This window comes from Zonotrichia leucophrys, chromosome 1 (assembly GCF_028769735.1).
Source record: "Zonotrichia leucophrys gambelii isolate GWCS_2022_RI chromosome 1, RI_Zleu_2.0, whole genome shotgun sequence".
NCBI classification, from domain to species: Eukaryota; Metazoa; Chordata; class Aves; order Passeriformes; family Passerellidae; genus Zonotrichia; species Zonotrichia leucophrys.
Window position 1 is genome coordinate 15,787,205 of NC_088169.1, and position 121,896 is coordinate 15,909,100.

Genomic DNA, 121,896 nt, shown 5'->3' on the forward strand with positions numbered 1-121,896 from the left:
GGTGTCCCTCTGCCATTATATTCATCTGTATACGAGATTCAACACTGAAGGGGAACAAGTTCATAAAATGCAACTGATCCTTGCTTCAGCTAAAAAATTTGAGGTACTTCAAAAATAAGCAAATAGAAAAAGGATCATATTTAGGGCTCTTGTGACAATCTGCACTGCTCAAAAAATCCATGTCTGCAGTCCCTATGGTAGTACTGGCCAATAAACTCCATTTAAAGCCAAAACTCTTGTTTGCCTGTGCAGACCTTCACCTTGACTGATATCCTTTTCCCTCCATCCTCAATGTTAATTCTTAGGGGCCACTAGCACAAACCTGAAAATAGGGACTAAGGGAATTGGCTCTTCCATAGAAACATGAACATCTCAGGCAACACAGGAGGGGGAAGGGGGCTTGATTTGAGTGATAACTTTGCAGCCATCCTTGGTAACAAAGCAGCCTGGCCAGGGTCCCCATCCCTTGGCGGGGCTGAGCAGGATGTCACATGTGAGTCACACTGTGCTGCGTTCTGCTGGAAATGCTTGGGAGTGAAAGAAGAGTTTCACAGAGACTGTTGAAATGAAGATGCTTTGTACAAAGGAAAATACAAGAGGTGGGAACATGTGGATGAGCTAAGAGAGAGAAATTAAAAGGTAAAATTGACATGCTTGTGCATACTTTTTAATACAATTTTTATAATATTTCTGTGAAAGACAGCCATCATTTTTCAATGTACTCCATAAATTGTCCTTGCAAAGAGATTTGCCCTTTCTGGCTCTTTCTCCAGTTAGGTGCTGCCTCAGTTATCTTCCTCCTGAGAGCCTGATTGGAGCTAACAAGCAAAAATACTGTTTTCTGTAATCTCACTTGTCTCTATTATACCTCCACTTGCCTCAGCCCCACAAAGTCCCAACATAGCCTGGTTAGAGGCTGGAGAAGAAGCAAAGACCATGGTACAGCTCAGGGCTGATTCTCTCAATGAGACCAACATATTTCCTCATCTTCTGTCCCTAAGGTCTTCTGAAATTTACCATGCAAATGCAGAAAACTTCACCAACAACCTCCCTGTGCAATATCTCCTTGTCCCAGGCATAACTACAGGCAAATCTACCCACAAAGTTTTGCTAGCCTCCAGCTTCAAGATATTTGGAAAATAGAGAAAAGCAATTTAGAACTTTTTAATTTTTTTTGCTTATTTCCTGCAATGAAGAAAAAAAATCATTTAACTAGAAGCACAGTACTTACCTTTTTTACTCTGACTGAAGCCATTGTTCACTGCCAAAGCTTTAGCTTATATTACCTTTTCAAAGTGCTGTAGTAACACAGGCACATCTTCAGCATCTTCCTTTTCTTATTTTTCATATTTAACCTCATTTATAGCTGGAAAAAACCTTGTTTGGAGATGGCAGATATTACAATTGTTGCAAAAAAAAAAAAAGTAAAAATAAAAACAACACTAGAAAGAATGGAACTAAGTCCCAAAAACACTAAGTCGCAGACATAACAAAAAGAAAGGCAGGTCATGTTTTAGAAGTAGAGTACAAAAAAAAAGTGGGTATTCATTAATTGTGGAAAACAGATACATACATACCACATGAGGACAGCATATGATACAGATCAATCACTATCCCCCAACTCTTATTTTCTTTTGTGAACTTTCCTTCTGTTTGTAGCAGTGTGCAGGTTTTACAGACTACTTGAACATTTTCTTCTTGCATCTTCCTATTTCCATGAGATCATTTCAACAGAGGCATTTCCACTCTCAGCAAAAGCAGACTGTTCCTGTTTGTATCAGGCAAAGCAGATGGAGAAAACAAATCATTAATTTATGACTTAGAAGACACATTTTTATGACAGGACTTTGTAACACCCTACACTTCTTTTTTAATTTTTCATGACATTAATGAACAGATAGGAAAATAAAATTAGAAACAGGAGATTCCTCACAGTGGCAGTATTCTGTCCTCAATCCTCATGCTGCAATTACAGATCCTCTTCTACCAGGAGCAGTTCCAGGTAAGGCTGTTCCTACTTCCTGCTATTCCCAGAACTCCAACATTGGTGTGTAAGGAATCAGGGCTGTCTGGTGGGGAAGGAGGGGTAGAGATGGGATTTTGGGGGCAACAACACCTTCACTGAGCTAAACAGCAACAGCAGAGCAGCACGTCAGGCCTCGGCCTTGGCCAGTGGGAGTCAGCCTAGTCCAGAGATCCCGTGTCTTCTTTGGTTCAGGATGGTGTCCAAGAGCATTTGGATACACCTGCCATGTCCTGCACCTGAGTGTTTCACTCTCTTGCTGGCAGAGGCCTGGGAATGAGCATTTAGAATGAGCCAAGTTCCCTGGGCTATTGGAGAGATCCAGTTGCCTGTGGCAGCTCCACAAGAGTAAGGCTGCTCTCTTGCAAACAGCTGGGATCTCCCTGTCTTACACTTGCAAGGTTTTCCAGTGGCCAGGGGAGGAGAGGAGGGGTCAGAAATATTGCTCATCATGTTTAAACAAGAGACTCTGCTCTGCATGTCTACAGCTGAATTACTCCCAGAGCAAAAGAAAGCGTGTGCTTTCTCACTGCTCCCTTAACTCCTCTAATAGCTTCAAGAGCAAATGATCTGTGTGCCTCTGGGTGCTGTGGATAGCCCTTTGGGCTTTTTTATGGACCTCTGTGCAGCACAGCTATCAGTCAATGCTGACAGAGACAAGTTTATGAAAGTATGTACTCATTGGAAGCTGGATCTGATTATTGGTTTTGTTTGTAAAACTGCTCAAATTGTGTAAGCTGTGACAGGCTCTAAGAGGGCAATTTAATTTTTTTAAGTTGGATGAAACAACTGCTGTTTTTACTTAATTGCCAACTCTATTTCTCAGTACCAAGCAGAAAACAAATTCTATTCTATTTCCCATAATAAGCCAATTCAAATTAGGGTAATTACCATGGGATAATTGCAGACTACCTATGGTTAATTAGGGCACTGTGTGTTTACAACACTCCAGAAGCATAAATACTTAATGATAACCACAGCTTCATAGACTGTTACCACTTAATTTAATATATTACATCATTATTATTGGGAGGGCTGGAGACAAAAGAGGCAAAACCTTGAAACATGATCAGAAAAGCTGCAATGGGCTCTTTCTCCAGTAGTAAATCAGCTTGCCTGATAATGTCATTATGGTGAAAGATTCCCCTTTTTTAGACCATTTTGTGTTCACTCAGCAGAAGAAACAAGTGCACCATCACCAGCCCTGAGCTTGAACTCAGAGCTTAATGGCAAGCAGAAAAACAAAGGGAGATGAAGGATGGTGGTGGACTCCGTCGCCCCCATACAGCCCTGTCTTTCTGAGGCACCATGCTGGTGGGACAGTGGGAATTCACGCTGCATTTTCACCCTGCTGAAAAACACTTCATGAAGCACAGGTATTCTTATTAGACAGAGAAACAAATATATGCAAATTTTACTAGGTGTGAAATACTGTCTCATCTCCTTGGAAATATGGGTGTCCTTCATTTAGTCATTATTTCATTGAAAATGTGACATCATGAGCAGTAAGAGAAAGTGAAAGCAAGCATTTGACTTCAGAACATGGAGAAATGCACAGGAAATTCCATCTGCAATTAGAACTAGGATCAGGAATATAAAACTCACAGAAACACCTCAGTTTGCTTGCTGGCCCCTTAAATTTGTCATACATGCAGAAATTGGCATTTAGTAGAGCAAAGGAAATTCCCTAAAGCATATCCACATGTGGAGTGTGACCATGTGCAGTTTGCCAGTTGCGTAAAATAATTCTTAGTCTGTCAAAGTCTTTCTTTAAACATACAAAATTTCAGAATCCCCTTCCCAGACAACAGGGAGAAAATTAAAATATCAGTTCCTTCCTCTTCCTTATAGAAGAAAATACTGACGTCTAATATGGCTGTAAGCATCCATTGTAGTATCCAGCTTTATCAGCACTTCATGATAAAATAGTCTCATTCATCTATAAATAAAAAGTTTAGCCAAATTTTTTGCTTATAACTTTTCTCAAAAACAGCCCTAACAGAGAAGCTGAGTTAATAACTCATGTTGCCAGTCTCCTTTGGGATAACCTCCCATTCAAGTGACAAACGTGACAACTGGTGAGTCTTTTTCTCCCCTTGAATTCTATTTTCTGAATAATACCACAACTGATGCAGAAGCATCTTTCTCAAACACCTCTATCATTCCTCAAAATGGAAAACTAGGTCTGTAGCACAAGAAGCTTCCTTGTATGAATGCCATGCCAATAGTAATGGACATTATTGCTGCCGATTGTCTTCCACTGATTTCCAGCCAGGACCATAAATCAGACATATTTGTATTAAATCCCTGAGTATAACTCAGCTGTTATATGAAGCTACAGGAGTTAGAGACATCCATGGGAATGATACTGTTTTATTGACACTCTGCATCTAACCACTGGGCTGTACAAACTGTGCTTCATCTGCCCCATTTTCTGTGGAAGCAGGAAAAGGGTGGCAGTGCTGCCAGCAATTTGTATCTCTGGAGCTGGCTGCAGTACATTGTTGACCCATAAGTATGTCAGTGGTTCCAGGTCTCTGGTTTAGACATAGTCTCTGGGTCTATCACAAACATGAATCACTACTGGAGTTAATATCACACCACAACAAATCACTGTTGGTGAAAAAATCCATTTGATTCCCTGGTTTGTTCCCATCCTCTTATCCCTCATGAAGATTTATTTCACATTTATTTCACAGTCCCTAAATATAGTATAGTCATGTTTATAGTTTTGGTGGTTATCGAAAAATCTTCAAACCCACAGAATATTTTTAAGTCACACTGCCAGAATCCTGAAGAAGCCTTATTGCCACCTTTGTAGTGCCCAACTCATCTTTGAAATACCAAATTATAACAATTCGTATGCAAGCTTCTTTTCATTTTCTGGTTACTGATGTTAATGAAGTTGCAAGTGATTTGAGGTTTAGGTCATTTTCAAAAATCCTCCAATATAAAATATTTAAGATGCTCTCTAGCCAGCTGGCGAAAGCTATTATCCACCTTTATCAACTGAGAATGTCTTTGAGGGAATTTAAGAGACACTAAAGATTCAAATTGTGGGGCAGCATTAAAAACCCTTATATTATAGTCTGTACTGTATTTTTTAACTACTGTATGTATTCAGTATTCACAGAATACCAGAATCCCAGAACATGCTGAGCTGGAAGTGCCCCACAAGGATCATCAACTCCAACACTTAGCCCTGCACAGGACCATCCCCAAGAGTCACAGGACCATCCCCAAGAGTCACAGGACCATCCCCAACAGTCACACCATGTTCCTGAGAGCACCCTCCAAATACTTCTTGAGCTCTTCAACGTGACAGAATATTCACCACTACAGAGTATTCACTGTGCAAGTAGCAGTATTCTTCTGCTTTGAATTTAAGAAAAAAAATGCAGTTAAAGTTTTGCCAGATTTCTGTTGCTCTTGCTCCACAAATCGTGCAGGTAATTACAATTTCATTTGCCTCCAGGACCTGACAGAAGTCCAGCTGAGACACTGGCATTATTGGGTACTTGGGAAGAGGCAAGGGCAAAGAAATAGCAGTTATTTAAGAAGCTTTGCCAAAGGGGGACAGAAGAGGAGTTTAACAGCATGTCCTTTATGGAAAAAACACACTGCAGAGAAAGTGTGTGCAGGAAGGCAGAGGTTGGGCAGAGGGGAGTATGGCTGAGGCACCTCACAAACTGACTGGCAAGGGAGTCAGAGCCCCGGAGGGCAGAACTCTGCAATTCCCCCTCTCCTCCCCTCAACATCACCAAAGCCTGATGGATTACCAGGAATATGCTGACTTCAGTGAAGTCCAGCAGCTCAGGAGGAACACTGCCGACTTCTTTTTGTTTCTTTGTGTGTTCATGCCATGCACAAGATATGGAATCAAGCTTCACATTCTAAAGACATTTTATTAGGTCATGCAGAATGAGTGAACTCTGTTTTATTTTCATTGCCAAAGACAATGAACAATTAGACATTAAACATTAAGCATTAAACACAGCTCCATCTTGAATAAAATTCAGCAAAGTCACCTGACTATCATGTTTTTCATTCCTACTCCTCCGCATTAAAACTTCAACATTAACTGTTTGCCAAAAGTAAAGTCTTACTTAAGTATGCAAACGATAAGTGATTCATTTCAAAGCTAAAACCAACAATTCTTACAAGAAAGCCGGAAGCTGATAAAGATATAATGCACCTGGTCTAATCACATTTTCCTTTCTTGAACTCATCCTACACTTTAATAGCTTGAATCACCTCTAAAGGAGAAAAATAATCAATCCATACATATGTCTGGAGCAGAGTAGAATTATTTTTAGATTGCATTTTGTGGCTAAAGCTATAATGCATTGTTCTGCTCCAAGAAAGCACTCCATTAATGTGGCACCACACAGGTCTGCTTCAGCAGATTTACCAGCTGTTCATTTCTGAAAGAGCTGGCATAATCAGAAGGAATGAAACTCTTGAAGAATATATTTCCTTTAAAAATTATGTCTATATCAAAGGTAAAGGTCAGTAAGCAATTGAGAAGTTAGTTGAAATCTCAGGAGGATAACTATTTTTAACAGCCAGTCCTCTTAAAAAATCAGGAGGAGGCAGATAATGGAGTAACTGCCATATGGATACACTTTTAAAGGACTTTAAAGAATACAGGAAAATAACTTCATGAAGGGAATCCTCATACATAGTAAATAAATGCTACATAAGAGGTTTGTATAATAGTCAGCTGACTAAAAAGTTGGTTTGTAAGCCTAGGGAGGTTCACAGGTGAACACTTATTTGGGAAATATAAAAAAGTAAGGGAGATAAGAAGAGAAAAAATATGAGCTTGATCCTGTTTTATTTCATGGCTGTGCTCAGAGCAATACTAGAATATAAATGCAGGGGGCAATATGGCTTTAAGGTAGCTTCTACTTCTATTCAAATTTGACTTTGAAAAGAACAGAAAATTAAATATCCTGAGCAAATAGAAACGTGGCAAAATGCCAGCCCCATAATCTGTGCTGTCCTGGCCTCGGAAAACCAAGCAGGCAGTTGAACCAAGCCATCAGCACTCCCCACCATACACTAATGATTCACTCAACATCCCCAAAACCAATCTGCTCAGCCTGCAGTTCTTTTGGATGTGTCCAGGAGCAGCTGGTTCTTCACAAGAAGTTTCCATTTCTTATCTGACTCTTTAGCACTATTTTCAGCCACCCTGGCAGCCATTAAACCTCTTCCAATCTTTTTCTTAAGGGAAGCCAAGTCTATAAAAAACAGTGGGAGCACAGTACTGAGCATAGCAGGGCAAGGCAATTACAGATAAATTGAAACTATGGCCTGTAGCAGACTCCATGTACAAGCTGTGCTGACCCATTTTAATGAAAATGGGAGATAGTTGGAGAATTACATAATCTCTGTACCTCCTACTGCCTACATGGCTTAACTTGCCAAGCACTTGTAGCTGTTGAGCTATTGTTTTCAGAAGAAAGGGTGTGGGTGAGTTTTATATTCCTTCATGCCCGGTGAAACATTCTCTTTACTCTCCCCTTCAAGTCATAATGCACTTTGATTAAATCATCAGATGGACTTAATAATTTTTGTCTTTCAAGTATCCTCCTGTTTCTGTGTCTTTCCAAGCTTTGCAAATGCTCTATTGCTCTTCAGAGCAGATGCCAGCATGGACCTCCACAAGTATCACTTCATTATTTCTCAATTACACAAACCATACTTCTGAAATGGCTTGGTTAGCTTTATTATATCCATGAATTTTTTAAAGGGTTTTTAATTACGTCCCCTGCTGTCTTAAGCACCCAGCCTTTGAACAGGAAACAAATTTCTAGAATTAATTTCACAACAGGCTACAGCAAGAGTTGTATTTCTCAAAAGCCCAAGAACAATGGGATGTTTTTGTATATACAGTAGGAGAGTTTCAAAAGAGAATTGCTAGACATCAACATTTTAAACTGTGACCATGCTAGGCATTGCAATCATTCTTTTATTTAAGAGGATAAACACTCAAAATAGCTTTTTTTAAAAAAATCAGTTCCATTTCTTGGTATTTTGATGACTGTTCTATAAAGTCCAAATACAGAAGAAAAATTCAGCATGTGAACACTACTGTAGCTCAAATCATGAAGTATACTCATAGTCTGAGGAGTTAGTGGAGAAAAAAGGGTTTTCTAAGGCAAAGACTCAGAAGATGCAATTTTCAGGAAAAGCAATCACAGCAACAAGCTGCAGCAGAGCCACAGTAAACTTGAGAACGAACAATCTCACTTAGACCTTATAAAAAGAAAAAAAAATGCATTAAATACCTCTTATATGATCGAGATAATTGTCAGTGCAGCAGTAAATAATACACCTTAAAAGTAGAGGTGAAATGATTTCATATCTATTTTGCACATATGAGTTTTGTTAATTATTTGCCACTGATGTATTTTTCTTGGGTGAAGGATCCCCTTTTGCTGGTCATGGTGGAACTGGTAACTAAAACTACAGAGAAAAGACCTGAATAACCACAAGCCAGGTAACACAGAGCGTGCATAATCCATTTGCACAGAGGAGAGTAGCCAGAGGAGCAGTCTGTACTTGGGCCACACTGAAGATATATGCTGTGGAAAAGAATTGCATTAGTTTATTATGAGTCATATGGATTTGTTTATGGAGCCACTAAACTCAAAGTACAAAAGTGGGGAATGTTGTGCAGCTACAGATGCTGGACTGCGTCATGGCAAATGTGTGAACTATTTTCACCCAATTATGCAGCATGACGCAGTCAGGAACCAAAGCATCACACCCTGAACTCTGCTCCATGATGGAATCATGCAAACCCATCTGAAAAAAACATGGCACTTGGCAACGAGCTGGAAAAATTGCATCTTCAGAGGAGAATTCTCCCAGAATCCTTTAAGAATCATGGACCTAAAATATGACAATTCAATCTTTTTACCACATATATCACATGGATTTCCATTTGCATATCATGTCAGCCTCATAGTCTTGAGCCATTTTCCTTTATTTAGGAGATTTTGTCCTGACGTTCCTTTCATCACAATCAGCTTTCCGCCACAAAGACTATATCTCGAATATTTTCATTACTTGCTATGAGTAATGCATACATGCATAGGGATTCAGGAAATCTACTTCTGTTCAGGTGAAATTATATTATTGTTAACTTTGAAATTGAAGCATCAAGGAAAATTGCTGAGTGAATATATTTTTGTGGTCTGTAAGTGCTGGTGTTTTTTTTTAGGAGGGGAAATATCCAATGACAAGGGTTTAAGTGAAGTCAGCAAAACTAATTTTCTTCTTCCAGAAAAAAAGAGAATGTAATCTAGAGCACAGGAAGTAAATGAGTACCCAAAGAAAAAGGCAAGCATTGCATAGGGAGACCTGCAAAGCTGCACTAAAATCTTGTAGACTCCATTTGGATGTATGCTACATCATTGGGGACTGTCTATTCTAAAGAATTAATTTATGTTTTGAGAACCCTCTTATTGAATCCACAGCTTCTAATGTAATGCAACAATATTTTCTTTGGGACAGTGATTACTTTTACACTATGTGCACAAGTATGTATCTGTCTATTTTTATAGACCATTCAGTAGTATATATGACCAACTCAATTCTTATAATTTCAATAGTTTGTCCATAAAAAAAACAAAACCAAATAAAAAATGTAAGAGGGAAATCCTGTTTCCATTAAAGTTAATGAATACTTTGCTATTGTATGGGAAAGCATGGGTGAGCTTTCCCCATAAAAGAGAACACTTACATAAACTCAGTTTGATTTTTTTTGTGAGACTCTGATTGCAGAGTCTCACAACAGGATGAGCATAGCTTTAAGGAGAAGAGAGATCTTCTTGCAGTCAATTTTTAAATTTGAACTTTATGTGATGCTATTAAGAAAGTTTTATGTACTTTTCTAGTAGCTGGGATATTTTAAAAATAATTCAGTGAAAAATCCAACAAAGATGTATTAGACACTCTTGTTCTATCGCATTTCATCTTTGATAACCCAGTGATGAATAGAACTAGATAGATATACAATCATAAAAATATTTCAATGTTAGCAATTTGCTACAAATCCCTGTTGGAGTGATTCTGTTGCCAATATACCCAGGTGATTGATCAGCTGACAGCTAACAGCTGACAAATTTGGGTTTCATCCAATGGGACCATAGAAGGCAAATCATAGGATTAGATTTAAACTGTTTTTCTGTTGTTCCTATATACCTCAGTATTTGTCAGGTGTATATTTGTGCTGCTGAGGACAGTCACTTAAATTCATCTTCCACAGATTTTTTTCTGTATTCCTGCAATGACGAGTGCAGCCCTCTGCTCTGACATGAGAAGATGTGTCAGTGTCAGTAGTGGGGGCCTGAGACTGGCAGAAAGCACCAGCTCAGCTCCAAATGTGTCAGTAATGAGCTGGGCAAGCTACCTGAAGGGAATCAGGTGTGGACTTCAATTATGCTGCTTCACCTTTCCTGTAGCTCTTAACTCCTCCTCTGCAAAGCAGCAAGCTAAACTAGAAGGCACAACTAAATTAGATGCATCTTAATCCTATTTATAGCTGTACAGAGAAATTGCTGTAGGAACTGTGCAGCTTACGGTGTCCCACTGAGCTCTGCCCTCAAAACCTAAAGTAGCATCTGAAACTAAATCCCAGCACTAAAATGCAACTGTAATAGAAGTGTCTGGTGTGTGTTAGCAGAAGGGATAAAATGTCTGAGAGTGCAAAACCAGGAAATAGTAAAACAGACAAATATTCTCTGCATGTTGCTCTCCAGGTTGGCAACAGCAACTCTACACGTCTCATCAAGTTGTTGTAAAAAATGGCATTAAATTTTAGGTACCTTGTTGCTCAGGTTAACACCACTAATATGATGAAAAACAGACTTATAGACAGGCTGGCAGTCAAACAGAGGAAAAATAAGCACCAAAAATAAACTTTTGGAGACCATGGAGAGGAACACTCCAGATAAAGAAAATAGATATGCTAAGTGTACACAGAAATATGCTTAACATGCTAATATGACATGGAAAATATATTTAGATTTAATGTAAGTCTAGTTTCTAACGGTCAATTCTGTCATTCTTATAAATCATTGTCCAAAAAGCATACTAAGGAAATTTTGAAAAACTTCTTACATCAGATATCTTTTGGTAATTCTGAAAAAAGGTTTGGATGAGAGTTTCATTACCATGCAGGTAAAAGTGATGACCCAACAGAATCAGTAATTTCTAATTCATCCAGCTGAACTGTATATCACTGAGGTAGTATAAAGCATCTCACATTTTCTGGAAGTCTGACATCATGGGATAAATGCTACTGGGGATATAATGTCAGATCAATTAGCCATCCATAGCTCCTCATTATCTGTCTGCTTTTTCAGCTTTTTATGACATGAAAGCCATAAAAATGACAAGAGCCGTTTTACAGATATTTATGGGTAGATGGTCCCTCAAGAGAAGAAACTGCTCCCTGCCATTGGGATAATATGTCCTACATTTAGCAAAATCTACAGCTTACACATTAAATATTCATACAAACACTGCGCACATAGATTGCATCATTAACAGTAGGGATTTTTTATAACTGTAATAAAGAAAGTGAATATATTTATGTATCTTATGTGCCAAAGAGTGTGATTGTATAGTGTGGACACCTGTACACATTTTATTTAATTTCTTCCCATGAAAGGAACCATTTACAGTGTCTGAGACAGAATTCAACTGTCAGACTATTTTTGTGCTTTCTGTAAAATTTATTTCTCAATGGTTATATAAATAAAGTATCTGTAATCTGGCTGAGTCATTATTTAAACAATACTTCACTGTGGATGGTTGATTTGTTCACTTTGTTTGTGTGAATTTGATTTATTAGGGATTGGTGGGCAGGGGAAGAGTTAGGGAACAGTAACCGTATGTTTATCCCTACACACTAAGTTATTTCATGTGTATTCTGCAATTTTGGGTGACTTTCATAAAAATTAATAAAAGATACAACCAAGGAAAATTAGTTGTTAAAATACAGAGGGAAAGGGGCTGAGTAGACAAGTCTCCTCCTGACAGATCTCAGTGCAATCCTCAGTGGTTACTGACTCAATCTACAGCAAGAAAAGTAGGTTTTGGACAGGAAGAACAATCCTTTTGCCATATTTCTGCATTTACAGAATAAAAACACAACGCAAGCATTCAGCCAAACAGCTTTAGTTTGGTCCACTACATCTCCTAATTCAATCAAGAATCTATTTATGATTAATATAACTTTTCAATTAGACTCTCCTGTATACATTCTTACTGTACACAAGGCACTGGGGAAAACAGCTGAAGAGCCAGGAGAAAAACTGACTGAAGAAATATCCCAATTAAAGTTAATAAAATGTAATACTACAGCAATATCTGCCTCCTCAAACTGTCTCTCATTTTTGTTGGAGGTGTACCTAAGCAGTCCCAAGGGTTTAACAGGTGGAATTGGCTCCTTTGCCTTCCCTCACAGCTGATTGATATGCAGTCATTGCAACCATTCATGTTTTTTTAAACTGGCAGGTTGGTGTGTTAAAAAACAGATGGGTATTTTATGCATTCAGTTTTGCTTTCACTACAGTGCAATTCACCATATTGTTTTCCAGACTGGAAATGATAATTGATTATAGCCAGGGAAAATCAGGAATTGGGAGGAAAGACAACAGAGGGGACTTCATCAAGGTCTGTAAGTGTCTGAAGGGGGTTGTCAAGAGGATGGATCCAGGCTCTTCTCAGTGGTGCTGAGCAATAGGACAAGAGGCAGAAACTGATGCACAGGAAGTTCCACCCGGCCATGGGGAAGAACTTCCCTGTGCAGTGAATGAGCACTAGAAGAGATTGACCAGAGAGGGTGTGGAGTGTCCCTCACTGGAGATATTCTAGAGCTGTCTGGACACAATTCTGTGCCATGTGCTCTGGGATGACCTTGCTTGAGCATGGAGATTGGACCAGATGACCCCACTGTAGTCCCTTCCAACCTGATCCATTCTGGGATTCTGCGGGAGAGTTTCAGAATTCTGCGGGTTTCAGGTTTCTGTAAGTTCAGCAACAAAAAGCAACAAGCAGTTTAAAAAGATAATAGATAGAAATGGCCATGAAATATGAGCAGCATGTTTGTCATATCTCAGAGGAACCCTGATAAGGAAAATTGCTTAGGAAGCACTTTGAAACCCTCCAGTGGCAACACAAACTGTTATTACTATTATAATTCCCTTCCCTCCCGCAGGTGGGATGGGTTAGTCACTGGAGGTTAAAATGACTCATCAAATGGGCATGCACTTGTTCCTGATTGCAGGCACAGAGAAACCTCCTCTGAAGAGCCCTGAAGATCCCTGGATTTAGCAAGGAAACTGAGGAAAAAACTGGTGAGCTAGTGCTGCTGTAGCTGCAGCAGAGCCCTAGAGAAAAGCACAGGGAATCAAAAACTGCTTTGCCAAAGTTCCATATCTTTCTTTCAACAATTGCATGCTCCCAAGAGTTGACCCAAAGCACCCAGAATGGAAGAAACCCAGAGAAGGGTCTCTCCAACTACAGGTCCTCTGACATTTAGGCTGGGCCCAACCACTCAGACACAAACAGTCTCATTTTGGGTGCAGCCATTGGACTCAGCCTAGAGAACCCTCAGACTAGCTCAGCCAGCCAGTGACAAATGAACATCAGAAATGGGCTCAAATAATCTTTCCTGTGGTTCTCCCAACCCTCACATTGTATTTTTTCCGGTTTACAAGCACCCTGTACTTGTGTGCATGCACTGCGTTCCCACTGCCAGCTTGGACACAGTCCTTGTTTCCCACTGGGAAAAACAGGTTGGGATGTTCCAGCTAAAGGTCAGGTACAGTGACCTGATGGAATTAAGTGACTGGAGATATTTTGGGAGACAATGAGGGACCTCATGCTGAGAGGTAATTCAGGTCCAACATCTGTACCCAGGCAGGCAAATAAAATAAACTTTCTTTGGCATTCACAAGTGCGAGCCTTGGCAGCTGTTAGAGCTGGCCAATGCCCTGTGTGGATGCACTAATGAAAAATGCCCTGTAATTGCTAGTAGCCCTGTCAGCAAGTGATTGTTCCTTAAATGCTGCAATAACATTCATGCATGAGGAGCACAACACTGAGCAGAGGTTTTACTCCTGGCCAAATTTATTCTTGCTGTGTCTTCCCCGAAAAAAGACAAGATAGAGCAGGTGTTAATTGTGCCTGGTATGTCCAAGTGCTTTGGACATTAATGCAATTGCTGTCTTTGGCAGGAGCAGGGATGTGACTTACGTAAGACCCAGAGAATGTATACCCTCTTGCAAATAAGTACATTTTGTCCCAAGCCAAGGCTCCAGGAAGCAGAGGTGGCAGCCATAGCTGGGACCTTCAGTGTCCTTGGCCATGTTTCTAACATGTCCTTGACCAGTTATTTATGTGCCTGTGTAAGATAAGAACATCCCAAGAAATCTGCCGCTGTGAGGATGAGTGGAGCACAACATCGCCAGAGGAGCAGAGCACAGCCCCGACAGAGGTGTCCTGTGGGCACCTGCAGGAGCAGCCTGGGCTGCATCCTGGCTCACTTTCTGCACCATCTGGGAGTTTGGGCCACTCAGGAGTTTGAACTCACCACAGGCAAGCTCTTCTTCCATCCCCACAAACAGAAAGAGATTGGGAGGGAAAGGAAACATTGAAATTTTTCTGCGGGGTAGGAAGGGAGGATGCATAGCTCCATGCAAGTGGGCTTTTCTGCAGGACTCCCATATTTTCTGATAAACTCATTAAAGTGACCACCTTTAGCACTTCTTCATATGGAGAGCATTAATCCCAACAATGGAATAAGCAGAGGATACCTTACTTTGCATTTTCCAAACAAAGAGTGACATGCCAGGAATATCCCCATGAATAATTATTCAAGGAAAAAAAAAAACCACAAAGATTTGCCAAATGCTAAACATCAGGAAGCACTTTAATCCACATGACCATAAAACCTTGTGTTCATCTCTGCTTTCATGATAACAGGCTTTCCTATGCTTCAACAGCTAAAATGCACTGTTACATCTACAAAAGGATTGGTGACAGTTGTTTCACATGCATTTCCTACACTTTGTCTGACAGATCATTTCTCAAAAAGGTGCTTGATCCAGGCATTTACACAGATATAATAGTAATTCAATATTGCAAAGAGAAAATTGCTTCCCATTATTACTTCTATCATCTCAAAATCAAATGGGTTTGAGGATGAGGATTGTAACTCCCACTGTGTTATAGTACTTCAAACAAAAAGCTGATGTAAATCTTCATCTGCTTTCCTTTTGGCAACAAAAGAACATAAAACTGCCACCCAGAAACACTGTTCCTCGCTTGACCAGCTAGCTGTTGAATGGAATTTGCCATGTAATTCACTTCTGGGTCACATTTGTACCAGCCAAAGGGTCCACTGTGGGGACCCCATGACTTCAGAGCACATTTCTGGCAAATGCCATCACTGCCATTGTGAACATGGCAACACCTGCAGAAGAGGCCTGTGTGATCTTCCCTAGTGAAAGGGAGCCTTGGAAGAGACCAGAGAGAAGCAGTTGTCCCATTGTAACTCTTCTGAAATTTCCTTGCAAGGTAATTAAGGTAAAACAGCTTTCCACCCCAGGACATCAGAAGGTTGCACAAATATACATACAATGTTACTGGAAGCATATGCATAAGCAACAGTTTTTTTTTTTTTTCTTTTTCAGCCTTTACCATTATAATGAAACTACAAAAAAAAATACCTGTCCTACTTAACAGCTTCTTAGGGTGATTTATTGTCATTGCATAAGGCACTGAAAAAGTAATTAGAGACCAAATGCTGGTATACAACTTAAATGCCCTCTTCAAGGCCATAATTTACCAAATTAAGAAAATCCTGATGTGGGGGGAGGCTTTCCTTGACACTGCCGTGACTTTGCAGTGAGTGTGATGGTCCCTAGCTGAGTTTATTGGCTTCACTGTCGGACGTGATGGGGACAAGGAAGGACTGCCAGCAGTGAATGATGGGAAACTCTATTCCTGTCACTTGCCAATTTTTCCAAGGCTGAATGCAGGCCTGCCCACAAAGAGCACTGTAACTTGGCTGGCAAGAGAAGAGGCAGCACAGGAGGGCAGCCGGAATTAGTACAATAAGAAGTGGAGTGCCCCATCCCCTCAGGGGCAGGCATGGAGTGGGGTGCATTTTACCCGGACTCAGGGAGGAGGTCATGCCAGCCCGGGGCTGGCAGCTCGATGGGCTGCCCCTGCTCTCCCTGCATCTGGGAGGCTTCACTGGGCACGAGAAAAAGGGCATTTTTCTGCTGGTTCTCTTCTGCTGAGCAGGAAGAGTGTGTGTGGTCTCCTGGCTTATGAAACGCTTGGCATTTTATTGCTCCTCAGCTTTAGTGTAACTGAATTGCAGCAGTTTTTCTGCCGTCCAGGCCAAGCGTGTCTCAACTTGCATAAAAGGAAATTAACACTGAGGTTTTGAGCTAAAACCATTTCTACACTAAAGCAGAACTAAAGCAGTTTGATACATTCAGCTAATCTGTGCTGTAATCTAAACAGTGGGAAAGAACTCCCTCATGTTAACCTGTGAGCAGCTAACATTCACTACAGCTCCAACTCCTCCCTCTGTATTGGGACTGAGTCCTCTCTCATTAAAATTTTGCCACTGGCACCAAGATGTGAGGAATCCCTGAGGATTTCAGCACACATTCATTCATACTCATGAAATGCCTGTGAAGCAGGGACAGGCCCTCAGCTAGGCTGAAACATTTGTGAATGAGAGCCTGGAGGGAACAGGAAGAGCTTCACTTTATTAAACCACTGCAGTTGGACTGTCTGAGCTTTATTTAATTTATTTCTTTATTTTAGGATGGGCTAATGAATCTCACCTACAGTAAGAACTATAGCAGTGAGCTATGTCCGCTAAGCATATCCATCAAGCATTCAGATATGAAACTCTAACATCACTGACAGGGCATAACCCAAAGGGCAGGCCACGTTCTCATCTTTAAGTATTGATTGTGGCTTTTACCATTCTTAGAAAAGCAGTGAGATTCCAGTAACAAGCCAAACCGCCTTACAGTTTTGCTACTAAATTATCAACAGGATTCTAAAAAAAAATTATTATTTACAAATAAGCCACCAAAAGTCAAAAAGCAATGAGCTATTTATTTTGCAACACCACCACATACAAATTTACATCTACTCATTTCTGGGAACCACATTTGTACAGCAAGGGAAAGATCATGCAATTATACACAATCTGTTCCTGTGGAAATTTACACTAGCTGGAAAATAAGTTGCAATCATACCTCACCATGTGGGATGGAGAAAGACTCTTGAAAGACTCTCTCTTCAGCTGCCCCTGAGGGGAGAATAAACTTGTGCTTTCTGTAAGCCTTCCAGTTTCTTCTTAGGTCCAGTACTAGCAGGAGTGTAAATTTTTTGCAAAGAATGTCTGCATCTTGTCTTGTGGCTTCTGAGGGTTTCAGCTACAAGCCAGAAGCTCACGTTGCCATTGCTCTTCTGAGAAAGGAAATATTTAAACTACAGAGAAAGAGTCAAGAGTTAGAGCCCAGATGCTGTCTCTCTAACCCCATGAGACAATGAGCTCCTATACTCATAGGAGCCTGTCTCTGCTACAGCTACAGAGCTGCAGTATCCTGAAGAATCCAACAGCTTTGTCCAATGATTATAATCTGCTAACAGGTCAATGAGGTCTTTCAGTTCAGCAAGTGTCACATAAACTATTAGCAGTGGAGTTTGTAGTAAGATTCCCACAGCATTCAGGCTATGATTGAAAACCAGAAATATCCAATGCTTAGATAAAAGTAATTACTCCTTCTATCCAATGGAGATGTCATGGTGGTGAATTAGGGCCTGCCTGAAGCTCAAAAGTGTCTTTTAAATACCCCCTCTTCTTTGCATTGAAATTCCTTCCTAGACCAGACCAGTCCTTCTGTTTCAACAAGTCTCCACTGAACACATCTCTGGGTGGAAGCGTGTGCTGGCTAATCTGGCTTAACTGCCTCCAGAAAAAGAGGACAAACCAAACCCACTGGTTTTACGCTGGACTTTGCCTCTTTCCAAGTGGTAATAGAAAGGGCTGTTCTAGAAGAGCCAAAGGTTGATGTCTGTTGCAAAACTGGAGATGAAGTTCCTGGAGGCAGAGCACAGCAATTAAGCAGGTTCTAGCCTGGCTTAGGCTGCTCACCAACAGATTGCTTGAAGACCACTTTCATGTCCCTCATCTATGATTCCTAAATCAGGACTTAGTCAGTCAAAGTGCAGCATTCAACTACTCCAGCAGCACCCCAAGAGCTAAATGCCAACCTCTCCTACACTGTTTCAAAACTCCTTCCTCAGTATAAATGAGGAACTCAGGCTTTACCTGGAAATTTTTGTTTTTTAATACTTCAGGGTTACTTTTGATGTTGATTTTCTTTGAGCTACTGGCTCCTTCTACTTGCTCCCTAATTGAGATGAAAAATTACTTGTGTGTATCATGATCAGCTCCTAGAGACCTGTTCATGTACAGGTGAGGTATTCATGGCTTATCCTGGATTGAGAGTTATCTCAAGTGTTCAAAGCACTTCCTTGTTATTACAACATTCCTAAGTCTAATCCTGTGTGCTACTAATAATACTTTAGTTGCACATGCTCTTACTAACTATGTCATCAAACAATCTTTACCATTAATTTGGATTTTCATAGAGATTGCACATGACACACAAATATTATATGTCACAGACTTTGTTAAAAGGCTTTTAGTCCAAGTAACTTCCACTCCACCCCACCAAGGCACAGAACACTACGGTGGCATGCTGAATGCTTCAGATAGGAGATGGTACCCATGAAAGCCACAAGTCTGACATCTGCCAACACTGAGCTTCTGTTTTGATCACTGCTCTGCAGTTGCTGAGACTGGTGCTGCCTGGATGAATTAAAACCAGAAAGGAATTACTCCTTCTCCCATATTTAAGAGTTAGAAGAAAACTCAGCTCATAATGGATTTTCTGCAGAATCTAATGCTAGTCATAGATAGAGACCTGAGTTCCTGAGCATAATTACTGTGCAGGGCTGTTTCTCCAAGATTATCAAGTGCAAAAAGAAGTCACACTGCTTGACTCTGATTCTAAGCTAAACATAACTGGCAAATACTGCTTCATGATCCTGAATCTGCTGGCATGTTTATATTATTTGCTGTGTCATTTCCTATGCACTTTTTAATCAAATTGAGAAAAGTGGCACACACACACACAGACCTAGAACTAAAAAGACTTTTAAATTCTACATTTAAAATATGAGGATACCAAGAGAAAAAGAGTTTCAGTCTGTAAGATAATTTGTTGTTGGGTTACTTTTGAAAGTTGATCTGTGCAATCTTGGCTTCCTGAAGTGAAACTGTTTGGGGCTACTGGAACAGCACGAGGCGAGGATGTCCTGGAGTCAGAGCCACAAAGAGAAGCGTGCTGCTTGACTGTGCCAGTGCATCCCGAGAGCAGCAAACACTCTGCACCCCACACTAACCCCAGGGCAAGCGCTGGGTCCCTTTGGTCATGCTTGACCTAAAGGCGTAGCTTGTGTCAGGTCACTTCCTTTGGCATTTTAGGCCATCTCCATGATGCTGGAGTCCAAGACTGGCTTCAGCAGATACACACCAGGACACCAAAACCACCGGCAGCCAACCACCATCACCATTCCAGGCTCTGCCCCTCACCAGACCATGGGTACAGCTTATGCTGAGTTATAACCATTATGCCTTTAACATTAACAGCAATGGCAATATGAGTTATTTTCAGGGTGCAACAGGTGCAAGGAGCATCAGTCTTGGTAAAGATGCCATTTTTTCACTTGCTCTCTAATCTCTGTTAGTGTTAACTGTCTTTAACATCTGCAGCTCTGTATGGGTGGTTCTTAAATTCTACTGGTGACCATATATTTTGTGAACTCAATCTGAAACAGAACTCTTGCTTTCCCTGGTGTTTATTTTTATCACTCTCATTTCCTTTTTCTGGGTATGTGACTATAGCACATCCCTGCGTGTAAAAACTTTCCAAAAGCTGTGGTAGATTCCTCAGGCACTCTGACAAGGGTAGCTGCACATATTTGGTGTGTATTCAAGAGGTGAACACAGAAGAAGTATTTGACTCCTGAAGACCCCAGATTTTAGGCATTGCAAGATGTGGTTTTCTCACCCACCAAGCTGGCCAGCATACACAGTGGTCAGGGCACTTCTGGGACAGAAGCCAGAGCTGTTAGAACTTCAGTACTTTCAGCAGCATATCCACAAAAAAAGATAATTCACCCAAGAAAAAGGAAAAAAGCCCCCACAGGGTTGGGGATTTATTGTCAGTAACTTCATCTGTTAGTAACACTGCAGTGCTATCACACACCTGCTTTCAGTTTTAAAACTTACTAAATAACTTTCACAGTCTGCAAAATTCCCAGACCTTGGGTTGTGCCATCCTCATTTTAAACATTTTTAGATGCTTGCTGAGTCATTGAGATGGCAATCTGAAGGGAAGCTGTCATTTCTCTGAGCCAGTGCGTCCAATATGAGTGTGTGAATGTGACTCTTTGAGGGCTCTCAGAATGAAAAAAGACAAGGATAATGTTCCAGATATTTTGGAAAAAAAAAAAAAATCAGGGAACCTCTCTAAAGTACTTCAAGCACTCGCTAAGTAGGAATGGACTGTTGAAACCTGGATCAAGAATATCATGGCATTATGATATAAAAGCAAAATAAACAGAAATAAAATCCAAAAGTCGGAACAAGGAAGACAAAAAACAGCTTGCTTGCACGCAATAAAAAACAAAAAGTCTTTTCATGAATTATCAGTCAGAAAAATTGGAATGATTCTATTTTAAAAATAAGCTGCATACCTTTTTTCTTTCTTTTTCTTTTTCTCTTTTTCTTTTTCTTTTTCTTTTTCTTTTTCTTTTTCTTTTTCTTTTTCTTTTTCTTTTTCTTTTTCTTTTTCTTTTTCTTTTTCTCTCTACCTTTCCTTTTGGCATGCTTGCTTTTTTTCAACAATAGTGAAACTGGTAAAACCTCCCATACACAGTGACTTGTTTTGATATGTATTATTTACTTTAAAACTATTTTCCTGTCAACTGAAGAACTGTGTGTGCAGGTCGCAAGATTAAATTCATTCATGAAATGTCTGCAACACTGACTGATCTGAAGTTTCTCAAAGAGGTCAGTGCCAAGTTACTGTTTATTTCCATAGCAACTATGTGCCAAAGAAAAGGTAAGTATTGTCTAACACTTGTTAAAAGTTGGAATCATCATAAAGGATGGCTGGGAGAGGCATTGCCAAAGTCTGCTAATGAGACATCTCTTACTTTACCTCAGCATTAAATAGAAGTTTGTGTTTTCCTTTGGTTTGGGGTTTTTTTTATGTTCATGAATTTGTTTAATCACATTTTGAATCAAAGTTAATTTTTAGTACTTCATATATCCCCATGTCTGGTTTCTACAGCTGAGCTGCTGCCTAGTGATTTCCTTGGATGCTCCCTCTTATTTTAGAAGAGCAAAATTATCCTTCCTTATTGATCTTCATGCCATGTATGATTTTACAGCTCTCTTTCATATTTCCTCTGAGTCATTTTTCATAGCTAGAGTCCTTCCATGTTTGATTTCTTTTTTGTATTGAGCCTTTTTACCTACAGTTTTCCTTGTCATTCAACTGTACCCTTTTATAAATACATGCATATATATGTGTATGTATATATATATATATATATATATATACACACACACACACACTGATATGAAGGCTCAACAATGTCCACAGCCAAGATACTGTAGCTTAATATTGGTTTATGTATTGTACTATTGTACTCCCCCTCTTCCCTAGTCATTTTCTTCACACTTGCTGCCATTAAGGACTATGCTGATGTTCCTGAATAATTTGCTATTATAACTTCAGAATCTCTGTACTAGCTGATAATAGCTTCTTCAGAGTCTGCAATCAAATATATTAAATTAGAATTCCTCTTGTGAACTCTTTTTACATTTTCACACATTCCCTTTCCCCACCCTGCCACGTTACACAGTATCACAAGATGTTACAGCAGCTCTTCAAACTTTGCTAGTTTTTGGTTTTAACGCAAAGAAGAGTTCAGAACAGTCACTGAACTTTGTCACTTCATATTCCATTCATTTGTGAATGTAATGAAGAGCAGGGCTCATCAGATATACTCCTATGGGACCACAGTGTTAAGTTGGCTCTGGTGAGAAAAGTAACTTCTTTTAATTCTTTGCCTGTCCATGTTAGCATTGTCCATCTCATCCCAGTCTTAACTTCTTTAAGACCCTGTGGTGAAGGATCTTGTCCATTGACTTTCAGGAATCCAAGGAGACCATATCAGCTGTATCTCCCAGACCAGCATGGCGGTTCACTCCTTCAGAGAACTCAGCTAGATTTATGAGAAATTCATTACCTTTACAGAACCATCAAAAATTGTTCTGAATGTAGCATATTTGCCTACATATCCAGTAATTCTGCTCTTCTAATAATGTACAAAAACAGTCTGTAATCTTCTGAAGCCTCTAAAACTCCATTCAATATCAGGCAGCATCATTTGTTACGTTTCCTTTCCTCTGTTGTCCAGGTTACTGGTTACAGGTGAGAAAAAAGTGGCTGTACACTAAACTAATAGTTCATTTGTGTCCACTTAGAGCTCTCAGGTGAAAAATATGGTCCTGCTGGTAGCTCTCTGCTAACTCACCATGCAGTGGCCATTAAGGGCAATTTGAGTTTTCATGGGTATGCCATTGCCAAGGCTCAGCTCTCCAAAGCTCCTTCAGGTCAGGACATTTTGAAGTAATTCTTTTATTCCTATAAGATTAACTGAAATGAGAGTTGTGAAAAGGCCAGGAGAGGAGAAAAAAGTAGTAACAACCTGTCAGTTAAAGACCCTGTCAGAATGCTCATTTAATGGCTGAATGTTTAAAACCTCCTGATTTAATTTCCCATGGCACTTCTTGAAAAGCTCTGAGAATTAGCAGGAGAGAAAAACAAGAGCCTGTGCTCACAACTGCCTCTTTTCTTTTTCAGTTGTGTTTGTTTTCCTGTCTAGATTCAGTCCTGTCCAGATTCAAAAGGAATGAACAAAAAGATAGATCATGGTGCTTAGGCATGCTTTTCTCAATTAGGATGAGCCTTCACAAAATGAGAGTTTCTGTAACAAAGGCTTTTAGACACTGGGGCTTTTTATACATTGCTCACATATAATTTAGCAATGAGTAGTTACTAATGTAGTCAGGCAGTTGTGGACCCAATTATCCAATTACTGTAACTGGCAGACACACAGGGTAATTGTACAATGAATGCACTCGCATACTTGGCATCAGTGCTTTTGTGAGCCTGGTGTCACCCTTTCAGTGCTGTGCCAGAGCAGGGACCTTTCATCTTGCTTATTACACCTCTGTCCTTGGGGAAGTTTTAGCACGTGGCTTGGAAAGAAAACGTTCTGGGTTTTTGCAGAAGGCAGCCAACAGTGGAACTACAACAAGTAGCTGGCAACCAGGAGCCTTAATTCTCCAAAATTTAGATGACATTGAAGTTAAATTTGCTAGCTTCTCTGAGCTTCCCCTACTCAAAGTTGTTCCTTGTGATACTTCACAAGAATTATAGATGTCAAAAAGTCATAGCAGCCTCATCAGCCAGAAATTTGCATGTGACTGAAACAAATCCACAGTGAAAACTGAATTTTTTGCTTTGCCTTAACAGATTAATTTAGTGTATGCCACAAAATACAAACCCAGATGTAGCTCAAAACAAATTTCAGCATTCTTCATGTTATTCCTCTTGACACTTGGGTTTGGCATGAGAAGGGAGAGGTGCATCCATCAAGTCTGTGCCTGTGCAACAGCAGTATAAACAATTAGGCATTTTTTTCTTCAAGACACAAGTTCATGTGGAAAGCTAAATAATAAAAATAGATTGTTTGGGTTGTTGCAAATAAATCAGATCAGAATTTCCTTCCAAGTGGAAGTGGGGTACATATTCTTCCATAAACTGAAAGAATGCATTTCCCTTCAAACTTACATTTCTGACTGTGAATTCTTGTGTGGGAAGTCTAATGACTTGGGACAATTACTGAATAAAATGGCACTGCAAGAAAGGAGATACTCTTCGTGGGATGTAGCAAAGGTAAAATCACAGATTGTTCTAAATTGCTTGTATAGAATGTACCTTTATAAGCATAAAATATACTGTCTTTTTGCCTTGAAACAATATCCTTACAGTGTTCATCTTTTCCCCATTAGTCTCCTGGATTCCCACAGCGCACAGCTCCCTTCCATTGGTCCCTTATCCTAAAAAGTAGTTGATCAAAATCCAGACCATGTTTATCTTGCTGGAGGCAATTAGTTGGGACCAGCTGTCAAAGCCACAGCCGGTTCCCAGCACATGTGTGCAGCCTGTCAGCAGGCACAGTAACAGCATATGCCTTCCAGAAGATAATGACACTGATCTTAAACTGAAATCACGTTTTGTTGGCTAGAATAACACATGGAGAACCAGATTAAACCATAACCAAATACTATGATGTTTCAATAAATGATTCGACTTCAGGCCCATTTTCTGTTTTGTAGATGGTTAGCACACAGCAGCTGCTTGTAATATAAGCTCAGTTTATCCAGTGCTTCGAGGTTTGAAACTCCATTTGAATTTACTGCCATCTCTATTTTTAAAAGCTCACTTATCAGATAAGCACAGCTGAAAGACCAAGAAACCTCTAGGCTTTGAATGGAGGGATTAAAGTGTTAGGCACAAGAAGTGAAGATTTTTTTCAATTATGCAACTTCCCCGGCACATCAGTGTTTTCAACACTGTGTCATATTTAGAAACTGTTTTGCAGCAATATTATTAGAAACAGTAGTTAAGTGTTACTTATGAAAGAAAAGCAAAATAATGTTACCCATTTGTGAGCCAGAACTGTCTACCTCCTACTGAATGAGAACTATCAAATAACAAAAAGCTCTTTGAAATCTATAAAATTACTCCCATGCTAATTATGTTTTACATCAAATCTTTGTAATTCCCAACAAATTCATTATGTAAAATTGATAAAGAACAAGTAAAGATTAGGCTCACAGTGATTACTAAGTGCAGGTCAGAGAAAGGAATATTCCATTCCAGGAACAATTATCAGGATTGAGAAACTTTGTTTCTGGGTTGAGATACATTTCTGGGGATGAGCATTCTGAAATATGCTGCCTCCCCCTGAGAGGCTGCAGCAGCCCCAGAAAGGAACCACAAAGAGCAGAGGATTTTCTGTGAAAGTGGCTTTAGGAAGAGAAAGTGTTATTAGACCTGACATGACTAAAGCAACTTACTGGGAAACTGAGACAACCATCTGGGAGGGAAGTCCCAACCCAATGCCCTGATCTCTTCTGAAACTGGGAAGTAGAAGGAGAGCAACAACAAACTGCTAAAACTTTGAGCCACTGGTAACTGCATTACTTTGCAATCAACAGGGACCTAATTAAAAGCAGACAAGGTAATGTCTTGGAAAGAAGCAACACAAGGAGAACTTTCCCCTTTTCTGAATCATTGGTATCTCAGGCTGGTTTTGGATGTGTGGATGTGCATCACTGGATTTTTGCCTGAGCATCATTTTGACTGTTAACTTTGTTTAAACCAATGCAAAACTCCTGAGCAGCAGAAGGGCTGAGATTTTGTTGTTTGCTTTTGAATTGCTGACTACAGAGGTGATAGCCTCTTTAATAGAGGTTATTCCTTTCTTTAGAGAAGGAACATGGAGCTGGAAGCTTACAAGTGGGGTAATTTTGAAACTATCTCCATGCTAAATCTTCTAAAACTATTGCAGCAAAAGAGGCAAGATCATAACAACATCTCTCTTTTTTGGATAGCCCTCTTTGAAGTGCAAGACAGAGAAGAATATAAGCAAGAGAAAAAATATGAGATAGGAAAGGAAAATTTTAGGCAGATTATGAAAATTATCCAAGTAATTTTCTAAATGAAAGTAATCCTTGACTATGAGCAGCAGAGGCTGCAAGTAGATGAGACTTTTGGGTAGAGAATTCCTCTTACTAATCAGAAAGAGAAGCTCTGTGCAAGCAATATAAAAGGAGAGTAATAGTATTAGTCACTCCTCATGCTCTGGGATTAACTTCTTTCAAAACACTGATTACAGCTCTAAGTACAGCCCAAAACTGGAATTTACAAATCAGACAAGAAAGTGGCATTTTTAGTAGTTCCATTTAGTAGTTCCATTTCAGATCCTAGCCATTCTCTTTCTGCATAAACAAGATCAGCTTTTGTAAGCTTATGAAGTTCTACCATATATAGTTACTCATCCTATATAGTGAACATTCCCTGTAAGTCACATTGTGCTTCAGCTGATTTCACAGCTTATTGCCTAGGACTGCAAGTTGTGTGGGGTATGGCAGCCCAACAACCACCTCTGGCCACTGCAGACCTCAGTGAAATGTCCTTATTTGGCTTTTAAATCACAGCAGGCAGCTGCATACAGAGGCCAGGATTAAAACAATTTGAGTATGGGTCTCTTTTGCCTCCTCTCCTGTGTTTGCCCTCCCAGCTGCCACAGAACCAGTGGGCCAGTTCTTGCATGGAGCACAGGGTGAAGAGGAACAGTGAAGCCTGACCAGCCACTTTATGTGCCACCCTTGGAAACCCTTGGCTCTTGGCCAGGACAAACCAGATTTCAGCTCTGAATACTCAAGGTCAGTGATAGCTAAGCAATAAATTACGTCGTAAGAAGATGCTGAGCCCCTGGCTAATACACCTGGAGAGAATAACACAGAAGATCCATTTTTGAAAAAATACAGGAGGAATTACAAAAGAGAAGCAAGGAAGATTGTCATTCAGTGGATGACCTTCTGTCAGAAGAGGTCTAGTCTGATTTTTTTTTAAATTATAGCCTGCAAATTTAAGCACATTAAACCTGATGTAGAAAAATTCCATGGATTCTTATTTAACAAGCCCATGTCTCTGGCTTCTCAAGGAACTAAGTTGCAAAGTCAGTTCCTGCCTGATTCATCTCCAGATATCTGAAGGTTGCACATTGCAGGTGTCCAGAGCCACTTCCAGGGTCTCAGGAAGATGAGTTTGCCTCAGAAATACTTCTCCCCTTCTCTCTTTGCCTTTTCTTTCTTTTGCCTGAGTATGTGCGATGAATCACAGCATCCCTAGGCACAACTCCAAGAAGGGGCATGTTTGTCCAGCAGAATTCACATAACTTTAAGCTCTTGCCCAAATTGAATGTTTAACCACTGCTTAGCTCATACCCTGCCAAATAAAGGCATAAGGACTAATAACCCCAGTGCTCAATGGTTATGAAACTGTGTGGTCAGACTAACAAAGCCAGTGCTCATTCAATGCTGAATCTGAAGAAGCAGGTCAAAAATTTGTTAACATGTATGATGTCGCTAGAAAAGATCTAAGAAAATTTTAGACTTAAATATTAGGAGACCAAAGCTCTTTAATAATGATATTACAGTCACTCAGAATGTACAGCAGATAGCCAAGGTGAAAGTGAATTTATCTCAGTATATACACAGACACAGTATCATCCCTATGTTCATTAAAAGCAGTACATTCAAAAACCATGTAAATTGCCTAAGCACAGCAAGATGGAAAACAGTAATGTTGAGGTTATGCATTCAATCTTAAATGAGTCCCTTTCACTGTTTCTTAACTGGTAATAAAACATTTCTCTCCATTTCTCTACTTATTCCAGTGTATCAAGTAATTTATTTTATATTGCCACCTAGCTCCAAAGGAGCTGTTTTTCCTTTAATTTTTCCTAAAGCAGTTATTAGTGTGTCAGTAGATGCCTAAATATTAATATCAATCAGAATTTTTTTTAAAAAAGGAACAAGCATCATTGCTTCTTTTATATTGTCTCCTCTTTACTCTGCTTAAATGACAGCTTTTCTAATTATGGCCCAAATTACATATTTTTCTTTGAAATATGCATAGCTGAATTAGGGTCCAGCTCAGTTCCTATTCAAGCATAATGACGCAAATGAAAAGGAAAATAAGACATTTTGGTATCTTTCACTCCCAGCTTCAGCTTCCTTTTTTCTCTTCCTTCTTAGATTCACTATACATTTATATTGGTTTCTGAAGGACACAGGGATTATCTGACCACATTGTCTTTATGCTCACCTTCACTTTTGAACTCTCTGGCTTAATGTACTTTAACTTGAGAGAGCTCCTGATCTCCAAAAGGTTTTATTTCTATGCCTTCTGGGGAAATAGCAGAAAAAAGACACCCAGATTAGTCATCCCTCTAGGAGAAAGGTGGCAATGTGAGGGGGGTTGTTACTCCCCCCCCATTTTGCCAGGCTGCAACCCCTCTGGGAAAGGCAGTCCTTGGGAAGCATGGATAGCACTGTTGATAGCTGGGTACTACAGAACACACAGGAGGATGAGTCAGGATGAGTCTGACAGGAGCCTTAAGCAGATCAGATGCCAGACTGGAAATCAAGATTCACAACTGACAACTCACAGACTGGATGTTCTGTTATTATTTCTATTATTTTACTTTTATTTTTTTGAGGAGGAGGGATCAGTTTGATAATGACTCGCAGTCCTTGTGAATATCTAAGTTCTGAAGAGGAATCCACATGAGTTGGATTTGGCATTTGGCTGAGCTAAATCTAAGCAGAAACTCTGGGACTTGGCCCAGTGGCTGTAAGAGCTCACTTCCTCACTTCATTTCCTCCCCAGATGGCAAATGAGTATTTCACCAGGGTACCAGCTTATCTCACCTAGGCCAGCTGTGAAAGCTCATATCAAGTCCAGCTTCTAAAAGTACCATTTCACCTGGTGTTGGATTTTTCCCTCTCCCCTCAGTGATAAATTCAGCAAATCTTTCATTTTTGTTTCAGAAATATTAAACACCAAATCCCAGGTCTTAATGAAAGCTGCTATATGTAATGTCTTATAAACATAAAAGTAGGACAAGAGATATAAAAATCAAATCCCATGGCCCACTCAGTTGTGGGAATTTCTTTCATTATAATAACCAGTGCAGCTGACATAGCTCAGCTACATCTAAAATTGTTCACATGCCTGTTCCATTTTCTTTTTCACAGCAGCTTTGCTCTTAAAAAAAAATTATTTCAAAAATGTTTTGTCCATATACTGATCTCACAATTATACACGCCAGCTTCTCCAGCACCTTCAGATAAATCCTTCCTAGCCCTATCCCCAGTATTGAGTACAACCAGCTTCGTTCAAGTCTCTAACTTGTTTTATCTCTCCCCATTGAGGAAGGGCTGTCCTCCATCCCACATCATGCCAGTTCCAAATCAGCTTTTCCTTGTGAATACTGAGGGAAAAATGTCATTGAATTCTTAAGCCATTTTTGCTCCATTTTAACTAGTGCTTATTCTCCATCCATCTCTGGGTCCTGAATTTACTTTGAAACCAACATTTCTAGAGTCTGTGCTCCTCAGTAGTTTCAGTTCCAGCCGGGCTATGGCCTTCCTAATTTTGACACTAAGTTTCTAACACTGCTCCATCTATACTGCCTGTCCTTCTTTCTACATCTTCTCTACTTCCTTTTTGTGAGCTACTTCAATAAGAAGTTCCCCACCTAGCCATGCAGATCTTCTCCAGAAATTCAGTCTTACCCCATGGTAGGATTTATTCCTGAGTTCTCAGTAAGTTACCTTCAGAAAACAGCCAGCTTTCCTGGGCACTCCTCCCCTTCACAGCAGCTCCATAATGGATCATACCAGATAAACCTTGAACCGTTCCCTGTTTGCTTCCCCAAAGACCAGGGTCCTCTGCTCACCAACCTCCAGCATCTTGTGTTGCTGCATCCTGGGCTGCCCTGTGTGACCAGAGCTCTTTCCTGCTTGTGGGGAGCAGGTTGTGTCAATCACTGGGGTTCAGTCAAACCATCATCCCGAGGAGGAGAGCCTGCCAGCAGGATGGGGCTGCTGGTTTGGAGCTTGTGCCTGCTCCTAAGGAGTGAGCACCTTCCTGCCACAGGTGAGCGCTGTCTGTCTGTACAGCCATGTATTGCCAGCCACAGACACTATTAAATTTCATAAGAATGTTCCATAATAATTGCCTTGAAGAGGTGAGCTGGTCCTCTATTTTTAGATGTGACAGCTTTACTTTCAATTACAGTGATACTTAATACAATGAAAATGGTATTTCTTTTAAAATCTGGACTTTGAACTCCTTTCTGCAAATAACAGGAATATCAGCTCAAATTACTGCTTATCAATCACTGATGTAACTGTTTCAAATGAAATATAGCTTTCCAGTTTATTACAGCAACTTGAGGCAGTCACTGAGGTGAGAGAAGGACGAGAATCTTGTTTCTTGATCAGAAGGCCAGATTTATTGATATATAATATATAATACATTATAACTGTACTAACAAGAATAAAGAGAGAGCTTGCAGAGAGCTGCTAAGCTAAGAATAGAATAGAAGGAATGAATAACAAAGTTCTGTGTTCAGGGAATCTCCCCTGAGCTGCTCTTGTGATTGGCCCTTAGTTGGAAACATGCAAGATGAGCCAATCACAGGATCACCTGCCACATTTCACAACAGCCGATAACAATTTGTTTACATTCTTTTTCTGGGGCTCTGCTTCCCAGAAGATGGACAAATCCCAAAGAAAGGATTTCTATGAAGAAATGTCTGCGACACCAGTTTGTTTTCATTTTTAATTATTTTCTGCCATAACAACCACAGGTCTTACCATGCTCCAGTCAAAGACTGGTTTTTAAATTTTGATACAGCATGTGAGTCTTAGAAGGGGATTCTGACAGTTGAAAAAACAAAATAGTATTGTACAGAGATTTTTTTTAGAGTTAATTAAGAAAATGACCATGTCTGTACTTCACCACTTTATTAAGCACAGCTATACTTTGCTCAATATGTGATTATGAAACCATTGTTTTGTAAAAACAAACATACATTTGAATGCATCGTGGGGGCAAGGGAAAAGTTTGCAGATTAGTGGTAAATGGAGTCTTATATCCCCAACAACAATAGCTTGTCTAAAAAATCTCACTCAGGGATAAAAATGGTATAATTATAGGGGGGAAAAAAGATATATTGGTTTGGCACTAGCAGCAGTTTGCCAGGCTGAGTGGCTAAACCAGTACAGTCTGCACCAGTGAGACATGACCTTAATACCATGTTGCACTTCAATGTTTTTATAGCATCTGGAATCTTCAGTGTTGAAATTTAGGTCCAAAAATGTAAACATGATGAAAAAGAGGTTACCTTTCAGACTTTTCTCATCTGAAAGATTTTAAGACTTCTTTTTCTACAGGAGAAGAAGATAACAGCTCTGTCAGAGCTGCTGAGCATGGTACATGTGTTTTAAGCAAGTTTTAGTCTGCAGGGCCAAAAAATAAAGGTGCAGAGTGTTGGTTTAATTGTTGTCATCTATATTCTTCTTTGGCCATTCTTTTTGATCCTTGAGGTTCACACTGCAGATTGTCATTACCAGAAACTCTAATTTTAGCATCAGGGATCCTAAAATGAGATCCTTATTCCAGGGTATGAAGAACACACTGAAGATGGATAGAAATGCCAATAATTCTCAGGAATAAATTAAGGAATAGACAATTAGAACAGAAATTTAGGAACAGACAATTTGGCCTATCTAGCCCAATATTTCTTATTCCAGTCATATGTATCAGCCACCACTAAGGTTTTCTTTCAGAGCTCAGAAGTTGTATAGTTCTTTGTTGCCTTTGTTGCAGAAGAGTGAAACTCTGCAGTCCTTGAGTATTTTGAGTTTTAAGGACCATGTAGAAAAAAAAGTATTTTTTCCTTAATGTCATATTCCTTTGCTTTCAAGGTTCTAGGTTAATAGTGTTTGCTAGGCCACCTCAGTAATGTAATCTCTGTTCACAAAGCATTATTTCTTATTCCCCTATCTTACCCTATTTGTCTTTATCTAATCAGGTTTGCATGTTGGCACTCACGACTAAGTACCTGAATGCTACCAGCAGGAACTTGATTCTAGTATCTACAGGACCACATTATGTCCTAAATAATCACTTGCCCTTCCACAGAAAGCCACTCATATTTCAATTTCAGTTTAGCTTTATGTTTTTCTGTTATGGGCACTTGCTATATCTGCCCAAGTATAAAGGTTAGAGACTGACCCAGTAGCAATGGACTGGGTGGGATTTCTCAGTGCAACAAGTTCTACCTATCTAGTATTACTGGCAAACAACCTGAATCATCCTTTCTATAAACTGACCAAGTTCTAGTTTAAAACTATGTAGATTCTGTCATCCCTTATTTCCACTGTACTTTCAAAGCAACCAAAACCTTATTACTCTGCTAGTTATAAACCATCCCAGCTTTCAATTCAGTTTTGTTCACAGACAATTTATACTCATTAGTTCCTGTACCAATTTTGTTCTTGAGCACAAGTGGCTCTTTCCCTTCCAGGTGTTTTACCTGTTCAGCATTCACAGAGAGCAGCCAGGTCCTCTTTCAGCTTTTGCTTTTCTAAGCTGAGCAAGCTCTCTAGTTCAAAACACTTCCCATAAGTGTAACCAATTCTCTGCACCTGTTCCAGTCTGAATTCCCTCTCCCTCAGTCATTGATGCTCAGAAGTGCACACAATACTCCAGATAAGGTTTTGGCAGAGTCACTTACACCTGTATGAATATGTCTCTTTTTTCCTTACAATTACTTCAATTGACAAATCCAACACTGTGCTTCAAGGCAGCTTCTCATTAGTAGCTCATAGTCTGATTCTGATCAGTTAATACAGCCCATAGCACTTATCCTCTCTGTTATTCCCACCTGGCATTCTCACAACTCTTTCTCTAAGGTATTTCTGCAGGAATAGTTTCATTCATACAATTTCAGCAATTTGAAAGTTAGTGGTCAGGCTCATGAGCTTTAAAGTATCTGTCAAAGGCAATTTAGATAGGTATGTCCCACTGTGATTCATTCCATCTATCTCCAATAGATTTCTATTACTAACTTGATGTCTCCACCCAAAGGTCACACAGAGTCTGGGACACATGGGCCATACTCCCATGTAAATATTCAGCCCTTGCCTAATACATTGGGGCCATTTTGTCACATGCTGGCTCTATAAGTCCCATTTCCTCCATCACCTTCCCAGTTGTCTCTGAGCTTACACCATCCCTGGCCAACCCAAACATGTAAAAACCAAAGCTCCCACAATGACAATCAGTTTTCACACACTCTGTGTAAATACTGAAACCCTCAGCCATGAATTACCCAACACCAAAGAGATACATAAGATGTGTTTTCACAGAAACCTGATGGGATTGAGTAGAATGAACTGGAAGACAGCAACAGAGCTTGGAAGGGATATTAGCAAGAAGATAAGGACTGGACTACAGCTCATCTTCCTGGAACAGTTGTGTAGACAGACCAAGACCTGAGACAGCTTTAAAGTTTGGTGGACCAGAGAGAGCACAGACTATGGGACAGCCCCAGCCATGGCTGCAGGAGGGGTAAGGGGAGCTCCTGAGGAAAGCATTTTCTCCTAGATATTAAAGAAACAACTGAAACTCCCTACCATGGCCTTTCTCACTGAGAAATATTAAAGACAAAAATGCTTATTGTCATTTATTTATGATCTGAGCACGGGCCATTTTTCCAGAATAATTGCTCAAATGATTACTGAGTATAGCATGGGAAGGCCAATCAGGACCAGAGCAGTGTTTGAGGAAACAGCCTTTGACTACACTTGCCAGCTCATTTCTCATTTTTTGAAATGGGTGAAGCCAGAACATGGGACAAGCCCACACTATCTCTGTAAAAGATGTTGCTGTCTAAAAGAAAATCATGGTTAGAAATTAATTGACTCTTTTTCATGTATGAAAAACCCAGGAGCTCAGCAGACATGTCTGATTTGATAGGCAGGTCAGTAAGGTAGGACTAGGTCTGTCTGTCCATTCCAAGGCCAGGGAAGCAGGACTTTCTCTGAACCTGCTTATCTGAGCAACTCCTGGTTGCTGTGGTTTGCTTAGCTGTCGCTCCAAGTTTTGCTCTGAGGCCCACTCCCATCCTTTGCCCTGACCACAATCCCCTGCCCCATTCTTATCACTGCAAATATTCTGGCACTTGGAAACACTAGGAACCCTTTTTCAATTTCTTTGGTTTTGAGGTTGTGTTGTTTTTTGGCATTTCAGTCTAAGGAGTGAAGGCTGATCAGCATATGGCTGACCTGTTCAGATGCAGCCACCAATCTGCTCCTCTCAGTGAGGGTCAGCTCTCACTGATGCAGCTGGACCCCTCGTGCATCTGTCAGCTTTGAGGCTGCTGGGAAGCCTGTCCAGACACCCAAGGCTATCTCTAAGACATGGTGGGCTGGAAGGCAGATGGGCATCTCCTGTCGTGGCATCTGACACATGGCTGAGAGGAGAAAGGAGAAGCAACTCTTGCATTCTGGACAAGAAGCGTTCAAAATCAAGGCAGAGCTGTGTGAAACTACACTAAAGATTTCCCAGCAAGTCCTTATAGTGTCTGGATAATCTGCTTGTACAACACTGACTTTGTGCAAGAGAAGAGGACTCTGTCAGATACGGTCTCTCTTTCTCACATCTGCATTGCCCTGGTGAAAATGAATTCAGGGTGGTAAGGTCTGTGTGTAACAGCTTGAGACATCAGCCTTGCCAGTGGATGTCCAGGGGCTTGAAAAGCTTGGAAGAGGCTACAACAAAAATCCACTTGAGAAATTACTGCCTGAGTGCAGAAAGCCTCCTCCAGATACAACACTGAGCTTGATTTCAAGTGACTGACACTTTTCCTCACATTTTCAGGTTCATCTTCAGCCACTGACACAATATAAAACTACAGGTAAGCTACATGTGTACCATCTTTCTATTGTGTTGATTTAAAGACTGTTAGAAGTTAACATGTCTCAATATTACAAAATTGCCAATGATAATGCCCACATTCTACTTTACCATTTTCAGACAGTGAAGTTCAGTTGCCTTACCATAAAAATGTGCTAGAAGAACCAACATTTCTCAACCTTAATAAACCCTGCTCCTCCACCCTAGAGAAGTTTTTTTTGAAAGTATGTGACCTCAATGCCTCAGAAAAACAGAGCCTCAGATACATTTCACAAAGCAATACAAATCCATAAAACTGGGATTGCTCTGTATTTTTAATTCTCTCATAGTCCATGGATCCACCTGGCACTTAATGCATCATAAATGCTATAATAAGCATGTCAATGCACTCATCTATTTAATTTTGGCAAGTTCTTGATTGCAGTCTTTTGTATGGAGGCAGTTGCAGATAGGAATTGTGACAGACAGTAAATCTAAATGACTTTGAATTGGCAACAATAGCTGTAATGAAGATTTGCATTTTTAAAGGCGTGTAATTAACACCAGTATTAGCTTCCTCCTCTAACTAAAAAGTCAAGCTGAACTACCTTTTGCTGAACTTGTGTTGGGTTTTGTATTTCTTTTGCTTTGCTGACAAGTATAAAGCATACAGAGCAGCTGTTTTGAACATTGCTGTTACAAATGGTTAACCTGTGAGAGAGAAAAAGCAGGACAAATGGGTAGATGTGCTGGGATGGATGGATGGATGGATGGATGGATGGATGGATGGATGGATGGATGGATGGATGGATGGATGGATGGATGGATGGAACAAATACTTAGCTAATCTCAGGGTCTGATCTGAGACATTACTTTAGAAAACTTGGGTTTTACTCTGCTTTCTATGGCAAAATTACACACTGCATAAGGCAATAAGAATTTTCCTTCTATAGTTTCTTCATTTCTATTGTATTGTATTTCATATGCACATAATGAAACATAGAAATGGCTTTGGTGTCCTTTATGTTCCCTCAGCCTTTAGACTCTCAGTTTGAACACACCCCTATGAAGGCATGACATTCAATCCAGTTATTTCAATTTTTGTAAACATCACGAAATACATAAAAGAATAATATTATGGCAGACAAAGTACTAATGATAATGGTTTTCAACACTTTAAAAACCACATATCAATCAGGAAGTCTGAATTCCCAATTTTTCACTGCTGTTTACTTATTATTTCTAAAATTTTTCATTTTCCAGATATTGTTTCCTTAGCTGAAATCTCCTTCAGTTTGTTTAACAAGGTCAATAATTGACAGTAGTAACAATAAAAAATTATTTACTTGAGCTTTCTCTGGGCCAGAACCTGATGTTTCTATCTAAAGTTTACTCAGTTCTTTGTAAAACAAAACTTCCATGAGATTTGATTGGTCCTTGCCTTTTGAAAGCTGTGAGTATAAGCTCTTTTATAGGATGCAGAGCAGCTTATGTGAAGAATTCATCAAACTGTACAGAGAGTTAAAAGCAAGATTAAGCATGAACTTTGCAGATGCTACTGTGGGATCGATAAGATTAAGTCTATGACACAGCATGGAAATTTTGGTTCTGTAAATTTAAGTTCTTCACATGTCTTTGAAAAGCATGGTGCTATACCAGAAAGCTGTTTTGAAAACTCCTAATTTGAAGGATGCTATGCAGCAATCCTCTATGACCAAATGAACTGTCCCATTTAAAAATAAAAGTTTAACAGCCAGATTGATTTTTGCTCCTGTAGGTATTTATTTGAATTATGCTTATAGTTTCAACAGGAAAATAATTCTATTCATTGTTTTACTGTGTTAGGATATTACAGAATCAGAGAATCACAAAATATTCTCAGCGGGAAGAGATTGCCTTTCCATGGACCTCATATTTGAATTAAATGTTGACATTAGTTTTCAGGTTTTTTAAAAGAAAGTACATTCTACAACTGACATTAATGTCTAGAGGTAAACTTTTATAAAAGTGAATTAATCAAGAGGAAAACATGCTTGACCAATCTGACATCCTTGTATGGCACAAACGGCCAGGAAGATGAGGGAAGAGCAGTGGATGTTGTGTACCTTGACTTCTACTTGAAGGGTGACAAAGCACTGCAATATCTCCTTCTCTGGTGATATTTGAAACCTGCCTGGGACAATCCTGTGCAGCCAGATTTGGGTGATGCTGCCTTAGAAGAGGGTTGGACCAGATGACCCCACTGTGGTCCCTTCCAACTCCAACCATTCTGTGATTCTCTAATTCTGAGATTCTTTAAGTATTGTTAGTGTTGTTGTGACACCAGTTTCTAGAATTCCTTGATTTTTTTTTCCCACAGAAATGCACATACATGATTAAAAGTGTGACAAACTGAAAAATGATTCATTGAGTCTGTGAGAATTTAGAAATATGCCAGCATGTTTTTCTTCTGCATCCTAACAAAAGGGTGAAAAAACAGCAAGGAGCACCTTCCAACCTAAACTTTAAAAGGAGAAACTAAAAACAAACAAGCTAAAGGCAGAAAATTAGATGAGATCTAAAAGGAAATAACTTCTAAGGCTTACAGAAAAATAAAGTGAAAGTAAGGCAACTTAAACATACTGAGGAAAAACACATAAATGAAACAATCTCTATATTTTTGCCTATTCTTATTTCATGTGTGTGTTCTTCCTTGCTCTGAATATATACAGCCATTCATTGCATTCAAATATACCTTATCTTTTGATTATGGACACAACTCCATTCTGCTTAGGCAAGTCAGAGGCATCCCTGAAAATGCAAAGTGGTCAGAAAAGCTGGAGCCCCTTTCATCATCTGCCAGCAAAGGATCTGACCCCTGGATCCTTACATATAGAAGGAGAGCCAAGAAAAGTATGCTGTCAGGAAAATCCTCCATTTGCTGCTATTATGTTCATCCAAACTAAACTGCAACCTTTTTTTTCCCCTATAATGTGCATAAAATATGTCATGTAGAAATCAAAATATTCTTTGTGAGCAGGAGCAATTCTGCTGAACCTTGCAGCTACATGGGAAAAAAAAAGATAATAAAACTGACAAAAGAGGGTCCATTTGCACACTCATATTCCACAAGACATTTTCACTTTAGCTTGCAGGTATTTTGGAGCAGACCAGGAAGGAAAAATAAAAGCATCTGAGCAGTGGATCTGCAGCCAAAGCATCGCTTGCTGACACCACTGGCACTGAGTCAGCTGAGGTGAAGGTACCAATCCAACCATCCCAGACAACCAACAACTAGATAACACTGTGGCCTGGTATGGAAGGAGAAAACTCATCAGGAGGACAACTCTGAAAAAATCATATATATTCCTGCTTTCAACAACATCTGCTGTATGATAACAAAGTGCAAAATTATTTCAGTCTTCATTTACATTTTCCTTCATGAATAGGAGTGCCTGTATCTGCTACAAAGAAGGTGGATATTTAAAGAACCAAACTCATGGCCAAAATAGATGAAATAAGCATAACTACTTGCTTCAGACCTAACAAGTGAGTCAGCAGTCAGATTCTATTTCCTTTGTTGAAGTCAGATAACAAATTAAGCTGACAGCATGCCTCTAATGGTGATGACATCACTGAGAGCAGAGTTATTTTCAGTGTCTACAGCACCCGTAAAGGAGAAACACAAAAGTGAGAAAGGGAAACTTAACTTTTTACTCATGCCTACTCCTAATACATTTGCTTTGCACCCCCTCCCTCAAGTTAGGTATTTTTGCTTTTGTCATTCTGTGTTTAAAAGTATACATGCATTTTTCAAAAGCTTGTAACCATATGACTTTTTCTTTCTTTCTCTAGGAAGCACCAAAACATAAGATTTACAGCAATTTTATCCTTGTATGAAGTGGAAACAAGACCTCCAAATACTTTAGAATTGCATCTAAATAAAGCAGAGAAGAGTCTAAACCATTTCCCAAAATGTTCAAAAGTGACCTTTTATGAAATTTGTCAGTCTTCAGATGCCCAACGTGTTGGCCCTGTGGGCAGTATAGAATGTGGCTCTACATCTGCAAAAATACCACTTTCTCTCAACTGCATTGCTTTTTTTTAAAGTGCAGGTGAGAAAGCTTCTGCTTTTTGACAGTACAAAAACTGTGCTTTGAAGAGTTTTCTAACCTGGAAAAAAAAGACTTTCTGGGACAGTGGCTGAGAGGCACTATTAAGGTGGATCCAGGGAGACTCGAGGGGATTTGGGGAAAAGCATACCTTTCTACATGAGAAGCCTGAAGCACAGAGTGACATAAAAAATGCATGAGGCTGAGAAGCAGCAGAAAAGAAGATGCATGAGTATACAGGCCCATGAACAAGACAAAGGAGGAAAGGAAGAAATAAGCCAAGGCAGAGCTCTGCCAAGCTATGAGGCTGAACCTGAGTAAGAAGCAGAAAGAAGTGAAAGTGTGGAAGTGTCAAGGGAGATGGGAGCAGCCTGGCTGTGCTGGTGAGTGATGAGATGTGAGGTGATGAGAACATTGCAGCAACAGGACTGCAACTCCTGGCACTGGCAACAGACAGGAAGGAAATGCTGAATAGCCAATACACAGGTCCTGAAGGTACATGATTTAGTGAGAAGCTGATGACTTGACAAGGAGGATTAGAGAGGTTGGCTTCTTGTGCAGCAAGTAGGAAATTATTGAGAGAAGGGGAAGAAAATTTTTGGATGCACCACATAAAATATACAGATAATTAAAAAATAATGATGACAGGGCAGAAAGAGGAGACATAGTAAGTGAGGAAATAGATGTACATGAGGTGGGTGGGCACCTCAGATCTACTTAATATAATGCAATGAGAGCAGGCAATCTTCTGCCAAGTGCCAGATTTAAGCTGCGTGAGAAGGATTATGAAAACCTTGAAAGAAACATGAGAATGAAGCTAAGAAAACAAGGCCTCTCTTCAGAAGCTGAAATTAAGAAGAAGAAATGTACAGAGGACTAAGAGGACTGAGAAAAGGCACTCAAAACTGGCCGGAAGGAAATTAGCGACAGATTTCCTGCTTGTGTCCAAGGAAAAAATAAACCCAATGCAAACGTCACACTTCAGACAAGAACATTCATGGCATGATATGTTGTGAATGTACCAGGTATTCTGTTGACTAAAGTGTGCTACAAATTTTGTCATACAGATGAGTGGTGCTTTAAGGAGCTAATAAGAAATCTCTTTGTCCTGAGAAACTACTAAACCCTAAAAAATCTGTAGTAACGAAATTAATAATTAAGGAAGCCTCACAACAGACCAATTCAGCACTCTCTGGAGATGGCCATCTTATTGCAATTTACACTCTCTCTTAACCAACGTCATTAGCAGGGGTTCTAGAAAGCAAAAAGTAATGAAGCACTGAAATACTGCAAGAACACTGTCAACACTGATCAAAGCCCCCATCGTAGCTTTTGTTCAACTAGGGCAAGCAGTGCATTTGTGCACAGCAGAGGAGCATTCATTCTGATGAAGCAGGCAAAATAACGTCATTCCCACCTGAAAATTGTGATTTTTAAAATAGCTTCTTTGAAGTCAGACAAAGTTTCCGTTTGCTGAAAGTGAATCAGTAGAGGAAGAATATAATCCTGACAACTCATTTAATCCCTTCTACTGTCTGTGGTGACGTAATACCAAAAACTCTATTAACTTGTACGTCCACTCATGAGCTGAAAATTTACTTCTTACTGCAAGCATTAAGCCAAGCCATTGAAAATTGTATCCAGCTGTAACAGATTTAATGAGACAGTGAATGGTTGTTGTTTCATTAATCTTGTATCAAGTGACTTTAAAAAGAAAATACTGACAGATTTCTACAAATGTTTAGAGCATCTCTCTGGCTTTTCACTATGAACACAACAGCCTGTACCATTTTCTGTGATTCACTAAATATATACTGAAGTATATATTTAACTGGCTATTCACATCCAAGACACAACCACTACTTATAAACTTATAAGCTCCTTTAAAACTGTTCTGCTCTTTTCCCTGTTTAAAAAGCCATTTCTATTCTCAACATTCCTTCTCCATTTTATCCTACATCCTACATTACCTTCCTTGGCACTTAATAAAGAATGACCAACAAGCCAAAAATCTTTCACAATCTCCCTTCCTCCAGTATTTTGCCCATCTCATAGTAGATCAAGTCCATACCACTCACCCTCATCCTATTTCCACTTCTATCCAACAACCTCAAGAACACCCCCAACACAACCACAAACACAGTCAAAACCTCCTTCTTAATCAGCTTAGTTCCCATAACAATCTACATCTACTTTGGAACAAAAAACTTCACCTCCTTCTGAGAATGAAAATTCTTTATAAACTTCAGAATCCCCATCAGCCTAAAAATAGAATTCTACTCCCTTACCTTCTTCCCCACTAGTCTGTTCATATCATGATCCATCCTAGTAGGTCAAGTCCATACCACTTAGGCCCAGAACATTCATCAGGTATCAGAGTTCACAGCTTCTGACTCACCTGTCACATATATACCATTTTGCAACACTAAAGCTCTAAGTAAAGAACCACATCTTAACACAGTCTTCAACTGCTCTGCAGCACAGGATAAATGTTGCTGCCTCCTCATCCTACTACTCCTTTTGGCAAGTTTGGGACTCTGGACCAAGGCTTTGAGTGTGTGTTTGCTCCATCAAACAGGACAAAGTGGGTCAACACAGCCAGGGCAGAGTGAGGTACTTACGGGGGGAACAGGGTTGTTTCATCTAACTTATTTCTCTTCATTGCTTCCATATAATGCTTCCAAAGCTGTCTTCCATCACTTCCCTTCAGTAAGCAGTGACTTTAGGAGACAGACACATGCACTCACTGTGGAACTGTGTCATGGCAATGTGCTGAAATGATTGCTGGGGATGTAAAGTATCTGTACTTAGAGTAAGCACCTTTTCATCAGTAAAATCACTTGTAGGACACAAGGAAGGGAGTCAGTATAGTCTGGAGTTTGATAGCTGCCAGACAATAGTGAGTAAAACACTTCAGGGTAAGGCTAAAAAACACTTCAGGGTAAGGCAGTCATCAGTGAAGTTCCTTTTTGATGTATCAACAGCACATAGGAGTGTGAATCCATGATTTCACTGAATCACAGATAGGCCCAGGGCTCATACAGGGAGCTGAGGAAAATATTACCTCTACACGGGCTCTTGTACAATGTACAAAATTATGATCCTTACTGATTTACATCTATGATGTAACAGGTTTATTGATCACTGGATAACATTTTGGACATGATCACAAATCTGGGCCCCCTCTGACACTGCTTTGTTCTCCACAGGGCAAAAGGCAAAGCACAAAGGTGAGAGGACAATGGAAAAGCAAGTGAACTGTCTTGAGAGAATCCATGGATCTTTCAAACCAGTAGAGGTAACAAACTCTATTTTTAGGTATGATCACTTCAACAGCACGTATCTTGGAAATATCCCCAGACTACTGGGAATGAGCATCAGGTGTTGTCAGGCAGGATAAAGGACAGCTGTTAGCTCAGTCTGGAGAATCCTGTTCAGTATAATTAAGGGTCAGTAAAGAGAAAGTGAATCTTTCTAGATTTAAAAGGGATTCTTGGCTAAGAGATGCTGGATAATCTATAAAAGGAAGTGAAGAGTAAGATTGTTAGAGTAGAATTGGTAACCAGCTTTCAAAGAGACTGAGGCACTATTTAATTGTGAGGGCATAAGATCAGGAAATTTAGGTAGTAAGGTTAAATAGCAAAAAAGTGAGATAAAATAGGCTTTGCTTGTCAGTAGGCTCTTTACTTTGATAAGAATAATAAAAGGGTCTGTGACCCTTAAAGTCCTAGATCTGTGGGGGGTAGGGTGCATAAATAATGCTGTGCCTCATCTAAACAGTGTGTTTTATAGCAATGATTTGTGAAGCTGATGAGTTTTTTATTGCTATATTGTATAATATAACATCATATTCTATCTCTATCACCACTGATTTTGTTTTGGGTTTTTTTGTTGGTTGGTTTGGTTTTCGTTGCTTTTTTTTTGTAAATAGCTATCTTGTGTTGCATTGAACACAAGAGAACCCTGACCCTTGAAAACTGATGCTTGTTCCAACTCCACTATTTCCTTTTTGTCTCAGAATAACCCAATCTGAAATTCTAATCTGCTTCTCAATGTTCCAGTGCAAAGGGGTGACAACTTACATTCCATATTTGACAGCAGGTCTCCATGTAAGATCTCAAAGCTCAGCAAGAGGTTTCTTATACTCTGTGGTGAACGGGATAAATTTTGTCATTCAGACAATAAATCTGAGCTATCTGTATGTACAGAAACACTAAAATGAGAACATATGTTGGAGACAGGTATGCTGTAATGAGACCATATTTTATTGAATTCCAGATTTCCACTCAGGATGTAGAAACCACAGGCACAATTATTTCCTGCTAGCATAGTGACCACAGATAAAACTCGGATAAGTAATTCCATCGAGCCTGATGCATTAGGTTTTACCCTTTCAGTGCAATTTTATGTAAACATACTTACATCCAGAAAAGCTTTAGTTTTAAGCAGTGAGTCAGACATTGTATCTCCAACATAATATAGGATTTAGAAGCATTCTTATTGTCATTATCACATTTACTACACTTGCAGGATTAGAACTTCAAAGAAGAGCCTGCCAGAGGAAAATGCAGGAAATGTTTGCATTCCTGTATGATTCCATCATCCAGGGGCCTGTAATGGTGAAAGCACCCTTCAGCAGATGTTGTTTGAAAGGTCAGGTTAAATCCTAATACACAATAGACATTCATTTCAGTTCTTCCCTTTTTAGTTATTGATTGTAACTCTGATTCATACAGCAAATCCTTCTGGTGTCTCTGCTCTGACAACTCACACCACCTGGAAACTTCTTGCAGCACTTTGTCTCTCTTGCCCTGGTCTTTGTCAGCTTCCCAAACATCACTGAAACCATCCTTCCAATATCCCCATGAGGTTAAGGAGATGTTCTTTATATCTGCACCAAAAGCACAGAGCCGATTCTAACTAGCACTAAGGTTTCCTTAGTTTATTTTGGCAGAATGTATTTACACTTCTTCAATCAAGGCCTCCTTACACTTTTGAAAAGATCATGAAGATAGACTAAGTCTTCTTAGTTGAATCTCATCTATATAAAGTGACTGACTAAATTACACAATTGTCCTTTGTGTTCTGCTAGGAATTGAATCCAGGTGTCTTAAGAGACTGTCTTTGTCTATTAGCTATACAAATAAACAGTGTTGATTATTTTTAACTCCTTGGAGGTCTTTTCCCATATAAATTCAGATAGTACCTTCTGTATATTTTCCTGTGCATTAAATTCAAATTATACACCTCACTGCTGTGGTCATGATACTTGAAACTAATTTCACACTTTTGCACTGTATTTACTGTTTCATATTCTATTCAGAAGATACTGCATCATAATTCCCACCTAATGCACTACTAGACCTTCTAGATGAGTCTCAGATTGTGGGGTTTGTTGCCATAGTTTCCTTTCATTTTCTCCCCACTTTTATGTGTATTTTAAAAATGCAAGTTCAAGTTCCCAAATATTATTTTGATAGTAATATTAGTAAAATAATTTTGGTTTATACTTATTATTTTGGGGGGGCATGACTATGGTGATTTACTAATTCTGCAAATAATTCTGCACTAATTGCAAAGAGTAAGTAGGTACTACTTCAAAGCTAAGCAAAGCATTAGATACAACCATCCATAAGCAAGCTTCCCTAATTTCTGTCACATATATATAAAGAGGCTGCCTGCAGGAAAAGACAGGTAAGTACTATTAAGCTGATGTCTCCCTTGCAATCGAGTGACATTTTAGTGACATGTTAGAAACAAGAGGAAAAAAAATGGTGCAGCATGTGAAGCCCTTCTAATTCATATGACAAGTTAATGGGATTTTATACAGCACTGTCATTTCAGTGCCATATGCTACCCTTTTCTAACAAACGTGATCAAATTTTCGGTTGCAATGCGTATAAAACATCCGTGGGGATGCAGCACAATTGCAAGCACTTATGCAAAGGTGACACCAACGCCCACAGCCCAGCCTGGTGACACACAGTTATTAGCAGGGACTGCAGTCAAGCTGTGCCCAGAGGGAAAGAGGGTAAAGGGAGAGGTCTGCTGCCACAGGTGAAGGCACTGCCTTACTTTGGCCTGAGACAAAAGGAATGAAAAACAGGAGCCACTGTCTTGAGGCAAAATATCTTCAGCATCTTACCTCTTGCTGGGAGGATGATCCAACTCTGAGCTTAGCAGGATTTGAAAGTCAGAATCCCCTGCATCTCCCAGAGATTAACTGATATGTTTGTCTTCCCCGTGGAGACACTTTCCAGATGATTTTCTTGCCCTGAAGTCTGTTCTTGCATAGTAACTCCTACTAAAATCCTGATGCAGCTTTCTCTTTTATAAAATTTAAATGTGTGGTGTGGTAATGCTGAAACCCCTGAACAATGAAATGGCATACTTCTACCTACTCTCTGTACTTCAGTGCCTCAGAAAAGTTCAGATTCCTATTGTTTGCAGCCGTCTTACCTGCTAGTGCACAAGGCCATTGCCCCTGTTTTATTTTGGATTTGTAAGATGCATACAGTGAAGGACAAAAGAGGATCTATGTAAAAACTGATAACCAAACTATGACCCCCCTCCCCTTCTAAAAAGAGTTTAAAATTCAAACAAGTAATTTAGAATATGTACCCATGGCAGGAAAGGACTAGACAACTACGAAAGGAAAAGAGCTCATGGATATTTTTAGTAAGAGGAAGGAAGTCTCTTATAAAGAGGGACTTGTTGAACTATGTGAAATGCAAGCTGAGGTTTGGTGTATTTTTCTTGTGATTGTCACCTTTCAGTTCTCAGGTTCTTCTCCCTAATGGCACATTTCAGATGTATGTACCTGACTGTGCAGTTGATAAGCTACACACATATCAAATGCATAAGCTTTGATAAAGTCAAGTGAAATATCCCTGTGGGGGAACAGAAACTTGTATTTCCAGAGGGATGTAAGGTAACATTTTTTTAACATCGTGAATTTTTACATGAACTCAGGGATATTTTTTTAAGTCCTGATTTGTGTGTCAACCACATAATGCATGACTGCTGTAAAAAAATAGTTTTATGTTCAACATTCCAGCAGCAAGTCTGAGACTGAAGTGACCTGGTGTTGATCAGACTACGAAAAATTATTCCTTGCATTGTGCTTAATATCGTAATGTTTGCATTGTTCTAAATTTCATATCATTAACCAGAGTTCTGCAACTTGACCACATTGGAAGGAAGCAAACCCAACTCCTCTTCAGCCTTTCAGCCTTTAATAGGGTGGGTGGGTTGGTTGGTTGGTTGGTTGGTTGGTTGGTTGGTTGGTTGGAGGGGTTTTTTTGAGGACAACAGGAGGTAAAAAGGTTATGGTAGGGTAAGTTTTGATGTGGATCTGTTCCCTGGTATAACTCACCACATGACAGCACAAGCAATTGCACCCCTTCAAGAGACACTGATGCAAGGGCCAGACTGAACTGCAGTAAATGAGGGCACATCTGCTCCTCCTGGCTTCAGGTGATCATTCAGCTGTGACCTTTTACTGCAGATATGGAAGTCTCTATAGGACCAACTGAAGACTGGTTCATTATGAGCAACTGCCTCTCCACTCCTTTGTTCCTCTTTGTAGATGGTATTTATGCTTACATGAATGTGAAGGGGGATCAAAACTGCTACCAAGCAGAAACAGAAGCAGCCTGTGTTCATCTCAACAGTGTGTGCATGCACACACTACACACACACACTCTCTCTCTCTTTTAATTACTAGCTCTCTTGCCATTTCTCCCACTCCAAAAAGCTTTCCAAGTATTTAAAGAACGTTAACTTTTATAATGGATGGAATAAATCATGTGACCTGTCAAAATCTAGAAATGGTCAGGGCAGTGGGGACTGTGGAAAACTAAGAGGCCTTCTCAGAGAGGTCTGGAAAGTTTGGCTTCAACAGCAAGAAGTCTGACACCAGCGGTCACCCACCTTCAGCTGCGGGTCTCAAGTTTCATGGATTCTTCAGCATCAGCCAAGGCATCTAATGTTGCAAAACGATGGGTGTTTATGACAGTGCTTAGCATTTTAGGAGAGCCATGCAACACCCCATAGGCTGTGGGTCTCAGTTTATATGTTTGCGTACCAGCTAACAGCTGAGAATAAAAAAGTAAGGGCCGTTTTCAGAACCTGTGGGGGGCTTTTTGACAGCTTTACCTTCATGTCTCTTGGCCTGAGGAAGTATGACTTTCCCGCTTCGAGGCAACTCCTACTCACGCAGTCCAACCACTGCTTAAATGGTGTTGCCATAAAAACAAATTCCTACACCTTAATTCCTTTCCCTCTTTGCCTAAAGATATTCTGCACAACACCACGTCTCACCCGCCTCTCGACTTCTCCCTCCGCGCTTGTTTGTGCAAACAAACTCTCCGTGTCTCCAACTGCCCTCAGCCCGGGGAGGGCCGCAGTCCCGGTTCCCGCTGCCCCCCCGGCGGCAGCGCTGAGGGCGCGGCCCCTCACGGGCACGGAACGGCGCCGGTCGGGGCCGCCGGGCGCAGGCGCGGGCGGGACCCGGCCGCCGCCATGTCGTGAGCGGAAGCCGAGCCGGGCCGGGGGAGGGCGGCAGCGCGGCCCCGCCCGGCAGCGGGGAGGGCGCGGGGGAGGGACGGGCGCACCGCGGCGGCGGCAGCGGGCAGCAGTCGCCGCAGGAGCCGCCGCCGGAGCCAGCTGGGCTGTCCCGCGCCCTCCGCAGCGCTCGCTGCCTGCCTGGCCGCCCCCGCCGGGTAGCGGGAACGCGGAGCGCGGAGGCTGCGGGAGCCGGGCGGAGAAGATGCCCCTGGCGCAGTTGGCCGACCCTTGGCAGAAGATGGCTGTGGAGAGCACGGCCGAGAGCAGCACCGAGGTACGGGGCGGGTGGGGGGGTTGCTGCGGGGAAAGTTGTGAGGAGAGGACGGGACCGGGACTCCCGGTGCTGCCGTCGCTCAGGGGATGGGCAGAGTTTCCCCCTAGCGAGGTTTCGGGGTGGGCAGCGGGCGGGGACCGGGCGGCAGCGGCCCGGCGGGGGAGCGCGGCGAGCGCTGGCCCCTGCACGCCGCTTCCTCTCCGGGGCACTGACTCACGGCCGGCACCGGCCGGGACTCCCCCGCCCGCGCCGGGCTCGGGGCGTGTTTCCCGGGACCGGGCTGCTCCCGGCGCGCTCCCTCCCCTTCCGCCCCGTTCCCGGGAGGGAGTAACCTGCCTCCGCGGTGGCCGCCGGCTCGGGCGCTTTTGTTCCAGCGCGGTGTCTGGTTACTGTCACGGCGAGTTTCCTTTCCCGGGGCGGCCCCGCCGCCTCCGCCGGCGGGGCTCTAGGTGGGCAGGAGGGCCAGGCCTGCCCTCGCCTTGCCCGGTGCCCTCGCCTTGCCGCCGCTCCCCGTGTGGGTCCCCGCCCGGTGCCGCTGCCCCCTTATCTCGGCAGGATGGGGTTGCCGGCAGTTTCGCAAGAATTTGGGAAACCGCAGGGACGGGAAGGGTGGCGGAGCATGGGTGAAGCTTTGTGCTCGGCGGCGTTGCCGGGAAGAACCCCGGGGTGCCGCGCAGTGTGGGTTTCCCGCTGAGGTAGCGCCGAGTGCTGTGTTGTGCCTGTCCTTGTTAGGCAGGACGCGTGTCAGCTTTCCTAGGCTGGAATAATGAGAGCGGCTGGAAATTAGTGTCACTTGATACCGAGGCCATAGAAGCTTTCAGCTATTTTAATATTTTTTCCTGCTACTCTTGGTTTGGATCTATGTAAACACTGCACCTAGACAGTCAGTTGTGCTTGCTCCGTGAGTCCCCAGTAGTCCACAGTGCGTGTGCTACTTTGTGACCAGATTCCATCTGAAAAGAAAAAGCTGCTTTTGACAGTGCAGCTTCGACCTGAATCGGCTCCAGCTGATGCTCAGCCAGGCTGCTTCAAGTGATGCTGATGTGGAGCGGTGTGGACCCAGGCCAGCTCACAACAATTAGTCGCAAGGTTAGGACTCTCTCCTTAGTGAGACGAGCATAGAGGGACCAATGCAGAGTTTCTGCAGTATCAGGATTTGTCCTTTTGATCTTTGTCTTGTCATCCTTCTGCTGAAAGTCAGTGTATCTCAAGGAGTCAGAGGAACCTACAGTTCAGATCTGACAGGCATATACATTTTTTTATTCTTGCCAGCTACTGTAGTTACTTTTAAATTCGTGCTAGTTATTCACTGACTTCTGGAGTAGTGATCTTAGATGATTTTTAAACTGGGAGTTACTACAATAGTAGTGTGATGCTTGAGGGTGGGGCAGAGGGTGGTAGGGGAAAACAGATTAATCATTTAGAGAAAAGTAACTGTTACTTTAGTCTTTGATGCTCTTTGCATGCGGTCTAACTTCAATAATAGTGTATTTTCTAGATATGTAGGAAAATAGATTGTTATTTGCAATGTGTGTACTTGCATGATTATACTTGTTTTAGCATATTTCAGACATCATTTGTTTTTAAATAGCTGTCCTAAACTTTTTGAAACAGTGCATCACTTCCTTAAAAGTAATTAAACTTTTTTATTGACATGAGTGTACCATGTATAGTAGTTTATCATCAAAAAATGTATAGGACCAATAATAAAACACGAAACAGCATGAACTGACAGGTTTCCACTCCAAGGCCCTAGCCTAGAATAAACAGTTTTTGAAAAGGCCGGGCTGCACCTGCAAAAGCTCCTCAGATGACATTCAAAAGGAAAAAGTTACTTAGAAAGATTGCTTATGTGAAATGACTATTTAAGAAAAGATTTTAGTAAAAATAGATGAGTTTAATTCAAATACATAGACAAGTGACCTAAATACATAACTTGGATTTTTGATTTGCATGAGTTGTGTTTATCTGTAGCATAGCAATATCCTAATTACAGACCCTATTCTGCAAGAGTATCCTTGGGCAAAAATGTTCTTACATTTGCCTGAAACTCATTGTGATTTCAGTCATAGTTTGATACTAATAATGTCTTAGCTGTAACTCTCAGTAAAGCATTTCTGCTAACCTCTCAGATTTGCTGACACAGTTCTTGTAATGCTGTATTAGGTGCATATGGAATTACAAATTTTTGAGCTCTAAAACTCAGCTCAGACACTTTCCTTTTCTTAACGACTCATGGAATATTTAATTGACTTGATTTTTCATTTGTTTCCCAGTGCAATCCTGTAGTTACAGTGGTACCACCAAGGAGGTGATACTCTGTGATGGGTGAGCAAATTTAGGAGAACTAGAATACCTTTAAATAGCTTTAGATTAGAAGTGTACTTAACCACAAAGAGCTGCTGTAACTTAGGTGTGCAGAACAGTAGAATATAGTCTTTCTTTCTTAAAAAATAAAGCAGACAATTTTTATTTTTTTGTTAAAATGTGGCTTTCTGATTTTCAGGACTTCTATTTCTACAGGTGGAAATAGGTCAGTGTTCCACCTTGCATCTCTGATGGCTTTTTTAATATGTAAAGCTGTTACACTATTTTTGAAATATTTTGTCTGTACGTGTAGTTTCAGTTTCATGTTGTAAATCACAGCACCTTTAAAGCTTGTGGAATGATGCTGTCTCTAACTGACTCAGGGTCTACTCAGGATTCATAACAAGCATAGGTTTGTTTTTCATGGTGAGAATATGCCTGTTATTGCAAGTCATCTGCTTTCGAGCAAATTAAGTATTGATGGCTTGAGTTTGCATTTGAATGCCTGAATAACTAGCCTGATCCTTTGATCTGCACTCCCAGCCATGCATATTAATATCAACTGGAGGAGAATGAATACAGTTATGGCAGCCAAATTTTGGGCACCAGTATGTTGAAAGAACTGGCCATCATAAGGAGATGCCATTTGCTAGGTGTTCTGGGAAGCATTTGTGACAGCTGTCATTAGGAGCTTTAATTTAGATGCTCCAGACTGGCTGTGGAGAAAGTTCTTTTTTTTTTTCCACTGCTCTTGACAGTTTATGGTCACTTGTTCAGGTGTTTACATAGGTGATATGAATCTTCCATCCCAAATTTCTTTGTTTTATATTCTGTATCCAGAATTATTTGAACTTTCCATGAGACAAGGGATGCTAGCATTTAACAATCATGCTGTTATTTTAAAGAAACTTCTATAATGCAAATTTTGCTTTGTAATTTCATTTTGATTGTCAGTGTGGCATTCTCTATGTCAATATATATTTCTGGCCTGGAAGCTGAAATTTGTCAGATGTCTTGCCACGTGTAGCCCTGAGCCTGTGGTTGTGATTGTCTCTTCACATTCTGTACCATGTAATCAGTGTTGTACTTGTCTTCCACAGGAGCAAAGGCTATATTTATAGTCATTTCTGGTATAGCTAACACAGGTAAATAGTTAAAGCCAAAGTGGAATCACCTAAATGGACTGGTCTGTGGGGATTTTGAAGACTATCCATTGTCTCTTCATTATAGACAAAATCACGTGCAGTGCTCGGCTGTCGCTTCTCATGCAGAAGTGCTGTCAGCATAGTGCATTCTGAAGTCTGAATTTTGCTCTGATTTGTGGGGTGATATTTTCTTGTACTGAGTTAAAAATGGGAATTGGAAATTTAATTTTCATTTAAATAAGTAGTATACACTATATTCCACAAACTGTTGTGATAGACAGATAACAGATCTTATATGTATGTAAATACTGTCTTGAGAAACTCATAATCTGCATGAAAAGTGTTGGAGGGGTGTTCAGATTTTTCATATCCTTATTGGTACCATTTTACCTGCTTTGTTTTTCAGTTAACACAATCTTGGTCTGTAACATAATAATCATGTCCTGTGGTCAGCTTAGGGGGGTAGGAGAAGGCAGAAGCTTTACTTTGTTGAATTCAGTACCTCCATGCACTGCTGTGTGCTCTCTGCAGCTCTTGGTTTCCTTGTAAAGGTGTAGAGTTTAACTTCTTTGAATGGTTCTGTTGCTTTTCTTAGGACATGGGCAGTTCTTATCTTGTTATTGTTTTGTTTGTTGTAGTGTAGGCAATATTTCTTGCCCCAGCTGTAACACAAAGTAGATGTGAGCAGATTGACACATTTAAAGGTGTGTCTGTTATCTTTGAATTGGTTGTGGTCTGTCACACTGACTGTAGTTGTTTGTCATTTGAAATGCTAAACTTAAAGTCACATTGAAACATAGACGGAGGTGGGCGTTTAATTATTTCTGCACATCAAAAATACTAGCTTTGGGTGTTGACTGATCTTGGCAGGTGGCAGATCTACCAGCTTTCAGAGCCTACTCAAGAGACTGGTTTGGAATTGTGGGGTTTTTTTCTGTGGGGAGATGTTTTGTTTTGAATTTGAGGCTTTTTTGTTTGGGTTCTTTTTTCCACCAGATATGTAATTCATAGCCATATTCCAATAGTGAAACTTTTAAGCACTTTTTTAGGCCAGAGTAGATTCATATAGTTGGTTTTTTTTTTTTCAATCTTGGTGATGTTCAAGAGGGGAACAATTTAATCAGTAAAACTGGGAAAAGTTAGAATCCCTTCAGGGAACATTTAAGTTTGGGCAAAGTGGTTGATACCACCGTTGCTGTGCTATATGCTTGCATACGTGATACCGTGCTGCTTATTCTCTCCTTATTCCCTGAAATAAGATTAAATGCCTCACCCACTGGAAGTAGAGGGGAGAAAAAAATCCTGTGTAGCAGATGGGAAAATGAGGTTCAACAGCTTAGTGACCCCATCTAGCATCATTCACTGAGTCTCTTCTAGAATTACATGAACTCTGATTTTTTGGGACCTACTCTAGTGCCTTGACCACAAAGTTACTGCTGGTTTGTTCCTGTCAGTGAGAGTTACCATATGTTTGCTTTGATGCAAGAAACCTCTGTGGTGTGCTTAATGCTCCACTTAAGTATTTTTGGAGGAAATAATTTTTATTATTAATTTATTTATTTATTCAGTGAAGCCATTCAATTTTGTGTGAGTATATGTCTTTAAAATACTTTATTATGGTCTGGGTATGTTTCCTAACAGTTTCTAAGTTTAAATTAAAATAAATGTTAAAAGAATATTTAAATAACATAATCCAAGTGTTAATTTATTGAAACATGCTTAGCTATGTGTAGATGATGTGAAGAAATGGTATTTTGTGATTTTAAATATCCAATGATACATAGCTCTGAAAAATAAAACTCTCTTTGTTGTGCATATTCAGAAGGTGGTGGTTTTAGGATGTAAATATTATCTGAATTATTTCTTGCATAACATGTTTGTCAAAATTAGTTACTGTTAAGAACTTAGACTTACTTGTGAAAAAATTCTTTTAGCCTCATGGGGATTCTTTCTCCTTTTGTCTTCTTGTTACATAGTGAGAACTGTATGTTGACTTTTGTTACATAGTGAGAACTATACTTCAAAAATCCTGAATTTTAGGAAATAGTGAAGTTGTTCCACAGCTTATTCTCTATTCTTAGTGAAATGTATCAAAATAGTAAATTATAAAGTAAGTGTAAAAAAAGTGTAGATTTCACCCTTTGAATTTATGATGAATTGTGATAAACTAGCTGACTTGTGAAAGCCAGTGTGTGCAGTGCAGGGCCTTGCCGTGCCTGCTGCCTGTCCCTGCTGACAGGGCAGGGCCTGGCACGGCCTCCCCGAGTGCATCCGGTCCTCTGGCAGAGCCCAGGAGGGCACGGGCCATTTCTGGGGGCTGGCACTGCAGGAGGTAGGGAAGGGGAGCTGCCCCGCCTCCTCTGCCTGATGCAGGCTTGGTAACAGGATTTGGACACTCTCAGGTGCCAGACTTACTCTTAAGATAATGTGTTCAAGCAGAAGGAATTTCTTCTATTGTCAGCTGTGCAGCAGTAGTTGGATAGATTAAGGTGGGGGATTTCTAATAATGTGTATGTTTCTTCTTCCTCTTGGGAGCACATGAACAGAGATTGGGTGCTGTGGGGTTTTTGGCTTCGTTTTTTACTAAGTCTGCTGAATTGATGTGTTAAGTGTAATAATTTACTACCCATCCACTTGTTTACGTAGAGAACTGAGCCTTTCTCTTCCCTGTCTTTTTCTCATTTTCTTGGGTTTTTGGTTGATTGGTTGGGGTTTTTGGTGAACACATGACCACACATGATTTGGAGCTGGTTTTAGCTACATAGACTGCTTGCCCAAGACAAAGATTTTATAACAGTATATGTACAGCATCTTGAGTAATGTTGTGGCACTTGTTTGACTTCAAGATGAGTTAATTCAGAGACTAACACTTGCTGAGAGCTGCAAACTTTTTTACTATTCTTTTCTAATGTTCCTTGGCACGGTGCTGGAGAAATGCCAGGGAAGGAAAGCATTGCAGTGCAGGAAAGGGGACTGCTTTTCTGTATTGTTCAACTATACTCTTGAGTCATACTAGATGGGAAGAAGGTGGCAAAGCAGATAGGGTTTACAAAATCACATAAAGTTGCCCAAGTATCCTAACTTAAAGAAGTTTGGCTTTGTACCCAAATGATTTGCAAGTTAATGGCTTTTATCTCAGTTTGTCTATGGAGAGGCAAGTTTCAACATCCTGTTGTTTCTCTTAATACTTAGCAAATGAAGAAGTCAGTCACCTTAGACAATAAAATGGAAAATAAATTCTGTGGAATTCATGGAACATAAGTTAACAAAGTTTTAAATTTAAAAATGCTTGTGGGATATTTTTTTAATAAGGAGTTTTTAATACTTGCATGTATTATTTCTAACAGCATATACAAAATGTTTTGGATAAGTGCTATAAGAGAACAGCTGGAGAAGTCTAAGATGGTGGCTCACTTCTGCTATTTACATCTAGTAAATTTTAATCAGGTCAGGATTTAGGTAAGTGCTTTGGATCTGTGTGGCTTCACAGCTCAGAAGTTAGGGCATAAGTCATTAATTCAGATCCTATTAAAGCCTTATATTTTATTTAAGCACTGGAATAGATTGTGAAAACTCCCGAAGATTTAAGAAGGGCTTAGACATAAATGTCTTGTGAGCAGCATTGTAGGAATAGCTGATCATGCTTTGGTACATGGAGATAGATCAGCTGACCTCTTAAGGTCCTTTTAGTTTATTTTCAACTATTTTTTGCAGACCAACAAATTTTTTCTTGGGGTAGCTCATTGCTGCTTAGAATAGCAGTTTTGAGTGTGCACAGTTTGAAAGGTTTTTACTAAATGTGGTTCCACACAGTGCCTTGTGGCACAGGTTTGTTATGAGTGTTTCAGTGGGAATGCTGCATTTTGTGCTACTTTGAAACAAGCCAGAAGCATTGTTACAGCTTTCCTCTATCCAAGGACCTCACAGTTCTTGGGCTTTGTCAGTTGAGAGTCCCTTGAAAACACAGAGGGAAAGAGCTCAGATCTATATATACCCAGTGTTTTCATGACTAAATAATGCTGAAAGTTCTCATGTGTTTAAATAACTGCAGTTGTTGGGTAGATCTGGAAGTTTTCCTAGTTGATAACTAGGAGTTACCTGAGAGAGTCTTCATCACCTATGTTATTCATTGGCATGTTAGAACTTCCACGTAACAATTTGTAAGGGTCTGATGCCTTCTCTCTTTTGCTTATTTGTGTCCTCAAAGCATCATTCTGCACTGATACACAGTTTAATTCTTGATTTAAGTCTTGTTAAGTCTTGATTAATTGCTAAGTGTAGGAATATAACATTTTTTGTGTTTACTGAGTTTTGTGGTTCTGCTACAAGGCACCAATTACACAGAAAAGCCAGTAGTTGCCAAGTCTACTGAAATCTGTTAATAGTATAAGGACTGCCTACTAATTTATATACTCAATTCCAGTATTAATAATTAGGAAATGTTGAGTTCAATGGCAGAATAATTCCAAAAGATGCAATTGGTATCAGTTTCATGAAGAGTTTTTAAGTAGCTGACAAACATAATTGAAGAAAAAAGTTAAAATATTTAGCAGAAAGAATACTTAAATATCCCAAAATAGTCCAACAATAGTCTAAATGCAAAGGAGAGATATTGTAGAGGTGGGAGTAGGTGTCAAATATCAAAGGAGGTCTGGGGACGAACTTTATGCCCTTCAGAAAAAAAATCCTTTTAGACTGTAGAAAAGAACAAAGATTAACAGAATGTTAGAATGGAAATGCCAAACTAAATCTAAAAATTCAAGTGTATACTGTCTATCATATTATTGATGAAACTAAGGGGAAAATGTGAAAAATGAATACAGTAGGAAACACAGTGATTTGCTCACTTAAAATTTCAATTGGTATGGTTTGGATACATGTGAAAAACACTGCACTGCAAATGATGGTTACCTGACATTGTTATTAAAATAAGATATCCCACTCCAGATTGCTGAGTCCTAATAGTATTTATGGATGCTAGGTGCTGTGTTGTACATAAAAAATTGCCTATTTGGATCCAGCACTAATCAGAAAGGTAGATGTGAAAAGCATTAGGTTTATTGTGCAGGTGAGTTTTACCAGACTTCTGAGACAAATTGGATCTCTTGCAGTAAATGCTGGAACTGTAATTGAAAACAAAAAAAAAGTGGCATTACAACTTGCAGGTCAATATGTAACTGTAGCGTGTAAAGTGCAGGATATTCAGTGCTTCAAAGGAAGTGGTTAATTGATTGTAGGGAGATTGGGCTGCATTTCTTGGTGTGCTTCTTTCTTACAAAGGGTTTGGTATGACTGTGTTCTTGATGCCAGTACCTTAGCATGTGACGCTGCTTGTGACCGCATCGTCCCTGCAGAGTGCTTTTTATGGGTGGCCATTGCTGGTCCAGATATGAAATAATTTGAATTTTAAAAAAGCTTTCTTTAAACTGTCTTTCTGCCAGGAAATTCCTAAGAGTTCTTACATTCTGAGAGTTCAGTGGATTGAAACCTGTAATTTTTGATTGCTAGAAATATTGATGATTGATTGACTTTTGTCACATGTTCTGTCAGATCATTTGGGGGACATTCATGTACTAGCTGCCTGATAAAGATTCCCTGGTGTCTGCCTGCTTTATACCTAGTAGAAAACCTGTAGGAACTCTTTGTGTTCTTGACCATTTGATTTCAGGAAAACTGCTGGAGCCCAGCTGTGTTTAGGTATTGATTTCTACTAATTTAGTGAGATATGGCAACAGGTTTAAAAGCTTTGAGGAAAAAAATTTTGAACCTTAATTAACATGACTTTTTCCACTGGAAAACAGAATAGGAAGTTGAATCAGAGTGGATTGGAAGACCATTTTGTAGGTTGGCTTTGTGAGGGATGTGCACCCTCCTTTCCCTGGCAGAAATTGCTTGGTGATATGTTCAGGTGGAAGGAGAAATTTTCTGTGGATCTTTTCTTGTACTTCCCTTGTGTTGCCATCTGAAATATGTTTTACTTTTGAAACCAGAGTACTGGAAATAGCCAGATCTTGGATTAATTCTGCTTACTTAGTTGTCCTGCTATGAGAGGAGAGCACCTGAAGAATAATCAAGGTCTGGAGTCTCTGTCCTTTGAATTAAACTAATCTGAGAATGTGAAAGATATATATTCAGCCTTCTCTTAGTCTGTGTTCTTCAGCCTCTCAGATCTGCTCCCAGCCTGTTATGTCATTGAGGCAGGCCCTTGGTGCTGGTTAAATACTAGAGAGAGTCTACACCCAGCAAAACAAAACATATTTCATTTGCTCACCTCTTAAGTGTGCTGCTGACCTTCTCACTTCACACTGGTTTCAATAGTGCCATTTCTAACAGGAACCTTTGGTCTTTCCATTTGAACTCCTAAGAAAGGCTACAAAGTGCACAGCCTTTCTGAATACACAGCTGTTTTCCATTCAGTGGTGTATACCAGCAAACCATAAATCATATATACATATTCTTCTTTACCTTACATGGTTCAGACTGTTCTGAGAAAAACTGGTTCTACCATCCAGTGATTCTCTTGGCATAATCATTGCTTGGGTAGACCTGTTTGAAAAGATCTTGCTAAGCCAGTGCTCTGGCTCAGACTGGGCTGCATGGTGCTCGTGCTGATTCCTTGAGTTTGTTCCTAGTTCCACTGAGTGTGTTTTGCTTGAGTTCAGCTGAAAAGTAACTGTGAGGAGTGCAGGATCAAACAGGAACACCAGATTGTGCAAAACAGTTTATTTGTTTTGCAGAAGTTTGCTGTGGTTTTTCTGGTTGACTGCTGAGAAAGTCAGTGAGGTTGAAGATTGGAGCCTTTTTAAAAACAGAGGTTGATCTCGCCTTTTTGTCTTTGAAGGGAAGCTTCTCTGAAGTTTCTGAGGGTGCATTTCACTTCCAACTGATTTCAATTGTCTTAAAATAGTAAATGTGAGAACTTAAACTTACTGTATGGTGAATTCTTTTTTAACCTGCAGTTAATGTACATTTCTATTTAGCAGAATGACTATTGTAGCAGGAATCACTATTTCTGAAAATCTACGTGTGGAGTGGAGTCAGTGTAGAGCACATGGTTTTGATATACAAATTGCCCTATTTTAGGCCCCAGAGTTTAGCCATTGTTGCTGTTAGGACATTACAGACTCCTCCTTTTCAGCTAAAGTCAATTATTTTATTTGTTCCACTGTTTTTTTGGGTTTTTTTTCTGATTGCAAGGTTGAAAGAAGCTGTGTTGTGGTGTGAACAGAATGTAGAGTTGTATAGCTAAAGTACTAATGTTAATTTATGTAATAAATTTGAGAAAAGGGGAAGTATGTGACTGTGGCCTTGATGGTAATGATATATGTGTACTCAATATACAGCTTGTCCCTGTAAACAAGCTTTATTAAAAACACTCCTTTCTGTTACTTAGCTAAGCTGGTATTTTTGTGGTCTTCTGTTTGATAATATTAACTTCTTTTGTATCTTAAAGAAGGATAGTACAATACAATATTCACTGCCTGTACACTACAAGTAAAAGATATTACAGTGTGGGGAATGTGGGTTTTTTGGACAATCATCAAATTACCCTTTGCTGTACAGATAAAAGGTTGTATTAACTGCCCAGAGCTGAGACAGCTTTTAAAGATGATATTCACTGCTGGAGTTATGTATAGCCCATGCCACTGATTTCTTACTAGAAAGAAATCTTTCCATGATGAAAAGATGATTTCCAGAGTTGACCAGAGTCATGTCAGAAATCTCTAGTGTCTTCCTGAAGCCAGGAAAGATGAGAAAATATCTCTGCTACCACGTGCCAGATGTCTGCACTAGGAAGACAATAAGAAAACCCTGTCTTCTTCCCCTCCCCACCACCTAAACAAAACAACCAAAAAACAACAACCAAAAAAAAAAGAAAAAACAAACCCCAAAAAACCCAAGCCCCCAAAAAAACACCAAAAAAAGCCCCTAAAAAACCCTGAAGAAACACCCCTTCAAAAATCCCAACCTACCTGTGTCATATTTGGGAAATCCATGATTCCTATAATTGAGCTTTTTCTAGCTGCATCTTCCAGGAAACAAAAAAGAAAAAAGAAATTTAAAAAATGCTCAGTTGCTAGAGAGCTGGTAATCATCTGATTGAACATTCAGTGTGCTTGCAATATTTGAAAATTAAAATTTGTAAGAGGTAATTTGCAGTATTTGAAAATCAAAACATTTAAGTGGTTAATCTGTTACTTATGAAAGACTCTCCTCTAGCCATATGCAAGCTAGAAGATTCTATTAATCAGAAGTTGTTACAGAAGATGTTAGGAAAGTTCTGAAGAATTCTGCTGAAAAACTGAGTAGTGGGAAGGAAGGTGTGAAATGAAACTAAAATCTGAATTTCTGAACAGCTTTTATTAACTTTCTGACATCTAAAAGGTAACTATCTATACTATACATGTATGTAACTTTTAAGTAAGTTAGGATTTGAAAAAATTGATTAATTAGACTTTGGATTCTCTAGGGAAACAATGCACAAATGAGCTCAAATTCTGTCCCCAATGGTAATGGAAAATGTTAACCATTTTTAATAGCTTTTCATTTGTTTCTAAAATGATTCTGAATCACTGTTAAAATTTAGGAGCAAACTAAGAATTAATGCCTGAGGTGATGCCCTGTACCCTAACTTAGGAAATACATACATACTTTTACTTACAACTTCCTATTGGCCCTGCTTGTTGTGCAAGCAAAGTCATTCAAATTCTTTCAGGGAATATCTCTTAGACATTCTCCAATTGTTGTATCACTGTCAAGCAAAAGAAAGTTTTTGTTGACCAGCAAGTTATTTAAGGGTTTTTTTTGTTTGTTTTTATTTTTTGGGGTTTTTTTAAATCTTTATGGCTAAATTTCAAATTTAAAAGACTTTTTCTGTATTGCTTGTTAGAATAGCCCTTGGGAAGGTACAGCAAGTGGCAAATGCTGTAAAATTGATAGTAAAATTAGAATTGCATTCAATTTTTTTTTAAGTCTATACTGTAGTTACAAATTTTTCTTTAGGGTGGAATAAGGACTGACTTGCTATGTAAGGTCATGCTCTTGGAAGGAGCCCCTTTATCTGTTTATTTTGTGTGGCTTTTTGCCATTCAGTCTTCATCAGGTTTAACTGTTCTGCAGAAGTTGTAGTAATGGAAAATGTCTGCCTGTGTAGTAGTGAGGCTTCAGATGCCAGGTGGTTTTATGTATTTCTTACTGTCACTTCATCCAGGCTGAGAGTACACCCCAAGGTGTATTCTCAAGGATCAAAGCAAGAGTGGCATTACATGCCAGCAATAGGGAATTTTCCCTTTTTACTGTTTACTTTCAATTACTTTTCATTTTTTCAATTTCAATGTTTACTTTCAGTTACCTGCTTTTGTAGAATATGGAGAAGAGAGTACAGTAACATGCTATGAAAGCCTATTTCCAATATATTTATTTCTGTATTTGGATTCAGTATTTATTTTCACTTTGTGTCTTTTTTACAGAATGGACAGCAAATTGTGGATGAACCTATGGGAGAAGATGATATCAACCAACAAACTGTAAGTAAAAGATGGATGTAATAAAAACAGTACAATTTTGGAGCATGCTGACATCTCTTAATTCATAATGGCAGTTTGCCACTGGTGTTTTGTTGTTTGAGATTACTGGACATGGGGCACACTCTCAGATCTTAATATTTTTGAGAGAGGTTTATTTTCTCACTGACTCAGATCTAGTTTGGTATCCTACTGTTCTCAAAACTCATTCCTCAGCTTTTAATAGTGTTTCAGTGTGAGGAACAGCTGTGAAAGTCTAGGTTCCATTGTGCTTGTTATTTAAAGGTATTCATCAAAGGAGTTCTTAACCTGGGCTTCTCAGAAATAGAGATTGTTACTAAAGAGAGGATCAATGGGCCTTCCTGACTGATCACTTTTAAGGTTCCTTGCCTTCATGTCAGACTTGCAGTTTACAAAATTTCATACTGTGAAGATACCAAGTTCAGTTTTCTTGTTGCAGTGCCTGTGAATTTTGTCAAACATGAAGTTTAGCTGTGTTTCCATGTTAGAGAGTACCAGCTGAATCTTAGGTCTGGTGATAAATGGCCTTGCCAATAAAAACAATTTTTGAAACTCCATATTTGGTTGGACTTTAGGGTTTATATGCTGCTATTGCATATTGTGCAGACTTCAGGTTGTGAGTAATGGTCCAAGCTGTTTCCCATTTCACCTGTGCTGCTTGACAGGCAGGAGGTAGAGGAGTGGTATCAGCCTGAGAAGAAGAGGAGGGTGGAGAAAAAGGTGATTTTAGCTTCATCTTTGTTTCTCAGTATCCTGGCAACAGGTGAAATAAATTTTCCCTCAAATGATACTCTTTGGCCCATGGGGATAACTGGTGTGTGCTGTCCCTGTTCCTAAGGCAGGGCACGAGCTTTTCTCCTACCTGTCCTGCTGAGGAGGGGGATTGAGAAAGTGGCTGGGTGGGTGTCTGGCAGTCAGCTAAGGTTTATCCCTCAAAATTATCAAACTTCTCTTTCAGTATTTGATAACTACAGAATGCTTGCAAATGTTTCTCTGTATTTCCTTTGGAAATTTCCAAACTGTTGCTTTTTTTGTGAGCAACTGATTTTAATACAGTATAACAATCAAAAAGTTAAAACATTAATCTGATATTCTTTCTGTCATGCTTGAGCTGCTTGGTTAAGATTGTTTCAGCTTTTTAATGTCTCATACCAGTATTTTAAGAGTATACTTTGCATTTATTCCTAGGCTGTGGTGAGTAAAAGGTTGCCAGTTGTGGTGTAAGTTACTCTAGGGGTTTTTAAACAACATGTTACTTCAGCTGAGTCAGTTATAGCTGGAAGTTAACCAGTGCTGTCAGTCAGGTGATAAAATACTGCTTGAGCTGGGATGTGAGAATCTGTCAGTCCTTCATAATCTGTTTTGATACAAGATGCAGACAATTCTAAATTACCATTGAAACTCATTTAAGTTGTACTGTTTAACTTCAATGCACTTAAATGGACTTGGGGCACTTACATAGTTGCTAACAATTTATGAAATTTCTCAGCTGTAACTGAGGACAGTAGATTTGCCAGGTGTACTGGCAAATCAGATCAGAATGCAAAATACTTTGGTAGGTGTGTAGTATGAAAGTTCAGGACAGAAAGTTGCCATACTTCTATGGAGATAGAAGGTGAAAGCTTGAAATCTGTATCCTTTTGCTGTTGTAAGTGATTGGATAGAATGTTGATAATGCAAATGAGATAGGAAGTTTACAATAAATATTAAAACTTAACACAGTTCTATGTATGTAGGAACTTTCTCTGGTATTCTGTGTATCAAAAGATGAATTGTTTCATTAGATCCATGTTCTTTTGGTCAAAAGTAAAGTTAATTAACAGGAAAACCTGAGTTTCAAATTTGGTGATTGTTTTAGGAAAATCAGGAGCTATAAAGATATCCATTTCTAAGGAATCCAAGATGCTCTATGGTTCAAAGTCTTACTTCTTTTAAAAGTCAACTCGTTCAGTACTCTGGTTTTATTGCAACAAGTGTGCTGATTATAGCTGACTTTATAGCTTGTTGCCAACAATTTTTTATCTGTATCTCATAAATGACCTGGGTCCAGCAGGAAATGAACATAAGAGCAGCTGGCTGAAGCTTAACCTGATGTGAAAACTGAAGTGAACATTACTGAAAGGGGAAGCTATTTAAAGCTTTTTATTTGCTACCTTTCTCACTCCCGTGCTGCCATTGCTTTTTGTACCTCTGTGTCCATAGAGATTAACTGAGCAAATGAATTGTTTTGAGCTGTTGCAATCATGCTGCATGCTTTATTGCTAGTTAAAGCTAACCAGAAACTGCAGCTTAGTTTAACAGGTGGCTTCTCATTTTATGTGTATGTGAAGAGTGTATCATATTTGTGCTGTGTTCTTTATGTTCTGTGTAACTGAATAAACCCTTAGTACAACTAATGCATTACCACTGCATTCCACTAGCTTAAGCCTACTTATTAAACATATGAAAAATATTAGGTTCCAAGATTTTGTAAAAAGTTTTATTTTCACTAGAAGTGAAATTTTCATTTGTAAGTTGCAGGAAGATTTCTTTTTGGTAACCTGCAAGGATTAAAGGGGGTTTTTTCCCAGTACAGGCAGAAGTGGAACCTGTTCAGGCTCAAACCTGGGATGAACCTCTCTTCAATGCAGGTGGTGGGGTCATATTACTACCCTTGACTTCTTGCTTTGGCCCTACTTTTAAACAAGCAGAATTAAGGCATACATAGAATTAAAACTAAATCAAAACAAATAATATTGAAATATGCTGATCAAAGGGATAAAATAAATCTCAGTAGCTGTCATCCTCTTACTAAAAATATGCAACTAAAGTAACAATGACTAGTCAGTGGATAGTCAAAGGTAGAGTAAGAAATGCTTGCAAAGAGAAGTCAGTAGTTTAAAAAGTCTTTTTCATTTATGCTTTCCTGAGAGAATTTAAGTAACACATCTGTTTGTAGTCAGGAGAGATGAAAATTAAGACCATTGTCTTCCTATTCAGTGTTTTTTATTGAAAGAGTTTATAAGAAAAGCATGATCTTAAAAAAGGCTTCAGTATACATTGGGAAAATAATTTGAAGCATATAGACAATACAAACTCTTTGTTGAAGTGTTGCATTTGATTGACTGGTGCTGAGATTCTGTGTTTTCCATGCACGAATACCATACAATTTACAATTTAAATCTGTAAAGCACTGGGGTGGGGACGTCAAGATAAGGAGAGGGAGCTCATTCACCAGTTACAGCCGTGGGCAAAACAGCCCCCATCACTCAAGCAGTAATTCTAAATCCAGAGTAATCTGGGGTAATCTCATTTGTTGTGTCTTCATCTGTGAAAATAATGTAGGATGAGAACATTATTCAGGAAAATTCAGGAAAAAAGCATAACTAAACTCAACAATTTTTAGGTTTTAAAATATTTCAGAGAAACTTTAGCTAATTTTAAGTTTAGCTTCAATTTCTAATATTCTGTACTAGTGAGAGCTCAGTGTTTCAGAAACTTTTGGTTGTCTTTTGGCAAGGTGAAGCACTGTTTCAGGACTGCTCTAATCATCTGTTGGATATTCCTGCTCAGGTGATCAGTAACAGTTTCCATGTTTAAGAACAGTCATATCTGTTAGCATGACAATAGAGGCATTTCTGATTTTGTTGTTTGTTTTACTTTTTCTGGTACAATCTTCACATTCCAATTTTCTGTGTGTGCATGTTTGTCAGTTTTTTGATTAAAATTCTTGGCTCTGTAGTAGAGCCTTTAAGACATAGCTATAATTTCTTAAACAGTAGGGAAATGTTTGGATTCACAGGTGTTCAAATTCATAATCCAAGTTTTGGATTTCTCATTATTTACAGACTGATACTTAATTTTAGCTGAAATAGCTACTTGTGTAGCTACTTGTAGCTTGGGTTGCAAATACTAAACTTGTACTTGAAAGTATTCTGTGATTCTTACATTACTTTTAGTGTATTCTACTAAATATACTTAGATATATGTACTCATGTACATAGTTTTATTTTACAATCAAATAACTTGATTCTGGAACAAATAAGGGTTTTTTTAGGCAAACAGTTTACATCTCTAAAAATTAAATCCAGTCATTTCCTTCTCAATGACCAGACTGTGCTTTGTGAAAGGCTGAGTACTTTTTGTTTTTTGTCTAATGAATAAAATTAGAAATTCATTATCTTCCAAAGCACTCTACTCTGCTGAAATTTGCATGAATTTTGTTAGCAACTTTGTGACATGGTGCATCTTACCTATCTGAGAATGAACTTGCAGGTCCTCATGTAAGAAGTTACAGCATCATTGTAAACAGTGCAGACCATTTGGTCTGAGGTGTTAACTCTTAGGTATCAAACTAATATATAAAGAAGGCAAGCCCTGCAATACTTTTTTCCCCTAAGATGTCATCAGGTGTTGAGGAAAGATGACAGCAAAAATTTCCTTAATGTGTTCTACTGGATCTTCTGAGTGACTTCTTTTGCATTTGGTGTCTTAGTTGCAGGGTATGTTCTGGATCTTGGTCAGAAAATTTAAATAATTTGAGAGTGTAAGCAATGTTCAAAGTCAAGCTGCTTACTTGTTACATGGAGAGAAAACAGATGGTAGCCCTGCAAAGCCTGTAAACTGACAGATGGAAGCTGCCACACCCCCTGTTTAATAGAATATTGCTGCTTTGGCTATACAAATGTATTTATTATGAAGAAAAGTATATTATTCTGCTTCTGAAAACTCAAAAAATTAGCTCTCTGTTCCTCAACTGTTGACCTTTGTCAAACAAGGACTTTTTATTCCATATGTGCACTGCTTCTTTGGTTTTTTGCAAATAATTGAAAGCAATCCATGCTACAGAGCCTTGCTTTTCTAGCACTGAAAAGACTTAATTTGCATTGTTACACTTCTCAAACTGAGGGTATAGGAGATTGTCAGTTTATCTGAAGGACTCCACTTATATTCAATCTTTCAGCATTCAATACAACTCATGGATTCCCAAATGTTCTCTATTGCTTTGAGAGTTCCTCAGCAGTTTTCATTTCTCCTGCCCTCTGTAGTGTCTGTGAGCTCCATTCTCTTGAAAATCTAGACAGCATTTCTCTTAATTTTTGTAAACTCAGATCATCCAATTTAAACAATGAGGAGGGGATGGGGGGAGATGAACTCACTTTATGTTTCTGTACTGGAGGAGAAGGAAATGCATTGTGCAAGTGGAGTTCTGCAATTGAGGGGATTGTGACTGACAGGCTCACCACATTCCCTTTGTTTTGGAGACAGTTGTGTCTCCTGATAAACAAGTATAATATAATCCTTATCAAAGATTTTAAACTGGGGAAGCAACTTGCTGGAGCAATTTCTTCTTTTTATCAGAGACTTCCCTGTTGGGGATTGCTGCCCTCTAACCTGTCTCCTTCGTATATGAAGGAATATTTTAAAGGGCAAGCTCTCTTCTGAGAGATGCTCAAAGTGAGCTGTGTAGTTTGTATCTTAATGTTTCTGGTTGGCTGCTGGTGCTCTTTGGGAACCATGCAGGCTCTGTTCTCCCAGAGCACAAGAAATTTCTTCCACCTGCCAGACTCATGCCAGTTATAGGAGAGCTATTGTTGTGCAGTAACCCCACTGACCCCTGAGCACTGTGCTTTGTACTTCTCTGGGAGGTCACATAAAAGGTTTTGGAGAGCAGTAGTCAGTAATTGTACAAATGTTTCAGTTGAAATGCCTTATTCCCATCAGCCTTAGCAGATACAGCATATTTCCAGCAAAATACACTCTTACCTTTACAGCCACAAGATAAGAAAATTATTATTTACCCACAGTATCTTTTCATCTTTAAGGAGTATTGTAGTTAGAGCTGCTCTTACCATTTACTCTCCATTTCTGCCTTCAGCTCTTTCTGGTACAGCAGGGTTTAATTTAGTGACTTGAAGATTCCTGGTCACTCTGCTTTTAGTGTAATTGCATCTGTTCTTTACAAGGTAATGGCAGAGAGCTTGAATGGTCTCCCATTTATTTATTTAAATTTCTTTTAAGTTTTCGAAGTGCAAAATTAAATTCTTGAGGTATTTCAGTTTTGAAGGAAAAAGTAGCTACAAGTTTGAACGAATTTAAGAGAGGAAAGCTTCAAGTAATTTTATGCTATTTATGAAACATTTGAAATCCTTATGTTGCAGTAAGCTTCTTGTGTTCAAGAAGTTTGTTCATCTTGAAACTAATGTTTAATAATTCTTTATGCTGTGTTACTGCTGCTGTAGGAAGGACTGCTTCCCAAAAGGCTGTACCACACTGGACTGTAAAAAGCACATTGGCATTGAGGACTTCAGAGCCCTCAGTTGAGTTACAAAGTCCTCCTTTGTGTAGTAGCAGTTCCTGAAGGCCTGTGTTTATTATCATAATAATTGTGTATATTCAGTACACAGAGTTTGAAAGATTGTCCCTGCAGATGTGACACAAATAAAAAGCCAGAGGAGTACAAGAGAACACTAAAAGGGCACAATTTTTCCTCTGGGATATGGCTAAAGTCAGGTCTTTATTTCACCTCTCCATTTTGACAAGAGGATCTTGGCTCAGGGTGAGGAGATGTGTAATCCCAATTTAAAGGAAATGCTAGAAACCGATACTGTAGGGAGCCAGGATGTGGGCTAGAGATAGCAATGTGGTCTGTCACTTAAATTACTGGCTTTGTCTTCTGAAGAAGAATTAAAATATAACAAAAACTGAAGTAATCCAGATATTTGTTAGAACCCAGTCAAGGGAAGCTGTGTGCAGGGCGGGTTTGTTTTCATGTCTTGTGCAAGCAGGACTGGAGTATTTGGCTGTATGTTTCCTTTGATAGACAGTCACTGAACGGAATCACCTGGATATGTTTATAGCTGAATACTTGTATATGCCTTTGACTAAAGGTTTTTACTTCTCTTGTTTATTTATTACTTGAAAAACAATCTTGTTCCACTAAAGGAGCATGTACTTTGCAATTCCTTGTTTTAACAAGTATCAAAAAGGCTAAACATAGTGTGAATATGCAGGAAAAATAGCTCCCGTAGTAAATCTAGAGAGATCAAATTAAAAACTTCCTCTCTTACTCTTTGCAGTAAATAGATTGAATTCTAATTCCTAAAACATTTGAAGTGTCTGGGGCTTTTTAAACACTGAAGGAAAGCTTAGGAATATTTTTTACTTCAAGAAGTTCACTTTCTACAGAGCAATACAATATTGGTGCATAAGTCAGACATTTGAGCTGGGCAATCCAATTTAAATATTTCTGCAGTTTGCCTTGGCCTAGAACATCTGTGTAGCATTTTCTGTGTGCAGGATTTCAAAGGACTCAGTACAAGGTCATTTTGGTTCTCCCACTAAATTGTAGTAAATAAAAACAACCTGTAGGCATTCTCTGCATTGAAGTCTGTAAGATAATGATATGTGAGATCTTAAAACATTTTGTAAAGTTAAATTCTTAAAAATATAGTAATCACATATAGGACTTAAAATACTTGCTACTGTGCTTAATCAGTGAAATGTTGTGTAGTAGTGTGATTTCTGAAAGAGATGCTGGTCTCTGTTGTTCTTTTCTGGGAACCGGGAGTCAGTAACATCTGCAGCAGCCTGTTGCTATCAGGCAATCTGCTTAAGTTTCCTGTGCTGATCTCTGTAAGTATCAGCAGCATGAGTACCCCTGCTGCCCAGTCTTTCTTTATTATTATTTTCTTTCACAGCTCGGTATGTGTGTGTGTGTGAAATCCATGTCTTTTTTTTTTTAATGCCTTTTCTTTTCTTTTTGACCTTTTTTTCCCCTTTCTCTCTCCCCACCCCCCAGCTGTGTCTGACTTGCCTGACAGGAAATTTTCTAATTGCCGGAACAGCTGGTCACAGCAAAAACGCCAGGGTTGGTCTTCCCTGCTAGACTTCTGATCGCTCAGTCAGAAAATCCAAACATCATGGTTTCTTAGTCATGTTTAAGTTTCTGCCTCTGCGTGTTCGCTCTGTTCGGGTGAGCTTAGTTTATTATTTAAGAGAATAACGGGGAAAGTTTTACTTTTGTTTAACTTGGGATTTCAGAGCAATTTTAGTCTTTCGCTGCATAGGGATCAGTGTTGTTTGGATACAAAGTGTTTTGTATTTCCTTTAAAAAAAGTCTCTGGTATGTTTGTATGTTGTAGAAGTTTCTAAGGTACCTGCTGATAAAATTTAGCCTTATTAGGAATTTGTTACCTGTATGTAAATAATGTAAAACTTCTATTTTAAGGGGAGGTGGGGGTTGTTAATTGTGAGCTTAGCTGCATGTTTTCTCACTAAGAGTCAAGTTTTATTAAAAGCCTTTGTATTTTTAATACTTAGTGGTAATTTTAACTAATTTTAATAGTTTCATCTTAATATAGTGCTATAAACTGTAAAATATGGCTCTGTGTGGTGATAGTTAAAATAACTCTGGCATATTCATATCTTAAATTTACTTCTGAAATGGTGTGAAGAGTAGTGATACTTGCATAACAGTGTTAGGGTTATTTCAAATGATAACTTAGTCATAGGAAATGTTTCATTTGTGTAATTTGTCTTGTTAGGCATATATTTAAGCATTAAAAAGTTTGGTTTACGTTGAGAAAAATTACTAGTGGAGTATTGTATTGTGCCAAGCACTGTTTCAGAACTATTTAACATTACATGTAAACGTTCTATCATTGGAAGTCAAATCAGTTTTCACATTTATCCTTTTGTAGGTCTGCAAATACTTTTCAGTGAGGGGGTAGAAAACCCAAAACCCCATGACCTTCTTGTGTAATGACTTAAGTCAGGGTCTGTTCACTTGTAAGCAGTAGACACCTACTAGCCCATGTACTGGTTTAAACAATTTGTATTAGTTTTTGCATTGCATATTAAAAAATGAAATGGAAATTTCTTGCCACAAGTGAAACACCAAAATAAGACATGAATATAAAACAATAGAACACAGATTGCATTATAATCAAGAGGATTTTTAATATAAATCTTACAAAATATATACTTATCAACTCATAGTCCTGAATTACAGTTCTTTTCCACAGGCAACATGAAAGGTATTCCTCAGAAATTAGGTCAAATAATGCCATTGTTTTATCTACTTACAGCAGCCTGGTTAGGTTGTCTTCAACATTCTGCTGATTTTAAAGTGTTAGCTATTGCAGACCAAACTACGGGTTTTCAACCCATATAGAATTCAATATATATTTAGGAAATTATGATAATAAAACAGGATTCATAGTTTTCATAGATTAGTGCTGAGTATGCTCAGGGATTATTTTGCCTTCTAAATAGTTTGGGGCTTTTTAACTTTAATTAGTTTTTAATTGCAATTCTCTGTTAGTGCTTACAAAGTAGGAAAAAAATTTATATCAGAGTTACTGGGAAACGAAAGTTCCACCCAATGAGTATTTTTTTCCAATGCTGACGAGCTCATTTCAGTTCATGAGATAATTTTGTGCTGCTTGATCAAAAGAGAACTGCATTGCAAAACTGCTCTTGGTGACATTGAGCTTTTAAAATGCTTACAGGAATTCCTCAGCTTACCTGCCAAACCAGCTACTGCTCACAGATCCTTTGGGGAGGAAGGGGCAGTGTCCCACTCCTGTCCTGTCCTTTTGTGTTTTCATTCTAAGCAAAGAAAGCATTTTCAGAATGACACTCCCAGCCTGGTGAACCACATTTGTCCATAGGGCCTTACCTGTCCTCTGGCTTGTTTCTCTGGGACAGCATTCATTCTTCAAAGTCCTATCTGGCTTCTTCTGTACAACCAAAAGAATGAGTGGAGTTCTGTCTCAGTAACCAGGTCTGCAGTCTTCATTTTGTGAGTTGTCTATATGAAACAAATACAGACATAGGCATCCTTCTAGATCTCAAAATTGTTGCAGAAGAAGCCAAAAATGAAAAAGAGTAGAAAGAGGCTAAGGAATAAGTACATTAATACAATTTTTTCTTTGTTATCTCTACAAATTGTTTTCCTCTAAAAGACTTAACAATTTAAGAATTTAAAAAAAAAAAAAAGCCAGACCCTGAAACTAAATATTTACAAATAAAGTTTTCTTTAAGAAATCTTATTTTCTGTCAGGTAAAACAATAGATGCTGTCTGCAACAAGTGATATGCTGTTAGTTGAAATTGTAGGTATTTCCATCTCTTAAAAAGAAGCAAAGAATAAGTTGTGAAAGCCTTGGTTTCTGACTTCAGATGTCCACATTTAGAACTTCTGCTCTACTCTTGTTTTTCTTTGGTAGTAGTGTAAAACAGACAGCATACACAGAATATCCTTAGATCAGCTTGACTTCATTTTATGCATGGTACTGCTTTGCTTTTTGTTGTATTGGAATAATTGCTACTTCAGAAGGAGGGCTTTTAGAACAATTGTTTGTGTATAAGCAGATAAGTAGTGGCTACTTCTATAAGTGACTCAAATTGAATATTAGTCACAGTTATAAGGAGAGGATTTTAGTCCATGATTTAGCTCACTAACACTGCTTACCAAAGTGGTGGGAGATTGTGAAGTACTTGTTGCAATGTGAGTTTTATTTTTAGGATAGTTTTGAATTTGAAGGTAGGAGTATGAAAAGTATAGAATATATGAATGTATATAAAATGTGTCTAAGGTATTTAAAAACACCTAGACTGGTGCATTCTTCACATTTTTAATTCCCATTTTTATCTTAATGAAGATTTCTATAAGCTCTGGTAGAAGAGGTAAAAGTAATTGGTTTTCAGTTGGTTGCTCTTTATTATTTATAAAAGTATAACTCAAAAGGAGGGTCTAATTTCTGCAGATAATGCGTAAAATTTATCCTGTGTTCATAACAAGTTGGGAAAGTAAAAATGCATCTAGGAGACTTCCTGACTCAAGGGAGGGGAGGAAAAGGAAGTTCTGTATATGAGCTGGGGAACTGTGCCAACATTGAGTCATCCTTTTAAAATCACTTGATATCCAATAAGCTTACTGTCCTTACAGGACATAACTGCTTTATGTAACTTCAGCACCAAGGTTTAATATCATAGTCAGTACTTCAGAAATAGTTTATTTGATTGTGGGGATCAACATTATGATGCCTCTGACAGACAAACACAGCCATGTGCAGCAGAGCTCTTAGCAGTACGGTGAAATCTAGCAAAGTAGTAAAAGGCAACCTATAGCCATTGTTGGAGCAGTGGTAATAAATTGCTGGGGAATCCATTTTTCTGTTTTCAGCCTTATCTTTGCTTGTACTGAATGTACATGTGCTTCAGGAAAGTGCATTTGTCTAAAGGAAGCAAAACATTCCTGAAAAGAGATTAAGAGGGGTGAAAGCAAAGCTGCTACTTCCGTAATGAAAATGGAAAAATCTATGTTGCTACATAATCAATACTAACAAATGAAAAATGATAAAAGCAGTATCTTGGCTGCTGCACATTTGGATTGCTTTTTCTGATAATTGTATGGTCAACAGCGTACCCTGATTTTAGGACTGATGCACTGATTTAGGTCTTATCTTGAAAAACAGCTGATGTTTGAGGGGGATATTTGCCAATATTGGCAAAATGGTTTTGACTTAATTGTTATGATCAAAGCTATGTAAAAGGATTTCTTTTTTCTCTTATTCTGATTCCTGACCATAGAAGTTGAAGTTCCAGAACTAATGATCCTTCCTAATGGTGATTCTGGCTGTTTGTAATGTGTAAATTATCCCCATATAAAATATATTTTAAAATACTGTAGGATGTGATTTTAAGCAGAACATATTCATTAAATAGTTCCCTAAAGAGTTTCTGATGGATCCACCAACATTTTTTAATGTATTCATAGAGTCTGTTTAAAAGAAATGTTAAAGTCACAAGTGTGTTAAAGTGCTCGGTTTGGGGGAGTGGCTTGGCTTTGTCAGGCAGTGACTCTTGGAAGGGCTCTCAGTGCCCACTGAACACCCCCATGGCTGCTCCCTCAGCAGCTGGGGTCACTGCAGGTCGAGGCAGCAGGACTGGGGCTGGAATTGTGGAATTGTTGTTGCTCTGTGTGCAGCAGAAATCAGTGATGCAGAGGCTTCCATAATAACATGAACTATCAAGTAGTAAAAATAAAAAGTCAGTGAAGACTTTACAAGAACACGAGCTAGAAAATCACTTTATAGTGAAAAATCTGAAAAAATCTTTAAGAAGCAAATTAAATCATAGCTAAGACTTATGTCTGTATGTAACTGTATGTCAAAGATGGTTCTGTTTTGTACCTTCCTTACTCTGTAAGGCAGTACAGAATTGACAGGTAAAGGTGAAACCTGGGTAATGTTGGAACCAGGATTATCAGTATTGTCATGGTTTTAGCTTGGCACAGAGCTAGTGCTTTTATGAAAACACTTTCTTCTTGGGGTCTGCTGTGAGATGTGACTAGGAATAAGCAAAACAGGCTCTAGCTTAAATATAAAGAACACTTTATTACTTAAACTACAGGAAAATAGGAAAAAAACTATAAGGAAAAAGAAAAAAAAATTGAAAACTTTACAAAAAACACCTTTTTCTTCCCTAACACTAGAATTTCTTAATCACATATATTCTCTTAAATTACTAACTGCTTAGCCTGACACTACCCTTTAGTATACTTAAACTTCAGTTTATGAAGAGGAGAGGAGTTTTTCTTGTTCTATAGGCTTTTCTTGGAAACACGCTGAAACCTCGTGTGCTTCTAATGTCACTCGGTACTGTTCGGAAAAAGTTCTTTTGCTACTTGTGACATCTTCTTTCTATGCTCAGTGCTCTCACTACTGTGCATGGACTAGAGCTGCTTTTAGGGTTGTGTTTTAATTTCTCCAGTAGTTGCTTAAGATGGCTCAGTTGTTATAAAGGTTTTAATTATTTATTGAGATTAAAATTTGTTAATCTTCTTATCTGATGTTTATGTTAAGTCAAAGCCTTAGCCTCATTTTTACAGATTTTGGTCAGCATGTCAACAATGTTTGATGTCTGGGAAGAACTTTAATGATTACTGAACCCATCCAAGGATTTTTTGCATGTGTCAGATTTCCTTCCCACTGAGTTTTTATGAACTTGAGTATGTATAGTACATCTATCCTAGTGATGTGTGCTTGTAATTGGAAAATGGAAGTTTATTTAAAAGTCCTGCTGATAGTCAAATTTTTTTGCAGTTCTAAAAGCAAAGATATGACAGAGGGGTTTCGTTCTGCCCAGAAATTGTGTTGTAAAATTTAGAGATTTTATTTAAAATGAGTGTGAGGTTAATAGTTTGTTCTTGTTCATTTCTTGTGTCCTTTATTTCATAACTTCCATCTCTATTAGCTGCAGAAGGAGTTGATCTGTGGCCTTTTACTTTTTTCAACCACAAAACCTTTTATTCTGATGTTACAGGTTTGGTGCTGTGTTTCTTGCTATATTTTGTAAAGCCAAGAAGTGTGTAGGGGGGAAGCTTTTTGATCAGTATTTAGTCATCTGCCAGCTGAAATTTACTGCACTTTTGAGGAAATTTTCACCTTCATCTGGGTAATGCTGATTTCATGGGAAAGTGAACTTGCAGCCAGCCTTGTTGTGCACTCAGTCCTTGTGGGTCCCTCCTTGTAACAGCGTGCGGATGTTGTGTGTTATCTTCAATATCCCCTTCCTGATGCAAAGGACTCAGGGTAGGATGGTTATTCATCACATGTCTCATGCAATAATGACTTCAGCGATTTTCTTAATCACCCTTTTATAAAAGAGCACTTTCTCAGAAATCTGTTCCTGAATTTGTTCCAGGTAGAACTCGGGTATGGTGAAGGAGTCATTTGGAGTAATTTATTTTCTTTAGCCTTTAGCTGCTGTTACTCCTTTTTTGTCATCAAATAAGAACATCCATTTTCCACAATAGCAGGCCTCAGAATAATTCAAAAAGTAATGCGAATCCTTTCAAAGTGTTCAACATGTTAAAAATAAATAGAATGTTCTTTCAAAAAGCCTTAATCTATAGGTACTTGTGGCATGTACTGCACATAACTATCTTTGCTCTTGGTATGATAAAAAAATTAAACCTGCCAGGTTTTTTGTTGTTCTTTGCATAGTTAGTCTAAAAGATTTTTTTTTATTTGATTTTTTTAAATCCCACACTTACAGATCAGATAAAATCTTCCTGGATCCTTCCAACCCCCCAGTCTTGTTGTGCATTCCTGTCTTTGTTAGAAATCTTAGTTTTTGGGTATCTTGCTTTCAGTCAGCTTTCTGTTTAGTGTAATTTCACTGAAGTGAACAAAGCGGACAGCAGAGACTATGCAGTCACTCTTTCTGTTCAGGATGGGTCCAGTTTACTTTTAGAGTCATGTGCTATTGACTTTAATGTTGAATGCCTTAAGCTGTAAATGTTTCCCTGTACTTTTTTTTTCTTACCTTTCCAATTCTATGTCACTTCATGACTTTACACCCCTTAAATGTCACCTCTGTGTAGGAGCAATATAAATACATGGGTCCATTATTATTTTTGCATTAAAACTTCACGTTTTGTAGGTAGCTGCTGCTTTTGTCCTTTGGAATAATATATGCATATCATAATTTTAATTTGTGCTTTCAGTATATTGAAAAGTATATACTCAAGTCTTTGTCCCTCATCATGAAGCTGATGAACAAATTAATTTTTTAACAACTGTTATCTAAAATATGCTGTCATTAAGAATAAAGTGTTTAAGATATGTCTACTCATACTCCTGTAATTTTCAGTATCTAGAAAAGGAGAAATCTGTCTTCCAGAAATACCTTTCCTAACGTTCCATATGTAACATAGCAGTTTATTCTTTGATGTTGTGTTTAAGTTAATTCACATCTAGTTCTTACACCTCTTTAAGAGTAAATTCTTGCTGAATTTCCTATTTCTATCCCAGTATTTTGAAATTTCTTTCCCAAGCACTTGTCATCATGCAAGTTCACACTTTGCTTATGCATTTTTTTCAGGAAGCTGAGGCTGAGGATTTTAGGTGCAGTGAGACTGCTATGGTGTTTGGATGTGCTAATATTCATTATTCTGAATGGCTTTCCTCTTCCTGCTATGAGTAAGAGCACAGATCTGATCCTGTTCTGCCTAATTAGATGATTTGGAGTATTTCCTTGTGAATGATTTTACCAGTATTGCACCATACATTTATGTATTTTTAAAATTATTTTAATCTTTAGTTGATTATTTCTCTTTTTAATATAAAATTTGTGGACGAAGAATGCTTCCTTTTTTTGAATGTTTACAATTTAAACACTAATGAGTGTTGCAATGATATTGTGGGTTTTACTGGTAGTTTTCCTAAATACCAGTTCAGAGCCCAGTTTAGTAGTCCTAGAGCAGCTTTTCAGCTGTCCCTGGACCATACTGCTCAGAGAAAGGTCTGCAGATAACACACAGCTCATTCTACACAGATGAACTTATGCTATCCAGCTCTGCATGGGCCACTTCTTTACACAGAACAGTTTTCAGGTTTCCTATTGAAAATTCAAAATTCTGAAGGGTAAGTTGCAGAAGAGTCTATGTATAAGTAAACTCATGTTTTTCTGGGCTTTTACATTACTACTGAGAAATACATGCCTAGTAAGACTCTGTTTCTACTTCCTTTAGGGTTTGAAATCTGGTTTTCTTTTAACACATTATCTATTAGTTGTTCCTGTAATAAGATCTCAAATAAATACAAATATTTTATGTTGCAGCAGGGTTAATTTACTTTCGAATTAAAAAGTGATGGTAAAGGAAATTCACATAAATTCAATTACTAGAAGTAAAATTAGTGTTTAATTGTTAATTAAGTACCTAAAATATTGGAAGTTTTTTTCCCAGCAAGATGATTAGGCTATCATTTTTATAGTGTGATAATGATTAAATAGTTTTTCACTGCTTCCCTAAAAGGTGTCTGTCCTTTTGTTTTATTGGCAAGCATGTTTCCTATTCCAATTTGTAGCTGTTTACTTAAGATAAAATGAGCTGCCCTTGGTGTTGCAGAATCCCCCTTTTTTTTTCTATAAAATTTTTCATTCTGATTTTGTCTGTGCCATACAGTCCATTTGGTGTTATTTCCTGTGTGTTCTTGTGCACAGACATATATTGTGAAACATATTACTATAATCTTACTTATATGGAGATGTTGCCCGGAATAGACTGGATCAGTACAGGAAATTGTTCTGGAATATGGTATTTTAAATTCATACCTAAACCTCTTTATCACTCCCTCCCTTTCTAGGCCAGTGTTGATTTAACACTATTACATTGTTAAGTAAACTCAGAGTAACGTTACCTTCTGTTTGTTTCCTTGTATTCCACATTTAGTTTCACTGTAGTGGGAGCCAGCAGCAGCTATTTAAAAGTTGACGCACATGATTGTTTTGGGATTTTTTTTTTAATGGCTTTCTGAGGCAGTGTAACTTTTTAGTGTGAAGAAGGCCTTGAGAGAACTGTGTGCCCAGAAGAGGAAATCATGTCTTGAGACTTTTTTTTACACCCTGCTGCAGTATAATGCTTGAGAAAAGGGAGCTTTCTAAGCTTGTAAATAACAGAAATGAAATGTAGGCAGTAGGGTATAGTTGTAACAAGTAGGAAGAGCCCACCATTGCAGCTGGTAAGTTGACTGTCTGTAGTTGTGTGAAGGATGTCAAGAAATGGAAGAAAGGAGTAGAGGACCAAGTATTCCAGCATCTCATTTAAATATTTTCAGTTTATCACATGGGACAAGTGTTTTTGCCAGGTACCAAGAAATGATCAAACAATTCAGTACCAGATGGAACAGCTGGCTCCTCGTCCAGTTTACTGCAAGATGACATCTCTATTCTGATGTAATTAGTGCACTTGGCTGAGAATAGAGATCTCTTTCTACAGTGTATAAGATTTGTATTTTAATTCAGGTAGATAGTGAGGCTTATTACCTCTGCATATAATTTGTGTTTCTATAAAAGCCTTAGCTTTTGTATTTTTAACTGCATTTGCAGAACACTGTTTAGGTTAAAATAACAAACATTCAGCAGTTATGTCAGAAAAGGAAACTGCAAATTTGTGGACAACCATTCATCATAAATCTTGCTCCCAAATAAGAGTTACCGACAAATTAAAATTGAGTATCATTAGAGTTCCTTTTAGTTTCAGACAGAGTTCTATTAGGGCTGCCTTTTATGGACTGAAGAGTAACTGAGCCCTGAGAAAATGCAAAGCCTGGGAATATTCTCTTGGTATCAGGAATGTGAAGTGGTGGTTTGGGGTTTATTTTGTTTTGTAGAGGGTGCTCAAAATAACCACTGGAAGGATGGTTGCATAATAATTGCAGAGCATTCAAAAATAATAATTTTGTTTGTGTACAGAGAGCAAATTAATATATGTTCTTGTTCTTGTTGAGTTTTGTAGTGCTTTTAAAGCAATATTGAATCCTAGAAGGATTTGGGTTGGAAGAGTCACCTAATCGCAGCCCACTTGCCCTGGGCAGGGACCCCTCCCATTAGATCAGGTTGCTCAAGGCCTTACCCAGCCTGGCTTTCCACACTGTTGGGGCACCTACAACCTCCCTGGGCCAGCTGTTCCAGTATCTCACCATCCTCATAGGAAAGAATTTCTTCCTAATACCTAACCTAAATTTCCCTTCCTTCAGTTTGTCCCTCTTATTCCCTGTCTTGTCACTGCAGTTCTTGCTGAAGGATCCCTTCTGGCTTCCCTGCAGTCCCCTTCAGATACTGGGAAGTTGCTCTGGGCTCTCCATGCACACTTCTCTCCTCTGGGCTGAACAGCCCCAACTTCCTCAGCCTGTCTTCACAGGGAGGAGCTCCAGTCATCTTACCAACTTCATGGCTCTCCTCTGGATTTGCTCCTACAGTTCCATGTCCTTCTTATGTCCACCTGATTGCTTTGCATCCCTGAAGGCAGTAAATAAAAAATATTTGATTATATTGTGTTTCACATGTTTTTGACTTTCGCAAGATTGCCAGGGAGTAAATAGATAAAACTGTTAAGCAGAAATGGATCAAAGTATCTGAAGTAATGTGTGTGTGGCAGTTTGTTTTGCTGAGCTATTCTGTTCCTCCCTTGGGATTCTCTAAGATTCAGTGGGTGGTTTAAGTAGTATGTAATCAAACTGATCACATTATAATATAAAATATAAAACCAAAAATGTCCACCAGCAATTTATTCAACAATATTTCTTTCAGACTCTATAAAGATTCAGCTGGTAATCAACAATGGTAGCATTTTCTCCTGAAAAGGCACAGAAGTTCAGGTTATTAGGTGGAGTACTCAGCATGACTATGTGCACACACATGCAAAATTTGGCTGTCTTAAAATGGAAACAGCCACCTAAATTTAGAGGACGTCTTGGATTTGTCTTGGGTCTTCTAAAACTATTCTTAAAACTAAATTCTTCACACTAAAGTATCTTTCTTTCACTCACTGATTTTAAAAGTTGCCAGCATGTTCTGTGCATTATTCCAAATCACATGCTGGATTTTTTTAGTATATACTGACTATGACACACTCTCAGGATTTCTTGTGTGCAACTCATTTCCATCTTTGTAATCTTTTGGAAAAAAGAATCTTTTGAAGAAGAATTGTCTGTCTGGGTGGGAGAAGCATGTGTTGGAAAATGCTGACCTGGGTGGACAGTGGCTTTGCATTTATATACAGTACTGAAATGATCAGATGCAAAAGGGTACTTTCAGCACTAATTCATGCACATAAATTTTGCAGAATGCTTGAAAAGCTTACAAATTAGTGCTTCAGAAACACAGTTTTAGAACTTGGCCTCTACTAACCTATCACTATAGCTAATTAGTGCACATTTTGGTGCATATAGATGAAGGAAAAGACTGGAGCAAGGAGGACATAGTCTTAGAGGTAAATCACAGAATATCCTGGGGTGGAAGAGATTCATCAAGATCACTGATGTTCAGCTCCTTGTCTTGCACAGCACCATCACCAGGAGTCACACCATGTGCCCAAGAGCATTGTCCAAATGCTTCTTGAGCTCTGTCAGACTTGGTGCTGTGACCTCTTCCCTGGGGAGCTGTTCCAGTGCCCAACCACCCTCTGGATGAAGAACCTTTTCCTAATATTCAACCTAAGCCTTCTCTGACACAACTTCAGGCCATTCCCTCAGGTCCTGCCCCTGGGTAGGTTAGAGAATACTTAAGCAGAGTGTATCTGAGTCTGTGGGCCCTGATAAGCAAACACAGTGTATCTGAGTCTGTGGGCCCTGGTGGAATGCACCTGAGTGCTGAGGGACCTGGCAGCTGTCATTGTGAGGCCACTGTTGATTATTTTCTAATTATTACAATTACTGGAAGAGGTGATGGGACTGAAGGAAAGTGATTGTCAATTCCTGTCTTCAAAAAGAAGGAGGATCCAGGGAACTACAGGTTGGTCAGCCAGGCTTTAATCCTCAGGGAAATCATGGAGAAACAAAGTGTTCCTGTATGCATGGAGTACCAAAGGGTAGCTGGGCTTATTCAGCATGGATTCACAATGGTGAAATGATGTTCAACCAGCCTGAAGGGAGGGTGCAAAGAGCTTTTCTTCAGTGCTGCCCAGTGTCAGGACCAGAGGCAATGGGCAAAAGGGGAAATGCAGGAGTTTCTGTCTGAATATTAGGAAACCTTTTTTCACTGTCAGGCTGGCTGGGCCCTGGCACAGGCTGCACAGGGAGCTTGTCAGCATCCATGGAGATGTTCAGGTCCTGGCCCTGGGTGGCCCTGCTTGAGCAGAGGGCGTGGGGTTAGACAGGATGATCTCCAGACATCTCCTTGAATGTCAGCCAGTCTGCAATTCTATGAAATGGATCTCAGAGTTCCTCAATAAATAGATGGAAAGTATTCTCAGATTTATTTTGTTCACCATAACCAATAGAAGAAATAGAGGATGAACAAGAAGGTAAAACTATAGATAGTATGTTGCTTTCTGTTTGTTAACTAGCAATCAGTTGTGTGTTAGCTTAGAGTAGCTTGGATTGCATGTAATGCCTAGATAGATCTTCAGATGACATTAACAAGAATGCAGGTTTTTTTACTTGATGATTGTAAGTTCTGAAATTCTTTCCTTGTGTGGCAAGGAGTGTCACTTTTCAGGGATTTTCAAATTCAGTGCAGAAAACACTGAATTAGGTGCAGAGCACAAGAAGAGAAGATTCACTACTGCTTAGAGCTTTCTGATGACCATTTTCTCACAGAAGGGGAAAGGATGAGGACTGGGCAGCTTTTATAGGGTGGAATTTCCTTGAGAAGAAAGGCAGAACACTTTCTTCAACAGAATTTTGTTGGTGGCAGGTGGAGCCTGCTGCTGAAGTGGGGGTGGAGAGTGTTGCTTTGTGTGGAAATGTCTTGAGTCTCAAACTGTCTTAAAAGGTGAGCATTGGCATTGCTGCACCATGGTGCTCCTCATTCAAGTGTTAAAAAAGAGGGCTTTCCAGACATCTGGTCCATTTGATACACTCCAGGTGTGTTTTAAGATTACTAAATTCTTAACAAGATTGGTTTCCATTAATTGGTTGTGAATCTGGAACAGAAATATGAACCCAATAATATGGGCCTAAGAGAAAAATGTTGGGAATTGCTGATTTCTGTCAACTGTTACTGTTTGGATCCTGGTGCATCTCTAAAAGTTTTAAGCTATATTGTTACTGAACTTGTGCTGTCTTAATTATGCAAATAGCATTGCTAAATGTTTTTTTCCCTATATTTGGCATTGTCTAATTGATTGGGTTCAGTGACAGTGGTATTTTCCAACATACTGTGAATTTGTAAATATTTGTAAACCATTAATCTAAATTTATTCCTCTGTTTTCCTCTGCCAGGAAGAAGGAAGTATCAAAGAAATTGCAATAACTCACCATGTAAAGGAAGGACATGAGAAAGCAGACCCTTCACAGTTTGAACTTCTGAAAGTACTAGGACAAGGATCCTTTGGAAAGGTTGGTAACTGAGCTCTTGTGGAGCCAATTATTCGGGAATACAGCATTGAATATTGGTTGTGAAATATTCAGAACTGTCACAGTTTTGCATTAAGGCAATGTTGCAAGTGAAAACTGCTTTCTAAATTAGTGCTAATTAGGCACTGTAATTGTGACAGATCTTTTTAAAGCAGTAATTTTTTTCATGTTAGCATGATATGTGGATTTCAAAGTTCAATAGAAAAAATGGCTTGATATGAAGTAATTCAGTATTTACTGTTAAAATGAAATGTCAGTCTTCTTTTAACTACTCTTCTCTATTTGTGAGGGTGAGGGCTGAAGTGTTTTTTTGGTAAGTATTCCTTGTTGCTTGCTAACTGTAGGACATCACCAGTACAGAGGCTGGTTTTTGTAGCATGGTGCAATTGTAATGAACAAATTTTAGGCAATAATGGCCACTGAAGTAAATGTGATGCACCCCAGTCATGTTCATTTTCGGGTGTGATTTGGTTAAGGTGCAATGCACCTTGATATTTATCTGAACATCTGTTAATGACTCAAAGTTTCTAGCATTTCATGAGTACTGAGATCTCTCTGGGGATACATTTTTTATACTTCTGGTTGTCCAAATCCAACTTGAAAGCAAAACATTAAGTTCACATGACAAGACAGATCAAGACTGAATGGAATATGCAAGGCAGGACAGCAGAGCCTTTGCATCTGTTTTCAGCCTTAATTGCAGTTCTTAATGTGATATTAAGCTCTAGCATGTAAAAAAAACCCCTTAGATATAGTGGGAAATAAGAAAAATAGGTCCAATTCTTTTTTGGTGGTAACAAGTTACTGTTAGTCACATTGCTGTTCCAGTTAAGTTTGGAAATGTAGGTACTTAGAAACTATAAAATTTTGTACTCATACTAGTAAGAATTCACTGGGGAAGCTGATTCCAAAGGTTTGATTTAATCCAGAATCATAACCAAGTTTTTATTTGGAAATCTTCAGATCATGAAAAGTAAATTATTCAAGGGCAAGGAAAAGTAAGCTAATAAATTATCATTTCAGCAATTCTTTTATTGATAATATTAAATTCAGTAATTTAATGGGAGGGAGAGGGGGGAATGTGAGTTTTTAAAAAAGCAAAAATAATAAACTGTCTAGCTGACACAATTTTCTGCAAAAATGCCAGTCTTTTTCTCAATTGTCTTAGCCTTTATGCAAAAATCATTAATATTTTTTAAAAATCCATTAATCATTTTGTTCTAATAATTTGTGAAGCTGTCTCTGTTTCCCATTTAGTTTAAAAAAAGTAGATTAGCATGCTTTTCAAGGTCTCTTGATAATGATCTGGTATTCTCTGGGTAATGCAAGGAATGTTAACATAAGTGAGAATTGGGCTTAAAACCAGATGTCAAACTAATTTCACATGACATGTTTAACTTCCTCATGTACCACAACATGTGTCTATACATGTCCACAGCCAGAAAACCTGTGACAGTTGGTTTTGGTACTTGGATTTTTTTTCATTCCTAAATCTAAAATTTGTCTCTACTGGAATTAATTTTGTGTTAAGGGTATTTAAAACAATACCAGTCAAGAAATCCCATGATATTGAAGAAGGAAATGAAACACCCTTTAATTGAGGCTGCTTGTTCTTTATTGTTGAATACAACACTAGGATATTTTTAAAATTTATTTATACATTGATTTATATAGGTTTCTGGATCAAATTTTGTTCACATATCTATGGTCATATCTGAAAATTATTTTATTAGCACATTTCCTGTGTCAACTTCTGAATTTCATTAAGATAAAACTAGAGATTAATTTTAAAAAGCTGACTTTTGTGTGTCAAATTTGGAAGAACTTCAGAGAGAATCCAATTTATTTTTTTTACTCACTGAAATTGCTTAAATTAGACCAAAATTAATTTGGCACAGTATCCTCTGAATGAACTTTTTAGATTATGAAAGGAGATTTGGCTTTGCAGAATCTAAAACTGTCAAATAAAGTTTCATTGAAATCATAGTGACTACTTTAATTTCATAGCAAAAAAAAATAATCTGACTTGCTTTTATTTTCTTTTAAGAATTCTTTCTAATTTTTAATGCAGGTCTTCCTTGTCAAAAAAATCTCAGGATCAGATGCTAGACAGCTTTATGCAATGAAGGTATTGAAAAAGGCCACCTTGAAAGGTAAGCATTGTTTAGAACAAGGAAAGAGAAATAAAAAAGGTCACTCGGGGACATTATACCAAAACCTAATCTTTACACAGCTGCTGCTCTACAGATTGTTTCTTACAGCTTTCTTCTCTGAAACAGGAAATAGCAGAATACACTGCTTTGTCTTGTAAACCTGGAAGGATTAAGGATTAACAATACCACAGTGCTGGTCAGAGAGGACAGCAGGCTCCTTCCCTTGCCACTTTCCTTAGGTGATGGGGGGTTAATGGAGTGCTTGGGGTGCATCTGCCGCCTGACTCGTTCCTGAGCTGTTATTTGAAACTTAATATCCTTGCGTTTTTCCTTTGCTGTGTGTCACCAAGGATACAGTTAATGCCTTTTGCTCAGTTTATAATTAGGTCATGATACTTAAAAGCCCTTCATATTGGCTGTTTTATTCTAGAAGTTCCTAAGCACATGACTTAGTCTTTTCTTTTGAGACAGACGTATACAGTACACTTGCCCCAAACTTTTGGCACGTGATCTCAATGTAGAATGTATTTTATAAAATCTTAGGTTAATCATCTAAGTTACTTGAGCAAAAACAAATTGTGAATTGATCTGTTTCTTGGGTGATTTTGATCTTGAATGCTATCAGTAGCAAAATAAGTCTAAGCCTGATCAATCTCAATTCTGTCTCCGAGAATTCTGTAAGAAAAAAGAAATAAGGTATTTTTTACCTAGATCAAAATGAAACTCATCTTTTGCACTGCCTTGACCAGATTGTATGCTTGTTCTTTTGTGTCATTGTTTTATAGTTTTGTCTATGTGAAGTTCTTCTAATTTATGACTCTACTGAAACTGAAATGATGATTTTGGGATGACTCCAAGTGCCTGTAGTGCTTTACCGATGTTATCGATTGTTGTATTGAATTTCAGTTTTAATGTTTTCATTTCAGCTTTAATCCTTTTATCGTCAAATATTCGTAGAGTGATGGAGGGAACAAAGCCATTGGTTTATGAACTTCTGCTAAAATGTTTAAATTTTTTCACTTAAGATCCAGTGCTGAATGTCACAGTTCTTACAGAGGGCTGTGTATTTGAACAGTTTCCTATATTTTGATTCCTTTGTGTTTTGTGGCACGTGTCATTCTCATTATTTACTTCCTATTTTTCTGAATTTGAATTCCACTCATTTAAGGTACATTAATATCCTCAACAGCCTTTCATTCCCCAGCCTGTTAACAGCTCAGGACTGGTCAGAGGTCACTCAGCAGTTGCTTTTTAAGATGTTCGAGGGCTTCTCTTCATCACCTTTTGATTGCAGTTTAACCTCATGTAAAAATTACAGTCCAGGCTGTGGTTCTAGTTTTGCTTACAGATGGGAGAGACTGATATGTACTGAAATTGAGAGCATGACTTCTAATTGGGAAAGGAGACCCTCTGAGGCACTAAGAATTCAAGGATGCAAAAGGCTTGAGCAAAAAGGTGACAACATCAAGAGGATGCCCCAGTCCTCAACACTTTGTATCTGGATTATCAGATGTTTTTCATGCACTGCTTGCTTGTGATTCATGTTTTAGGGAGAGCAGAGTTGCAAGCAAATTAAGATTACTATTAAAACTTTAATATGAAATTAACTGGAATTAATTCTATTTTCCATAATTGCAACTTTTTAATATATGTAATGCTGTATTTTTAAATAATACAGCATATTACTTGATGTCTGTTTCTTTAGCTCTTTCAAATCTATTTCATAAAGTTATTTTTGCACTCTATAATTGAAGTTAAAAATACCACTTGAAAACAGTGTACCTGATCCACAAATCAAAATTAGAGAAAATATTTTCATGGAAATGCAACTGTATTAGCCAGAACACATTGATGTAACTGCACAGTCCAACTTTCAAATGTTTAGAGCAAATGCAAGAATATATACATATAATTTTGTTTACTGCAGAGACTAGTTTTTAATACACTCTGATAGAAGATGTTATCTTTCAGTGCCCCATTATGAAGTGGAGAGAGAAACAGAGCCAAAACATTGCTAGAGTGTTTGGAATCAAATATATTAAGAAAAATCAGTGCTTCCAGTAGAACCCATGTGGACATTACAGTGAAATAAAAATCAGATGTCATGTCAAATAATGGCTTATGCCATTATCTGGAAGGAGCTCAGTTCTTTACTCTTCTTTTGCTTGGAGTTTTAAGTCCATGCTTTCCATGTAACTGCTGCATAGCTGCAGGCACCTGAAAGTCTTTTAAATTTTTTTTTTCACCTGAACCTGCCTAAAAAAAAAAGAGTATTCTGAATTTCAGTCTTGTAATTCAGATGAACTGCTGAAACAGTTAAACTGCACAACTAACTATCTTGTGACATTTTAATGGCTTTAGATGCAAAGGTCAGCATTCAGATGTGATGTTTGCTTTGTACTTGAGCACTTATTTCATAAGCTTCCATTTTTAGGGATGTGTTCTGCAGGCAGATGGAAACTTCATGGTTGTATTCATTCATGAAAACATATCTATATAACTTTTTCATAAGTATCTGTATTATTGTAAGTGTGTGTTTCTGGGAAAATATAGGTAAATGCCTTAACACCATTTTGCTTCTTGTTCTTTTTTATTTTCTGTCTTGTTATGTTTTAATATCTGAGAACTCTGGCTTGTAAACTGTACAAGGAATGCTGTCAGCTTAAACTTTGGACGGGACTTCATTGCTCTGGGGTGCTTCCTCCAGGAAGATACATTTGTGAAAGGAGCAGTAACAAAATGTAGAATAGAGGGAAAGAGAAAAATGAAACATGAAAAGAGGAAAATGAAAAGAGAAAACTTTGATAGTTCTCCTCTGTGTAAAGTACTGAATATTGTCTGTGTCCTGGCTGATTCAGAGCTTCAGGAGGGAGCCAAGCCCTGACTGGAGCTGGCAGGAGAACAGCTGAAGCAGGTGCTGTGCTCAGCTGACTGCCCTGCCTGTATTCCTGCATTGCTGGCATGTGATGCTCATTGGGGTTTAATCTCTGGTGGCATTGGAGCTCTTACATGTCCTGTTCAGAGCCACCATGGATGGACAGCACAGGCAGATTGAGCAGCAACTGCTTCTAATGTCTGATGTATTTCTCCATGCACATTTACTCTCAGTAAATGTCCTTAAAATCAAAAATATAATCTGAAGTGTATACACTACATTGAATCAATGGCATTTTTAAGTTCATAATAAAGGAAATGAAAAAAAAATCCCTTCCAAATTGTAAAGGACTTAATATTCTATTAGAGTGAGTTATTTAATGAGTTAAACCAATATAACATCTTTATGATAGTATGATTATACTTATGCTGTTTGTTTTGCTATGACTTTCTCTATTCTTTTCACTAGCAGAATGTGTTCTATACATAGCTGTGGCAGTTTTGCTGTGATGTTTGAAAGGTTTGCTAAGTATAGAGCAGACTGAAGGGTGGCTGTGTTTTCTCATGTGCTTTTGTTATATTTATTTGCCTAGTGTTAGGTTTTGTCTATAGCAAAAACTGAAGTAAAGCAAAATGCATAAAGATATTTCTCAGAAAAAAATGTAGAGTAAATTTTCTCAGTGCTCAGCTGTGTACAGTATAATGACCTGCAGACAATTATAATATTATACAATGGGAAGTACATCAGGAAACATATGAGAAATACTAAGTCATAATGTAATTTTTTTTTTAATCTTGCGTGCTCATGTTCTGTTGTAGTTCGAGATCGGGTTCGGACAAAAATGGAACGTGATATCCTAGTGGAAGTTAACCATCCTTTTATTGTCAAGTTACATTATGGTGAGTTGCAGAAAAATTCATTTTTAAAACCCAGCGTGTTTGTCAAGATAGCTTTTAATATTTGCTCTGTGGTTCAGAAAATCACAGAACTTTAGGGTGTAAAGTCTCAATTATGCAGACTTGTTCTGCAATAATTCTCATGCAAAAGAAGCACATGACTGACTTCATGCAGTGTTAATTCTTTATAAAACTGAGAGTCGTAGCCTTTTGTGTTATTAAAAGCAGTTATCTATGAATAACTACCCATTATTTTCCAAAACCTCCAATCTTTTGTATGACATACATTTTTGAAGTTGTTTCTTACAGTTGCTTTGTTTATGCTATAGAAAATGTATGCAATGGCATTTATTCCACTTGCATCGAAATTGGTGGAAATTAGCCTTTTAATTTTAATAGTATGAGCAGCTCTAGCACAATACTTATGTATAAGAGGGGAGGATATCAGTACTTTTAACATGTGGAAAAAAAAGGGGAGTTTCTGGTTTGGTTTGGGGTTTTTTCAGCTCATATTTTTCTTTTAGGGTTTGTTTTTTCCTGTAGTTAAACCTCACTCTCTCTCACTTTTTGAAGTGGCTTAATGTCTCTCTCTCTTTTTTTAAAGTGGCTTAAATTATGTACCTTTCACTATTTTATTTGCCATTCTTTTGCAGACTAGATTAAATGTCCCTATTTAGCTGGGACATTTAGATTTTAGATTTTTAGATTTTAAAGGGTTGATTAGTTACTAGTTTGCCCTTTTAAATTTAGCTTCTTTGTTTAAAATCTGAAATAAAATGCTGGTTAACCTAAGTAAAGTTTATTTTTTAAGGAACTTTATTGGTGATTGCTTTACTTTCATATAGCATGGGAATTACTTGGTCTGTATTAGAGAATCATTTATCTAATTCATTTCAATACGTTTTCTGACAAACAAGAGAAATTAATTTTAATAATGAAAATAAGGGGGAATTATTTGGTATGTTATTTTCCTAATCATGGATAAAGTTAGGTGATATTTAATTTTTTTAATTGATCTTTTCAGCTTTTCAAACAGAAGGGAAGCTGTATCTTATTTTGGATTTTCTCAGGGGAGGAGACTTGTTTACACGTTTATCCAAAGAGGTACACTCTTTAAATTTGAAAAATTGTATGTTGATAGAATTTGACTATAAATTGTCTGTATTAGGAGAATTTACATTTTAAATTCTGTTTTCATTTAATAAAATTTTGACCTGTTTTTAACCAGGTACGTTTTTTTTTGTTTGTTTGGCTTTCTTTGCACAGTCAGTTCATAGAAGGGCTGATGGCAATTTACATTATTTCTGAAAAAAGTCTTAGACAAGCAGTCTTCCTGTGCTGCTTTTTATACCTGGCAAAATCTCCTTTTGTCACCATGTTTAAATATAAGACTCAGAACTTAGATTTTTATAAAGTAAATTTATGGCTGGTTTTAACATCCAGAATTCAGGGCCAGATAAGATATTCACTTTTTTTTACCCATGAATGCAAAATTGCATTATGTATGAATATTTAAAAAGTGAGAATTGTACTCCACTTATTTTAGTAATTTTCAAAAAGTGAATGTTTTGCCTCTGTCATGATGGTAATGTGTCTGTGTAGATATAGGAAATAACAACTTCAAAGGGTTTCATTACCTCATATTCATTTGATTATAATTCCTAAAATAAATGTTAACATCTAATATATCACCATATTTTTAAGTTTTTGTTATCCTTTACTCGTGTTCAAAAACTCACACCAAACAAAATGGAAAGCAGCAAGGACTGCAAGTCCAGGCTACCAGATCCACTTTGGATACAATCTCTATCCAGGAGACTTGCAGTCGTAGCTGCTTTCCATTTTCCTTTGCCACAACAGTGTCAGGGCAGCTGGGTTACCACTGCAGTAAGTGCAATACCACTTATTGCTATAAAAAGGAGAGTAGAATGGAATTTACTTTGTATATAGATGTACCCTTGCTTCTGTGCACATAAATTACTTCATTTGTTTTGATGATGCCATCTGTTTCAAGTTGCCCTTTGTCATTTGTTTTGCCACAGGTAACTAATAGGCTATTAGTGCTCTAAAAGTGAGATATTTTTTAAGTTTGTAGTTCATTCTTGATTCCCAAAAAAGAATGTATATTGGCCTCCTGCTTCCTGACTTTTTCCTGAGCCCACTCACATTTTATAAAATTTAATGTGGTTAGATGAGAAATATTCATTATAGGTACCTGAATCTAAGCAGAGTTAATGACTGGTGAGTGAAATGGGCATGCTGGATGCTAATTATGTCATCCTCGTACCACACCATGTGATTTTGAAAGAGATCACATGAAAGTTGTTGCTTTTTTCCTGTTGACTGCAAAGGGAAAGGTGATTAATTCCAAGCTAGATGTCTACACTGCAGATGTTTAAGGTTAGGAAAGATGAGTCCCATGCAATGGTTTTAAATAACATAGTGTGGGTGTATTATCCTCCTCATAGGATCTTTTATTATTTGAGCTTTTAAATGTTTCTAATACAGATTTCCTTTCTTGAAAATGTCTGCACTAAATATTGGCTCTTTTGTAGAAGTAACATCAGCAACAACCTATTGTACAAGCTTTAGTATTGCCTTCTCTAATGAAACTACAAAGGGGAAAACATATTCTCCATTCTTAACTTTTGTTTAAAGTAATCTTCAGCTATGCTGAAATAAATTTTTATGCTTTTGCATAAAAAAGAATTGCCATTCTTTTTTCTGGGTCCATATGCTTTATCTTAAGGTATTAAGTCTTAGATTCTAAAAACAAAGCAAGTGAAATAACTGAGTAGTAACTGAAATAGAATCAAATCATGCAGGATCTGGTTTTATTTTTATCTTTTTCTGCAGTCTCAGAAGAGTTGAATTGTAATGTATTCTGTCAGGAATCACAACAGTTGATATATATTGGGACAATATGTTCATTTCAATTAACATAAACAGGGAGTAGTTTATCTTCCTAATCCAAAAAGTGGGATTGCTACCTGGGATCCTCCCCGTGCTCTTATGCAGGCTGTTCACTTTACTCCTTGTTAGCTCCTGTTAGTTTACTCCTTCATCTGCCTTCGTGCAGTTACATCTCAGGCTGCACTTCGGGGCTTTTACCATTGCTGTAACTTCTTTCTCAAAGTACCCAGGAGCAGTCTTTCCAAAATCAAGATACATATACTTTTCTTCTCTCTTACTTTGTAGATGAAATTCAGGCATTTGGACTTCTTTGGTCCATTTGTTGTCTGTAAATGAAATTATCCCATCTACGATGTGGTACTCACATTTTTTAAGTGCTTCCAAAGTATTTTGGTTTGACTACAATGTGTCTGTCTGTTTTCTTGAATAATCAGAAACAGATAATCTCTCAATTTGCAGAAAGAAGAATATATTGCGTTTAAAAGTTCTTTTTCAAGTATGTCCAAGTATTTCAAGTATGAAATAGTGTGGGTTATAAAATCCTAGTTTTTGTATAACTAAGAAATTTGAATTTTCTAGTGTTTTGTGTAGCAATGAATTCAAGTATTGTAAGAAACCCTTTTGAAACACCACTGTTGTTGTTTAGTTTGTGCTGGTGTAACCTTTACAGATTTCACATGTAAAATGCATTGTACTGCTTTTTCAGGTGATGTTCACAGAAGATGATGTTAAATTTTATCTGGCAGAATTAGCACTTGCTTTAGACCATCTACATAGTCTTGGAATAATATACCGGGACCTAAAACCAGAAAAGTAAGGCTCCTCTGTGAGAAATGCAGTGTATTACTTTCATTTCTATAGCACTTCTTCCTGTGTACTTTTTCCCAACTGTTAAACTTTGGTAATTTACTATATAAATTGAACAGAGGGAGGTGGAGGAGATTTATGAGCTATTTTAATTTAAAAGGTTGGATTTCACCTGTCTCAAAGAGGAAAAAGGATCTTAGCTTAGGACTTACAGGGGTTTGTTGAGGGAACTTTAAACTCTGTTTGAAGAGAAATGGGAGCAAAGCCAGAGGTAAGCCTGTGGATGGCACACAACTCTTTGAGGGGCAGTGTTCCTCCAAGGTCCTTTGTTCTGCCATAGAGGTAGAGTTAAGGGATGGAGGTCCTTTCAGCAGCAAGGATGAAAGGAGTATCAATGTTAGAAATCCCAGAAGCAGAAGACAACAACAACAAAAAAATATTTGTACAAATCAGCAGCAACAGGAGGACCAAGGAGAATCTCCATTCCTTGTTGGATATGAGGGGAAACATAGTGACAAAGGATGAAGAAACGGCTGAGATGCTTCATGCCTTTCTTGCCTCAGTCTTTAATTACAAGACCAGTTGTTGTCAAGGTGCCAAGCCCCCTGAACTGGAAGACAGATTGGGAGCAGAATGAAACCCCCATAGGAGGAAATGGCCATCAGACTACTGTGCAACTTAGAACCCCAAAAGTCCAGGTCAACTGTGGAGGTCCCAGGCCACTGACAGTTGACGAATGTGACACCCAGCTATAAGAAGGGTTGGAAGGAGAAGCCAGGATGTCAGCCTGACCTCGTTGTCAGGGAAGGTCATGGAGTCATCATCTTGAGTGCCATCATGTCACAAGTACAGAACAGCCAGGGGTTCAGGCCAGGCCAGCCTGGGTTTATGCAAGGCAGGTCCTGCTTGACCAACCTGATCATCTTCTATGATGACATGACCTGCTTAGTGGATGAAGCAAAGGCTCTGGATATTGTCTACCCAGACTTTAGTAAAGCCTTTTGTAACGTCCAACCCTTAAGGGGAAAGGACCACCCAAGATTTGTAAATGCTTGTCATGGAAAGCAGCAACGGAAGTCAGAGTGTCTGAAAAAAATCACAAGGCTTTATTAGTAAATTATATACCTGGCATGGAAATTGGCATTTTAGTCCCTGACCTACTATAAAAGCACATGCAGTGGGGTTTAGGTAAAGGGGTAAGATGAAGAGAGAAAAGGTGAATTAAAGAGAGAGAGAGAGAGAGAGAGGAACAGAGAAAAAGAGATCACCAGTTTTGGCTACAGTGCCAGTTCAGCTGTTAGGACATCCAGGGTCCAGGGGGTGTCAGCTGGGCTTGTTGGGGAGATGTTTTTATAGATAGGTTTCCCTGCCACAAAGGTAAGTTTCTTGTTTTCTGTACAAATTAGTTATTAGGCACAGTCTGTTCTTTCAGACCTTTCAGGAAATGGGTGGGGGGTTTTTGGGAATATTGGGGGGTCTTTTCTTCCTCTACAGTCCATGCCTGTTTCTCAACCTCGTTCCTGCACTTGTGCTGTACTGGGTTGTGCTTATCTTCAGGAATTAGAACGAGGATGTTTGTCCCAGAAAAGTGCTGCCCTATCTCTGCATGGCCTCTTCTTTGGGCACATCTTGTTCTTTCTCACAGTGTGTTATTACCAGCAATCCTTGCTTATTACAGGCAATCCTTATCTGTTACTAGCAACAATCTGTGGTTAGCCCCAGAGCCAAGTGGCTTTCAGTGTTTGAGACATAGACATTAGCCCCTTATCTTCTGTGATTCTATGCCTTTGACACCATTTCCCACAGCATTCTCCTGGAGAAACTGGCTTCCCATGGTGTGGATGGGTGCACTCTTCACGTGGTAAAAGACTGATTTATTGACCAGGCTCAGAGAGTGGTGCTGAATGGAATTACATCCAGCCAGAGGCTGGTCACCAGTGGTGATCCTCAGGCCTCTGTGTTTGACCAGTACTGTTTAGCATCTTCACTGGAGATCTGGATGAGGGCATTGAGTGCACCCTGAGCAGTCCCACAGACAGCACCAAGTTGGGTGGAAGTGTTGATGTGCTGGTAGGCAGGAGGGCAGTGTTTGCATGTGGCACTTGAGGACAGATTTTAATGGTTCCCACCATGGAAACTGCAAAGAGGAAGGGAATGGGGCCCGGGTCATGTCTTGCCCCCAGGATGAAATGCAGATGGAGGAACTAAATCCATTGTGAAAGGGGTGTTACAAAATCCAGTTCTTGAATACTGTGCTTGCTTTGCAATACAGTAATATTCAGTGGTAGTCAAGGACAGTTGGCATCTCTGAGAAGTGTGGCCTCTCTTGTGATTGAAGTGAAAAGGTGGAAGCCTAAGGTCTGCTCCCAGTATAGGGCCTGTGGGTCCTGTCCTTTGGTGCAACATGAGGGTATTTATTACTCAATGTTACTTGAAGTGGTCAACATATGGTAATTACAAATTAATACCTGTTATGTATACATATGGAGACATACCTGGTATAAGAAAAATAGAACTATGTCTCTGTTTTTAACAGTTACAATACTGCTGCATGTGCTGCAGATAGCCAAAACTGTTACTGCATGCTGAATTTAATAAAATATTTGAATAAAACTCTAGTAAACCTGTTTCTTAATCTTTAAAAAGAAAGAGTAAATGAAATCAAAATGTGTAGTTTGAATGTATCTTCTAAGAATTCATTTTCTTGCATGTTTAATTCTCCCTGTCTTTGTGTATCCTCTGCTGTTTATTCTCAAATATTGTCAGCATGTTTTCTGAAACAATACTTAAGATATTTTAATTAGTTTTTAATATTGTTTTTATTATTTTTTAGCATCCTGCTTGATGAGGAAGGACATATCAAATTGACAGGTGAATAAAGGAATTGCAATACTAGGTTCATTTCTGTTTATAGTAAAATATTTGCATTTTCCTTTTGGTAAACCAGTAAGATATAATAAGTAATTTTAACTGATCAGTAATTTAGCTGTGGAAGCAAGTAGTGTAATTTGGTTGAAATAAATAAAATCTAAATATTTCAATAAGATACCTGCTTTACAAGTATATCTGATGTTATGGACCTATGATAATGTGGGGAGGGAAGGAGAATCCTGGAAGTCCCATATTAGCGTTCAGTTGTCTACACCAATGATAAAAGCAAAACACATCATATTATGGTAAAAGTATCAACCATGAACTTTTTGTTTTTAAAAATTACATTTGGAATTATTTTTATCCTTTCAGATTTTGGCTTAAGTAAGGAGTCAATTGATCATGAAAAAAAGGCCTACTCTTTCTGTGGAACAGTGGAATATATGGCACCAGAAGTTGTTAACAGACGAGGCCATACACAGAGTGCAGACTGGTGGTCTTTTGGTGTTTTAATGGTAGGTTTCTGGCAAATGTAAATAATAGCAAAATTGTGATTTGCAAGGTCTGGTGAAACAAATCAAATACTAACCCTTAAGGTGAGCTTTACATGAATTTTAACTACAAAGGAAGTCTAAATTGTGTGAAATCAGTAACACCACAGACTTTGGTCAAGAACATAGACTAGGTTTTATGTCAACACCAATAATATACCATATTTTTATTATCATTTCAATCAAATACTCTATAATAGTTTGAATGTTATGGGGACCAAGAGAAATACAGAAGTATACAGAAAAATGCTGTTTATTCCAAAGAGGGGAAGAAATTCATATTCAAATTTTAATTTTGAATTTACATTCAAGAGGAAAAAGGTGATTGGCAACTTTCTAATTAGAATCTATAGTGTAACTACAAGTTAGTGGAATAATGACAACTGTTCAACTGTTGTTCTCACCCATCATGTTGATCTAAATTACACTGACCTGGTATGGGATATAGTTTCTCAGTTTCTTATGGTGTTTCTACAAGGGGTAATTACTGTAAAGCTTCAGGGTCAGGGGAAATATTATGTATATGGAATATGAATTGGAAAATAATAATAGATCATGTTTGCTATTTAAGGAATGCTGAAAGACTTGTAATATTTAAAATATTTGTGTGCATTTTTGACATGGAAATTAAGCAATTGTATAAATGTATTCATTTCTTACTGCTTCTGCTACATAACTGTAACAGTACAACTAATGCGTGTGCTTTGTAGTACGAGAAGGACTCTTGTGTCTGAAAATAGGTCATCCTATGGCTTTATGATGATTAGAATGCTGTTGTGATCTGAAAACTGACTATGTAAAAGTAGCACTGATAACTGAACTCTCTCCAGACAAGCACACACACTCCTCACAACCTCACATTTTATCATTAAGAGCAGTCAATTAAAAGATAATTACAGTGTAGTTGCAGAATATTTGTTGTTGATAACACAAACATAATTAAACCTCAGCTTTAATTTATAAAGGTAGAAAACATAATTTGGTGTTCATCAAGTGGATATGGTGTAATTGAAAATTGCTGTGAGATGTTAGCTGTGATTGGGGTGGCTTTCACAGTCTGAAGTGCTCTGCATGTTAAATGCTTTGGCTTCTACTTTGAATACAAAAGTATGACCTTAAAAACCAAATTCATTAAAGTAATATGAAATACAGTGCAGCTTTTTCTAGGACATATTTTTATTACTTGCATTTATAGTTTGTAATTTTCATAACCAATCTGTAAGTATCCACTTTTAACTCATTCTTAATTTCTGAGCTGATCAAAAATTCAAGTGATGATTGGTGTGGTATAAGTACACAGGAACTAGAGTGAACAGAATTTATAGCATAGAAATTGAGACTTTGAAGATATTTCAGCAAATCATTTTGCTTCTTTTCTTGTGCTGCTAGACATGAAGTATGTTTAAGCCATTGTTAAGAACTGTATTTCAATTTGTCCTTTAAAACAGTGACAGTTTTAAGGGATGCCATACAAGTAAAAGCATTCATTTAAAGTTTTCAGAAGCACTGAGGTACTCTCCTCCTGCAATAAAACATAAGTAGGAAAGGCCAATGTTGGCTTATTCTATAAGTACTATTGGCTTATTAATGTTGGAATATAGTATTTGGGAGGGGTGACAAAGAATACACGTGTTGAATTGTTAATACAAGCATGTGTGCTTGTGACAAATTAGGAGCTTGTAAAAGAAACTGTATTTCATGCAAGTGTAAGTGGAGCACTCCAAATTTAGCTTTAAAAAAAAAAAACCTTTATAAGTGCACCTTATAAAGATCTTGCTAAACCACAAACAAAATTTTTTTAATACTTACAGTTCTGGCTTATCCCTCTCGCATCTTCCTGACAATTGTCCTAGGTGTTAAAGTTAAAAGTAGTCTTTTTTTCATGTTGGCATTATTATTAAATTTAATTTTTAAAATATATCAGTAAGAAATATTATCTAGACTGTAAAGTATCTACCAGTAGTGAGGAGATGGCAGTAAGGAATTCAAATTTTATTTCAATAAAATGGTGTTTTAAAGAATACTATTAGTTCAACTTCATGCTCTTATTGTAGATCTACAAATACTATAGTCATGCATTATTTATTCAAGTTATCCACTCCATTTTTTTATGTTTAGGAGGCTGAGTGTTTGGGTCATACCATAAAAGAGAGGAATAGAGGATACCTTGTGTTCAGGGTGACTTATGTTTGCATAAACTGTTCCAAGGGTTCCTTTATAATTATTTTCATTTTGACGTTATTAACTGAATGCCATGAAATTGCATTGAACTAAATTGCTTTGCAGTCTTTAAACCAAAAAAATCCAATTTCTGCCTAAGTGCTGGCTGCCATGACTGCTGCCAGCCTGCTTTCACTGCCTCACTTAGATCTGATATCCCTGCAGCATACTGCAGTCCAACAGGAGTGCCTTTATATTTATCTATTTTTACTCAGTCACTTTCAGAACAAATCAGTATTTCAGCAGTGTCTGTTGCTGACTGCCAGGCACTGTAGAATGTGCATGCACGTACTGTGTAGCTCTTCCGTGTTCCTTCAGGCTTTATTTCCACTGTATGCATACAGTAACCACTTTTCATCATGCATGTCTTTGTCAATCAGCTAACCTTTTCCCCTTCCCAGTGAAGGCTGTGTACATGCCAATTTTCAAAATTTTGACCTTTTAAAAAATTTCTGCATGAGGAGAAATCATCACTAACTTTTCAAAGGAAAACCTTTTCCCCTATCCCCTCCCCTTTGTTTAAAACTAAAAATACAGTTGTACAGATCAAGTCTTCCTAGGACAAAATTTTTAGGCAGAAATTAAACACAGAACATTATAGTCTAAGTTGTTCAGATAAAAGGATGTGTAAAGCAAGTTACCAATATAGGAAAATATTTTGCAGCTTTAAAAATGGCAAAGGCTGCTCAATGTTCTTAGCAATTGAAACTGTACAATGAAGTTGTTTTGCTCAGACTTGATTGTTAACATGCATGAATTTTGGAAGGTTAAGATGCTAAGTAGTTTTGTCAAAAATTAGTTTTTGTCCAGGTAATGTAATTGATGAAAGTTTTACTCTATACAGTTTGAAATGCTCACTGGTACTCTACCTTTCCAAGGGAAAGACAGAAAAGAAACCATGACTATGATTCTCAAGTGAGTACACTCTTATTTATATATCTCATCAGGTATTCTACAGGGATGCCCTCCGGGCTGCAATATCTAATTTCTACTCCTCCCTCATTTTCAAAGGTACTGGTAAATCCTCACTCCCTATTCCATATTATTAATTCCCTTTGCTGCCTATCTAATTTGCTTCACTATTCCTCCACCATACCAGGTACAAAGGATTTCATAGCAGCTCTTAAATCTGTAATAATAACTTCTCCAACCACATGATCTCTCCCATCTTATCTCCATAATATTTTTTTAACTTTCTTATCCTTTTTGATAACATGTGCATTTTTTTCTTGTTGGGTTTTTTTCCTTTGTTTAGGTTTTTGGAGGTTTTTTGAGAAAGTATTTTCACTCCTCATCCTTCTTTATCTTACCAGCTCCTCACTCTTTATATTAATGATGCTGCCAACAACTTGCCTCCCCAATACTCCTCCCTTCTGTACTCTCCTATGACTTGCCTTAGCTCCAATTTTTCCCTTTGCTATTTTCAGCATTGACTTTGCATTAGTTCTATTGTGGGAATTGCTTTCCTTCATGCAGTTAATGTTCTTGGTTTTGCTTATGAAGGTTTGCTTTTTTCTTTGCCAATTCCCCACATATTCTCTAAACTAGTACAACCTATGGCGTAAATGCCCCATTTTTGGGACTGTGGCCAAACACTGTGCAAACAAGTCTGTTTCCTCATATCATAGGTTCACTTCTCTGTTTCCATCTATTTTTAACTAATACCATTTTTTTTCCATGGAAGTTCATAAGATTATCTTAGTTTTCTAATTTGTTTTCTGCTTCATTGTTTATCATTGTTCTCAGTCCTGTTAGCCACTTGTCTACCCATATACCAAAGCTGGAAATTTTTTTGCACTAAAAGCCTCTTTTGAAAAATAAATACATGGAACTTTTAATATTTTCTCTAAATAATCAGAATATGAAAACCACTAGAAAACACACCCATTATTTTCCTGGCTTTTGCTTTCATAATGCATACATCTTATGTTATTCCTTGGTTTTTTTCTTCATCTTATTTGCAAATGTATTTAGTGATGCTAGTTTCTTCTGCTGCCTCAGCACTATGTGAGATCAAATCTTCATGTTGTGATTATTCAATGTCTTTTAACTAAAAAGTTCTATCTATTCACAGCAAGCATAAACTCCTTCTGACCATCTCCTATTTACAAGAAGCTAGTCTGAGATAATTCTGCTGCACTCTCACTTGCTTCAGAAGCCATGCATTTTTTTTCTGTGTGTCTTATGAGTCATATCTTTCTCTTCTCTTTGCCTGCATGTGACTCTGCCCTGTTCCTCAACAGTCTTTTCACTGTTGCTATAAATATCTTCTGTATTCAGCTGCCATGTAGAATATCCTTGCATTTCTCCAGGTAATTGACATTCATAGTCATTCATAGCCCAGAGAGTGGTGCTGAATGGAGTGAAATCCAGCTGATGGCCGGTCACAAGTGGTGGTGTTCCCAAGGGGCCAGTCCTGTTAAACATCTGTGTCAACAACCTGGACAAGGGGATTGAGTGGCAGTTTGCAGGTGCCCCCAACCTGGATAAGAGGGAATATGGATCTGCTGGAGGGTAGGAAGGCTCTGCAGAGGGATCTGGACAGGCTGAATCAATGGGATGAGGCCAGTGGGGATGAGTTTCAGTGGGGCCAAGTGCCAGGTCCTACACTTGCATCACAACAGCCAGGCTTAGGGAAGAGTAGCTGCAAAGTTGCCTGGCAGAAAAGCACCAGGGAGCGTTGGTCAATAGCTGCTGAACATAAAGCAGTGTGTGGCCAGGTGACCAAGAAGCCAAATGGCATCCTGGCCTGTGCCAGCAGTAGTGTGGCCAGCAGGACCAGGGCAGGGATTGTCACCTGTACTCAGCATTTGTGATGCTACACCTCCTGTGTCTAGTTTTGGGCTTCTCACTGTGAGCACACTGAGGTGCTGGAGCGAGTGCAGAGAAGAGCAGTCGAGCCAGTGAAGGATCTGGAGCACAGATTCTGTGAGGAACAGCTGAAGGACCTGGGTTTGTTTTTTCTGGAGGATGTGCAGGGGTGACCTTTTCACTCCACAGCTCCCTGAAAGGAGGCTGTAGCCAGGTGGGGGTCGGTCTCTTCTCCACAGTAAGAAACAACCAGATGAGAGGATCATGAGTGCACTGTGGGAGGTTATGACTGGATATTGGGAAAAATTTCTTCATTAAAAGGGTTGGAACAGGCTGCCCAGGGAAGTGGCTGATTCACCATCCCTGGAGGTTTTTTAAAAAGATGTGGCACACGGGGATATGGTTTAGTAGTGGACTGAGTGGTGCTGGCTTAATGGCTGGACTTGACAGTCTTAAAGGTCTTTTCCAACCTAAGCAATTAGAGATTTCTATGATTCTGTAATTACTTTCAGATTTCATTTGAGACTATATCTCTTAATGAGATACAACTTCTTTCCAGCTTTTTTCACCTTCTAGTCTTTGCAGTTGTTAATGGTTTCAAATAGCTGCACAGAAAGTGTGCTATGATGTAAAGACATTTACCCTCTTTAAATGTTCCATATTCTTATTAATATTATCTTGCATAGAAGTGTTTTTCTTTTTGGTCATAAAAGCAGCTGAAAACCAGAAGATATTTTGAAGTATTTTCTGATTAAGTCCACACTTTTTTTCTGGTCTGTGTTTTCTTTTTATTTTCCACATATGTAGTATATTTTTCCTTAAATTTTCCATTAAACTTTAAAATGGACAGGTGTGCATATGAATTCTGGTTTCCATAGTGTATATTTACAATATATTGCTTTTCTTACCTTCTGTTCCTAAAAATCCACAGAAAATGCATTCTTCTTACAACATTTTTTTCAAGGGTTCTTTATTTCTTACAACATTATCAAGAGAAATTTTTGTTTATTCTTGTGTGTTTTATGTAAAACTGGGAAACCCTGCAGTTTGAAGAAATCATAGGTCGCTGCAACAAAGTTAAATTTTTAAACATTTTTCTTCTTTACTTAAGAGATATCCCTTCATATAAAATTTTGCCACTGTCCATCAGGAATGTCAGAAAAAAATTGCTGTCACTCATGTAGTTGCATAATATGGGAACTCTGAGGAGCTGGTAATTGCCTTTCCTTCTCCTCTGTCATGTGCCTGGTACGGGATTTTGTGAAAGGTGGTGGTGCATGGCAGTCAGGAAGAGGTGGATGGCTCACTGCCCATTCCTCCCCTCCACTGGTGGCCTTCATCTGTCTGTAGTATGTTATTGAGAGTCCAAAGAAGCCAATGTTTTTCAGATTTTCCTCCTCCCTGCCCTAGCTTTTTTAGAGCTGAAAGGAATGGAAAATTTACTATGTTCTAGTTTTAAAGTAATGAGTAGTGAATCAGTGGCAAGTACCTATGCATGTACACAAGTGATAGACAGGTGAATATCTACAAATACCTGGAATACAAGACAAATCAAATTCTGATTGAAACACAGAGCTTGTGTCATGGACAGTTACAGAAAAATACAAGCTACAGGTTGAATTAGTGATGGAAAGGAGGCAATGATGTCCCTCTTTCCCATTATCATAGTTACAAGAAAAAGTAAGACCTAGTAACAGTGAGAGAATGAGGGCTCAACATTAAATGGCAAGGAAGAAAATATGACAAGGATTGCAAAACAAAATGAAGTTAAAGTACAGAAATTTAAATCTAAGAATTCAAGGCTGGCAAATTGTAAATGTATTATTTGAAGTAGACTAGGGAGGGGAGCAAAAAGGAAAAGAGGAGTGGGGTTTTATTGTTTGGTTTTTTTGGGGTTTTTTTACCAGCTAATCCTGCAAGATCGTGTCCTACCTTAATTGAATTTCTGTATTCTAGTTTGTTTCCTGGGTCATCTTGTTGTGTGTAATAGTGTGGTACTTTTCTTAGTCCTTCTATTAGATAACTATCAGAATGCTTTGTTTGGTGTCATTTGCTAGTAACTGGACCTATAAGTGGATCAAAGCATATTATGGAGATTTACAGGTTTATAAACTGCTATTCTCTAGCTATTCTTCTCTACATGTTTTTCCACCTTTTCTTCCACTTAAGTTTCTGAGTCATTGCTGAAAATACTATACTACTTAGAAGAAAAACTAAAAACCCAAACATGTTTACATGACTGACAGCACTTTTGCTCTGTGTCTGATGTCTGAAGGCAATTTCTCAGTGATGCTACTTCATTTATTATGGACTTGTTGAATGGCAAAGAACAGGGGGAATGCAGAGTTAATTCTTATCTAGATATGTTTGTATGCTATTAATTATTTTTATTCTCTAGGGCCAAACTCGGAATGCCCCAGTTCTTGAGTCTTGAAGCACAGAGCCTCCTGCGAATGCTCTTCAAAAGAAACCCAGCAAACAGATTAGGTAAAGTTTTTAGCAGAATATTTTAAATTTGATCATAATATTCATAACATCAGTGATCATTAAACTGACTAAAATTTTTTCCTATGTAAAATAGACTTTAAAGGAAGAATGTAGTTTGCCCTTCAAATATTATAATTTCTGCTAGTCGTACAGCTAAAATTAATGCAGAAGGAATAAGAAATATAATTTTGCTAGCCATTCCTTTGACCAAGAAGAAAATAATTCAAAGACATTTTTCTTCCTTATAAAAGGAGCAGGTCCAGATGGAGTAGAAGAAATTAAGAGGCATGCATTCTTTTCCAAAATAGATTGGAATGTGAGTATCTAATTAAAAATCAATCTAGTAAATTTCTTGGTATAGTCTTTTATGGTATCGTGTAACTTTTCCACTTCAAATTTGTCCCTTCTCTTCAGAAATTGTACCGGAGAGAAATTCATCCTCCTTTTAAACCTGCAACTGGCAGACCTGAAGATACATTTTATTTTGACCCTGAATTTACAGCAAAAACTCCAAAAGGTAAAGAGATAAGAATGAGAGAATTTACATATTCAAAAGATTGAATTTGAATTTCAGATTTTTTCATTCAAAATTTGATAGAAATTATTGTCTTTATAACTTCAAGGTGCTACCAAAATTTCAGTATTTAATCTCATATCTACATGTTAAAGAATCTGCTTGTAAGTAGATGATGTATTTTTCAGATTCACCTGGTATTCCACCCAGTGCTAATGCACATCAGCTTTTTCGGGGATTTAGCTTTGTAGCTATTGCATCAGATGATGAAAGCCAAGCAATGCAGACAGTTGGAGTGCATTCAATTGTCCAGGTGAGTACATCTAATAAAAAAAAAAATCAGTGCTGTCTCTTGGTGGACGGATTGTTTCCTTGTCACAGAATGAAGTATCATGACAAAATCATTGTCATCTTTAAACAAGAAAAGTAAAGATCAGATTATTTCATCCAAACAAAATCTCTGAAGGTACAGGACCTGTATAATTACTGAGCAGCTACAGGTTCAAACAGGCTTTTAAATGAAAACCTTATACTGTATGTACTGTATTAACTCTTATGTATGTATGTACTGTATTAACTCTTCAGTGTCAAACCATAATTATAAGGTGGAGTAGAATAACAGATGTATTGATTTATTGGTTTTTTTCCGCCATACATGAAAATGTCAGTTGACTCCTGCAATGCAGTAGTAGGAGGCACTGGACTATGATTGTGAATTGTATCCAGATGTTCTGAACTGCTGGAATCCTGTCCCAGGACATGTTCTGTCCCTCCTAATCCACTTGGAGTTAGTTAGCTAATCTCTGCTTTTTGTGACTGGTATCAGTGCATGGTACAAGGCAGTATTACAGTGCACACTCAAGCTTTGGCTTCCTTGATGTGTTTGGATGACCCCAGTGGAGTCTCCTGTATTAATAATTGTGAGGTTGTCACCTAGAAAAGGAGACCTATGTAAAAATTGTATTTCTCCCTCCTCTCTCTTCTTATAATAATTACTGACTCATGAAAACCAACTCATGATCCCAATTGTGTTGAAAATTTCTTAATGTAGGTAGGAATAAATGGTTGGATTTACTGTTAGATTTATTTGTATGATTTGGTTTATTTGTATTTTTCAGTGCACTGGTATTTTGCAAATGTCTGAGAAAATTTTAAAAAACCCAGATTTATAAAGAATGTGAATGGGCCTTGTGTTTCATTAACACTCATGTCTAGAATTGTCACAACTTGCTTTTCTACACATTACAGTTTCATGTATAATATTTTTTTTAAATATAGCTTTAGATCCTTTTTTATTCTCAAGAAGCTTTCTGATTTGATATATACATCAGAATTATTTCTGATCCTGGCATCTTGCTAGAAGTTTCTGAAAGCTTCTCTGTGCTGCTTTATTTCTACGTAGTTTTGTAGATGGCATTATTGCTCTTTGTGTATGGTTTCCTTCTCGTGTAAAGATCTGTTTCTCTGCTGCCTTTCCTCTGTGCTCCTCAACAACTTCCTCACTCCTATTTCCTCTTTTCTGTGCTGCAGGATACCCAGATGGTTTCCTGCAAATGCTTTGCATCCTTTGCACAAACTGCATACACTAGAACACCATTTCCTTCCCTTACAAGAGTGAGCACTTGTCCTCCTTTCAGCTTTTTATTTCTGTGAAAGGATTTTTGACTGCCATTCCATGCAATTCCAACCAATCTGTTTCTATTCAGTATGTCTGAATTTTCCAGCTGCCATTCTGTCTATTCAGATAATAAAAACAGTGATACTTCTTTACCATTGTTGTATCACTATTTTATCTTGAAGTCTTCTGGTTTTCTTTGGTTTGGAGTTTCTATCTTAAAATTAGTAAAGCAGCAACCAGAAAAATAATGCCATCAGTTTCTAAAATACAGTGTGCATCATTTACAGCATGTGTAATATATAATTTATCTTATAGTAAGTTTGAACAGAAGGTAGTGGGGATTTTGACCACTTTCACCTAGTAGAGTCATCAGTTAAAATTTTAAGCAAATCAATAGGAATTTTTTTAAAGTTATTTTAATAAAAAAATCAGTTACACATTAAGAATATTCATTAATTGATAATGTTATTTTGGTAGCAGTTGCACAGGAACAGCATTCAGTTTACTGATGGATATGAAGTAAAAGAAGATATTGGAGTTGGCTCTTATTCTGTCTGCAAGAGATGTGTTCATAAAGCTTCAAACATGGAATATGCTGTAAAGGTAATTATTTTGTTACAAATCACACTTTTCAGATTTTATCTTTTATTTGCCATAGAGAAACACAGAGATTAAGATTAATTTTTTAAATGTAAAAATATTTTATGTGCAGCTATAAAAGTAAATTCATTAATTCTTAAATGGGTAAGGAGTTCATAACAGTCTTCAGTCTGCTATAACTTCCAGAATAACTTCAGCTCTGTTTTGGCTTCCTGGTTTTCAGCAAGGTATTTAATGTTGTTTTTGTTATTCTCTAGGGCTGTCTAGCACTTCTTTGAAGGCATTAAATTCTCACTTGGAATCAGTAGATTTCCCAGAACTGCAATGATAAGGTTTTCTATCTTTCTGTGTAATTACCTAGGACCAAATGGTTGCTATGAAAGCAAGAGTATGGATTAGCAGACTTTATAAGTGAAAAAAAAGGCAGTCTTTAAATCCTATTCTATGGGGCAGTTCTCTTTTTGAATTGTTGAACGGCTTAGTACTTAATTATGTAAAATACAAAGATTAATTAAGTATGTAGATTGCCTCCTCTAAACCTTCCAGTTTTAATCTGGTAGTTAAATACTTTATTTTATTCTGGTTCTGGCCAGGAACAGATTTGACTTCTGTCCTTTCAATTTGAAGTAATTTCTTGAAACTGCAAGAAGATCCTGGCATAGCTGATAATTCCCTCAGCTATAACATTTGTTGTGAAGATTAACTTGCTTTTCTATTGCCTCTGTTAGGGCATTTTTTTTCTCAAGGAATCTTGAAAAAAAGAATGAGGTACCAGTGTGTGATGTGTTAGCAGGGGATGGGTTGCAGTATGGGCATAAGGGTGAAGGGCTAACATAGCAATGAAAGAGTCATTATAGAAAATTCTGCAGTTCAGGAGAGGAAAAAAATGAGAAGAACAAGAATACATTTAAGTAGGGTCAATGTTGTTTTGCTTGTTTGAACAAGGTGAACTTGAGAGCCAGAGATTCAAATGGACTTTTGTAATGACTGTGTTTGAATTAACTCTGAGAAATTTTTATTTTTACTATTTTTTTTGTTCTCTTTCTCTCCTGCTTTCTTTTACTGCACCAAATGTTTGAGATTAGTATTGTGAAAATCTGTTGATTAGCATCATCCAACCAGTATCTTGTGTTAAATTAGGAACTTCCCATTTTATTAAATAATGGATCACTGAAGTCTTATCTGCTGAACAGCCTTGCATTATTTATCACAGCCAAAGAGGTTAGGTCACTTATCCTCTGAAATCATTTTCAAAAGAAATTTTTTCATTTTTCCCAACATTTTTTGCTTTGCCTTGCTTTTCCAATGTAACAAACTTGGTTTTGGTTATAATCTCTGCCTTTTGCAACAATAAATACTTCTTAACTGTTGATGCTAATAAGCAAACCAAAGCATTACACTAGATTCACAAAAAGAATTATGCCCATGTCTGTATGTGCTCTTACAGATTATTGACAAGAGCAAAAGAGATCCAACAGAAGAGATTGAAATCCTGCTGCGCTATGGACAGCATCCAAATATTATCACCCTGAAAGATGTAAGTGGTGTTTTAAAGACATCCTTTAGTGTATTACAGTTCCGAATAACTTCTAATTTGAGAGATGAGAGGCTACATATTTTAGATTTATGTTCATGTTTTTCAGTATTTAAATATGAAACAGTGCAATTTATTCAGTAGTATCTAGTTTTTTACTGGGATGTCTGTGTTTTCTTTTGAAGATGCATATATTGTGGTACAGCGTTATTCTAAGGAGTCAAGTAATTCATCCTTCATAAATCCTAGCAAGAATAATTTATTTAATGTTGGCTGTGTTTTTAAATGATCAGGGAAGTTTTTTGATTGCTTAGTTAACTTTAAATCTGATTTCCCCTACATAAATCAAAAGCAATTTTATTATATAACTAAGGACTTACTGTTAGCACAGTACCCAAAGTATTTTTCATGGACAGTAGCAAGTATTACTCAAGTAGTATTACTACAAGTGGTAGACAAAATCTTTCCATGTCCATGGTTTTCACTGGTTTTTATCTTTATCTGGCCTCTGTATGAACATTATCTAGGTATTTTTTCCTTCTGTTATTTGCTCTGACCATGGAAACACTATGTCCATAAAAAGGAAGGAATAATATAAGCTGGGAGGTAGAGGGTTTTCATAGTGAACAGTATATTCTGATGACCCAACTGAAACAGAAAATTGTCTCCTTGGTTATTCATTGAAGAGGATTAAAAATTAAAAAGGCGTATGCTTAATGACTTTCTTAGACTGCAGGGAAATATTCTGGTCCCCCAAACCAAACCTCAGGCAAAACAGCCAACCATTTCCAGGAAGCTGAGCTCAGCTGAAAGGAGATTGCCAGACATTTTGAAGCCATTAAAACAACAGCTCGTAAATACTGTGGAGATGAGAGAACTCTGCATGAAGCTGATCTGCTATAATCTGTCTTCACTTTATTGATATCATACTGTTTGGCCCTTTCTTGGACAGAAAAAATAAGGTAGATATTCAGGGAAGCCCACCAGGGAGCTTATCTTCTTGTAAGCAAGATGCCACAATTACAGTCCCACTTTCTGTTCTGTTTCATGTGGTTGGACAGTAAAACCACCTGGAAGGAGCTGTGCTGAACAGAACCTGCATCAGCATTCATGGTGCTTTTAGTGCTGCATGCTGGGCTCATGTGTTACTTTAATTCATAACACAGCTTATGCTATTTAAGCAGGAACACAAACATGAGAATGTGAGCACTTAACCTGAACTTAAGCATGATGAATATTTTACATTGAGAACAGAAATCCAGGCAGTCTTAAACAGCTGCAATATATGCTGAATTATTTCACTTTGTAATTAATCTTTTATTATCATCAGTCATCTTCCGGCAGGAACCATCTTTCATGCACAGCAACAGCAACACACAAATAGGAGAACTACCAAAAAAACCTCCTTAAGCTCACAAAGGGAGAAAGGCTGTAATTCTCACTCACTTCTGCTTCAAGATCAGTTCCCCAAGCAAGATTATGGAAGGATGTAAAGAGATATAGAATTCATATGTAATAGAATCTTGTGTAAATCTGTAAGAATTTGGCATTAAGTTTTTCTTGTCCTAATGCAGACCCATGGGGCAGATTGCTTGCATACCCCACATTATAGTGGTGTGCTATTGCAGCTGTCAGAGAAGATAAGGAGCATTTGGCCTTCAGGTCTCAAACTCTAGAGCACCATTGTGTGCCAAACTCTAGAGTACTATTGTAAAAATGAAACTCATTGTTGATTTGCTCATTTTTTCATTTAGTTCCACATCAAAAATGAAATGTTTCTAATCTGAAGTGCCAAAATAAAATATTTCCGTATTTAAGTGCCGGCTTTGGAAATTATTATTCTGCAAGAAACAATTTCTATCTTTTCTTCTATTTCAAGAAGGAATGCAGCAATATTTGAATTTTGCTTAAGATGGAAGTTTTCATTCTTGTTCAGCCTTTTTATGTAATTTAATTCTGAAGGTGTTTGGATTGAAACAATGGATATTCAAGAGACCAAATTCTTTCTGCAGTGCACAGTCCTCTGGGGATTTTCCTTCTGATTGTTATCGGTGGTCTTTTTTCAGTTACACAGTATATAAACAAAAGGAGCTATATTGTGCTAATTCAGATATCCTTCTTATCCAATATCCTGCCTCTGACAGAGGCCCTTGGTGCATGCCTAGGAAACAGTGTAAGAAGGGAGGAAGCACACAGCTTCCAACAAAACATTACCTAGAAACTTCCCGTGCCAGACCATTATAAGTATTGTACCCTTTTTATGTAATAGTTACTGTTCTGTAACAGAACTTTTGTCCTGCTTTGAGTTACTTAAAGCATTGCCTGAAGAATCTTTTCAGAAACATTTTAGAAACCTGAATACAAGATATCCAGTCTCCCTGTCCGAGTGCTTATTTATGATTTCAAAATACCTCATAATATGTCTGTAAAATCTTACTTCCCTTGGCAAAAACCTTGATTTCTTTCTCCCTTGCATTATGTTTTGTTCATATGCCTACATCTGTTTCTCACTATAGTTTCTTCCACTTTACCTTGTAGAGCAAACATAATGACTGACCTGTGGCTTGTGCTCAGAGTTAATTTTTAAAAGTAGTGTCACATTTGTGATCTTAGCCTGATACTGTGCATCTGTGAAGAAAACTTCAGCAGTATTTATTCAAAAACAACTTAAGTTGGTAATACCATTAGAGGATGGCAAAACAACTTAAGTTGGTAATACCATTGGTGCAAGGGGAATGGTTTGTTTGGGGTGAGTTATCTGTAGGGTTTTTTGGCTGGCAGACAGGACCAGCAGATAAAATAGTAATCAAATGCAAATTTTGCTTAAATTCAGCAATACTGAAATGTGTATGCTCTGTCATGTCAAATGAAATAAGCTGATCTCCTCATGTCATACCAGGATTAGAGGAAGCATGCCTATACAAAAAATCCAGTTTTGTATCTAGAATTAGATCATTCTGCTTTTGAATACTGTGTTATATTTAAAGTCTTAATACAAACACATTCAGTTGCTCAGCTGTTTCATGGGGGAAAAATTCCTGTTAAATGAAAGCACAGAAACCCATCATGTCTTCATCTCCTTACGATCATAAGCTTATAAGGCCCATAGAATTATTTAGCATTCTTTTTTTTTTTAATTTACTGAGAAAATAAATCCATCTAGTATTGTTAGGAGAAAAAAAATTTGATGCTTAGAACTTTTAGCAACTTTTTCCCAGGTAGCTTAAGACCAGGGAATTGGAATAAAAACTTCTTTTTTTATTCTTATTTTCTGTTACTTAACTGATATCTATTCCTAACTGTATTTTACTGTAATTTTGATAATTGTTTCTACTTAAACACAAGGAGTTTTTTATTTCACACATTTTACTGAAAATAACAATTATGACATCCCCATAAAAGTAGGTTGAAAAAATTAAAGGGAACAGTTTGTAAAAGATTTCACTAAAGCAGGAATGGTTTCTGGATTAAATTGGAACTCCCAGCCCAGGTTGGATGGGGCTTTGAGCAACCTGATCTAGTGAAACTTGCTCCTATGGCAGAAGGTTGGGACTAGATGATCATTAAAGGCACTTTTAGCCCAAGTCTGTGATTCTGTGGAAGTGGAACTGAAATGAAATGCTGAAGTGTTAGTACCTTAATGTGCTTTGGCATCACTCAGTCTGTAGTGCCCTCTGGTGAGAATGTAAAGAATTCTCAAATGCTTCCCTGGATGATAAAATCCATGCAAAAATTGAGCCATTTTCCATAGAAGTAAGGGATAAGATATGCTTATTTTAATACTTTTATACTTTGGCATAGTCTTCATGTGCAGACTAATGTATAACTTTTAGGTGTTTTTCACTGTTCACAGTGGCTATTTCAGATAAATTTTGATTATTTTTTTCCTTTTTTTTTTGTCTGACTGTTGCAATGATCTCTATCTATATTTTTAATTTAGTGCAATAATTGCTGCTTGAACTAGCTCTGGTTTTGCCCAATTAGACCAGTTTCCATTTTTTGCTACTTAATTTCTCATGTCTGGTTTCCTTAGTTGTAGTGAACCTGTGTGGGAGAAACTACCTGTTATTTATCCTTTTATCTTTAAACACTTTCATGCTAGTATTTCTATGTTATTTTGGTACAGCATTGCCTTTTTTGGCTGTTTTGTGTTCAGTTCTGAAGATGCACAACATTTGGATATAACATGTGGGTTATGAAATCAGGGGAAAGCAATTGAAGAAAACAGCTTGTGGACACACCTGCACTATCTCTATGTGCTTCACAGAAGACAGCAGAGAATAAATGTTTTGAAGTTTAAAAATTTTTGTACTTTTTGCAGGTGTATGATGATGGAAAATATGTATATGTGGTAACAGAACTTATGAAAGGAGGAGAACTGCTGGATAAAATTCTTAGGCAAAAATTTTTCTCAGAACGAGAAGCTAGTGCTGTTCTGTTCACAATAACAAAAACGGTTGAATATCTGCACACACAAGGGGTAAGTTTTCATCTCAGACAAAATGTTTTTTGCTATTGAAAGCTTCTCTTTCAGAAGCATAAACTTGTATCTTGATGCATTCTTCTGTGTGGTAATCAGTAGTTTTTGGTAAACAATTACATTGCAGCCGAAATTTGTGTTGAAATCAAAACTTTCCTTATCAGCTCTGTATGTGTTCAGATAACTGAGATGATGCAACTGTTTCTGTTGTTCTTTATGCAGTCTGTCAGCAGTTCTGTGGAATATGCAGATAATTACTAACAGAGGGGATATGAGGGGAAGAAATTCCAAGAAGAAGTGCTAGGACCAGTGTTGTTGTATAGCCATGGGACCTAATGCAACTTGTCTTCTCCTGTGATATACCCTGAAAAATTATTTTCCACCTGTCATACTTGTGACTCCTTTGACTTCTTGGTTTTGAAGAACATGGTTTATGACTTGTAACTCTGGTGCCATAGGGTCAGGAACTTGTAGGAGACAGAAAATTAACACTTTGGGAAATTAATTTGGAGACAGAAGAAGTAGTTCAAATATAGAGAAGGACAGTGTGATAATTGCATGGCAAGAAAGACAAGTTGCGTTGCATCTTTAAGTAAACAAGAAAAAGGGGATGGAGAAAAAGCAGAAAATATGGGTGCAAGGAAAAAGTTAAGCTGCTAATACATGATATTGTTACCCAAGAAAAGATGCTTTTTGGAATATATAGTATTCAAATTATTTTAAATAACAAAGAATTCAGTACACACTGTCATGGCTGGAAGCTATTATTTCAGAAAACTTATGATCAAAGTTATCTGGTGTCTCATTCTGTGATTCATCACTCCAGTCACTTTCTCATGTGTGTGGTTTGGTTTTTGAGCCTGTGTGCACAGATTATAGTCCTTGGCCAGCAGCACCCATGGGAATTATGATCAAACCTTGATACCTCTGTATGGAAATACACATAATAGAATAACAAATCATAGCTTGGTTCATTTTTGCCACATGTGGCTAAAAGATGCCCAGAGTCCTTGCGTCAAATAAGGGATTTTAGGGATTTTAGTTTCTTTGCTGTAGATATCCATAAATATTGACATTTTAATTTGTATTACACCACACACACTTTGGAATGTTTGCTTTTGTAAATTTTCAAGTCTTACATTAAGTACACCTCCACAGCAGAGCTGGCCACATATGTAAATAGTGGGCACTTCAGTAGTCTAATTCTTTTTTTGAAGAGTCTCTCATATCTTCAGTGGATTTTCCTGTTGAAACTTCTTTGGACACTGGAGGAGCTTATTTGAATATTGTATTAGGTAATATCTGGTTTGACAGTCTCTGCATCTGTGTGCAGTCTCCACAACCCTTCCAGGAAGAGTTTCCTCATGGAAATTTACCTTTGGGAAAACAGCTTAACATAGAAAGGTGTTTCACTTATTCTTTGACATAAACATTTTGGTTGCTTGGGAAGTAGTGTTTTAATTTGAGCAGGACTGTTACACTTACTTGTCCTCCTACTTGAGCCTTGCTTCCCCTTCTTCCAAAAAAAGCATACAGCTCAAGCAGACTGTTCTAGAAAGTGCCAAATCCTCAGCTCTGTGCTGCTTCCATTGCTCACTTCTTCCTTTCTACCCCTTTTAGAATCTCTTTCAAAAACCCCCCAGAACATCAACAAGACTAAAGCTGGGGGTTTTTTTATTTGCCTCTTGGAGCAGTAAAGGTTGTTTCACTTATTATTGGGGAAAAAAGGTAAAAACTGAGGGCAATCAGGAACTGATTCTCTCATACACTGACATCTCAGGCCAGGATGTTTCCCTTAACACCCACTGTTCCAAGTCAAATTCTTTAATATCATTTGTATATTTCAGCTTACAGGGTGCTTATTTCCATACTTTTAGGTACTCGGTTTGTTAAATCTGAGAATTGCATGGGATTTGCATGCTGGAGAAGTCTCTGCTAAATAGACTTAATGTGTTAAATAGCTTTGCAATGTACATGACCCTCTGCACTCTTACCCCTTGGTCTCATACTGCTTTCCTGAAACCCTGCGAGGTTTGGATGAGTGTGTTGAGCTTCTGATTTCTAGATATCACTTACTTGCAGAAGTCTGGGGGTATCTTTTTGTTCTGATGTGATTATGAAATATTTCACAATCTCTTCTGTTTCAATTTACCCATGAAAAGCTGTGTTTAACATTAATGAAACACACAGCACAACAAGGAAGATAAAGGCCCTCATGTCCTGCTTCAGTATTTAAAGGATGACACTTAGATCCACTCTGCTGCCTTACAGTGGTATATACCCTGTTCTTCACAGAGAGCAAAGTCTGTGGAGGCTTTAGACTTTCTAATCTTGTGAAGAAAATATAGCAGGTCATCTGATTTCAAAGACTGTGCATTCCAGGTTTTGTTAAGGCTTGTTATCACATAGCTTTAAATTCTGCCAGAACATGGCAGCTTCTCCGGTGTTGTCAAGCATTTTACATCTTGAACCCCTGCAAAAGCAGACACTTGGGAACCAGTACAGGCTTTTTTGGTACTTGGAGAATACCCTTTGATACTTGGTTGGGTGGTGGTTGTTGTTGTTGTTATTATTATTATTATTATTATTATTATTATTATTATTCCTTCTTAGTCAGGCTTTAAGTGTTTTTCTGAGATTAATTCAGACTGTCTGAATGAAGAGAATGGAATACAGAGTTACTCCATTAGTAACTAGTCTGTGGTTACATAGGAAGGTGGCACATCAGCAGCTATGGGCATCCCTGACTCCAAAAGATATTAGAAACCAAAGGTTCTGATTTAAAGAGCCTGGTAGTTATGCATGTTAAAAAAGAAATGCATTATTTAACCATTAGAAGAGACATCTGGAACTGTCTGCACAAATAAATTAGGGTGGCAGGGATGTCTGGAGGGGGTTTTACAGTTAAGAGTTTCCAAATTAGAATTTCTTTGCTCCAGACACCATGGAGCATCAAAACACTGCAGCTGTTGGTGGAAGCTGGAACTCTGGAAACTGAGCACGCTGATGGGAGACTTAAAATTAAGTATCAAAATTGTCAATTAAAATAAAAAGCTTTTCATGTGTTTAGCTTACTGTATTTAATGATTTCTTTTTTTTCTTAGGTTGTTCACAGAGACCTGAAGCCTAGCAATATTCTTTATGTTGATGAATCTGGTAATCCAGAATCAATTCGAATTTGTGACTTTGGCTTTGCAAAACAACTGCGAGCAGAAAATGGTCTCCTGATGACTCCATGTTACACAGCAAATTTTGTTGCACCAGAGGTAAAGCCCAGGATAGTTTATATGCCTTGATAGATTTTACTGGGATTTTTTTGCTAGATAGATTTTTTGTTGTTGTTCTTATGTAACAAGTAGAATCACTCTGTAAACAGTCAAAATTTGAAGTTTTACCATTTTTATAGCATAATCAAAGCATTTCTAAGCAGTTTTTTTCAGAAAAAAATATTTGTCTCCATCAGGTTTTAAAGAGGCAAGGTTATGATGCTGCATGTGACATATGGAGCCTTGGTGTTCTGCTTTATACCATGCTCACTGGGTAAGGGTGATTATAATTTGCTTTGCTGTAGAATACCAAACCAATGCAAACAAAACCAGTAATAAATGTAGGCCCACTATTACAGATGTTTCTGTCAAAGCACTGCTTAATCTCATCTTTGGGGTTGAGAATATGCTTTGCCTTTAGTAAAATCCAAGTTTTAAGGGACTGATGTGAAAAAATCTTTGCTTCTATTGTCTCCTCTATTTTAGGGTTTTAATTTCTGCTTAAAGGTGATTTCGCACTGAAAATTTATTGTTTCATATCAAAATTAAAAGACAGATTAAGCAGCATATATATTGAAGAAAATATATGTTGCTAATACAATTACAATGCATTAAAGCATGTTTGTGTGCAAAATCCAGCCACTGAATGTTTGAAGTGATGCAGTTAGAATATAATAAATGCAATAGAAAGGCATTTGTATATGCAACAGAAATGAATTGTATAAAAGCTTATAAGGAATTCAACTATGGTTGAATAAAATAAAATCTATTTAGCAGATGCAATAGCAACTATCTTTTTATGCTGGTTTATTCAGATGGCCACTTTGGTAAAAGTTAACATTATCAAAGATTTTCATATTTGAAATAAATACGCAACAAACTTGGTTTTAAGAGTATCTCTTTTTTGGTTGGGGCATTCTGATAGCAGCAAGAGTATGTATAGTCAAGCAAGGAAAACTGGTGCACCTTTCTTCCTGTGGCATTAAACCAGCATTTATTCTTTCTCAGACATTTAGATTTACAACAGAATGGATTGGTTTAGTACTTCACTAGAATATGAAAGCTTAAGGAATACTTTCTGTAATTCAGGAGCCACCAGTATTTGAACTGCTGTAGGAAAAAATCTGCTTTTCAGACCAGATACAGAGGAAATACATGCAATAAGAACACATCTTTGCCACACAGATAGTCAGTGCCATGTATTTTCATATGTTAAATAAATTATATTTACAACTGTTTGACTGTCTGTTGCCTATAATTATGTTGAACTTGCAGTCACATTTATAATACTGAGACCTAGGTTATGGAAGTTGCTAACATTGAATTTGTTTGGTTAAATAGCTACACTCCTTTTGCAAATGGTCCTGATGACACCCCAGAGGAGATTTTGGCCCGAATAGGAAGTGGAAAGTTCTCCCTCAGTGGTGGTTATTGGAACAGTGTTTCAGACACAGCTAAGGCAAGTATATTTGCTTTTTCTCTTGGGGAATCAGGGGTGGATTGCAATGTAACATTGTTGATTATAATGTATATGTTGTATCAGAGATGATTGGCTAAGTTCCACTCATTGTTATATTAAAATACTGATCTAATCCCTTATGTGCCTAGAATTTTGTTTCCTGTTTTTGATCTGTTCATGTTTCAGCAGTCACTTGCATGTAGGAAGAAAGAACAGGTGTGACTTACACTGTAGCAGATAACAGCTGTCCTGAGAAATAGTGTGTATTCTATCAGTGTTCACACACACAGTTATCCGTGGTGAGGAGTGCTTTGATAAAACTTCATGTGGAAGCATGACTTTCAAAAATGAAAATCAGTGAAGCATTACATTTTTGAGAATTCTGTTTTTGACAGCAAATAGACTCTGAACCTCAGTGTGCAATATCCTTTATGCCCCTTTTATATGGATGCTTCAAATGCTAACATTTTCTGTGTTTAATTGGATACTTTCCTTTTGTGTTACACTGTTAGCATTGCTGGGTGGTTTTTCACTTGTTTTAAACTGACATGATGAACATAATTTTTATACCTCTAGAATCTTTTATAGTTTGAACTATAATCTGTTTTAAAGTTGAAATCCTGCTGTTACTTCCATTGACCTTTGTTGACAGGACCTTGTTTCCAAAATGCTTCATGTTGACCCTCATCAAAGATTGACTGCAGCCCAAGTTCTCAGTCACCCCTGGATAGTTCACTGTGACCAGTTGCCTCAATACCAGCTGAACAGGCAGGATGCTCCCCATTTAGTGAAGGTATGTAGATATTTTTTCAGCTTGCTGTTTAGCCAAAATCAGTGTAAACAAAAGAGGTTTTGTTTTTAAGGTTGAGGGTAGCATGGGTGTCTTCTAAGTATTGTGAAAAAGTTGTTACAAGTGGATGTTGCACTAAGACATAAAATGAACTTGGAATATGTAATAGGATTTAATGTGAAACCACTTACAGGTGATAAATCTAATACATTTGAAAAGAATTTAATTTTCTTGTGTTTGAAATCTATTGGGCTTACTTACACTGGAAGGGTTAAGTGCTTCTAGAAACCAACTTAAATCATTCTTCTCCAAGTGAAAAATGTCTGATGACTATAGAGGAGCTGTAAAATCATTTGCTAACTTTACAGTTTCAGAAGAGAGTACCTGCCAGTAACTGAAGGAAAACAGAATACTTTGTGATCAGAGTAAAAGCTGAAGTCAACAGGGCAGTGTTAATTACTATAGTATCACACTTCTGCACCGTGTCTGAAACAACCTGGAACTTTTTTACTTTGAATAAGCAGAGGAAAATAAAAAATAATTGAATTCTACTTCTTTGTATTCAACCTTGTTTTCAGTCCTACTTTCAAGAATCTCTTGTGCAACATAAAACAGGTCCGAAGAATATAATTAACACTCTGAGTCAGCTATTAAAAAGTTCTAGCATCCAAAACACAAGTGGGAAGTGGGGAGTTTTATCCCTCAGCTCACAACTTTCTAAATTTTTTTTAAATTAATTTTATGTGCTGAATACTGTGGGTGATTTTTAAATATTTTGTTGGAAACTGAAATGGTTATGTAAGTGATAAGCAGAGACAGTCTGCCAATGGGATTTCATTCCCCAGCTCTTTCACACAACATAGGGATAGAACTTAATTTGGCAACCTAGCTTATACCTTCTGGGTTTGACTCCAAGCAATGTAAAACTGTTTATTACCCTAAAAAACTCACTCATAGCACTGCTAGGACTTGAGTAATGCAGTAGTATGTTTCTGTTTTGTAGATGAAATTAGGCTGAAAGTTGAAACCTGTTCAGTTTCTGGCATTTAGCACTGCTGTAGTGTGTGCATCAGTCACAACGTACTCTTACTGTTCTTTTCCCCTCTCCAGGGTGCAATGGCAGCAACTTACTCTGCTTTGAATCGTAATCAGTCACCAGTTTTGGAGCCAGTTGGCCGTTCCACTCTTGCTCAGAGGAGAGGTATTAAAAAAATTACCTCAACAGCCCTGTGAAATGACCTCAAGCAGACACTTGGTACCATGGCATAAGATGATAGCACAAATCATGGCGACAGGTAGCACATATCAGACAGATACCTGCAAGCACACTCTGTCCCAGCTGGTACCTATAATGCTGCTGCTCCTGCTGCTGCTACTGCTTTCATCTACTCTCGCTTTAAACTGTTGATGGCAAGTTACTGATCTTACTGGAGCTGCAAATGGAGTGACAAGTGGAGACAGTGAAAATTACCGTGTTCGCGACTGCGTAAACCAGAAGAATTACAAATGCCACCTCTGTCAAAAATACACTGAATAAAGCACTCTGCACCACATAGCATTATTTTTATAAGGAATATTTTTTTTGTCCCCTAAAATATTCTTTGTTACAGGCCGAGATGGACAGTTTATGTTAAGCACTTAGCTTAAACAATCTGTTTATATTAGCACTATACATTGTGCCATCCAACATTTTGTATGTTTTTGTAAACAGTTCACAAGCAGTACATTTCCGTGCTGTTTTCTTTAATGTATACATGCCTTGTTTTACTTAGATATTATTAATCATTATGACAAGTAAGTCTGATTAAACAGTGCACCTGGATTAATCAGTATTGTTGGACAGCTCTAAAAGAAGCCTGACTGTTAAACAGCTATTGAATGTAATACTATGGATAAGTAGTTTTCCTTGCCTATGTCTTTTCTACATTTCTGTGTTTTTGATGCCACATGTCACGTTATAAAATGTAAACAATGAATCTCTCACCGTACTATATATCCTATAGGTAATGTAACCCAGAGAAAAGATAACTTGCTCCATATCTCACTGTTTTTGTTACCCCTCCCCTCCCTTTTAGCCTCTCCCATCTAATCTCTGGACTCAGGAATTATTGCTAAATACTTTCTGATAGAGGACATTTCTATATGGTTTATTCTTATAATCCATTGTTAATATTTTATCTGTATTCTATGACTTTTGTTTAAGCTGCAAAGGAATTGTTCAGTGAATGAATGTTGGCATTATAGAAGAAAGGCAACATTTGAAGATAAAGCAAAACATATTGGTCACTAATAAGCAGCAGCCTGCAAAGAGTAGATTTAAACTGCATTCATTGCAGCTGCAAAACTGATGGATGTAATGTTTTGTCAATTACTTTCTGATAATTTTAATTGACTTCAAAAGCAAAATGAGGGGCAGGACATAAAGATCTGTTTGGTTAGAAAAGGATCATTCTAATTTACCATGAAAATAGTGTCATCCCAGACAGGTAAGATGAAGCCATTCAAAGAGAACATTCTCACTTTTCCACAGATGGAGGTGAGTTGGTAATGAGGGTGGAAGACTCACTTTAAATACTGGTATAAATTTTTAATATTTTTGTCCTCTTGGTATCTAAAGTAATTAAAGGCCCGTCTTGATGGCTTGTCTTGAAAAGATGAAATTTCCCAAATGAGAAGGGCACTGGAATGTGTTTGAATACAGTGAGTGTTCCATTCCACCAAAATTACAGGCTGTGTAAAGTCCTTCCAGATATGAAATGACTATTGGGAATTCTAGCTTTAATAAAATACGGATCTGGGTGAATGGCTGTTGGTGAACAATGCAATTTTGTGTTTTGCATAAGAAGGTATTTTCTTGGCTTAGTAGAATTAACTTTCTTTTATGCTCATTAATTGGCCTATTTCCCTGAAATCATCAGTGATTTGTTGAAAGGAACAATCATTTTTATGACACCAGAGATTTGCTCTGGATGGGACTATTTCTTCTGCCAGAATTTTTGAGTTCCTTGGGGAAGCTTCCTTTGCTAGATCTGCAAAGGATCCCACTTAATATTTTGCTAAATATTTAATCCATTATATAATTGTGAAGAAATTGGTTTTATAAACAAGGATTCTTAAATTAGCCTAGCTCTCAGAAGTTTGAAAACACAGCTCTTCCCAAGCAAACAGTATTTTTCCCTTACTTGGTGCTCTAACATTGAAGTTCCCTTTAGCTGTACAGATGCATCTACCCTTCCTTCAAGAAACATTTTTAAGTAGAGGCAGAAAAAGGCCATCTTTTTTTTTTTTTTTTTGACAGTGTCAGCAGTTCCAGAGGAATTTAGTAAAACCTTACCTCTCAAAAAATGTATTTTTCAGCTCTGTGAGCAATTTTAAACCAGGCTTCTCAAAATCTGGAAACTGTACTTTCTGGTGGCTTTCAAGGTGTTAATTAGAAGATTATCATATCTAGTCAACCAAATAATTAAAATACTGTTGAAATAAAAGGATGGCAGTACTTGCCAGTGTGTCAGTAATAACATTTCACTTCAGGAAGGAGTTCCTGCTCTGTTCAGTGTGTGTATATAAGTACCTGGCAAAGAACAGACCAAAAAGAGGAAGTGTTGAGCTGCCTCACTATTGGCAATATCCATATTAAAATAATATAAAAATACTTTCAGAAATTTTATTGTAGCCTTATTTTGTGGTCCTCAAGCTCATTAGCCAAATAGTGAAGCAAAGTCAACTTCTGCATTTTATGTATCTACACTCTCAAGTGAGCTGTTAATTTAGTCTAGACTTTACAAATGTTGCTGTTAAGTCATGTATATATATATCAGCAGAGGATGAACATTTTAAATTGTAGCAAAACACAAAAATTTAGCACACCCTAAGCTGAATGTGTTGAAGTCTAGATCCTATATTTTGAAGTTACTTTCTAAACCAAGGTATAAAGGGCCTGCCTAATCAGGGAGGTGTATTTTACAGCCAGGCAGGGTTTATGTACCTTACTTCCTGGTTTGAATCCATGTTCATGACTTCCACTTTTTTCTTTATGTTTTTATAGCTGCAGTTGTTATAACCTGTAAAGAAATCCACATAATGCTTCTCTGAGTCTCAGCACTTTTCTGTTAGAATGTGAGTTTATGACACACTGTGTTCATGCATTGCTGGACTGCTGCTTGGTCTGCAAAGCATAGCAAGTGACTCAGAGAGTCATAGAGGATAAAAAGAGAATGCAGATACAGGTGAATTTTTCTGTGTTGACCATGGTTTGTTTTTAATTTTTTTAGTGTGAAATTACCATATACTGTGCTTGAGAGCTTGAGGGAACAGAGGGAAGAGTGAAGTTGCAATACCCATTAAATGCCATCTATGTCCAGTAATGGAAAATTCTGTGTTCATAATCACTATAACATTGAGTAAAACTTAAAAGGAGTTTTTCAAGAAAATAGTTAAAACTTTTTTCTGAAGAGACAAGGCCATAAGAAAATAGATTAACGTGTCTGGGATTTATGTGTGTGTGTGTTTTGCTTTTGTAAATGTGGTGTTACCAATTAAAGCTGTGCTTTTCTATTACTGGAAGGAAAGGATTCAAAGTGTGCTGGCCCTTACTAAGCAGCAGTGGTTCATAGATGAATTTTCACTTATGAAAATGATGTAAATGATTAGCTTTATCTTGATACTCTTGACCTAATCAAAGGGAAGGTGTACTTATGAGGGATGTAATTATTTTGCAACCTAGTTGGGGGGGAAGTCGACTTAAACAATTTTTAAAAAATTACAAAATCACAGATAAAATATTTTTCTACGATTCTATACAATCATACTTTATACTAGTTTTCTCAGCATGGCATGTAAGTGAGTCTAAGGTACTGTTCCAGGAAATCAGTGGTATTGTACCTTGTTCTAGACCATTACAATAGCATCTGTTAGATGCTTGGCACTGCTGTCATAGAATGAAATGCTAGTTAAAAAAAAAATAATTGTACTGAATACTTTAAATGATTGTTTTATTCAGAGTCTGATCTAAGAGATGTTCCAATCATGCTATTAATGTGTAATTAAAACTGTTCCAGATGTAACTATGAACAGTTTTGGAAAGTATCATTGCTTGTTTTCCTGTCTAATGGCAGGTTTTGTAGTCTTCAAAAGAAATTGAAATTTCTACTATGAATAAACTTTGAAACATCTTAAAGGGTTGTTTTGTGTAGTCATTTGTTCTGACCAGTTACAAAAGTCATTGTTTGTTCATCACTAGCTCTGAACTACCTTCACAGCACACTGAGTGTGCTTTGCCAGCCAGAAAGGGTTTGTAAAAAGCAAAATGTCCTGACATTGCAGCATGTTGAGGAAAGCAAACATGGAGACAAAGGAAAAACTCCTGTTCTGCTGGTGCTTATAGACCTGATCTAACACACAAGACCACAGTGTATTTAAAGATCCTGTCAGATTC

At 38.1% G+C, this 121,896-nt stretch overlaps 1 protein-coding gene across 2 annotated transcripts; it reads left to right on the plus strand.

Annotated features, from left to right (window-relative positions):
* The first annotated feature begins 47,543 nt into the window (after window positions 1–47,543).
* RPS6KA3 (ribosomal protein S6 kinase A3) lies at window positions 47,544–121,632 on the plus strand. Of its 2 annotated transcripts, none has more exons than XM_064707509.1 (22): window positions 47,544–47,769; window positions 60,692–60,748; window positions 81,483–81,599; window positions 83,689–83,770; window positions 87,464–87,544; window positions 88,566–88,645; window positions 91,161–91,267; window positions 94,095–94,132; window positions 94,505–94,647; window positions 97,748–97,818; window positions 102,113–102,201; window positions 102,453–102,517; window positions 102,616–102,718; window positions 102,904–103,028; window positions 104,811–104,936; window positions 106,381–106,470; window positions 110,789–110,947; window positions 114,052–114,213; window positions 114,411–114,487; window positions 115,555–115,672; window positions 116,325–116,465; window positions 117,573–121,632. In XM_064707509.1, exons 1-22 carry the CDS (start codon window positions 47,698–47,700, stop codon window positions 117,693–117,695), a joined length of 2,226 nt encoding a protein of 741 aa, XP_064563579.1. In that variant the 5' UTR covers window positions 47,544–47,697; the 3' UTR covers window positions 117,696–121,632. The 2 variants fall into 2 exon arrangements, with proteins under 2 accessions (XP_064563579.1, XP_064563588.1); XM_064707518.1 differs by having other exon boundaries at window positions 104,814–104,936.
* Window positions 121,633–121,896: the final 264 nt, after the last annotated feature.

Coding starts and splice junctions, on each gene's coding strand:
- RPS6KA3 (XM_064707509.1), top strand. CDS start 47,698: ATGCCCCTGGCGCAGTTGGCCGACCCTTGGCAGAAGATGGCTGTGGAG. Junction 83,771..87,463: donor GAAAAAGGCCACCTTGAAAG/GTAAGCATTGTT, acceptor GTTCTGTTGTAG/TTCGAGATCGGGTTCGGACA. Junction 104,937..106,380: donor ACATGGAATATGCTGTAAAG/GTAATTATTTTG, acceptor GTGCTCTTACAG/ATTATTGACAAGAGCAAAAG.